At 43.9% G+C, this 140212-nt stretch overlaps 2 protein-coding genes and 2 long non-coding RNA genes across 6 annotated transcripts; 1 reads left to right on the forward strand and 3 right to left on the reverse strand.

The window, feature by feature from the left end:
• Positions 1-8419: 8419 nt before the first annotated feature.
• Positions 8420-10204, reverse strand: LOC308191900. The gene is made up of 3 exons (XR_013948368.1): positions 10162-10204; positions 9153-10080; positions 8420-8559 (listed from the first exon to the last, which is right to left on the reverse strand). It is a non-coding gene; the product is annotated as an uncharacterized lncRNA (long non-coding RNA).
• Positions 10205-31954: 21750 nt separating this feature from the next.
• On the reverse strand, positions 31955-98539 carry FNDC1 (fibronectin type III domain containing 1). Of its 3 annotated transcripts, none has more exons than XM_080584808.1 (20): positions 98347-98539; positions 72158-72367; positions 70212-70310; positions 69372-69486; positions 68309-68496; positions 67716-67823; positions 64191-64379; positions 61045-63438; positions 59860-59975; positions 58292-58403; positions 56948-57328; positions 52105-52170; positions 49872-50033; positions 46988-47218; positions 46036-46144; positions 40343-40422; positions 38447-38476; positions 36023-36184; positions 35261-35383; positions 31955-33934 (listed from the first exon to the last, which is right to left on the reverse strand). In XM_080584808.1, exons 1-20 carry the CDS (start codon positions 98429-98431, stop codon positions 33819-33821), a joined length of 5076 nt encoding a protein of 1691 aa, XP_080440934.1. In that variant the 5' UTR covers positions 98432-98539; the 3' UTR covers positions 31955-33818. The 3 variants fall into 3 exon arrangements, with proteins under 3 accessions (XP_080440934.1, XP_080440933.1, XP_080440935.1); XM_080584807.1 differs by having other exon boundaries at positions 52105-52173; XM_080584809.1 differs by lacking the exons at positions 31955-33934; positions 35261-35383; positions 36023-36184; positions 38447-38476; positions 40343-40422 and adding an exon at positions 40449-45326 and having other exon boundaries at positions 52105-52173.
• A 100-nt stretch (positions 98540-98639) lies between these two features.
• Positions 98640-105234, forward strand: LOC308191902. Its single transcript, XR_013948369.1, has 3 exons — positions 98640-99253; positions 99364-100235; positions 102971-105234. It is a non-coding gene; the product is annotated as an uncharacterized lncRNA (long non-coding RNA).
• A 17104-nt stretch (positions 105235-122338) lies between these two features.
• SF3B5 (splicing factor 3b subunit 5) lies at positions 122339-123349 on the reverse strand. Its single transcript, XM_080584810.1, has one exon. It carries the CDS (start codon positions 123256-123258, stop codon positions 122998-123000), a length of 261 nt encoding a protein of 86 aa, XP_080440936.1. The 5' UTR covers positions 123259-123349; the 3' UTR covers positions 122339-122997.
• Positions 123350-140212: the final 16863 nt, after the last annotated feature.

The raw sequence follows: 140212 nt of genomic DNA on the forward strand, positions 1-140212 counted from the left end.
CTGTGTGAGTCAGAAACCATCTGGCAGACAGGAAATTTGAAGAGAGGAATTCAAAGATGCACCAAGCCTTTGGAGGGTACTGGGCCAGCATTAAAATTTGCACTACTAAGTGACTTTCCATGCTGTCCCCATTTCTTTTCAGAGCAATATGTTACAGCTTAAGAAGAGGCACTAGCCGCCACAGAGCACAAAAAGGAAGCTGCTAGCTGTTAGCTGTAATTAGCAATTGAAACTGGGAGAAGATGGAAGGAGTTTCCAGAGGAAATGTGAATTGCCTCTCATTAGACCCAATCCCCCTTGGCTGCAAGGGGGGTCTCACTGAGGCAGGCAATGCACCCACTCCCATGGCTGAAGCTGCTTCCAGCACCATGCATTTCTGCAGGCTTTAGAAACTCTATCCCAGTCTCTTCTCTTTGAGGAAAGTACATGTAGCCAGCAGAGATCCTAAGTTATTTAAAGAAATACTATATAAAGAGGAGGAAAGCATTTATTCTGTTCATCTAGCCATCCTGCATCTTCTGCTGACATTAGCCAAGACTTTGGGGATGTACCTAAAAGAAGAAGTTTATATATGCATCAAGTCCAATAGTGTATCGACAAGCAGTGTAAAGTAATTAACACTTCACGCCAGTGTTTCCCCGAGTTTGCATGCTTCTTCCACGTGATCCAGAAGCTTTGGGATAATCATTGCAATTCATTTTTCTTTTTTAATGGCTGACAGGTTACATGGCAATGATATTATACTCTTCATTAAATCCCTGAACCTGGCCCATTGCTTGCTGTTGATTCATTTAGTAACTCTTGTCTTGAACTGAAACAGATGGAATTAGCACAAATCTGGAGTTGTTAAGGTTCAGCACTTGGCACAAAAAGGTGCTTCGTTGCTAGGAAAGCGATTTCTAACAGAACATTTTTAAAATAGAAATTAATGCTTTACCCTTCCCTTGTTGTGGTCCAGTGTCATGTGCCTCAAGAAATTCATTTCTCTCCTCGGAGCAAAACATTCCACTGCCAGAGTCCAAGCTTTCCTGTCCGCTTGGGAGCTCTGAGCGTACAGTATACAGGAAAAAGTAAGGCTCATCCAGAAACCGGTTACTCCTCAGAGTTAAGAGCTGGATATTGATTGCCTCCTTGCTGAAACACCTCTGCAAAAACAAGTGGCCTTTGTTAGTGAGGAATCCAGACCCTGCGTCTCTGGTCCATAGGAGTCTTGCTGGGATAATTACTGGCCCATAATCAAATACGGCCAACAGAACGTACTTGTGTGGAGAACTGGAAGAAGTCCTGTTACTCCACTCAGGGCCACTTGGAAAATGACTGTGAAACATAACTAAATCTGGCCACGCTGTCCACAGTGAAGTTGCTGTCAGGCCGCGATGGCGCAGGACAGTGCTGCAGCCCAATGGCAGGGGCAGAGCCCCCTGCTCGCTGCCTTCCTGGTGTGCTTGGTGCTGGGCAGCCCCCAGCTCAGCACCAGCCTTCTGCATTTGCCAGCCCAGAGCAGCGTAAAGCACGGCTTGCCAGCTGGCCTTGCTTGGGAAGCCACCTCTTCTGCTCTGATCGCCCGCTTCAAATGCGGATGCAGGTGTGCTGGTGTAATTCAGTTAGGGGAAGGCAGGTGAAGGGAGAGCTGTGTAGACCTCCGTGGGAGGATGGGGAGGTGTCTGGAGGCAGTGAGGGGAGCAGAATGAGAACGGCACAACAGACACCCTGCGGAAGAAGAGAGGGTGTCTGAGAAAAGGGGTCAGTTTGGCAGGCCATGTAAAGAACCTTTCTTTTCCTGTCCAATTACTAGTTGCTTTTACAGTCCAAAATTAACTACTGTAGTCCAAGACAATTACAGGCTTCATTAAAGCCATGGCAGAATGAGCTGTCAGACCGAAGAGCTGTCAGGCCCTTTCATCAAGGAAGGAGCAGGAGGCTGCAGGCTGCGGCAAGCCACACTGCAGGCAGCCCCCGGAAAGGAGCAGGGCTTTCCTCTGGAAACGGGAAGGTGTGTGTGTGCTGGAAAGGCAAAGCCAGGAGGACTTCAAGCTTCACGAGCTGCCAGACCAGCAGGTTTAGGAACTGCTGAGTGGGCAGGCACTGCTGCTGACCCTGCTCCTCTGGGAGACGGGGCTCCCACACTCCTTAAGGGACTCCTGGTGTCAGATAGCCTCCATTTGTGTAACTGGCTCTCATCCTCGCAGAAACCGTCCTCCCGATGCTCTGACTTCCTCCAGCGGGACAGTGTCTCTGGCTGCCCAATGACAGGCATCCGAAGAGATACATTTCGGCCTACAAGAATGGCTTTATGCACCTTGGGGGTGTGGAAGGGATGGGAGGACACGTGCTCTGTGCCAAGAATAACCAAGACGGATGGCTCTACATGTCAAGTTGAACATGCTGTGGTTCAGCCGGTGTCATATCAGCCAGGGGTCAGTCCCATGGCCTGCACCTGCCAGATGAAATGCTGGGCAGTGCGTGCTCAGCACAATACTTGGGATTGCCGTAGTGTGGAGGGCTCCTCACAACCAGACCACAGGCTGCCAGTTCTATCTCCTCCCTCTTCTGAGCGCTAGTCTTGCATATACACCCTCTTCTCTGGGACATGGAACAGGATTTGAAGAATATTTAGTGCTTTAAAAATCTGTGCAGCCGTGTTCTATTTAACAAGCAGCTTTACATGGAAAATGTGTTGTTTTTTCCATTATGTTAACTTCTCACTGTGCTGCCTGCCAGTTGTAGATCCTTGCTTTCAAGCTACTGATGAGCCTCAGCATCTGTTCTGGGCATCCAGGCCTCTTGCAGATTCTTTAAAAGCAAAAGCCATGAAATGTTCTTTTTGTAAAATGACTGTTTGTCTTCCAGAATTGGAGTCAATTAGTGAAATGGGCTCTCAATGTATTGCTGACATAATGTTGCAGGAAGAGTAGGTTGAGGACTTGTCCACTCACCATAAGGCTACCACAGCTGTCTCCCATGCTAACCCGAGCAGCTGAGGTCCCCCAGGCATTGGGAAGGGAGTGTAGAAGTCAGTCCTCCCAGAAAATGGTGAGCTGGAAAAACAGTTTTGGATATGGCTGACAGCCTAGCTGCTCTTTAAGCCCTCATTAGAACAAAGTCTCCTGACATAGAAAACAGATCAAACATTTAATAAGACAAAACTACAAGCAAAATCTCTAGTTAATCCTCTGATGGCATTTTTCAGCTAGCAACACTAGAACCCTATGCTTCATGGCCAAAAAGAAGAGTATTCAGCAGATGCCTGGGAACTAAGCCAAAGTTTTGTGACAAAGATTGTATTCCTTTGCTATCCAGCCAAGTTTTTGGCCATGCAGCATTTCAATAGTATTGCTTTCAGTAATTAGCAACTCTCACACAGGGAAGACTACATCTTATTCATCACTGTTAATATCCAGGCAGGCAGTAGAGCCCAGACTGGCCTCTTGCAAATCCTCTCCAAATGAGGGCTCATCATTTCTTATGGAAAAAAGAGCTGAAGGTTCTCCCATGCAATGCACAGAGCTCTGCATTTTTATCACTGCTGAGGTGCTATGGGGTCAATGCCACTTTTTGGTGCTAATGACAAGACTGGGAAAGAAAAGTGCGGCTGGCACAATATGATGCCTAAAAGTGTTGTCAGTGACTGTGAAGCAGTTTTCATTTTATTTTTTTCTGTGGTAGGGTTGTCTGGATGTCCTGGGCCACAGTCACTTCAGGAACACAAGGAATTGGAAACTATTATGTTGGGAATGGAGACAACCCCAAGAGCTATAAGGGCCCTGCTCCCATCCCCTTGCAGATCCTTGAGAAAGCCAAGGGAGGGGAGACAGCAAGGCAAAACATCGCTGTGTAACCACCTTCTTGTCACCGCTGGCACAGCGCCTGTGTGCACATGGCATAAACCCATCAGGCCCTTCCACAACAAAGTGAACGTGCATCAAAATGGGAAGTGAACAAGAATGAATCATGGCAGTTTTCAGTGTATCTATCCCTTGGCCCAGATACAAGTCCATTAATCAAGCTCTTCTTTGTTATTTTTTTCCCCTTTTCATCAAGTTAGGCTTCCACAGACATTTTGTCTGTCTCCATTTTCCCCCTTTAATCATGCTGGTGACAACAAGCACTAAGACAAATGTGTTCACAGACCAGAATGGGGCTGGTATCCGGAACTCCTCCTTGCTGCAGACAATTGCATGACTTCACCCCCTGGCCACACAGAAGCAGGCGAGGGGCTGCCAGCAGGCAGCATCAGGCATTGCGCTGCCAGCAGCAGCTCCCACATAATTTCTGGCACCCAGAAAGCCCCAGAGCAGCAAGGGACAGGGACACAGCATGCTTCTGGGGAGCAGAGCCTTGGGTGGCAGGCTGGGGATGGGCTGTGCCTGCATGTCTCTGCACCCCCTGTGCATCCAGCCGGGCCACTCCGTGCACGTTCAAGTGCACGTGACAGTAACTCATTTATTTCCTCCAGGTTTCAGACTTAGAGATGGCAGAAAGGCAACTTCAGTTTTTTTATGGACTGTTTCCTTACAACTTTGGAAAGAGGAGAAATGCCTGGGTCTATTTTCACTTCATAAATTCTCTGCCGTTACATGGACTGAAGACACTGATGGTACCTTTGATCTTGCCTTCTGTTTTCCTGAGGCATATGATCATTTTTGTGGCTTCTGGTTTCTCCTGCTGAAGGCCTGGAGTTTGCTGTAAGGTGTCAGGCAGTAGGCTGTGGCTGGTGGTATGCAGTGTGTAGGGTCTGCCAGCTTCCCCAACGCAGCCATCTCAGACCTGGCCACCAGCCAGGTCCACTTAGGAGAGGACCTGGCAGGCCGGGTGGTCTTTTCCTGTCCCCATGTCCCCTGTTCATCCAAGCTAACAGCAGATATGGTTTTCACTGATTCAAGGTACCCCAAAGATGTAGCAAGGCAAACCTAGTAGTCTGTTGCCATTCCAGTTTGGGAAAAAGAAGACAATACTTTAAAGGGCATCATTTTTCTCCCACAGTTCTCTTCAGAATTGTCCTCTAAAGCAATTTCACATTTCAAGTAGCTTAGGAATTCTCAGACTTCATCTGCTTGTTTTCAGACTCCTCTGTCCCACTGGGGGAATACAGTGAAGGTTGGTTTACTTGGAGCTGAACCAGGACAGCTGAGGCAGGGATTTTTGCTGCCTCCAGTAGACTCGTACCTTTACTCTCTAACCCCCTACTAAGAAAATCCTCTCAGTGACAGGTGATTTTGAAACAACTTTTGCCTGGCTGTTCCCTGTTGATTTCGTGATCATTCACAGCCATGCCAGATGTGTGGACTAGCAGCGTAATTCACCCCCTTCATTTAATATGAATTGGCACCTCCAGAACATGTCACTGGTAGCTGGCCCTTACATGTCTGACTTTCTGAATCTGTCTCAGTCTCACCCTTCCATCTGTGCTGTCTTCCTGAAGCAGAGTCGTGGCTCTTGCAGTGCTTATTTCTCAGATAATGCTGGGCCAAACACACATTTTAACAGATAACACACAAATGCAGAAGAGAAAGGATATTAAATTATCAGTTAAATGGGTCACAGTGTACTTTCTAGTACTAATTCTAATGCTGAATGTGCTGTGTAAGAACAGCAGACAGCAGAAACCAAAAGCTCCCCGCAGCTGTATAGTAATAAAAAATCTGAGATGCAGCTTTACACATCCCTCCCTCTTGACTTCCACTACAAGCTTTTAAGTAACAAGAGAAACATACGTTCCACCTGATAAACTTCAGCTTGTCATTGGGCTTTAAAGTGGTCACAACTGCGCGGTAGAGGCACAGAACAGAACACAATTATCTGGGGCACTATAAAAGAGACATTTTTTCTGCTGTTTTATTTTATTTTTTTTCCCCACAGGAAAGCCATTGCAAATGGGGAATAAAGAAAAGCTGAAACTTTGCACAAATAGATGAGGAAATAAATGTAAGGGAAACAGGTGCTTGGAGTCAAAGAGCTTCACACAGGATTTTTGTAGAGCTGCCCCCCACCAATTTGCAGAGCCACCAGCTCCACCCACGAGGTCAGCTAACACTGTTTACAAGCCATTTCGGTGGTAGGGAACACAGAGCTCTCATGCAGGAGAGGTCAGCTCCCAGCATGAAAATCCTTGATAGCACATTGCGATCAAAGTGAGTATCTATATAAAAATGTGCATAATTCCAAATTGTTGTACATGTCAGCAAATTATAGACACTCTGCTAATACTCTCTGGTGTCCCTGTAACAAAAAGTAATTTATAATTCAAAAGAGCACTGTCATTTCCAATCTGATCTCCTCCAAGTTTTCTTTTCATATAAAAAAAAATAAGGTGAAAGGTACTTAAATCTGTGAAAGCTGGGTTTCTTTTGTTTTGTGTACTTAGTTTTCTCATCTTTGCTTTAGAGACTAAAATGCTAACTGCTTTGCAAAAGGAACTTGTTGCATCAATAAAACAAATGGGACCCACAACTTAGCAAACTAAGCCATTCTGCTTCTAGTGTGAATATCAGGAGAAAAAAAAAAAAGAGGTGATGAACAATTTTCAAAAGTGCTTAGGTGACTTAGTGACGTCAGCTTCATAGGAAAAAGCTTGTCACTACGGACAAATGTTTTTGATAGGTATAACCATTTTGAGCTAGACCTTTCATCGCTCTGCATTTAAAAGTAAAAAACAGATACGAGTAATATGTTACACAAAACCAGCATCTTGTGTCCAATATTCTAGGAGTGGCAGTAATATTCTGCTTGATTTGTCACTGGCCTTGAGAAATAACCAGATTTCAGAAAGAGGTTAAGCCACAGATGTTTGGAGAAAAGAACTGAACTGTTGCAGTCCGCTCTGGAGGCCTGATATGCACAATAAGGTGCACGTTTAAACTGATGGGACAAAGGATGTAGTTCCCAGCACAGTCACTAACACTGGTTTAAACCTGCAGACTTCAGTGTAAGGTCCCCAGGGGGTTTTGCACAGAAAGGACTGATGTCCGCACACTGTCTTCTGCTTTGGGGAAGATGCTGATGGGACTGATGTGGAGTGTGTTTGCTCCACAGCTTATAGGGAATTTGAGAGACATTTCTGCTAGCTTCCCCTTAGCCAAGCCAAGCATCTGCAAAGCAGTCTATGGGGAACTTTGTACTGCAATGGCTGTACTATTTCTGGTACTTGGATCACCTTGTTCAAGGATATTTTATGTATCTGCATTATACTGTGGTCTGTGGTATAGATGTTCCCCTGGAAATCTAATGTAGTAACTTAGGAGAACAAAACTGGAAGACAAATTTCTGAAACCTTCTCCCTGGCTATATTTGGTTCTACATTAGCTTTGCAAAAACTCAGTTGAATCTTAAATCACACCCCACCATCACCTCAAGGAAAAGAAACCAAACCAGAACCTTAAACTATCCTTCAAAATTTCTGTCCCACTCAAGGGTTTGGCAGGGCTAGGTCTTACTTATGAAATGTAACAGTCTCCCTGCGGGGGACAGCTCACTCATTACTACCTTCTCCCCCAGGACTGTGGAAGGTTTATAAGAATCAGGAAAGTCCAATCAATATCAAGAACTTTTTGTTGTTTTTTTTTTCAGCATTAATTTCCTGTTCTCCTTTCATGCAGAAAGCAACCTGGACCAACCAGAGCCTGCTTGGCCTGGTGTGCCTTTCCACATAATTGTAAAATATAATGAGACCAGAAGCTATTCAGGGAGGATTAATATCAACCAAAAGAAAGGTTTTCTATGGAGAGCCTCCAATAGAAATTTCCTTTTTCTCACCACAATTTTATGTGGGATTAAAATCATATTCATCAGCACTTTTGTAAATGTTTTTCACTGGCATTATAACTGCCAATGTCCTAAAGTTTTTCCCTTATTAAATCTCTTATTAAACAGCTTGATTGATTACCAAGCATAAGTTCCCCGTGATTTCATCGATGTTGTAAGAAGGGGTGTATTTTACCAAGGTCCAGAAATTTCTGTTTCCCACAGCCATCTGTTTGACACAGCTCTCCCAAATTTTGGAGTCATAGTGGTTCGTTTGCTTCTTCCCTGGCCAGCCATCTGGTCATAACCAAGGTTTCTTTGCACATTGCCCCCTTGGTGCACATGAGGACTAACAGCGTTTATGCAAATTTGAGAAAAATCAGGGTTTGGAAAAGAATGAAAGAAGACTGAAGCTCCATCAAAGGCTACACTACAGTATGTTCTCTGTGCAGCCCTTGTGCACCAGGCAGTTCACATACAAGGAGGTTTCCCTCCCTGGTCCATCCCATAGAAATGGTCCTCCACAGAGTCTGCCTTCAGCTCTGGGAATAGCATGTTGCTCCTGGCAAAGAAGAATGCCAGAACTTTATTGCAACAAGGAGTGAATGGCACGTTTATCCTCAGTGTGTGACAGTGGTCCTCTTGCCCCTCAACTCCAGCTCTCACTCATCCCTCCAGTACTCCCAAGCTCATGGGGGCATTTGCATGTGCACCCCAGTCTCTAACACCCTATGCAGGGTCTATCCAATCCAGCCTGCCAGTTTCACACACTCTCTCTCAAATCCACGCAAAGCTGGTCACCGCAGAGCTGTTTCATACCTGATGGCAAAGAAAACAACACTTAGTTAAAGGGTTTTACCTTATCTAAGTAACAAACCACACTGAGCTCAACATGCTCTACCATCTCCCACGTAAAAAGTGGTGCCAAAGAGGGAATTATGCCAGGATTTCCTTCACTGAGTTTGTTCCTTTATCGCACTGGTAATCCCCACAGTATTGACATGACTTTAAGGATATGTTGTGTGAGTACAGATGGTAGTATTAAGTGAGGTGAGGCATTGAGGTAGTCTTGATTGCCCTCTGGAAACTCTGTCAAGAGACTTTTCTTATTTCTGAGTCAGATGCCCAAAGTTGCATTGTATGGATACCCTCCACCTCTCCCCTGCCCAAGAAACCCTGGTGTTCCCTCCTGCAATATTCATGTGTAATTTCCCAGCCAGGTGCTGTCAGTTGCAGTTAAGGCCTTCCTAAAACCTGGCTTTAAACTAAGCTGAGACTTTAAGTCCTGACCCAGCATTCATGGCTTCACTATATGCAGTCCCAGAGTGCTCTTTCAAGGTATTAAGATCCCATAAGAGCTAAATCCTGGCATGAAAGAACTTTGCAATGTGGAAAAGAGAGCATGGACTTACCTAGTAAAATGATGCACAATGAATAATGATGCTTAATGAATAACAGCTTAAACAGCTTTCCAGAGTCACTCTGACAGCTTACTCTCCATGCAGTGGACTGAATTTGCAGAAATCCAACTGCTACATCTATTGCCACCACACTGCTTCCTCCTGCCACATCTTCTGCAATTCCTGTTCATAGTTTTGTGCCAACAAGTAAAGCAGTTCATGTATCTTCTCTTCCAGACCTTGGGAAACTCTTGCTTGTCCTTGAGAGGCTATCCCCCATTAAGATTCACTTGGATGGGTGGATGTCCTCCCCAGCAAGCGGCAGACCATCAGGTTTTTCCTCTGTCCCACCTCTTGCCAGAGGTGGCAGAGGGGAAGTTTGTCAGCCCACCCTGCGGGGCCTCCTCTGCTGAGAGGCAGGGTGACGATGTGGCCTTTTCCACCCTGGCCCTACAAGGCCAGGAGCTCCCACGGAGCCAGTCCGAGCCAGTGCTCAGCTAGCACTCCTTTCTCATCCAGCTTGAAATCTGATAACCAGCTGTCATCATGTGATGCAGACCATTATATTGCCTATTACTGTTTCTGTAATCACTTTTATGGCATGGTGCCATGTGCTCTGGTCAGCCTACCTGCCTCCTCCTGCTCATGCAGGAATTGATCCAAAATCCACTAAGCTGGTAGGGATTTCAGGGATTTTTTGAATCTTCTTTAAGTCTTCCTTCTGTATCCTTTTCATGTTTTGCTCACTGTATTGGTTCATGTTGTGTCCCTCTTCAGCCACTTTCTCCTGGTTCGCCATTGAAAGGCAACTCAACCTCCTCTCTCTCCGCCTCTCTGCTTTATGTTATACATCTCAACTCCTCCCCACAATCTCGTGTATTCCTCTGATTGCTACAGTTCTATGGCAACAAAATGGCAGGAACAACAAAGACAATGCTTCCTAGAGAAAAAGAATGTTTTTGTCCTGTAGAATAAGTGATGTTGCAAAATAATTCAGTGAGACATTTATCAATCAACTTACAGACAACAGCAGGGATGTAAGTACTGTTGCACCAACGTAGCATTGTCAGGCCAATTTACCACAGGTGAAGAAAATCAATGCCCATAGCCAATAAATCTGAGGCCTCGGGGTGGATCTGGCTTTCAGATTCCCCATATAGCGCCCAGTATATAAGCACACGGAGGTCTGCGTGTCACAGGGATGGATCCCAAGCTGTCAGTAAGTAAAGCAAGCTAACCTCCAATGGCAGTATTTTCAGTGTTCAGTTTCCAGACCCAGTCTCCTACCCCAGAGCACTGGAGTAACTCATAAGTATCACATCTTTCACATCTTTTCTGTGCGTGGGTCTTTCTGCTTTGAAAGACTGGAGTAGGGCTGATAATTCAATGCCCTCCCCAAATAAAATTGAGAACAATTAGTGTAACTTATGTATGTATACGCAAAAAACTCTGAATAAGATGAGAAGCAAGAAGAGACAGGAGCAACTGGATAAAGGCTTTATAAGCAGTATAAAGGTTTAAAGGAATATGCAGAGGAAATAGGAGCTAAGGGACAAACCACAAAATCAGAGAAGAAACTCAGATACTTGTTCAGAGAAATACAAGCATAATAAAAGATGTCTGAGCAAAAAGTGAGAGAAACAATATTTTGAAGAGCTACACATCATACAGAATATCCCTTGATATATCATGAATATGTGTATTTAACAACTGTGAGGGATCATTAAGAACAGTGAATACACTGCAGGGAAAGGGGCAAGCTCAACTGTTCTTCTCATGCAAAAATATACTGGCCTTTCCTCTGTAGAGCTTGTTTTTAAGCATCTGAAGTAGCCTGGGAGCGTTGCTTCTCAGTTAGCCACATCAAGATAATGCGAAACTGCATGATATTATTTCCACTTACCACCTGCAGCAACAGGCACATGCTTGGCTTCACTTCTGCTGCCCAGATGTAGGGAGAGGAACGAGGTATACACTCCATCTCTGTGAAACAGACTATGATTAAGGCAGACCAGTTACACTGGACATCTGCAGGAACAAGGTGTCTAGCTGTCCTCTCCTCTGCCTAGCTTGTGTAAGATGATGCTCCCTTAATAGCTGGGTCAGGCTTCAGGACAATTCCAGTGTGAGATGGGTCTGTGAAAGTAGCTTTGAATGCATGCTGTGATTCTAGCTTCCCGCCACATTTTCCTGGATGTTGAAATATTTATGGGGAAATGAGTCTTATGATTTTAAAGAAAGAGATAATGAGCTACAGAACTACTGATTACCATAAGGACTCATCCTCCCATTAACTTGAAGAGATAGGCTTAGTCCTTCTGGCAGTGAAATGTCTGTAATCCAAGATTTCACTTTCTTTTTTGATGAAACAAGAATAAACACCTCTGAGCCACTAGCACTTGATTAGAGTCATTCTGTCATTATTGTCCTTGCCACTTCAGTAGGATGGGTAATTGTGATAGAGACTTGGTAGGCTCTCATGACATGTTCATGCTTGCTTTCCAAGTCACAAAATTTTCCAGATTTAACATGCTATCCCTTCAATTTTATTTTATTTTACTTTTTATTTTTGTGGCAGAAAGATATTTCTTTGATTGATGGCATTACTCAGGCTCCATCAAAGTTCAAGCCATAAGTTCCCCGTGGCAGCCAAAACCACTGAGTAAGGGAGCTTGGCTTGGAAGGATTAAGAGGAGAGATGTTCTGGGAACTCAGATTTGTGATGCCTGGAAGGTGCTTGTGATGTGACGCAACTCAGCTGAGGGCTTTCTGGCTGTTCTGAGTTGTGCTCCAGAGGAGGAGAGCTGGAGAATCATTATTTCTGGTAGGCAGGTGGGTAAAAGCAATGAAATTTGTTTGTTTTAAAAATCAGTTTGAGATTCAGTCCTAAAGCCAAGAAATCTTATCCTATGATCAGTTCAAAAAGTCTTTCATATCACTAAAAGCCATCAGATGGCTGATTTTCCCCAAGATTCAAGGACCTTTCCACCCATAGAGAGGTCCATCCTCTCCACACAGTCCTCGCCAATGTTTTCTCAGATTATGCAGAGGCCATTCAATATGAGCAGAGTGTGTAGAAACTCTCATCTCTGCACCAGGAGAATATCTGGGTCATGGCTGAAAGGAACAGGAGGCAACACCCAACTTTTGAGAAGGACTAGTCTGGTCAGAAGCAAACTGGAATAGGTCAGGTGTGAAATGGGACTGTTGAGGACCCTGAGCACCTCCAGCTGTCTCTGCTGACACACAGAAGCTGAAAGGAAGATGAGCACGTATGGCTGTAAGACAAAACCTGACTCTCACTTACCTTCTGCATGGAGTGGGAGACTGCTCAGGGAGAGAGTGCAGGTCCTCGTGGGGCTAGCCTCTGCAGAAGCAGCCAGCACATATCTCACCGGAGAGCCGCTGCTGCACAAAGCTCGCACGCCCTGCTGTGTACTGATGCAAAAAGTTTGGGGATAGCTGGAATATTTGGCCACTCCAGCACGCCAAGGATTTGCTTTCTAACATTTGAAATGGCATTTCCGTTTGAAAGGTTTGGGAAGTTATTTGAGAAGAAAAAACATTTGGAAACATTTTTAAAAGGTCAAAATCAAAATAAACATTTGGAAAATACAGAATTTGCTCACCCAGTCTGAAATGTTCATTTCCTTTGGATTTGCTGTGCATATATATATTTTTTTTCTTCCAGGGCTTCAATATTTCTTCTTTTCTGGTCAGAAAAGAATGTCAGATCTTGACAGTTCTTGTGGAGCTGGAGGAACCTCTCCCACTCAGCCCTTCTGTGTGCGCATCATTCATATGAGAAATGGGCCCTTGGACTGCAAACCAGTTGAACAATTCGCTTCCAGAAGGAAACCACCACCAGAGTAGAAAAAGATGTCGAGAACAAAAGTTATTGTTTAATGTGATAAAGGAAATCAGTGTTGAAAACAGCTTCCACTGTATGCCATTTCCTTCAGCTTTGTCATTTGAAAACAAAGATCCCACCCTCTCTCTTCTGCAGGCTTGACCTAAAGCTTATCTTTCTCCTGGTTGCACGTCACTTGAATTCTATGAGTTTTACACTCCCTGCAGTTTCTCTGACATTGCTTGTCAGGTCCATGGGCAGGATGCATTTGTTACACATTTTCCAAGGCACAGCAGGCTACTGCTCCCTGATGCAGGCACTATACCAGTACAGATAATAAATAAAGAGAAACATGCCAAGCCATACAAGTATTAGAACTTTGAAGTTTTCTCTCTTTTCTGTTTTCCTCATTGCAATTTTAATACAGTCATTTAGAAGTCAATATATTTCACCCTTGCTGCTCACTAAATATTCTCAGATCAGCAGAGATTTAGAGCTGCTGAACGTGCTTAAAGCAAGAAGAAGAAATTGTTTTCCAAACAGATGTAGAACATTATTACTAATTTCTTGTTTTTCATCATTCCTCCCCAGTCAAGAAAAAATACAATTGAAGTCTGAAGTTGGTAACAAACCTTACGGCATCTAGATTCTAAAATAAGAGCAGGAGACATCTGCATTCATCCTCCAGTTTGTCCTTTAGCCTTAATGTGTTTGTTTTCCTTGGTGTTATTTAAAAAAAAAAAAAAAGTTATCTTCTACAAGAGGGTATTTCTAAGGTATTGGTGGTGCCCTCTTTCTAGCTCAGTGAAGGGAGCAGCCTGAGAAGGCTGGGATGTCTCTGGGAATCACTGACAGTACTGTCTGTCAGTGAGTACAGGCTCACTTATCCTAAATGCAACGCAGCCATGACAAATGCTGTGCTCCTACTATAGTGCAGGCTTCCAAACTCCCAGCAGTGCTCCTCATGTACTAGTGCTGCCACCATGCACAGCTTCTGAATTCACTTAATTTTCCTTATATTACAAGATCTTCTGAACCCATGTCTTTTAGGGTTTCAGAGCTGCACCAAATGCCTGGCATTCCTCCCTAGTGGCAGGTATCCTGCATCCCCTGCACTAACGGGTCAAAGGGCCCTACAAGCTATTGGCTTTGTTCAGAATGCATGAACTCTTATAAAAAAATAAACAGGGGTCTTTCTGCTTGGCCAGCCCAAGGCACCCCAAGCTCTTTGGTTTGAATCATCAAGCTGTGATACCCAAACATGGGGACTACAACCTTAACTGATTCAGAGGTGATGGTTAAAATAAAAAAAGGGGACTGAAGAGAAACCATTTTCAGGCTTTGCAGTGACCTTGTGACGCTTTCATTCCTGGGCCTGAACACAGGTCTCTAAGGGTCAGCAGCCCGTGGGTCTGGTGGATATGTTACAAGACCCATGGGTGACCTGCAGCCATGCAGGGCCACGTCTAGTGGCCACGTGAGGTACAGTAGCTGCATCTCAGGCAGCTAGACCCCACCTCCAGAGAGCACGTAGGCACCACCACTCAGGTGCCTGCCTAGACCTAGGTCCCTCCCCCACTTCAGGATGAGCTGAATCTTTCCAGAAAAGTGCCTTTTCCTCTTCTTCGACTGTGAGGGAAATCCATCCAGCTGGGCCAGGTGCACTGCTGGTGCTGGAGGCCCTCCTGGTTCAGGGGCATGCCACAACCACCGCTACACCAGGTGAGCAGTGAGGGGCTCTTCACGCTTGTGTGAAAAAATGCTTTGGAAGTATTGACTTCTTGCTGATGGAAATGTTTTAACTATTCAGGGCAGAGGGAGGGTGGGATGTGGGAGTGGCTCTGTTTGTTCTAAAATAAATATTAGGTTGATGGATTTCTTCATCACTGACTAGCAAGCATTTCTCGCCCATTTAGGGTCTGTAGGGGATTGAAAGCTTTGTGGCTGCACACTGCTCCTTCATGTTGATGCTAAACGTGGGCAGTGATTCACTGTGGGTAATGTTTTACCTCTCATTTTTGTGGTCAAAGTTTTTCTCTGTTCTTTACTTCTTCTCAAGTACAGGGCCCCCAGCCGGGGTAGATCAGGTCACCACAGGGAAAATTGAGACAAGTAGCTCTGAGATCTCCAAGTGTGTCAGAAATACCCTCAAACACCGCACACTTGCACTGGGATGCTGTAAGGGGATTTGAAAACCGCAGCGCAGTGAAGAGCTGGAGGAGGCTGTCAGGGGTGGAGGTGGTTTGGGAGGTGTTAGGGGAAGACAAGGTGAGGACTTTTCTCTAAACTGAGTGAAAGTTCAGCTTGAAACTGAGTGAAAGTTCAGGGCTGTGCTGCCTTTATCCAAACCAGATTTCCTAGCTTCCCTCTCCGTGTGCAGGATTATTTTTTTAGTTATTATTTCCTTGCTTCCCTCTTGCTGTATGTAATTACCCTGAGGGATGTTCAGCTACTTTCAGAACTCCGAGCTTCACAGCCGAGGTGGATTTTGGGGAAGGCCATGGCTTGCTCTGCACCAACAAGCAGAGCAGCACAGTTGGGGTGGATCTGCAGAGTGAGCCTGTGCTGAGGACCCAGCCGCACATACCCAGCTCCTTGGGGCTTCATTCAGCCTGGCTCCAGTCCATCTGGATACCCACAAGGAGGTGGCAGGGAGAAAGGGAGAAAAAGAAAGGGAGAAAGCTCCTCTCCAGCCCAGTCTCCCTACCTGCCTCCCTCAGCCAGCACTGAGCCCTTAAAAACAAATCCTGTAACCTCTCGACTATGCTTGAAGGGAGCCATTAGTTCAGACTGCTCCTTATTGTCATTAAGATGATTATTCCTGCTCAGAGGGGCTGACAGCAAGGAGTTTTCCAGATGATGCACTGTCAGCTCTTAATTTTGAGGGCAAATCTTGCAATACTTGGTGTTTTTCTTGGTGGCCTCTGTAACTTCTGATACCATGCTAGCAGGGGTGCACCAGAGATACATCATTGTTTGAACCCAGCATTTGTGATCTCAGAGGAAATCTGGAAAGAGCAAAATGCTCCAACCCAAGAATGACAGTGAAGAGATCTCTAAGTCTGCTGTTTAAAAAACAAAGTTTAATTGATATGACTTTCTTTGGGGTGAAAAGAGCAGCATTGCACTTGGTGATTTTGTCTGAGTTGCAATAATTAAACAGCACTCTCTAAGGCTAAGGGCTAACTCTTCTCTCTTTCTGACTTCTCTTCTAAATTCTCAGTATCTCCCATGTGCTTGTTGCCTTCTTGTCCAGAAATGGATTCTCAATCTTGACAAGAGTTCAAAACATTCATCTTGAATGACCAAAACCTTTTCCTGGAGTCATCAAGACATAACTCCTGGGCTTAAGTGGGAAATTTGTTGAATGCAAAACAAATATTTCATGGTCTGATCCTGCAAATGCCCATGAGTCAATAAATCTATGGAAGCTGCTCATGCACATAACTTTTTGCAGAACTGGGTCCCCAGAAAGGTTCTTCATAGTAATGATCAACAAAATCCCTAATGGTTAGAGGTCCAGTGCAGAAATTTGGATGCTTATTATACTTATGTAAACCTTTTGGATCGGCATTACTTGGCTGCAAATGCAAGGTCTAAGACAGTGGAAAGAATTGTAGCACTTTCACTATTAGTCAGACCCCTGAAGAGCAGAGAGCATCATGGAGAAAAAAAAACGCTGGAAATGAAATTAACCAAACTTTGCTGAAATGGCAATAAAAGCTTGTTGCAGATGGAAAGAATATGACTTTGCCAGAAATGGCTAGCTTTTCCAGGTCCATTCTAGTCAGTGTGTTTGTAACTTGAATCTTGTTGTTTTCTGAAATTCAACGTGTCACTGCTCCGTGCCCGTGAGCACTGTCATGCTGCTGTCAGTGTCCAGCTGGCTGGCGGCATCTGTCCTCCCAGGCCTCCAGGATGCTGTAGCGTATGACCTGCAGCTGATCCAGATGCTTCACAGTCAGAACCATGACCACAGGTGCAAAGCAAGTAAAGAAGGAATCACATATCTAAACAGGGAGCTCAGTTTGATGGAGGAATACAGACATTTTCCTTTGGCATTCACTGAATTCATAAAGCCAGTGTTTCACCATACGCCTGTATTCCCATATCAGTTTCACACTGCAGTAGTGGCTACACCAGCACGATGAGGGACTCTGTAGTCACACATCTGGAGGTGTGGCCCCCTCACAAGGGAGCTTGTGGGCCCCACAGGGCAGCACTGACAAGGAAATGTAGGAGAGTGATACAGGTCCCTTAAGTCACGGTAAATTCATGGCTGATGTCACGTGCATTGGTCATATGGATGTAGGAAAATGGAAGAGAAGCTGAAGATTCAGGCTGAGAACACCATGGACTTTGATCTGGTGCTAAGTGGCAGGAGGTGTCTGCCCAGCAGCCCATTTGTAGATTTAGCTGTATGGATCAGATAAATTGCAGTTTCCTTTACTTTCATCCCTTGAAGTTTTGGTAGGTAGCAGTTTAAAAATATATATTTTTTTGCGGTTCAATGCATTTTAGTTATTTTTAAAATTGGTTTCCACATCCCTCTGTTGCTCTCCTCCTTAGCTCATGAGAGGAAACAAAGCCCAAGTACGAAGCTGAAAGCTATTAATTCTGGTCCAAGTTCTACTCTCAGGCCCACCGGGATAAAATTAGTGACTAATGCGAGTGTGAGCAGAGTCTGGGCCATTCTGTCTGCCATTTCTGTCCAAAGGCAGCAGAAAAGGCCAGAGGCACTCTGAGCTGCCTGAGCAGGAGCACAGCTAGCAGAATGATGGAAGCGACCGCTCCTTCTCCTTAGCACTCAGCAGACCACATCCAGAATACTGTGTCCAGGTTAGGGTGCCTAAATACAAGAAAGATGTTAATAATTTGGAGAAATTTCAGTGGAGAATTAATAGTATGGTCAGGGCTGAAACACTTGCCTTTTCAGGAGAGACTGAGGCAGCTGGGCTTTCTCTGCCTGGAGAAAAGACAGTTCTGGGCAGACCTGAGCAACCCCTGGTACCTACATGGAGGGCATCATGAAGATGGACCCAGGCTTTTCACAGGGATGCGTAATGGGAGGATGAGAGACATTGGGCATAAATTAAATCAAGAGATTCAGTTTGGATATAAGGAGAAGCTTTTTCACCCTTAGGACTGTCAGGCAAGGAAAGAGGTTGCCCAGAGAGGCTGTGCAGTCTCTGTCCTTGGGAGTTTTCAAGACCAGTCTGGTCTAGATGAAGCCCTGGGCAGCCTGGTCTGACCTCAGCACTGCTCCCGCCTTGAGCACAGGGCAGGGATAGAGGCCTCCTGAGGCCCTGCCACTCTGAAATTTTCTGTCATGATGAGGGAAGCCTGCTATTTCAGGTGATTCCCCAAGGCAGGCCTAATCTGAACCTCCCGTGGGCTGCTCATCACCCATTTTTTTCAAACGTAGGATGAGAGCACAGTGCATACTGCCGATGGACTGATGGACAGAGGCTTACAGGCAGGCATATCGCTAAGGACTGGCCACAGGGGGAGTCCTTCACCCCACGTCTCTGCAGTGCCTGTACTCTAAGGCAATGTCCATCTCAGCTACAGCAGCCTTTATCACCACTGCTTTTGTTATTACTCTTTTGGGGTATCATTCTGAATTGGGTTGGAAAATCAGTCATTTATTAATAACTAATAATATCAGCTGCTCTACAACCACTACCAATAATAGTAGCTTAAAAGTAACATCATCTTCCGGTGCCCATTTATTGGGACATGTATGGAAACAGTTAGCTATTAGCACATTAGAGATTCCCAGATGTTATAGATGTTAAAAGGCATCCTAGATTGCCAACTAATTGGTAATTAAATTAAATGCTGAATTAAAAGCCTTTGGCCCAGACACATTGATTCATAATACTCCCTTTGATTGATTTACTAACTCTAACATGTGGTTCCTTTTTAATACCATTAGTTATATTGGATTGGATTTTCTGGCACTAAAGCAAAGGGGAAAAAAAAAAGCTGCTAATTATTAATCTCTGGTTTAATTTTGTCCTCCCTATCTTAAATGCAACTGAAATTGTCTCTTTTAGAATTGCAAATGTGCTTTTCTAATCCCATCTAGTGCATCCTGTGCATGAGCTAATGTGGTGGTGGAAGTATGTGTAAGGGTAGAGAGAAGAAGGGTAAAGAAGTCTGAGAAATAGGAACAGAGTTACATACATAATATAAAGATTTACAGAAGAGACCAGGAAGCAGTGACATAAATTTTATGGGAATATGAGACTGGCCTCAGACCCATGAATTTAAGGTTGACTTTTCAGCTATTTTAAGAGAGCAGCTGTAAGTCTCCTTGGGATACTTTTTGTGCTATGTTCATTTTTTTTCTTCTAGTTTATAGAAGATGCCAAATCAATTATTCTGTTGGTTATATAGTGATGTTTCCAGGATCTTTGAATTTATATAACTCAAACTTGGGAGATTCTAGCAAGGAAATGACATCTGATAACACCCCCAAAGCTGTCCCCCATACTGAATGGCAACATGCAGAAGATTAATGAAAGAAATCTGATCATATCTGTACCGAAAAGTCCACAGAAGGGGTGAAATGTCCCCACAAAGTTATTAGGTAAAGATTTTTGTTTCTTTGTGTCTTCCACAGTCTTGTAGATATCATAGGTGTGGAGCAAGTTGTCTTCTGTTCTGACCTCTGGAAACAAAAGGAACAACTCTCAGGTAGCTTGTGCTCGTCTTGGCAGAGACTGAGCTGACATGTGCTCAGCCCTATACCAGTTGACCCCAAGAGGAGGACTCTGGCTCTGCAGCTGGTCACTTGCTCCATCACCCAAAGAAATAACACCTTACTCTGCAGTGACCTTTTCTAGGCTTAGTCAAGACTCGTGCTTGGTGCACTATTGGCAGCCTAACACTACCATGAACAGAGGGTGGGTTCATGTTATTTTATTTTACTTTATTGTATTCTGTTTTGTTTTTATTTTGTTACGTTTCCCAAATCTTATGATATTAATAAGAAAACTGAATTATCTCTGTAGTTCCCATTGGTGTCTTTATCAAGTATAATGTTCTTTCACAGGGGATTTGGAACTTTTATGATCCGTTATTTGATGGTTGAAAGCTGTTGTTCCTCTTCTGACATAGAAGTGATTTGAAATTAGCCTGAAAAGAATGCTGAGCAATCCGGAACTCAGAATTAGTTTGTATTTTCCATGTCCCTGCCTGATCTGAAGATCAAGTTCACGGTATTAAATTCCCTTAGACCGTGGTCAATTAAAAATCAGAAAGGCAAAAGTGCACTGCAGGCCCCTTTGAGGTACCTGGCCTGCCAAAGTGCTTGAGCCTATTTGATTCTCAGCATGGGAAATGTTCCTCACCCCTGCCATGAAGGACACATCACTTTTCAAAAGTATATGTGTTCACATATCTTGATATTTCCCTGTCAGAGGACGCTGCCTTCGGATCAGGTCTTTTGTATCAAGTGGATTCCTGGTGAGACTTACAAGAGATGGGAGTGCTGGGGCTCTGCAGGGGGTCTCTGCATCCCCTGATAGTCTGAAGAGCTTTTTTTGGGCCCTCAAAGTGACAAACAAGGTGGGTCTACATTTCACTGCCATTCTATTTCTGTATTATATCTATAAAGTGGAAAATGAGCTAGTGAAACTACATGCTTCAGAAAACCTACCCGTGCTTCCAGGAGGTAAGGGAGACCTGCAATAAACTCACCCATGCAGCCATGGCCTGGATGACAAATGTAGGTACCTGCCATGGAGATGTTCTGCCTCTGTTAGTTCTTCAGGCTTTTTACTCTTAGCCCTTTCTTCTACTTCAAATGTTCAAGAAAACTCTTCAAAATGTGGGTGAGGAAGCAGTGCTCCAGTATTGGCATTAGCAGGAGCTGTGTATTTTGGAATGGCTTTTCTGCACAGACTGAATAATGAAACCACTGAAACCCTGAACCAAGCTGATGACTTTTCATTTCTTGAGGGATTTCTGTCCCTGTCCCCAACCCCTTGGAAATGGCAGAGCTTAGGAATTTAACTTTTTTTTTTTCAGTTTAAGATTTACAGGGACTTTTACAGTGTTCTTCTGAAAATAATAATAATAATAATTATAATAATCATTCTGACTCTTCAGGGTTTTTAAAGATTTATTGGTAGTGGGGAAAAAAAGAACTAATATTGGCATATGAATAATGTGTGGATTACAACAAGAGTGAATATAAATTGGGTTAAGTATTTTTTCTTATCTTCAGCTCACTGTACTTTTGTCCTCTTTCCAGCTCAGAAGAACTTTTAGCCAGCTCAGATGTTTCCTCAGAGACCCATAAAAGCTCTACAGCCCAGAGCAAGCCCCATAAAATAAGTAAAACCTCCCAGTGTGAAGTTCTGCCTCCCTCCCACTCAGCAATTAACTCTTCTTCCTCCCGCTTACATACAAGTCAGCTTCCCACACACTCAATGCCAAGTTTTCTGCTACTTGTCTTTCACACCAACATCAGGAGAAGGGAAAGGGATTTTTAACCATCCTGTCCTTGGGCTCTTCTGGGTCCTTCTCATCTCTGTGTCCCTCCTGGGACAGCTGCAGTCTGCTACTGGCCTGTCTTGATTTCTTTGGCCACAGAAGAACACGCAAATCTACCTCCTTTCAACCATTTCTCATATGGGAACATCTCTTACCCACATCTGTGTGCCCTCATCTCTCTGACTACTACCTATGCTACCAATTTAGAAAGAAGTGAACACTCTGGTTCCTAAAGTCAAAATTCAGGTGAAGGTATTTGGCAGAACTTTTACCTTGCTCCAGGAACACAGGGAGGTTACCATAAACCCCATGGTCTCAGATAACTCCCACATTTCCCAGCCCCAACCCTTTTCTAGCACCCATTCCTCCCTTGTTCTTGATGGAAGATCTGCAAAAGGTCTCTTTGAACACTTTGTTAAACTTTTTATTTTATTTTATTTTATTTTTTTTTGCTCCTTTTATGTTCTGGAGGATGACAAATGACTTCTGGTCTCCATTTCATTCTCCTACAATTCTACCTTATAATTTCTTAGTGGCTGAGTCTGTTTGCTCAGAAACTCTGGAAGTACAGTGCAGTTCATTTTAAGGATCATTTGCAAGAGCAAAAATATCAAATGTTGGTAACTGTGCCAACATTTATAACATGGAGCTCCCCCTGTAGCTTGTTCAATATGAAGTGTTCGTCACACAGCATTGCAAAAGGCATGTGCCACTGACTGCCTCTTTTCAGAAACAGCAAAGTCTCTTCTATAGCTGGCTTCTAGCCCCTCTACAGCCGGCTAGCTCCTGCTGGTTTCACGGGGACAAACTGGATAAGCAAATACACAAGTCTGAATGTGGCCTATTTAAGATCTATATAAAAAGCTGAAATCTTTGGAAGATGAGTCTCAGCAAGCAAGACATGTTCAGACGTGGATGCACCATTCCTTCAGATACTTTCCGGAGTCCACGAGAGGGTTAAGCTGTCCATGTGGACACAGCCAGCGAATGGAATATCGAAACAGCAAGGGAGCCAGATGTGAACCTGGCACTGCTCTGTTGGCTTCTCTGTGGTTATTCCAGATATTAAGATCCCCATTTCCTACATAACTGTAAGAATTGCAATTCATCTGGGATTTGACTGTCCAACCATGTCTGTGCATTCTGGCAGGTATTATTTCCTGTTAGATCTACTCAGATCTTGGAGGAGAACCACTTCCCAGTTCAACATCATAAACCACAAAGCATCATAACAGTAGCCAAATAAATATTTCTCATAAAATAGGAAAACACAGCAATAACGTGCATGGAAAGAAAGCCCAAGGATATTTGCTGTGTGACTAGAAGAGACTCCTAGAGTCAGTCAGAAATGGAGGAAATAGCAAATGAGCATTTACATGGCACTGTTCACTTTTTCTAAAAGACATACTTTCCTGTGGTCACTTCCAACTCCCCAAATAATGAGTCTCATAGGTGAAGACACATCTTTGTTGACACGCCACGTTGGTGTATAGTCACAGCTACTCTGTCTTTCTGGCAGCACATGGAGTTAGAAACTGCCATGTGAGCCCAAACACAAGCATTTAGTTTATTACATCTGTAAACAGTTAGTTGTTCAATTTTATATACCAATTCAAACTCAAGACCACTAAATGTTCTTCTCCTGAGGCTGACATGTGATGTGAAACCATAACTCCTCCCCAACCCAGTGCTGAGGCAACCAGCTACTGCTAATTAATGCCATTTTTTACGGGAAACCTCAAATTTCAGAAGGCAGATTTTGCATTTTCAAGAAGCAAAAAAGGTCTTCTGCTGTAATCTAGGGAAGGAGGTGGGGATTATGCAGCTGGTCTGGAGCCTTCAGCTCCAGCCTATTTCCTTGCGGCTGTTAGCAGCTGGCTGACCTACACCCTGGGTATCCAAATGACAGAGGAACCTGCGATTCTGGCTGTTAGATGAGGCCCTGCTAAGTGACTACAGACCCATGTGTGTGAAATATGGAGATCTTCTGCCACAGTGGCTTCTCAGAAAACTTTGGCAACTACAAAAACAAGAGGGCATGGAAACGGCACAAGATGATTGAAAACAAGACTCAATGTTAAGGAGGTTTGCCTGTAACTGGACTTCATAAAGAATGCACAAGTCTCCTAGGAGCAGTGAAACTTAGAGAAACCCACGGACAGATCTTGATCCACCCTGAGGGATCCCCAAAATCACTGAGTCCAGCCCTGTGAAACATCTTGAGATGGCAAGGATTCCAGAAGGTCCCTTTTGTACTCCTGTAATTGCATAAAACAACATTAAAACAAGGATAATATTTACTGGGGGATTCTCTGATACAGGAAAACCCTCAGAGGTTGTTCCATGGACACGGTTGAAATCTCCTTTGCTGTTATTCCTTGGCAGGGTGAGATCCAAGAAGACCACAGCTGTCTTTGTTTTGTGTACTGATATTGAATGAAATGCCAGGCATTGCGTATAGAAAGACCTCAGGTTTGGTTGCATGTCAAAGACATACATTAGTACAAAAAAGGGACAAATGAGGAAGAGATGGCAAAGTCAGCAAAAAAGGGCTGACTGAGGGGGCAACAGGCTATCATACTAATTCTTGCCGTTTTCTCTGGAAAACAAATGTGTGTTGTGTTTGATGTGGCTTATAGCAGCTGACAGTTATAGGAAAATGAACACTGTCTCTACAGATGCACATGCCCTCTCACAGTAATGGAGCCAACAAATAAAGCCTTGAATGCAGAGGGGCAAATTAGGCACTCTTGCTTGTTTCAAGCAATAGTTATAAAAATTCCAATATCCCATATTGAATCCAATATCCCATATCCAGAAATTAACCTACATTACTATCTTTACTTTTACCTCCAAACTGATATTTGACATGGTTATTTCAAGAAAATATTTTTGATAAGCCTGAAGCTCTTCTTTGGAGCTGTGATACCTCAAATAAACAGAATATCTGTGTAAATGAAAATTTGGATGACAAGATTGGAAAACCACAGTTAAGCCTCAAGATGACAGGAATGCTGTTCAGCTTGGAGAGACTAGATATCTGCCTTCAGTAACTTGTTTTTGCCATAATAGAGCAAAGATCCCTGAACCAAATATACTTGCACTGGTAGCTTGGGGTTCAGCCCTTCCTTTTTGCAAAGGAAGCCAATGCCTGGGAGTCTCAGAACTCCAAAGGATCACAAGAAGTGTATCACATTTGATCACTCAGCTATTTGGGGTCACTGATGGTAGCAAGGAACATTGTGCAACCTCTTGAGAGCACCGAAGCAGGTGGACCAGTGAAAAATTTCAAAAAGTTTTCAGAATTGTCCAAGGTTTCATGCACACAGGTTTCATACCTACTGTCACCCTCCCAATGTTGCCATTTAGCATATCTTTCCATTGTCTAAGGAGGGTGGTGTGATTCTAAAGGAGGTTCAATAACCTCACAAAGTCAGCAGAAATGCATAGTGGTGGGTCTTCAGCATGACTGCAGCCTCATGACCTCATTCTGTCCTGGGACACAAACTTGGTCTTGGGCAAAATATGTAAGCATCATGACTCTTCTGACACATACATAATCCACTACTTGTTAGAAACATCGCTAGCATTTCACAAAGACTAAGAATTTGCTATGTGGTGCCCATGTGCTATATACATCCACTGTATCCTTGAGTGCCATATATTTTTCTCTTCAGATGTAAGTCACACTATCCTTAAAAAGATTTGAATGGCCTGATTTTGTCTCTACGTCTCATATGACAGTTCTTTGAAGCCACCTGGTTTTGTTACAGGTTAATCAAATGTGACGTGATATAATATATCAACTGATATATACAGTATTACAATATACTCCAGATATACACAAAACACACTCAACAGGACTCTGTGCCTTCTCTCTTTCCAAACATCCCTAAATGTAACCATAACAGGAACACTAAGCCAAACCCTAATTAGACCCTTAAAAAGACATACAGTGCCACTTTCTGCCATCAAAAAGTGCTCTCAGCAGAAGCCTTTGGGCATACCTGAACTCCCTTGGGGAGCCTTTACAGAACCCCACATGCAACAGGACTCTGCGCCTTCTCTCTTTCCAAACATCCCTAAACGTAAAATCAACAAAAATAATAAACAAAAAAAAATAAACAAAAAATCAATAACTGTATGAACACATGGCATTTCAGTTATTCTGAGCAACATGTTTTTTCTTGTTTCTGAAACTGTGGAATTTTAAAGAAAAACTGTCCAAGAAGATTTCTTATAGCACACATGATTCCAGAATAATTTTCTAAAGAAAACTTCAAAAGAAACCAATACAGATTTTTGTTTGGAACAAAAGATCTTAAAAGAATACTTCTAACAAGAGATTTGAAAATCTAGAAAAATAGTATCACCTTGGAAGTCGTGGTTTGCTCATTAGAAAGATCAGTTTTGAGCCTTGCAGGCTGAGGAGTAGTAAAGGATCTGTCAAGAGATCTGGTGGGCTGCATGGACACCCTGTGCAGAAGCCCAGAATAATGCAGGATGGCAGACAAGCTTATTAGTGTGCAGTTTTGAAAGGTAAATATTCAGAGCTGTGAAATACAAAAGAATGAATTGCAGAGATAACCCATTAACTTCATAACTTGAAGTTAACTGGGACAAGTCCCTATCCTGGTTAGGGACAAGTCCCCATCCTGGTTAGCAGTTTCTTTGTTTTGTTAGGTTATGCTGCCTAAAGCTGGTGCTGACAATTTTATTAATTTTGTAGGTTTTATTTTTTCTCACATTCAGGAGGAGGAAATGGTAACATATTCACAGCTTGGAACCATTTTCTCTTGTTTGTTCACTGCTGATTAGCAACATAAACTGAATACAACCTCAGCTGATTTGTGTTTACATACTCTGCTGTTTGGGTAGAGAACACAAAAACATACTATAGCTACCCTCTGCAGCCTGCAGACCTCCCTTATCTGTGTGCTGGTGCCTTTAGGCAGCTCTGCCTGTAAGGGTGACCACGTCGCATGGGTTTGGGCTCTCATCCTGCCCTTCCCTGGGGGACAGGACTACCAGCATCTGCCCAAGGAGGTCCAGAGGAACCAATAAGCAGCAGAGACAGGCCCCTCTGGGGAGCCATTTGGATCAGCCCCTTCCTTCCTCACTACAGTTCATCCATGAATACTGACCTTCCAAGGCCAGCCAAAATGATCCTCACTTCGTCTGATGGCACTTGTAGCCTGTGGGAAGGAGTTGACTTAGTAGTGCCTGAGCTCTGCCCGCGAGCTTGCAGCATGCATGGGATGTGATCATAGAATCATTAAGGTTGGAAAAGACCTCTGAGATCATCTGGTCCAACCACCCCCTACCACCAATGTCACCCACTAAATCGTGTCCCCAAGCACCATGTCCAACCTTTCCTTGAACACCCCCAGGGACACTGACTCCACCACCTCCCTGGGCAACCCGTCCCAATGCCTGACTGCTCTTCCTGAGAAGAAATGTCTCCTCATTTCCAACCTGATGCCTGTGCACCTGCACTGTGAGGAGACCCATGAGCAACACTGGAAAGGTTCATCCAGGGGAAGTTTTGCAGTGGAGGCCAGGCCTGACAGGGGCTGGCATGGAGACAGAAAGGCCATATGAGATGGAGGAGTGGGGAAGATTTGATACAAGGCCATCTCCTTATCATTTATAACTTCCATTTCAATCCCTCTTGATGCCACTTGCCATAGGGAAGGGGGAAATGCTGGTACTGGGTGGTTTGGGGAGGACTTACAGACGGTAACATTTAACATCTCTGTTTATGGATGAGGTAATGTATGGGCAAGGCAGGATAAACATCTGCTAGAAGGTATTGAGACAAGGCAGATCATACGCACGGGTGCCAGGAAGGAACACCAACCTCTAAGTGCTTCAACGTGTAGCATTTTTAGAGCATAATTTCAGGACACAGTCAGTGCTTCACTCAGCTCCAAGAAAGAATCTCCAGTTAACAGAAGCAGTAGGTCAAGGAGGGGGGAAAAATAGGTTAATGATGGAGGATCAGAAAAACTTTATGGGGATTTTATTAGCAGATTTAAATAAATAAATGAAATAAATAAAATGACCCTAATCTTTAATGAAGAGGAGCTGCAGCTCAGGGAATGAAGAACTCCAAAAGGATGAACTGTGGAAAGCAATTTGATGGGCAGAAACACTATTGCAATTATATTCAAGGGGACTATGAAAGCACATTTTTCCCTCCTAGAAACAGTCAGCAATGTTTTTATTCCTACTGCAAGATAAACTGGTTCTTGCTGCCCACAGTACTCCAGAGAAAAATTACAGTGACTGCAATTTTAAGGAAAGTATCTCCTGAGAAAACACAGCAGGAGCACATTGTGTATTTACACTTTGTCTGTTTCTACTTATAACTTTCCAATGCTTTAGACATAACAGATCACAAATTTTGGGCACTCTTAGAAATTGTCTCTAAGACGTGGGGATGGACTTCAGGCTTCTCCTACAGCAAATCTGGTCTCTCATTAATACAATTTTCTCGCTATGTGTGTACAATGCTGAATGCGCCATGCCATCTGCACTGCAGTCACTCAGCCCTGCTGTAAGTCCTGGCCAAACAACAGCTCCTGCCATCTAGAGGCCTACTGCACAAGTGTGAGGGTATCACCAACGCTCATGTGTGACCTTATCCCCAGAAGCAGCTGTGAGCTTGCACAAAGCACATTTGGAAAGCATGTGCAGGAACTACTTGCAACAAGAACCCAAGCTCAGCAATTCTTCACAGGAGACTACTCTCTTTCCTTCAAACACTCCCTTACAAATGATCATGCCTTCATCTGTAAACTGGCTTACAGCTTCCACTGAGGCAAGGGGTAATGCCAGTGTCATCCTGAGCTGCATTAGGAGGAGCACTGCCATCAGGGTGAGGGAGGTGATTCTTTCCTTTTGCTCTGCCCTGGCGAGACACATCTGGAATGCTGGGTCCAGTTCTGGGCGCCTCAGTACAAGACAGACACGGACATGATGGGTAAATCCAGAAAAGGCACACAAAAATAATTAAGGGCTTGGAGCACCTGACATACAAGCAGAGGCTGAGAGAGCTGGGACTGTTCAGCCTGGAGAGAAGACTGAGTGGGACCTTACCAATGAGCCTAAATACCTGATTGGGGGGGTGAAGAAGGCAGAGCTGAAAGGATAATGGGTGCAAACTTAAACACGGGAAATCCTGTTTAGATATGTCTTGTTTATTGTGACAGAGATCGAAAAGGCTGTCCAGAAAGACTGTGGAGCTTCTGTCCTTCGGGATATGTAACACAAGAGGACACAGTCCTGAGTAACCTGCTGTAGCTGAACTTGCTCTGAGCAGAGGGATTTGGTCTAGACAATCCTCAGAAGACCCTTCCCACCTCAGCCATTCTGTGAGTCTGTGATAATTTTTGCCTAGTAAGTAAAGCCACCGTGAAAATTTCCTGGAGTTTGTACTTTGATTCTGTGACATTTCGGTTCTGGTTTTGTCTGGCTGCACGACACCGTGGCTGATATTATTCATAGCCATGCACCCTACCTCAGGTTGGAAGGAACCTTTGGAACCCAGGTCCAACCCACTAACAAAACAAGGCCTGTGTTGGAGCTAGCTTGAGTTACTTACGGCCCTGTTAGGCCACTTACACAACTGGCACTGAGGAGTTACGGTAACTGTTGGTAGATGAGGACGTGCCCTGAGGCTGTTGCCATACCATGTGAAGCTGGACTTCCTGTTGTCAGCAACTTCTTCGCACTCGGCTATGAGTCTGGCATTATTCTTCTCCGAGTCCTCGTTCCCGCCAGGGCCATACTTTTCACTGAGTGTTGTGGTGCAGCTGGCACAGCGATGTGGCACAAGTCCTGCGGGAGTGCTCCCTGCTTTATGGGGCACAGAAGCACAATGAGAAATAGAGCCGCGATACAAGGCATGGCTTTCTTTTCAAATGTTACCAGCTAAGGCCCCTTGGGCAGACGGGCAGCTCTCCAGGGGTGGGATTTTTTAGATGTCCTCTGATGCCAGCCTTGCCCCAGGAAGCAGAGCTGGGCTGCTGCAGTGTTGACCTCATTCCCTTCAGTGTTTATCTCACTGTCTTCTGCAGGAGGAAGGCAATTCTTCGCATAAATATCTGTCTGCCAGGCTACAAAAAAGGACATGGATTTTGGATACAGAAAACCATGTAGCTTCTTGTAGGGAGGAACCACAAGGAGCATTTTACATTGTTCAGTGGGTTGGGTTACCTCCCATGAAGGCCTTCAATTATCTTTCCAAGTGACGCCCAATGCTTCCTTCATCACCAAAGAGCTCTTCTGTTCTCATCCTGGGTCTGCATGCTGGGCTTTGGCTGCCCCTGAGAGCCCTTGGCATTTCTCACACACTGGTGATTATTCCTGCTGCCTTTGAGGCAGAAATCCCAATTCTCACAAAAATATGGTACAATGATCAGAGATTAGCATCTGGAACTGACCTGGACCACACAATGCTTCGAGCAACTTTTTGCCTGTCTTTTCCTCCCCACCCCTTCCCCTGTTGCGTTTTTCTCCCTTTATTTTCCAGCTCCATAGAATTCCCCACCAGGCAGGGCCCTTGCGTCCCTCTGCCCTGAAGAGACTTGGACCAGAAGCAGTGTCAGCAGAAGCTGTGTGAATCTTCTCTCTGTGGGGATCCTCCCCTTTCTCTGTTCCGATCCCTCAAGGATTGCTCAGAGAAGAAGGGTTGATGCAACACCACTCAGAGCCTGTGAAGGGACACAGCGTTCTCCAAGCTGGCGCCAAGGACTTGGAGACCAGATGCAGATGTGGATTTGCCAGTGAGAGGGGCGTGGGATGAGAGCTGATGAAGGGAAAGACCCATCCCTCTCCCATTAGCACCATCCAGAGCAATACAATGTCCCCTGCCACACAGCTGTTTTGATGGAGTCAGGGTTTATCCAGCACACGGGCACGCTGCTTCTCCCGCTGAAGGGTGAAGCCCTGTCCCCTCTGTGCAGCAGCAGGACCAGTGTGTCACAGGGACAGTGGGGAAGGGAAGCAGGAAAGGGGAGGGTGGCCCAGTGGTCAGGGCACTGCCAGGGACCTGGGCGGGAAGTGGCTGCCCTGACCCACATGGCTTTAATTGCCTCTTTCTGATCCCATCACCTTGTAGATAAACAAAGAGCAGTGTGCAGAAATAGTATTATCTCTTCAAGGAACTACCTGCTATCACAGTAATGCGTTACCCTGCTCATCCGGGCTGGCTTAGCCTTGTAGAGGATTTACATTGGAGAGGAACAGCGTGCACTGCTCTCCAACCCTGCCCCCCAGCACTTCCCAATTCCTCCTCAGTTGAGGCTGTGGGAAAAAAAATATGCCTTCAGCTCATTACTCATGATGACATCCCTGAACAGGACTGTCCCCCCCCAAGGCTATTTCCAGCAGGGGATGAAGGAAACAGATCTCTGTAGATGAGCAAATCAAAATCCACCTGTGATCTCTGAAGGTGAAAATGCAGACTGCATTGACTATGTGGAGGGAACATCCATCCTTAAACAGTAGGCCAAACCATGACTGGTGAAACCCGGCCCTGCTCTTTCAAGTCAGTGGCACAAGTCCCATTCAGTCATGCTGAAGACTGGGCTATGGGCCAAGGCGTGACTTTGACTTAATAAAAGAAAAAATACATTTTATTATGGGATGTCTCCTTTAGAATCATAAAAAGCCACTGAATAATTTAGGTCAGAGTGGATCTCTGGAGTATTCATATTGTTTACAAGGGCCCCCAAGTCCTATTTCACAAAGCTGCTCTCTAGTCAGACCCAGTTTGTATTGCTGCAAGGGGATATTCCATCCCATGTGCTGGACTTCACATTTCCCTTTGCTGAACTTCAAGAGGCTCCCGTCAGCTCATTTCTCCAGCCTGTCAAGGTCCCCCTGAACAGAAGCTCTACCCTCCAATGCATCAACCACTTCCCGGCCCCACTTCAGTATCAACTGCAAGCTTGCTGATGGTGCGTTCCGTCTCCTCAGGCAGGTCATTATAAAATATTGGCCTCAGCGCTGGCCCCACATGTGTGGCATTTATAGCCAGCTGTCATTTGGACTTTGCACTATTTTTGATCACAACCCTTTGAGTCTGATGACTCTCATTATTTTAAGTCCACTTTAAGGTCCCAAGCCATATGCATATGCCACCAGTTTGACTGCAAGGACACTATAGGAGGCCATGCCAAAGGCCTTACAAAAGTGAAAGTACATGCACTTTTCTCTCCTTGTGCACATAGCCAGTCATCTCAACAAAGCATATGATTAGGCTGGTCAGGCACGATTTGCCCTTGGTAACTCTATGCTAGCTGTTAACCACACGTAAGGAACAATGTACTCACATGCTTCCAGACCCTTCGAAAAAGTCAACACCTACTGCTCTCCTGAGGAAGACTTTGAGAAAGCTAACAATTTGTCGCTTTGTCAGATTACTTGACACAGATAATCAGAAAGGATGAAATAGAAATGGAACCATGTATCATAAGTTTATTAGGGAAAAAAGGTATATTTCAAGACCATATATTTGGCACTGTACTGAAGCAAAAGTATTTGAGAATAATTAAAATGTTAAAACCCAAATCACCATGAAAAATAAAATGCTCTCTAATCACTTTAGTCCATTTTCTCCCCATACAATTTACAATAACTACAGGAAGGAACTTAAAAGGTATTAGTGCTATACTAAATGTAAGCTGGAAGGAGAGTGAGAGATGGACCAGAGACTGGATCTGTCCCCCATGTATGCTGCTACTCTCCCAGGCTGTCAGAATGGTGGAGTCTCACTAACATGAGAAAAGGTGATGAGATATTACAAGGAAATGATAAGACCACAAAAGTTACTGAGGAAACCGTTAATGCTCAATTGCCCAGAAGGACTACCAAAACCCTACACTATTGCAAGCTTCCAATGCCTGCTAAAAATCACCTTTATAGCTTTAAGCCATGCCAGCTTTTGCTTTCTGATCTGGATGGAAGACATTCTGGTAGTATTTTAAAGGAATTGGATCCCAATTTGTCCCCAGGATGGATCAAAGACACAGGCATTTCCTGCTATTTGCATCTTGGGCTTCTTTTTGGAGGGCAAATGAGTTAAGGGCAGTTTCCCATTTGCAAGTTACTTGTCCCATGCCTCCACACAGTGAAGTGAAAGACAATGAAGGAATAAAGGAATAAATAACTTATTGATGTATTTGTCATCAATGAGATGAGAATGGATTAAAGCAAGGTTGCACCTTTTCTCAACCTATGAGCTTTTTTTTTTTTTTCATCGTATTTTCTCCCTGCATTTTCTTGAGGAGAGAGAGTGATGAGAGCAGCGTGGTGGACCTTAGCTACCTATTGGTGTTAACCACCACAACAGCAAAGGACAGAACGTTTAAAAGTGCTGATAAACTGCTGAATAAGCATTTTTGCTGTACTATAACAGTGCCACTCTAACATGGACAGAGGAGTAGATTCCCAATGAACATCCAGTCCATAGGCTGCCAAGGAAATGGGACACAGGTCTTTGATCAATAATTCAAATGTCAGATCAACAGTACTCACAAGAAGAATACAGCTCTTTCCTTGGTTAATATATTGTGCATAGCAATATCTCAAAGAATTAACAGCACCTTTTACATAAAAATTCCAAATATATTTATCTAGTGAACAAGAAAATCTCAGCATCTCTAAGCAGTACTTCTGCAGATGTACAGTATTGTACTTATATAGATATATATAGATATATATATATATCAAAGTGAATTTACACTGTGACCTGGTGATTAGTCCAGCAGGGGGTGAACCCACAGGGTAAGTCTTCAGGAGAATATATTGCCTTTGATGGGCGGCCAGCTACGTGGCACGACTGCATAGGGGAGCCCTGGTAGGCCAGGCTGGGCCGGGCTGCAGCAGCACCCGCCGCTGGCAGCCAGGGACAGTTTAGCATTCCATTCAGCAAGCACAGCATGCTTAGGTCGTTCCTGCAAGATATAAGAAACTTCCACATTTTCATGGCTAATACAGTTCTAGTTTTCACAGGTCGCGCACGTTGCAACCACCTCTCTGTGCCTTGAAGACCCAGAGAAGGAAGGTAGGACACCAAACGTATATCCTGTCCATGCTCCCAAGTGGAAATCAAGCAGCACCAAAGATTTAGGCTGGTGAAGTGAGGACCGTGTCTGGCTTCGCAGAAATGTTTTCTTGAGCAGCGGGTCTTCACGGGTTTGCCTCATTTCTGTGTTTTTTGTTTTCTTTTCCAACTCAGCTGCTCACAGTCCTCTGGTAGAAATCATTCAAAAAGCGTGGTCAGCCTGTCCTGCCTACGACGGGAAATCAGACTGCTACCATTTCCCTGGGATAGGCACACCGCACTCATACCAGCCCACGTAGTAGTATGGTGTCATGTGTCCAATGCGTCCAAAAGATACAGGCTCCTGGCGGTACTGGCGGTAATACCCTGTTGGGAGAAAAAACACACAATCATGTTTCAAAACAGAGACATTGTTATTTAACTGAAGTAACAGACACAGCAATAGTCAATACCACAGCCCAAATGAAAGCATACAAGCTGCCTTGTCAAAAGGGTACTTGTTAGCCCTGGTATTCGGCCTAGATCCTTCTCCAATGGTTTAGCTCTGGTCTTTTATATTTCTTGCAGGTCTGATTGGTTTTACAGTTTAAAATCTTTTCAACTATTGTGTAATGCTGGGGTCTGCCAAAGAGCTCCTGCATTTCATACCAAAATGTGGCTATATTTCAGCAGCATTTATGCAAATCGGTTTAAATATATGAAGGACTCTAGGGCAAAAAATACCATCAGATCATATTATATCACACGGCTCAAGAGACTATCAGCAAACATCAGCTTTTCATAAATAAAAAGGTATCATTTCATGCAGTAAATATGGAGTTAAGCCTTTTCTCCCTCATCTGATAGCCTTTTTCTTCATCTGTAGAAGGAATGCAACTGCTTAAAGCATTAGGAGAGGCACAGCATTCTTCTCTGCATAGCTTGTGCACTGGAACATCTGAAACACTGCTGTGCTGTGCCAATAATGTAATTTCTGTGTGCTCTCTATCTCTGTCTCCTAGACCTAGGAATACACATCTGGATTAACCATCCTTCTTCTGAACAGAAGAAATGCAGTACTTCCCAGCAATGTATAAATATCAGTGACTATTCCAGTTTCTTCCTGGTAACACCACCATTAAAAGAGTATCAACAAATAACATGGAAACCATTAAAGCCAACTGAATAATTTATATCAATTGACTTATTGAAAAGATTGGCTAACTTTCATGATTGGGTTCCTTTTGTGGAGCAAGCCATCAGACTCTCAGCTATGCTATCTGGGCAGTGTGCAGATGGGAACTCCTTCAAGGTGGGAATTTTCACTTGAAAGTAGATTTCTACCAAGCCAGAATAAATGACCTGCAGTCTGACATTAAGTCACTAGATGCATTCTTATGTGTTTTACATTGAATTGACTGAAATACCACTTGCAAAAGCTGTATTTCCAGAGCTGTAGCTGTTCTTTTTGTCAGGTAAAACAGTTTCTGCTCCTCACCTCAGTAAGGCAGGTCTTATAATTGGGAAAAAGCTTTCATAGACCTGTACAATTTTTTTTCTCTTTTCCCATTTTGTTGCTGTATTATTATTATTATTATTATTTGCATTGTATGCCCTTCTTTCTCCTTCTTTCTGTGCCCTGCTCCCCACCCCTTAGTTCTATGGATGAGGTGACAGACACCTTGCCAGCATCCCGCTCCCACATCACCATACCTCGGATGGTGGGCAGGGCTTCAACGTACGACTGAGGTCCTGTTCTTCCATCCAGGTGCGAATCCACAAACTGGCAGTGGTCCTCACCCCGTCCCCAGCTATCCCCAATGCTATAGAAGGTGTCTGAACGGTGATAGAGACAGATTATTTGATTGGGCATTATTTTTGTTTGGGATGTTCTTCTACCACCAGTTAGATGTATATAGATGTGGAAGAAAGCAGAAGTATTATGGTGACTCAAACAATATTATCAATGAACAAGCAGTGGCAGAAAAGGGGGATAATGCTACCTTCACATTACAGAAGGATAAATTATAGAAAAGAGAAACACTTCTATAATTCAGTAAGGAACGTTCGCCATTTTACAAGTTCATGGGCATTGCACAACAGGCTACAAGTACAGAGAATTTCAACAAAATCAGTAATTTCAATATGTCATGTGACAGTAAAAAATAAAATAAAATAAAATAAAAAAAGCCAATACCATCAGTTTGACTGTAGTCTCAAAAGCTAAAACCTAGGGAACACTCTCTGTAACACATGAGGTGGGCCCTGCTGCATATTGAAACTATGTATGTCTTTAAACTACACAAATGCACTGCAATACATATAGCACAGTAACATAATCTGGAAAGCCCCTGAGATTATATTAGTAACTCCAGATCAACAACACCACACAAGACTCAGTAAGATGTGAATAAAGTGAGAAGGTGAAGTTGACATCAAGTAATCATACATTAGGAAGATAATCTTGGCGCCTACCTTTCAGGTCATCACTGAGGTAAATCTTGTACCTTAAGGAGTTGCAAAGAACCACTCCTACAAACTTGCGGTACCAAGTTCGCTTCACATACTGCTTGCCACTGCAGTCTGAATAGGTGGGGTCATATTTGAAAGTGAATGGGATCCAGATAGGCTCACCACCTTGGAGAAAAAAATAAATAAATCAACATTAATGACAGACTTCAGCATTTTAGTCTGCATTTAGCTGAGGCTAATATCTGATAATACGTTTTACAAGAGATGATGCAGTGGGTTAATGAATGACTTCTATATTCGGAAATACATGTTGAAGAACAAATATTAAAAAAAATAAAAGAGCCAGGAACTTGATTAAATCCCTTCTAGGCAGTAGACAATTATAACTGTTAAAATGGTAAAAAAAAAATGACTTCACGTACAGAACTCAGTTTTAAATAAACAAATAGTCTCGCTGTTTTTATTAGGACAGTTCTTTACCTAGTGGTACTCAGTTTGTTTTCTAAACAGAGCCCAATGGCAAGTCTGACAGCAACACTGGCTGAATACAGTCATTTGCATTTTAGCACCAAGTATAAAATGTAATTCTTTTGCTAAAGAACTGATGTTAAAAATTCTGCAGTGAGTAACAGCCTGTGGTGTAAAGTGAAGTTTATTCTTGCTATTTTGTTAAAAAGATGAAATCAGGAACCTACTTTTCTGTTTTGTTTTCTCACGTTACTTCAAAACAGATGAGGTTCCAATAAAAGACAAGCAAGTCCTTTCCTGGGGAACTCTGCCCACAGCACTGCTGCAGAGACAACTGTTTAGCTGTATCACAACAGATTAAATACTCTACTGGTTTGCTTAGATATTTGCTTTACACTAACCATGAGATCATAACTTCTTTTGAAAAGGCTCTTGCACTAATGGATACAGAAAGAGACAAAAAGATTTCAAAGTAATAATTGGTATTTTTGTCTCTAGCCCTGCTTTTACTGTGCTGTTTTGAGGTGGTTTATAAATGAGAATGGAAGGCTTTTCTGTTAGTTATTCTTCCTCCCTCTCTCTGTGCACACAGATTGAATCCTGTAAACGCTTGCAGGTGAGAAGCAATCACTGATCAGTGATCCTCAGAACTCTGCTGGTATATATGCATACCAGCGGAGACATATGTAACTGGACTGACTTTATGCAATTAGTCACGTGGTGAAAGGATTGCAGATTCTTGGCCATAGCTTGTCCTTCAGAACAGAGTAATGAACCATCTCCTTCTTGCATGCAGTATTATTGCTGTGAATAGTCTGCTTTCATCCATCACTTTTGCCCACCCCCAGAAATCTTGAAGGATAAGCTTTGCGTTGTCCTGCAAGAGCTGATTTTTCAGCTCTTCATGTCCACAGTTCCCAAAATTCTGCTCCGATAGACCTCTTTTTTGTCTCTTATCTCTACCATTGCAACAACATGAAAATATTTTCTCTTTGTCCAGTCTAAGCATAAAGTACAAAAGGCCATCACCTTCCAAAACCTCCTTTCCATGAACAGATGCTGAAAATAACTGACAGCAAAAATCCTGAAGGTGACCAGGGGCATGGGAAGCCCATTGCTCTCAGAGGCCTCCCATACTGACTGCCAGAAGCGTAGCATGCTCTCCAATATCTGTACATTATCAGAGACAGCTGGGAGGACGTGGAAAAAACAGGCTAACAAGCATAACAGAAAATGGAAGGGAGGCAGACACTGGACATTGTTTTCATGAACAATGTAGTCAAAGACCTCCAGAACTAACCACTTTAACTGCTTAGGAAAGCTGACAGAGTGCAATAACCATGAAGTCTTTTTTCCTGCTTCTCTTCTGAGAGCACACACTGCCTGGGGTTACTCTACCACTGTACGCGTAAGCAAGCTTGTTCCTAGCGCCAGGACATGAGCTCTTCTGATTACGCTCTGAACGTGCGAAAGGCCAAGAAGGATGCAAAGTCAATGGGCTTGGAAATAGAAAGCAAGCTCAGCAACTTCATGACATGTCCCTGTCATTCAGTTCAGTTACAAATTCTTGATTCTTTTTCTTATTTACGACGAACAGCATGGATGAGTGCGACAGCTAGAGACAGGAAAAACTAGTCACACTGTTCAAGCTATATTCAGGCAACTAAAGGACACAGAGAAGCAATACAGTTTGGTGCTTATTACTAAGTAACGAAAGCTGTTGTACCAGGCAGAAGATGGACCCAAATCAATTACACAATCTACCATAACTTTGCAAGGTTTCTTTTCAAGACCAGAATAAGGGGTCCTAAAATGTTTTGTGAATTGGCACAATGAACAGGTTTCCTGTTCTGCTTAAAACTGCAATTCCAACTGCCTGTTAGTATGCTTCTAACACTTATGTGTAACTGTTTTGCACAAGTTTTATGCACCTCACAAAAAATATACCGGAAAACTTACCAGGTGGTCTGACAATGAGGAGAGGATTATCTGGAAGAATGAAATAAATAAAAAAGGAATCTTAGTATTTTATTCCAAACCTTGTTATATATGAAATATATAGTGTCACTCAAGAAAATGTCAGTTGCAGAGGAACTGCCTTTAGCAACGCTGTGAATGTAGGATTTATGTCTCCTTGATTTGCAGAGCTAAGCAGCATAAGCTACACCTGCAGGCCTAACTTCCAAACGGAAATGTAACATACCTTACGCATGCAAACCTTGCGCTCAGGCATTCATCATGTTTAGCACAGCTGTTTAATGGTATGGCATCAAAAATATGTGAAATTTATCATTTTAACTCCTGTTGTCACAGTGATAGAAGTTTTGTAGGAGCCACCTGGACTGTGAAGGGAGCACTGTCCAATACTTCAGGAGCTTCTTCGTGTTTGAAATACTCTCTTTTTTAAAAAAATAAGGGAGGATGGAATAGATGTGCAATAACGATAATGCATGAACAGTCTCCATACTCGTTACATTTCCATTTCTGTCATCTCTTAACTGGCCTTTATTGTACACAAAGTACCTGAAGAAAAGGCATAGTACTTATGTACTGATGAGGGAAGATAAACTCCAGGGGGTTTTTAGAGTTTAATGAAAGAACAGTGGCTTTCTTTTCTCTTCAGTACGTTATGTAGGCTAAGTAGTATTTTCAGTAAGCTATTTGATCCCATGATGACACTCTTTATGGAGTATTCTCGTCAGCTCAAACATCTCTATTGTGCAAAGAGCACTCCTCTCTCTTCTGACCTGTTCCATCACTGTAACTACACCATTTGGCTTTAGTTTTAGCAACTGCTTCTGTACTTCTGCCAGCTGGAAAGCCATCTTTGGCCACATGACAAGTGAAGAATCAGTACAAATAAAATTTTAATTTTGATGGATTTAACCTGTAAATAAAGCTCACAAGGTGGCTGATTTTGGATTGAAAAACTAGACATTCGGGGCTGCGTACTGGCAGTTAGCCAATCAGCAAAACTCCCTGCATGATACAGCATGCTGTATTTGCCTTATGTTAAACTTTCTGCTTGGATTTATACTTCAGATTGACTTACTCCTTTTAAAAAAAAAAAAAGAAGTCTGAATATGTTATGCAGGACCATTTACTTATCTTGCATCTTTGTCTCCCTTCTGTGAAGACCTACTTCCCTGGTTCTTCTGAAGCCAGCACTACAGGTTGATGTTGAATAAGCAAAGACAGAGACCACAAACCCCCGTGTAGTCAAAAGGGCAAAATTTGCAAGAGACAATTGACCTTTTGCTCAAGTAAAGATTGAAGAATTTGCCCTCTATTATTCAGCAGAGCCATTTGCCTTTGGCTCAATGGAAGAAGCAATGGGTAAAAATAGCTCATTTAACACACTATTTTTAGAAGGGGGTGTTGCTCTTGAACACACTATTAGCCCTGTGAAAGAGCAGCAGGCTTTGTCAAAAAAACAGAACGGAGAATTTGCCCATCTGATGGAACCATTGTTTCCTATATTTCTTCCAGAGACAACCGCTTCCAACTGTTCAGCTGTTCACAATTAAGGAAACCAGTTTACTAAACATTTGGTCAATCAATCAAAGACATTAAACTTCCCATTGCTTCTGTATTGTGGAACATTAATAAGTTTTTGTATTTTAAATTTAACTTCCTGTTCCCCTGAAGCTCACTTTGATGTCACTTACATTTTCATGGTGGTATTAGGAGCACATAATATTCTCCTAGCTTTATTGAAAACAAATAATTAATTAAAAAAATATCTCAAAGTAGCAGGTTCAGGATAATAACCACAATAATCACGCTGGTTTCATTGCCCTCCCACATCTTTTAGTAGGAAAAAGTTCTGAGTTGAAAATAAAAAGCAGAGCATACCAGATTCTGTGATAAATGAGACTGAAGAGCTAACAGGTCCATAACCAAAGGGATTCTTTGCCTGGACTTTAAAATAATACCTGCAACACAATGAGAGAAAATAAAACACCGATTCCACTGCAATGGCTAAATTATAAATAACACTGAAATAGGATGAGAATCAAACGTGTTAGTTTGATTCCAGTGAGTTCAGGTGTTCTTTGCGTTAAATCGACTTGGATACTCAGCCAGGCTATGAGCTGACTGTTACACACAAATTTCACCTTTTTGCGATTGCTAACATGTATTTTTGGATTATTTCTTTTTATCATTCTTCTTCCAAGAACACACACAATTACATCCATTTTAAATGAAAAAACAATAGCAATAGACTACAAGAAAAAGCTGCTAGGAAATAAATTTTGATCTCAAGAAGTTTTAAACTGGATTATCTCCTAGGAAAGCAGTGGTGTAAACTACAAACTAAAACCATCAGATTGGTATGAGATCAGACACTAAGCTTTTGACCTCTCTTTAAAAACTCTAGCAGTATTGAGATTACAGTTCTTGAATAATATGATAAATTTTCACATGTTGACTCAGTGTTTTCCCAAAGTATTTAAATAACATGCTTAACTTGAAGCACATGACTAGCCACCAGAACTCAGCTCTTTGCTTGACAGAAGCATAATTGTTCTTACTTGGGGAGAAGAAAATGTGTAAGCACATTTTTATTTCACTTTGAAATATGATGATTTTTAGTTGATGCCTACCCTGACATTTATTTTTCAGATTAATGTTTTCTTCTTTCCCTTTTACCTTCTTACCCAGTACAGCAGAAACCAACTAGAATGGAAGATTACTGTAAAAGTTCCAGCACAGCATTTTTTAAGTGCCTGTGTTTAGGTTTTCCTTTCTGGCACGCTTGCTCAATTTCAGTCTTGTAAAGAAATTAAAAATAATAATAGTAAAAAAGACTACGCCTCTGTAACATCCGCATGGAATCTGGACCTAGATTTAGCCTCCCATCCAAAAACAAACATCTCCAAGAGCATCCTCTGTGACCAACAGAACTGGGCAAGAGCTTACTCGTGGGGACAGGTGCCACCAAGCATTGGATTACCTCCTGTGGCAATGTCCATCTGAGTGGCAGCTCTGATGCTCCTCAGCTGGTGAAGGGGACCCCTGTTACAAACATCATCCCCATCCTGCACAGAAAGCCGCCAGCATGGCTCTGCTTGCACAGCCCAGCAATGGCTCACGCTGCGCTGGGACAGAGGGGTTCAGAGCAAACATGGGCTGCTGTCCCCCGGAACCTATTGCCACCTGGCACAGTTTACGTACAAAGTGTGGACACAACCCACATCAAAAGCTTTACTGTCCTTTTCTTCACTTCTGTCCGCAAGAAATGGTAATAGCCCTTCCGACATAACAGTGTAATGTGTAGCTTAATGTCACATAAGACACTCCTGCTTTGCAGCCTACCAGACAGCAGGCAAATTAAACAGGATCCAGCTGAAGGAACTTTGCTGTTTCTTTGCACTTTTCTGTACCATAAGATGTGTCTGCTCCTAGAGGACTTTACCACGGACCAGGACCTCAAGGCTGGCTCCTGAGATGAACCTCTCCAGCCAAAGCACCAGCTAAGCACATACAAGGCTAATCACACTGACACAACAGTTGAACCAGCCCTGTGGCAAAGATGAATCTCTTTTTTCATCAAAAAGAATGTGTTTTTTTGTTGTGCCCAGTGAACTGCTTCATCTCAAAATTGAACTGATCCCTATGAAAAGGCTGGAAAGATGTGCAAATAACATCCAGTTCTTCAGCAGAAGGATGGCAGTCATGTGAGCACAGCTTTTCGTATCTACAGGGCACATGCCAAAGCTCCACTCCCTAAAAATCACAGGCAGGTCCTCCAGCACGGTCAACGTGGAAGCTAGAAGAATTGAAATATTCTGGGTTTCATCAGTGGCAGGAGCTTTGCCTTGTACCTGTGCCAGACCTGGAGCACACACATGATCAGATCCTCTGTGGGACGTGCTCCCACCCCTGCACGAGGGATGTGTCCCCTGTCCCTGCTGCATCCCTCAGCTGAGGTCACAAACCGACTCCACTCCTTTCTGCAGACAGATCTGCCTTTCATTAACCACTACATGATGCTCACAAAGGAGTCACAGATTTCTTGTAAAAAGAAAAACATCATGGCAAAAAGAAACTGCACAGAACAGTGACATTTAGCAAGGCTATGGTTTTTGCTCATTTCTCACACAAACCTTTCACTGGCAGAAACCTTGGCCCATAGTTTTAACTATTGGCCTTGATTTCCTGACAGCAGCTCACAAGCACTCAGGGTGGCTGGAGAAAGAGCAGAGGGGCAGCAAAAAGCCTCCTTTGCACTCCTGTACTTCTGGCCACCCGAGCAGAGCACGCAGCTCGAGAATTGCTTTAAACCCCATATGTTGCCAATGCTCCCACGGGACACCTGCACCAGAGGCACGGCCAGCAAGAAAATGCAAGGCTTTCAGTACATGTGTATTAATGCTAGGATCAAAACATTCCCATGAGCTACACAGACACCACACTCCACATTTAAAACAGGAGAATTAAAACAGGAGAAAGCAGCCCAAAAATCTGCTACTCAGAATGTATCTACTTCAGCAGGGAAAAGCAAGCAGTTTTGTATTTAATGCTCACTGCAGGAACTGATTACCTACGTAATCAGGGCAACTGTACTTTCATGTGTCCTATTGCGTACTTAAAAGCCCATCTGGGACACACGATTGTTCAAATTGCCGGCCCGACTGTCTGGAAAAAACAGCGATGAAGTTATGAGCATATTTCTCTTCACTAAATTGGAAAATTAGTTCCTAAGCCTTTATATATACAAGAAGCCTTTAGTAGTGCCAGCAAGAGAGTCAGGACTCATGACTTGCTGACCCATGATTTAACTGCAGACCGTGCTACGATTGCTGTATTAAGTGCATCAATAAACTAATGCAGTCAGGATATATTTCTTTCTCAGACATGACAAATAAGAAAGAAATTGCCAAAGCCTTTCAAGGTCCAGGAGTCTGACATTTTCATTAGTCAGAATCTTTATTTGCCTTACAGCTGATGAATTTGCCAAGAAATCTCAAATCAGTATAACGCAACTGTTCTCCATCACATAAATACATGAAGAAAATTTGCAATGTGTAAGTTGATTGTGCTTTGATTACACTTTGCTTAGCCAAACTTATAATAAATTGTTAACAACAGGCATATAAGAATCACAACTACATCAGATGCAAGGCCACCCGTTTGTTTATAATGCAGACAACAAAAAAGCTTTTCTTCCTGAAAATAAGCCTCCTTTGAGATTTTGTATACCACTTCTACTGACATGTAAAGAAGGGACATAAACTGTAATGGAGCAGTGAATATGGGATATTTTTATTCATTTAGGCTATATGACTAATCATATCACCATACCTGTCACTTTGAGCAAAATGATTTTATGACTTAATTCAAAGTGTCTCCCCCCTGCTGGAAATTACTAGCTGGCACTCGCAGCTACAAAGGGAGATCATCACTCAGCAGACGGGTTAGGGAAGCAGCTGTTTTTAAAAAGATTCATTATCCACAAATCATTTCCCCAGCCTCTCAGGAGGCATGAACCACCCCCCGGCCCTGCAGTCCCATCAGCAGCTGGCTGAGATGGTAGGACATGCAGGCAGCATCCCCACCTGCCATGACGGGGACCACCCCAGCACCACGGCCACACGCTGGCCAAGGGGAAGGTGGGACAGCTGCTGTGCTGACCTCCCTCGGTGCTGGACAAGGGCCACGGTGGCTCTGCAGAGGGTACACATGCAGCAGGTGGCTGCTCCTTGCAGGAGAGGAACCAGCATGCATGCCTGACCTGGCCGCTGGGAGGACACCCACAGGGGTTGCTGCCTCCATCAAAAAATGGACTAGCACCACATATATCGTGAATATTTATACTAAATATAATAATAAGACACTAGAGCAGTGCTGGTAGAGGAGTTTCCTGCACAGGTGTTGACAGGTATGTGCCACTAGGTCCACCGCTTGCATGAGATAAGGGTTTCATCCACATCTCACCTCGTCTGTGCTGCTCTGGTGACACAAAGCAGGTGGTTGTGGCTGGGGATACTTGTTGGACATCCCGCAGCTTTGTTTTAGTGGAGATACAGAAGCCCCCACAGCCAGAAGTTCCTACAATTGATCTGTTTGAAGTTAGCCCTGAGTAAACCTCTGAGAGCCTCCTGAGAAATGCTCTGCACGACACTGGAATTGGTAGCAGCACTCTGGGGTGAAAATAGCCCCGAAGGGAACAGAAACTGAGCAGACAGGGAAGAAGATTTGAAGAGACATGGAGATACAGTGGCAAAGGAGGGCGTTTTGAATCAGGAGGCTGTCTAACCACTACCTACCATAAGGCTCTGCCACAGCTTTCCCACAGAAAGGCAGGAAAAAGCCTAACCATGTTCAAGAAGGAGTTTGAAATGTTTGTGAAGAGGATTATAATGTCTGTGCTGCAGGAGATTGGATTTAGTGGGTGAGTGGATGCTTTCCAGCCCTTTGCATCACTCTCCTGTGATGGCTGAGAGTTAAGCCTAGGGAAGGGACATTGTCAAGACTTCTGTTTTTAAGATTTAATAAGAGTTAAAGTAATTTTAGCGTTTACATTCACATGGCACAAGGAAACGGCTTCTGTACTCAGTGAAGCTGACCAGAGTTTTGCTAACGGAAAAACTACTTCTCAACTGGAGGCTAGACTGGGTCTCAGAAGAAAACTTATCACATGGGTTAAATTTAGACATCTCTTCTGTTTGTAAAACCTAAACAACAGGCAGACATTTTCCAGGACATGTTGACAGCTTCAAGTCTTCTCTGGAGCTGACTTCTGCCGCAAGGCCAGTCTCTTTCTGATACACAGCATGCACCATGGATCGCACCACTGATAACCCCTCACGGGATGCCCAGCACTCAATTGCATCTGAATACAGTAAATCTGACTTAATCACAGATTTCTCACAAAATGCATTCCAAAGGCAAACATCTAATTTTTAGACTGACTTCTGATATGCCACGTTTTCTTAATTAGGATGGGGTCCTTTCCCAGTGGTTAGGGAGTTATTTTTAAGACAAAAAATATGCAGTGAACTCGGTCTGTGGATTTGGAGAACGTAAGCGAGATTGGCTGATACACACAATTTTGCTGTTGAAAAGAACCTTCCTTCTCCACCACAGACCCCACATGAAGCCTTTTTTCTTTTCCACAGAGTGTACAACAGAAGCCAATGGATTACACTGTTCTTCAGAAAGAGGCTAGGAAAATAGATTTTGTTTTGCCGGAAATGGCCTCATGACATCACACCAGGGGTATACTTTGCATGCTCTTCCCCTAGAATTTCATTCAGTTATGCATAAGACTAGAAAATGCATTTTTAAAATGAGATTTTTTTTTCTGTTATCGATATGTGCTTTTATATACACAAACACATGTACACACAGTCATCTACTCCAGGACTAACATGGTAATATAACTAGATGTGCGATTTATAAAATAATTTGCTGTGATACAGAATGAGTAAAATTTAGATCAGACATAGATATTTATACTAAGGCCAAGAAAAATGGTTACCAATTTTCAGATCTATTTTACTTCCCTAACAGAACTGAAAAAGAATGGATCAAATCCTTACCGCGTGTTTGGCTTCAGGTTCTCAATTGGTAAATGAGTAGTGCCTGCAGTCCTGGTTGACCATTTATTCTTCAAAAAGTCATCATAGGACGCACTGTAAACCAGATAGCCTGTAAATGGGAAAGACAAAGAGTTGGGAGGGTTCTAAACATAAGTGAGTGATATCCCAATCCTTATGTGCCATGGTAGATTTCATGGGTTAAAAGGAGTGAAGCATCTTTGAAAGTGAGTTGACAGCCTAACTGTCCTGGAAAATCCCAGGCTACAAGAACTTCCTGTCATTAGCCAATGATGATGGTGCTTTACATCAGAGGATGGTACCAAGATGCAACTACTGATTTAAAACACAGTGAAGGCAAAAAGATGTCAACCCATTCACTGCTTTAAGTGACACACTGTGCAGAAACTAATGTAGTTAGAGATCCTGTGATATCTGATTTTTTCATTTTTAGGCAAATTATGCTCAGTAAGGTACTGAGGTACTGGATCAACAGCCTTGAAGAATGAAACTCTATGGGACAGACACCACATGGCCTGTTCAGGTGCAGCCTTTTCCCTTCCCAACCCTTATCACTGCTTCGGCTCTGCCAGTTCCCATCCCTCTGCCATCAGAGGTGGGTGAGAATCCTCAAAAACTGAATGGTAGCATCAAGGCAGTGGCCTTTTCCGTTGCTTATTTCAGATCTTTTGGGTCCACTGACAAATTGGGGTTGACTCTTTTATAAAACATTTTCTTTTTTTATTTACTCTAGTGTTTTTAGCAAGTTTTGTGATTCATTTCTAAAGTCAGTTTGTGGCTCTCTAAAGGTCAAAAGACATTAAAGTTTATGTAAATTAATACAAATGCTTGACATCCCTTGCTCTCCACCACTTGACATCCTCACCTTCCCCACCTCGCCCTCAGGAGAACAGCCCCGCACCCCCAGGCGCTGGGGTCGCCAGCTCTGCGGTACCTGTCACCATGTCTCCTCGAGCAGGTTTGGCCCAGTCCACGATGACAAAGGAGTGACAGCCTTCTACTGCCACGACGGTGATGTTGTGAGGGGCTTTGAGGGGACGCGGCTCTCTCTCTTTAAGGTCATTAGGGATGATCTCGTCGAGGCTTTCCACCTGGAAGTGCTCCAGGGCCTCTGTCAAGGAGCAGGGCGCTGCTGGATCTTTGTTTAGGTAGGTCACATAAGGAGCTGGAGGAGACAAGGAAGGGTGGCATTTAGTTAGCAGTTTGTAGACTCCACAGAGTAGCACACAGTCTGACAATTTCCCAAAAAGAAGAGAATGAAGTTTTGTGATGCATTTTAAAATTCCTCCCCTTCCCGCCTGTTGAAAGTCCTACATCAATAGAAATTAATCCTTTTATTCTTACCTGTAAAAATTAGACATTAGTTTCCTGTATCTCCAAAGCATACATCTGCAATATCAGTGGGTTTTTTTGTTTGTTTGTTTTAATTTTCTGGTGCTGTCCAGAAACTTTCTAGAGCATTTCCACAATTGACATAAATTTTAGCACCAGGGAAAACATAAAATAACAAATAGCCCACATGACTAGGCTTTTCCTTATGTTTAGACAGAATTTCCTGTGTTTCCATTTGTACCCATGGCATTCTGTCCTTTCAGTGGGTACCACTGAGAAGAGCCTGGCTCCCTCTTCTTTCATGCCCCCATCATGTATTTAGGCACATTGGTAAGGTCCTCCTCAGCCTTCTCTTCCCCATGTTGAACAGTCCCAGCCATCTCAGCCTCTCCTTGTACATGAGATGCTCCAAACCCTTCATCACCTTCCCGGCCCGAGTGAATTCCTGCATCCCTGCCTGGCCCAGCCACTCTGACGTGGGCAGCTCTGGCTGCCCAACCTGCACATAGTTCTTTGTATTTTAACGTGACATGTCCTGGATTGGTCCCAGGCAAGTCCCAAAGGCTTCCTTGCACCATGGCAGTATACATGACCTAAAGGAACATTAAAGTAAAAATAGCTGTAGAGAAATGGCTGGTGCTCTATTTGCCTTCTTCACCCTTTCCTTAGCTTATGCCCCTCAAACCAGACTCCTGCACTTTATCAAAGAAATTTAGAAAGGAAAGCTAAGATTTTGGTGGTCTCCAAAGGCTCACATTCAATTTGATTGATAAGCAAGGGAAAGTGGGATACCAATATTCAGGTCTGCCCCACACTCACAACTGTACCCAGTTACTCAGAGAGAGGAGGACCAATTTTGCTACAATAGGCAGAAGGGAGTGGTGTGATTGCAGGACCATCTCCCCACGTTACCTTCGGCTGCTCTGGAAGGCTGGGTGGAAACGTCACCTAGCAGGGAACAGATCACTGCCCTGGCCTTTGATCAACATCTACAACTTTAACAGGTCCTAGTGGTTGGTTCTTACACAAACATCCTGAAGCTGGGCTGAAGCAATGGGGTGAGCAAGAAGAGTAATTCCAAGGTGAAGTCTGACCGCTTACAGGAAGCAATTATCACAGTGTTAATGTGATATTAAGGGGCTGTGCATTAAGGGGTTGGTAGTCATGAGTCCCCACCTTCCAGGCACCCAACCTGTAACTTCTGCTTTTAGAACATTTATAATGACCAGAATTGCACTTTGGCTCAGGAAAAGATTAAACTATCCTGTTATTGACTTAAATGTCACAGTAACATCCAAAGTAAGGACTGTAACGCTTGCCTTTGGAAATGTTTATTCAGTTGCAATAATACAAACAATTGAAATGATAATATTTTTTCCCTAGTGCCTTTAAATGTTCATAAACCAATATTTCTTGGTTTATCTTATTGGATTTCATGCCCTTAGGGATTTTTTCCAGATCTTGCAACGAAGTTAATTTTAGCCTCTTTAGTTAAATTAATCAAGAAGCACTGTCAGCGAGAGCACTGAACAGAAACATCGTTAAACTATTTGGACAGGGAAACTGAGGATGCACTGGAAAAAGTCTTGGCAAATATAAAAACAAATATTTTACTCCAGCAGCAGAGCTCCACTCTAAGCCATGTGAAGCTTGTAGGTGTTGGAATGTAAGGCAAGACGTGAACCAAAGGTGACTCTCCATCCCCTGAACTCACATCTGAAATGCCAGGTGAGCCAGGTTGACCTCAGTTCAAATGCCAGAGGCTGCTGTGGGCCTACCAGTGTGGGATGGAGGCTGGCATACAGTGTTCTAGCGCTTCAGAATCCCTCCAGTCTGACCTCAAGCTGCTTCTCTGACACAGAGCAGCTCTGAGGTGACAGCAGCAATGCCTACCTACACACTTCAATGGCTCAAATATGCAGGAGCGTTACTCATTGCTCATGCCAATATACCGTGGGTTCCTTCCCTATGATTCTTTTACAGAGAAGAGATATAAATAGCAAAGCCAAATTTATCTCTATCAGTTTTACCTTTTGGAAAGTTCATATCCAAAATGTTATTTAGGCCCTCCAGAGGACAGCACACACCTGTGTGGAGACTTGCATTGACTGAACTACCAGTGTGAATTAAAAGTGATGCAGCTGAGATGAACTGAGCACCAAAGTAGACACTCTTGCTTTCTTACTGACTTCAAGTAAACTGAACAAGAGGCAGAATATAAAGCAGAGCATTTACACTAGAAGAGTAGAAAGAGGTTTGCAGTGCTTCAGCAACATCAGTGAGCCCACATGCAGACATGCAAGCGTCAAAGCTATGAACAAGTACAGCTGTTTGGGTTTCCCAGGTGGCAGGCCTTACAAGGACCACGCATTAGTCTGTTGGATATGTCTGTGCAATGGCCTCAGCATAAGGGCTGACCCCCCCGAAAAAACAAGAATTACTCGCAGCACAAGTAGCAAGCTACATAAAATAAAGGATATCCTTACCAGTGAACCGTTTCTTCCCAGCAATATCATATTCTGACACAGGGCCAGAGCCAACAACACTAGTCTCTGGATAGTCTATTTCTGATTCAGTTGTTGTAGAAGCGGTGGTGGTAGTGACAGTGGTGGTGGTTGGTGGCAAAGTGCTCTCAAAGAACTCGTAATCTTCAAAGGAAACATAAAATAAAAACATTAGCCTGCTTCAACATGAAGCTCAACTTTTGGCTCAACTATGAGAAGGGAAATATTTCTGTTACCAGACACAACCCCAAAGGAGTGCTACGCATCCTCCCACAGCTGCTGCACAGTCCTTATGGACTCATGGTCAATCACACCTCAGTCTTGCAAGGGCTTCTACCAAACTGATGGACAGCAAACATAAATACTAATGCCAACGGTGGCTAGGACCTCACTCACACAGGTAAAAAGGGTGACAATAAACAAATGTATTCATATAGCCATACTCTGAACTCACTTCATCTGCCACCTCCCCTTACAAACCCCCAAAAGAAGACAGTACAGTAACCGAATCCCTGGTCACAGCCCTCAGATGCCAAAGAAGGGAGATGAGGGAGTAAAAAATATGGCTTTTTATGCCACCTGTGCATTGTTCTTCTAAAATCTTAGAGCTGGTTCATACTACTCTTAAATTTTCCCACAACTTAGAGGCATGGAGGCATGAATACTTGCCATCCATGGTCTCATTAGGGAAAGTAATTTGGCAAACGTGAATCTCCTGATATTTGGTCCTCTTTGGTATTCAGTCCAATTGAATCCAGTGCTCTTTGCAAAGCCGCCGTGCTACAATACTGACACACAAAATAAAGTAAAAAACATTTGGCATCCCTGCATTGTCCTATTGTACAGGCTATGGAAAGTCAGCTGTCTGCTTTGACTGTTTTCTCCTAACACTGCTGAAATCTGTTTTCTGTAGGTGACCTGCCCCTGAAGGGAGCCCCAGCAAAATAACTGCACACTGAGTATATTCCACTTACACAAGGATATAAGGAACGTGCTTTGTAAGACTTGTGCAGTTCTAAGTTCATCTTCTCCTTCCCACATTCTAAACATTAGCTTCAGTATGAAGCTATCAGAATAAAAAGCACAAAAGTCTAGGATATTTTCCTTACAGCTGCTGCACTCTCTTTTACAAAGTTCTCTCTCTCTTTTTTTTTTTTTTTTTCCTTTGGATTGGTTTGACTTAAATTCCCAGCACTGCATCCACAAAGAATAAACTTTATTATTCTGGAGCCATAAATTCTACTACAAAGCTGATGCTAAAAAGCTTTGAGTTTAGCAAAGGTCTGTATTTATCTGCTTTAATATGTGGGAGTAGCAGATGAATCTGAGGAATACAAGAAGCAGAACATCAGAAGTTAGTGGTGACATAAAATGAATACTAGTTCCAGTAATTTATTATTTGCATTCCCTGTGCAAACTTTTAATTAAACGCTAGGATTTGAAGCTTCTTCTTAAGCTAAGTTTTACGTGTCCTGACTTATAATAACAAGAAGGCATGAATTATAACCCCCCAAAATGTTTCCCTCTTCTACTTCTATCTGTTTTCAAATCTCTTTAATTTAAGTTCCACGTGGATTCAGCAGACTATTTTATATGTAGGTGATCTCATTCAGTATGAGAATGTTTTGTAGTCTAAATGAAGACTACAGATCAAAAAAAATGACAAAAAATATTCATAATGCTGAATTAATAATTCATTAGCACTCTAGTGATAAAAACTCAAGTTTCCAGGAATCATATAATACTTTGATTTTCTACTTTAAAAGAATCTAGTGGCTTTGGCCTGGGTTAGAAGTTGTACCAGAGAAAGTCTAGCATTGAAGAGGTGAGTGTATGAACCAGCTCTGAATGCGATTTATTTCCAGAATAGGTTCCTGTTAGATTGCAGGACTGACAGAAAGGGACCCTCAGGCCCAGAAACAGTAGCATTTGCACCATGGCTCTTCACATATGTCACAGGGCTCTGGAAAGCTTTTCCACATTGCCACTGCTTGCTTAAGCTCCTGTGCATCAACCTGTCACCCCAAACCCAACTCCAAAGAAAGAAAAGGGGAAAACAAAACAGTAAAAGTCTCTACTTCACAGAATCACAGAATCATCTAGATTGGAAGAGACCTCCAAGATCACCTAGTCCAACCTCTGACCTAACACTAACAAGTCCTCCACTAAACCGTATCAGCTATACTTGCAACAGATATTTAGAATTAAACAGTACCATCATCATATATCACATATGCTTCCGGAGTTGCTGTCACATCTGAATCCAGTCCTGAGAATGTGTCTACTGAAGGAAAAAAAAAAAATCATGTAAGAATTCAATAGCCTCCCTAGTAAGATACTCCTGGAATAAAGTTTAAAATAAAAAATTTTATTCTGTTGATTTGTAAAGAAATAAAACAAATGCCAAGTTTCTGGATAATACAGTGACAGTCCCCTCTGCTCATTTAGAATAACAAATCAATAACTAGTCACAACAGCTAGGAATTTTGCTGGGAGAAAAATGGTCAAGAGCTACTACTAAAAATAGAGTGTAATGCACCTTCCAGGGGCTCCGACCTGCACCCTGGGGGTTTTGGAGCAAAGACAGACTGCCTGCACCTACGTAATGATCAAGTCAGGATTTGACAATATTTTATAGTCTCAGGAGCAGCAAATAAGAAATTTATATACTATATATATATGTCCAAGAAAATCAAATAAACATAAAACTTCTATTCAAATATCTTTTGCAGGGCAATAAAAATCAAGCAATCCACAGAGCCATGCCATTTATAGACTACGTCAATGCAGTCCCAAAGGAATGGATTTGTACAAGGAGGCAATTTGTGCTGGATCTCTCGGGGTTTTACTTTGCACTAGCTCTACTATGATCCAGAGGACTGAACGGCCATGACAGGTCAGGACACAGACATACTGAAACACCATTTCTGCTTTAGTTTCATTCAGAAGGAATTCAGATTGTTCACACTTCGACTGCTCCACAGTGCAGATGAAAGCATGCCAAGTAGAGACGATTATGAGGTGCACATCAAGAGCTCCCAGTTTAGCCCAAAAACTAACGCAAATGCACCCATTGTCTTCTTAAATGCCTGTTCCTGTATATCATCTCAGTCTCTCTGCAGGTCACGCGTCCAGTACCTGACACACCAACCGTCAGCTACCTCATCTTGTGAATTCTGGAGGCTTCCTACCATGCTCCGAGAAATACATTTCTCCACATGTTATTATGGGAAGCCAAAGAGTACGCAAAGTTCAGGTTAGCCATGAAAAGCAATGCAAAGAAAGCAGAAGTGTTGCGCTGGAATCCACGGCCGGTAAAATCAGAGGTCTCCAATGAAATGTTGGGGTTGAGGAAAGGGTAGTACACAAATACAAGCAAGAGAAAGGCAGCATTGACTATCCAAAATTTGGTAATGGTTCTTTAAAAAAAAAAAAAGATATGAAAGAAAAAAAAAATGATATTTTTACTATACCAGTACTATGAGCATTACAAAATTTCAACAGCCAACCTCAAGTAACTTACAAATATAATCTGAATGATACATTTTCATTTTGCCTTTTTTTTTTTTTTATTATTTTTTACTTAGAACCAACAAGTATTGTACAAAGACTGGTATTTTTCTACTGCAATCAGTTTCTTTAAAAACAGCTCGAATCACACAGCAGTGATTTTAATTCCAAAATAAGCTATGAAAACACAGGAAATTGGTTAATTCTTGCCAGACTTTCATATAGCAAAAGCTGACATTTTCTCATGGCAGACTTCTGCGGCCTCTCTTCAGGAGATCAGCCACTTACTTTAAAGCCTCTTCACTTCTCCGAGGCTAGATAGATCCTCTGTGGAATTCTGCAGAGCTTCTCACCCCAGTTAGCTGGTATTATCACTGTCTGCAATGTATGCACTTCTCTTTGATTATATCCAAGTAATCAGGAGGCTTGGGTTTGCAAAGCTGAAGTCCTTCAGGGGCAGATTTCAACCCATTCACACCTATTAGCTAATCAGCCCTCGTCCACATAAAATCCAGTGTAAATAAATCTTACTTTCTATTTCTGTGCTAGTGCAGCATCTTCTATTTCACTGTGTTTCTTTAGCACTAGCTGTGGCGCGAAGGCAACAGGGATACTCCCCATAGTACCTGTCATTTTAATTTTCTCCACATAAACCAGCTGCAGTCCTCCAGCTAGCTCCAAGCACCCTCGCTGCAGCTTTTCTATTAACCCTGCCCATACCAAGTGAAGCTAAGTTTTGTTTGCCATCTGTAAGGACGGCAGACCACCCAACAACCACTCTGTTCTCACACAAAGCAAGTGGTTAGGAATCAACATCTAATCTTTGTGAGATCAAGAAAAATGTTCAGCTGGTTTCACTGGCAAATCATGCCTGTGCGGTCAAACTCCTTCTTGAAAGTTCAAGACTGCTGAATCTAGCGAAATGTTGATGATAAATTCTGCTGGGTCAAGCAAAAATTCTGCCAGAGAGTAAGCAAATTTGCCAAAGCGCGAGTCGAACATGTGGTGGTGTTTTTTAGCGCTTGTAGGCTCTGGCTGTTTGGGAGTAAAGCTCTTAGCAACAAAATATCAAGCTTTGGCAGAATAAGTATTTCATTAAAGGAACTGGAGTATTTTCCAGATGAAGTTTAAAGGGAAAGACAATATAAAAATATGATTTGGAAACAATCAAGGGAGAACTGCATGAAATGTTTTGATAGCTCAAGTAGTAGTTGTTTATCCCTCTTGAAACAGATGCAGCACTTGCTAAACAAACAGCAACCATTAAATAAATACTATAGTGATGCTTTCTCTTCAAGCAAGTTCCTCTATGGAACAGGCAGGTTGTTTTGCTGCATTCATCAACTGTTGAGGCAGGTCACCGGGATGAAAAAAAAAAAAAGGAAAAATGCAAGAAAATCCCATTAATTACTCTTCAGAGAAACTTTCATACTTGCAAGGTAGGAATTAATATTTCTCATGTTATAACGTGAGTAAGAAGTGGAAATCCAGCATCATCTTATGCTTTCAGTCTTCCACTTCGAAGCATTTACAGACTTACTGTTGAAACGTCAGGCAGTTTAGGAGTGACTTTAGGAGACATTCTCACAGAACTCACAATCCGTATAAAAAAAAAACAACAAAAAACACTGTTCTTCATTCATGCCTCTAACAAAGTTCAAAGGTTCCTCAGGCATATCTGGTAGAAGGCAAAAAAACCCACAAACAAACAAAATAAAAACCACAAACACCCAAGCAGAATGTTTATAAATACTCATAAAATCACAAGAATTGCCTAACCCACAGCTCTCCTAAAAATAACACTGAAAGTTTTCTATTGTTCAGCTTCCGGAGCCTATGCTCAGACTCCGGCCAACCATATTTCATGAACTGTTATTGTTCTTATAATATATATTCTCAGAAGATGTCCTTCAGGTAATAAATAGCACAGGCCAAAGAGACAAGGCACTACAGGATCATAAGCAACATTTAAGGCAAGCAAAAGAAGCTGTTGGGAGTGGGAGGGACACCAACACTGCTGAAAATTATGGTCCCCTCCAGGCAACTTTGAAAATACCAGTTTGACCACACAGAGCAATATTTGTAACATATTTGTAAACACAGTTAAGAACATTGAAGGCACCAAAGAGAAAACCAAAAAATCTTCAAATAAATATTTAATGATGATGTCACATATATATATATGCTTTTGTGTATATGTACACATACCTATCTATGCATATATATATATATATGCATACCCTCTCCTGTAAGTACAGTCCAACATGGGGCTAATTGTTGCATAAATATTAATACTATAAATCATTGTCATTCCATCTGTGCATGGCAATATTATCTATGACTCATTACTTATCGAGTATACTTGGCAAGTGAATTTTCAGTCTTCTGAAATCTTTTCCAAAGATGCTATCCTTACACTCATTCTTAGTTGCTGAAGCCACATCTTTCTGTATCTTCTGCACTCTTCAACGTGACAGCTCAGGTTTTCAGGCCACAGTTACATGACCTATTTGTAAATCTTCTTTGGCTTCAGAAACACAGCTGTACAAGGGAAAGCTAAATGCGCTTAATTACCTATTGAAACTGGCTACAACAATTGGCAAATGTGTGACTGCCAACCCCTTGTTTAGGTTATGGGCATGCTTCTGCTGCCTGGGTGTAGATTATGCAGGGGACTACCTATAAGTGGAAAGGATAAGGACTGCCATGGTGCTTGCTGATCCAGTTTTATAAAATAAGTAGATTTGCATTGTAAAATAAACTGATTTGCAATCCAACATTCAGGTGATGAAAGGATAAAACCTGGTAGGAACAGGCTCAAGACCCCATGACTCCAGTGGATTTATATTTGTTTACTTTGGATTTCAGTTTGGCACCACATCCTAAACTTGTATAACTGCAACAGAGAAATAATGACATGAACCAACACAGTTTTCAACTTTCAGATGAGAAAGAAATTATTGTACAAATCTCAGCCTTATCTGTGCAGAGCCAGGGTTGTCTTTCCCCAGATTCATCAATGCTGGGCTACAGTCCTGCTTGAAAAGCTCTATCTCTTGAGAGTTGGCAACATAACAAGAATTTCATTTTGTTTGTCCTACTATAGCCGAAAAGAGAGATTTTTCAGAACTTTTGGTGAGAAATAAACACAAAACAGAAAAAATGTATAGTGTCTTTCAGGTCCTTCCCTGGTCTGAACTGGAGTGAGGATTTGATTCTAGGTGGGTGCTTTGACCACAAAAACTACTGCCTGTGTTTGTGCACGTGTGCATGAACATATGTGAAAAGACTGGATCCAGCAAAAGGCAAGGATTTTGCTGAAATAAACGTATTTACATGAAAAAACTTCAGCTTCGGGGCAATTTGACATTTTTAGTGGAAATGCATTTTTACACACAAACCCTTCTCCATCTTCTCTAATCTTGGCTCCTACCTCATCATGTGGACCAAAATCTTCAGAGGCAAATTCTCTCCTGCTTTACAATTGTGCAAATGAGCTGTATAAACAGCACAACCAAAGAATTTCAAACAGCCCAAAAGGAAGTTACCTTCTGCATTGCACTCTGGCAGGCCGTCGAACCCTATCAGCAAGTTGCCCTCGTCATCATACTGCCCATAGGTGCCTGGAGGACAGGTTGGGGGTGGTTTCTCAGTGGGTGGTTCAGTTGTGGTTGGTTCAGGAGTGGTGGTGGTAGTTGTAGCAATAGTAGTTGTAGTGGTTGTGGTAGTCGTCGTGGTAGTTGTTGTGGGAATCGTTGTAGTAGTAGTTGAGGGAGTGGTTGTTTTCTTAATCATTTCAAGACCAATCAGAGGTTTCCCTCCAAGGCTTATTATTGGTTTATCTTGTGCACTTGCTACTGGCTTACTAAATCTGCCGTGTCCAAATAAAGGTAGTCCATCAGGACTCACCATTGGGGCACCCTTTTCATCTAGGAGAAAGAACAAAACCAAAAAATCTCATTTATTAATCCGTTGAAGGTTTATAGTACAGTATTTAATGATAGTAGATACCACAAGAACACAGACTGCAATTAGAGCCTCCTGTAATTAAGCTGACAGAGAAGAATGTTGTTATCTAGGAAAGACCCATGGCTAAGGAAATTAGAAAAAGCTTCCAAGAAACCTCAGGTAAACCGCAGTGCTGTTCACTTTATCAGCTGTTTGATAACATTTCTTGGGAAGACTGCAGGGAAATTTTACTTCAGAATCACAACGTGCAGACAGTGCCTGCATTTAATCTCAGCCAATCTCTTAACTGTTGATGAAAAGTACGATGAAACAATATACTGCTCCCTGTCAAACATGTACAAGGAAGAACTGGGATAAGATGGTGAGATGCTGTCACTGCAGATAAACATTTGTGCCAAGTTCTGGATACTGCAAGTATTCATGCTCAGCAGTTTAACAGCAGGCAGTGAATCTGCATTTAAGATCTTTTCAGATTAATTAATATGCAACCAGCACTGTTTTCACAGATCACATACTGGGCTCTTTACTAGTTGTGTTCAGTTTCAGAAAAGAAATAAAATCATACACATATGAGTGGTACAGTCTAGTGGTGGGGAATAATTATTTTTATGTATAGAAAGAAATAAATAAGCATAAATCTCTATTCTGGCTCAGTTCTGCAGTCCTTTCTAATGCTGATACAAGGGAGACAGATTTGATTCTTGCTGCCACGTACTCAGGAGACTTGCAGGATGCCTCCAAGCATCCCTAGGTCCTAATATGTGCTGACTGCCTCATTGTGACCTAGAGCACAGAAACCCCAAGTGGCCAGCATGGGACCTGGGGATGATTAGAGTACACAACAGCTCAAAGATTTGTACAGTGGGCACAACGAAAAAAAAAAAAGTACATTTTTTTTCTGTAAGAAGGAAGTTATCACTTACCAACAATTGTACGTCCATCCCCTCCTAATTTCACTCGGAGAGGTTTGCCTTGGGAATCTTGGAGGTATTTTCCTTCAACGTTTAACACTAGTCCTCGGTCAAGATCTACAATCTAAAAGCAATAGATGGACTCAAATTTAGCTAATACAAGAGAATGTGAAATGAAGTCTCAAAGCAGCAGAAATCCTGCTGAAATCTCACATGTTAAGCGTAATATTCAGGAATAGGTAGAAAATAGAAAAGAAATCACTACAGACAGACTTTTAAAAGGGAGTCACTAATTGTGTAGGAGTCACCGAAAAATTACCACTGAAGAAGGCAAATCCCTAGGAGCTAGGCTCCAGAGTTGCACAAGAACTATATTTCTATCGCCTTCTATGGCATGCTCACACACACAAGAGCAACTCTTTTGACTGTCTTGGGCTGCACAACTCCTAAGGTGGATTACTGTAATATTGATTTGGGTATGACCCTGAGTCCTTTTGAAAATGGGATTTAAAAGTATGTCTATTAATCAAAAAATATATATAATACTACTAATAATAAATAGAAATAAAATTAGACTAGTTAGTTTAGATTGAAATGTCAGTGAAAACCAAATAGCTAAGATTTTAGTTGGGGTAAGAGACTGAAGAAAAGCCTCTGTCTCATAAAACAAATCTGTCCAAGAGAATTTAATTGAATTCAAGAGGTGACTTCAGTTCACATCCAATCCTTATTGCTATTTCAAACCAAAATAGCTGAATTGTATGCTGTTTTAACCTGGGTTAATATACACAGGCACAGAACACAAAATAATGTAGCACAGAACACAAAAATACAAAAAGCAGCTAAGTGCTGAGAAGAAACTGGGAAGAGGACACGAGCAGCACTTTCAAGTTGGCAAGGAAGACTTGACTTTGGTGCTGGGGAAAAGGCTGTAGCAGGAGGGACAGAAAATCATGAGATCAGACAAAGTCTCGGCATTTAGGCACCTATCTGGACTTCCCATTAATGGTGCCTGAGCTCTTCTGTAAATACCACTAGGAACTTTGTGCATGAACCACAAAACCCTTGAAGGTGTCACCTCCAGGCCTGTCACTCCAGGGAAGTTACTGTGACACGTGTGCGTTCACAGCACCGTGCCACTTGTGGAGTGGCTTGGTGTGTCCACACTTGTTCACAAGCTTCTCCCCAGAGCATGCATCTGGAAGACGCATCGCTGAGCCCATCCTTCACAGGAACTGTGCCAGGCAGTTTCCACACACACTGCACAGTGGGCAAGCCCTGAGTCCCTGCGTAGTACAAGTCTCCCTGACTGCGAGGAAAAATGTTTCGCTAAATCTATAGGAGTAATGCCGTAGTTGAAAATTCAAGCCATTAGACTTTAAATCAGACATTTGAAATGTTCAAATAATGAAACGCAGTATTTGTCTTTAGACTGAAGCAGAAAAGTGGAATTACATCACTAAACACAACCTCATTTTACAGCTTCTTTGGCTGGTGACACTGTGCTCTCTTTTCTCAACGAAAAAGTATGTAAAATAAAAGGCCAAAGCATCTTGAATTTGCAGAGAAGGTCACCCTACCCACTTTGTTCCTTGAGGGCCATTGATTACTCTCTGTCCACTCGGTTTTCCATTATTACCAGGTAGTATTTTTCCATTTCCATTTTTTGTTGTAAGATTAGGCCTGCCATTGTAACCTGAAACAGAGAAAAAATACACTATTCTGAAGAAAGCTGTGCATACTACATAGCACAACCTAAATGCAAAGAAATTCAAAACCTATTATGAATGTACTGTTAAGTGCAAATCCTGTGGAAGTATTTTACTGGTGCAGGTTATAAAACGACTCCCACTAGCCACCCCTAACTTTGCGTTACAGTGCAGATACTCAGGACTTTGTCATTATAACATGCCTTGGAATCTGTGTTCAATATTCAAACATTAAGCAACAAACCCAAGCTATAACATCACTGCTGGATCTGAGTAGCCATACAAAGCCCAGTCCAGCAGCCCCCTTGGGTTGCCATGCACTGCAGAGGAGGTAGAAACGCTGCCGATAAAATGTTTTGGGACTCTGTAAACATCTGGGGAACATGTTGAGGGAAGTAACAGTTACTAAACGGAACAACTTTCTTAACCTATCCTTACACAAAGCTGCAGTGATGAACTGCAATGAGAGGAGATGTGAATTACCTCCCTGTTTTTTACCTCTAAAAGCGATGGCTCTCCTTCTCTAGCTACGCAGAAGCCCACAGCTCAGAACTGGAGAAGCTGTGGTACTGACCTGCAGCCCCTCCAGCTCAGAAAGGGCAGCAATTTTCCCATCCTATCTCAGAGACTTGCCTCCAGAAAATATACATGAAAGGATTATAGATAAATGAACTCTCCACAGCCATCGACCTCCTGACTCCATGGCTAGCAGTAAGCCGATGTCCTACCTCCATACAGAAAGCTTTTAAGCTTTCTTGTCACAAATCTCATTCTCCATGTTATTATTTAAGGTTGACTCCCATCTGAAAGCTCTGCAAGCTGGTGGACTTCCACACAACATCGAATCTGACTAAAGCATAGAAAACAAAAAAGCACAGCCACATGGTTCACGTGGGCACTACATCACACTTAGACAATGTCCTTAAGAACTGGGTTCTCCCGGAGAACCACCAAAATAAAAAGTAATATGCTATACTAAATAACTGTATTTTCATCTTATTGCTGATCTTATGAAAAACTCAGTTCAGTAAGGTTACTAGAACAAAGATAAGATACCTTGCCTATAAGGAGGTCTAACAAATTGTCGCTGTGAAGGGCTCCGTAGCCTGGAGTTCAGCAGTCGCTGTCGAGGGGACAGAGTGGAAGAAGAAACTGTTGGAGGAACAGTATGCGCTGTTGTAGATGCAGAAGGACGCGGCCAGACAAAGCTTGGTTTAGATGGGGTATGTTTGTTAGGGGAATGAGTAATTCGTGACGCTATAGCAGAGCTGCCTGGTGATTCAGGAGAAGACATTTTTAATGTTGGAGTTTCTTCCTTCTCTTCCTCTTCAGATCTTAGTTTGTGAGGTAGAAGGGTGTCCATAGATTTCCTTGTATTGCTAGTGGTATCATCATATGTGTTTTTGTTACCTCTAGAAACAGAAGGGGACCACTTTGCTGCCAAAGATGTGGGTTTCTCTTCCCCTTCTTTCTCATCATATTCACTGTAATAATCATCCTCTTCATTAGAAACTGACTGACGAGATTTAGAAGAGGAGGAAGGAACTTTTTGAGGAAGTTCAGTTTTGGACATTTTAGATGGCAACAGGCCATATTTTTTCTCTGTTTGGGACACTGTTCTTGTATCAGCCCTAGATCGAGTAGGTAATGAAGGACGAGTTTGCCTTGAAGAAGTGGATGGCAGCTTTAAATTATACTGATTTTCTTTTGCTGTGTCACTGGCAGAACTGGAGTCTGGCTGAGTAAGTTTTGAATTGTAGGAAGGTACCTGAGAACGTGGCTGCTGTTGCTTTGAGGGAGACGAACTTGAGCTTCCCTGAGAGAAAGATGCAGGTAATCCCCTAGAAGAGGACACCTCTTTAGGAAACACAGAGTGGCTGCTGGCTCTGTCACTGCCTTCTGTTACGTCCTCATCATCGTCTTCCTGCAATTCTTCATTGCTCTTGGATAAGACAGGGGATGGGAGGCGCCGGCCCCTGGAATGCAGTAAGGAAGGACTGGTTTGTGCCTTCTGCAGAGGCTCTGAGCGGAAGGTCTTCTGGGATGGAAGATGAGAGGGGAATGTCTTTTTAGGCAAAGACACACTTGGTTTGGATTGAGCAAGGGTTTCTTTTACTTCTTGACTTTCCTGCTCTTCAAGCTTGTGTTTAGAAAGAGGAGGCTGCAAAGAATGCTTTTCTGGAGCTGCTACTCGTCTTTGTTGTTCTTCTCCTGAGTCAGAGTGGGGTGACTTTTCACTGTGTCTCTCTCTGAGGTGAGAATCAGGATCAACATGAGGATTTCTTCTCTTCGAATAGATGGCTGAAGAAGACTGCCTGGAAGAGGGTAGAGAGGGATTGTGTGCAACATCTGGAAGTAAGGGTTTTTCATCTTGTGAGTCCTCCCTGTAACTCTTATCAACATCCTTTCCATTAGATTTGGCACTGGTGGAGGAGTGAGAGTGAGGTGAAGAGTGACCAGAAACAGCAGACCTCGATGAAACCGCCACCGCTGCTAATTTTGAATCCTCCCATGTCCGAGAACTGGAGCCTGAGGGAAGCCTTGTTTGCTGTGACCTAGAACTGGGCTGCCCTGCTCTGCCCTCCGCTTCCTCACTGTCAAATTCATTTTGATTGTCACGAGCACGGGAGTCTGTTGATTTGGAAGAGGGTTGGTGTGAATGACCTACAGACCCAGACCTACTTGGATGGCTTGGGACCACCTCGTGAGACACAGCAGACTGACGGTTTGGTGGCAAAGCCAGGCGACTGGGCTCTGAAGTTTTAGAAGGCACTTTCACCAGCACAGAATCTGGCTTTTCTTCCACATTACCAGCAAGATCATTATTCTTAGTAGGCAGAGAAAGGGAAGAAGCTTTAGGAGAAGGCACATTAGCATTGCTTTGCCGCAGTTGCTTTGTTTCATTGTCTGTGTATTTAGGAACAGACGAGGCAGAAGAGCGCTGTGCTGAGGACGGTAACAATGCTGATGGCTCATGTTTCTCTGTGTTTGCCTGCCGTGACACGTCTGATGTGTGGGTTCGAACAGGGGTCCTCCCTGCGGTAAGGACAGGGTGCACCGTCCGACTGGGGGACACTGGTCTAACAACCCTCCTCTGATCCTCAGCTTTTGGTGGCATCGTTGCAGCTTCTTCGGATGAATTGTGATCATCTGTCACTTCGGTGGACTGGAGATCAGATTCCAGCTCTTCTGTCTTTCTGGAAGGTAACTGAGATTTACTTAGGACCCCTCCTCGAGACAAGATTTTATTCTTGTATTCAGAAAGAAGACTCTTTTTATCACTAACACCAGGTGATCGAACAGATGACTGCTTAGAGGAAAGTGACATCTGGACTTTCGAAGAAACAGAGGAAGTCTGAGAAGGAGATGAACCAGTATTCACAGGTTTTTTAGCCTCTGAATTGTCTTGAATATTTTTTTGTTGGTGAGCAACTGAATCTTCATTGGGAGCTGAAATAAAAAAGTGTTTATTCATAACAATACAAGAAACACAAAAACAGAGCAAGAAAATAAATCAGCCAGGTAGCAAGAACAAGACAGCACAGGAGAATATAAGACAGTATTTACTTTTGTACTAACCTATTTATATGGAATTATCATAACTTGGGTAAAACTTAAAGCAATTAAAATCAAATATCTAAAAGCAGGGACTGCAACATCCTATCAGTGTAATCAAATCTTTAGCAGAACTTAGCCACGTTGACGACATGGTTTTGCACTGTCCCATCTGAGGCTGTGGCTCACATTTTTAGTTCATTCAGCAAATCCTCACAACAGCATCCCTTTAGCAAGGAAGCAAACACAGAGTTGTATCTGAGTAGGCTGATGTAGCTGACCTTAAAGAGCGAGACTTTTCAAGAATAGCACAACCAAAGAACCAGGTGTGTTTTTCTTTGGCCTTTGGATAATAAGAGCACATACTGTATTCAGGTGGCATACCAGGAAATAAATACATACCATACGCTATTTAAAATATTACAATGTCCATAATATTACATGATGCAGAGTGACGAACACTTATCTACAAGCATCACTTTGGACAACATAATGAGAAAAAAAAGGTAGCAGAAACAGTGGTAAAGAAGTGAAATCCAACGGGTTAGGTGGAGTGCAGAGGAAGCTAAGAAGTCAATGAGAATGAATATAACTGGGCTCAAGAAAGAATTGGCAGACTAAGCAATTGGTGAGTGGCTGGTTCTTACCTGCTGGGATGGCGACACTGAAGGCTTTAGACTGAGGACCTGGTCCCCTCCTGTTTGCAGCACGAATTTTGAAAATATAGCGCTCCCCGGCCTGCAGACCATCTATTATGGCTGATGTTGTAGCTCCAGAGTAGGTGATGGACTTTGCTCCAAAAGGCTTGAGAGCGGGGGCGTATGAAAGAATGTATTCTGAAATGATTTGGCAGACGGTTGGAAGGAGGAAACTGAAAACAGTCCTGTTTCCAGCGGACAGACTGTATGGGTAGGATGAATTAGAACGTGCATTACTAAAATTAATACACTAGCAATGCACGCTGAGTCAACAGCTGGAGTATAAAGACATGATTATATATATATTGGTAAGTTGAATAAATATTTGTTCATCTTAATAGGAAGAAAAAAAATACAAATCATGTCAATGTGCTAATGACTGAGATAGAATATGTTGGCTATACCTCTGTAAAATACATAGACAACAATCCCCATCCGTGTGAAGAGTCACCAATAAGAGCAGGACGACAGCTGTGCGTTCCAGGGAAGTGGTGGGGAACATGAGAAAGTTACAGCACCAACTACTGCGTGGTTTGGTGTGCTGCACCAGGAGGCCATTTATTGTTTCTGGACACTGACCAATGAAGGAAAAAAAAGGAAAAAAAAAAATTCTCCGAAAAAATTAACTGCCCCAAATCAAAAACAGAAGAAAGCTAAAAAGAGAAAATGTTCTGGAGGTAGAAAACATATATGAACACTGCCAGGAAAATATGAACTGCCCTACTGCCTGTGGAAATCCAGTCTGGAAGACGGTGCAAATGTTAGGTAGATTGCAGCTCACTACAGTCAGAGTACCTGTGCTGTTACAACCAACAGAGCCTGAGCAGATGTTAGGATTCCCAGGGGAAAGAGAAATTTTATACCTACTGATTAGTTACTGTGACATCTGCAATCAGCAACACACAATCCGGAGAACATTCTTGCAAAACATAAGTTGTTCATAATGGTGGATAACCCACAATCATGTTGCTGATTGTAGCAATGTCAACAGCAAATAATAAAGTTTTAAATTTTTCTTTCCCATGGCAACTATTTGGACGAAGATCAAAATGGCGTATTCACATAATTATCTTTCAAAACATCAGTATTAAAATCAGGTGACATTACTAACGACCATTAATTACTTTCTTATCCTCCATTTCCAACACAGCCTTGACACGGCTCTAATTGCACTGCACTTTAAGACCCTAGCTGTGCAAAAGCAGCTCTGCCAGTCCACTAGGGTGAAATTCTACCAGCTCTAAAGGCCGTATCATATACAGTGCTGGAGCCTGAGGGGCGCCCCCATGAAAGCACCAAAGCACTTTAATCATGTGAGCAATATTATCGCAGACATATAAGAGTGTTTCCAGCTGAGCCTTTACTTTGAGGGGTTCTTCCTGCACTGGGGTTTTAGCTGTAATCTACAGCGGGTAAAATCCATGCCCTGATGATTGAGGCTTTTTTTCAGAAAGGACTTCCATCAGGAAATAACAGCACTGGATATTACCAAATGGTAGCAATATAACCTCTGTCCAACAATATTACAGTCTTAGCTGTCAGACAACACTGTGCAGGTGACACGTGCCCCTGCACAGGCAGCAAAACACAGCCTCATCGCCACTTAAACTGGCCCTGCTCTCACCTTTCAGCTCAGGATTACCGTGATACCTGTGCACCTTTTTCCCTTTTTGTAGGGAGGGATATCTCAGCCCTCCCTAGGGGTAAGGGATAACTGTGGGCACGGAGAGGAGTTTTCTCCTTACATCCTCAAAGAGACGTATCTCAGAGCGCAGGTAAGACCTTAGCCACATGCGGGCCTCCTTGTCTTTTGAAGCCTCTGTAAGAGGCACTGGTATCAGACCAGTGACATCAGACCAGAACAGGATTTTGAAAATAAATTCCAAGTGAATGATCAGAGATCTCTTGAAAATAACAATACCATTATGAACAGGGAACTTTTTTTTTTTTCCAGAAAACGGGACTATATTCATTTCATTAAAAATAACGTCATCAAAATCAAGAAAAAAACACATCAATATACAAATGTATTTACTGCTCAGTCAAAAAACAAAAACAAAACAAATCAAAAAGTTGTTTTAGAAGGTATCATGAACTTTGGCTTTGATTTTTTTGTTTTCTTGTTTTAGGATGCAGAGGAGATGTTTTAATTACACAGACACTGATGTTACTGCTGGTAGCTTTCAAATGGTTACTGGAGTGTGATTTCCACCACTTTAATACGTGGTACAAACATGTAAAAGGACAGGGTTGAAAAAAACAAAAGAACAAAAAGACAAAAATTCCAAGACAAAAAGATTATCATGTGCTATCAAAATGACTATGAAGTGCTAATGGCAGTTTAACTTAGCCAGTATAAATATTATTTATGCCGTTTATTTAGTTTAAAAATAAGGCTTCTCCTGTAATACTTCATACCCAAGGAAAACATATATTAGGTGCATAAAAGTGTTCAGCCCTTTAATATCAGGTATCTTTAAAGTAATTGCCCTGTGTGAATCATCTAACATATGGATAAATATGGACAAAGGGTCACAGACTGCTCAAAATTAGGAGCAGATTTTAAATTTCAGATAATGTCCCTGCATGACCCAACTTTAAGAATTAATGATTCTTGGACAGAATTGCAGCTCCATTAAAGTGATTGGCAAGATTCCTATGGACTTCAAAGAGGAAGGAATTCCACCACTGCCCTGAAGAATGCATACAGTAGGTCTTTTATGTGGACACGGTATATTCCCCTCCAAGCCCATGGTTTTTGTAAAGCCTGAGATGCGACAGTGCTGGTAAGGCACCTCCAAAGACCTGTGTAATTAGAGAACACAGCCCCATCAATCAATGGAGAATGGGAGCAGCCAAAAATCCTGACTATTCCTTTTTGGAGGGAAAAAAGGGGGAAAAAAATCCCAGAAAGCTTTTTTTTTTTTTTTTTTTAAGTAAATCTATGCCAGTGTATAGCCACTGACAAATCAGCTTTACATCCACATATGATAATGCTACACTGCACAAACCTTATGTGTGAAATCTGCTGAAATCACTATTTCTGCTTGCTTTATAAGCAGAAGCTTTCCTTCCACAATAAACTAGAAATCAAACACAATATAAACCCACTCACTTTCTTGGCAGCTACCCAACTCTTCCTAGCTTACTTCTCTGCCTAACTTAAAAAAACCTTTGGTAAACATCCTTCTTGAGCTCCATTTCAACTTGTTTATTAAGGAAGAAGAGGTAAGCCTGCGTGCATGATGCCCCAGGAGGCTCTGTGACATCCCAGGCACAAGGTGACAGCTTCCCAGCAGCACAGTGGGGAAGCTGAGGCTGGGCTGGAAACAAGGAGATCCTACTTGGGTGTAAGGCACTAACGACCAAAAAAGTTCTGGCATAGTCAGCGTTTCCAGCTTGTGGCAGAGCAGCAATCAGGTTTCAAGAAGACCAGCTCCTTGTGGGGGTTAAAAAACAAGAGTGATTACTTACCTTTGACTTTTCCTTCACTCTCTGGGAGAGCATCCCAGGATGCTGCTACAGAGGTTGGTTTGCCCTTTAATGGCCAAACATCCAGATTTTCAGGTGCACTGGCAGGAGCTGTGAAACAGCCATACCCAGAAAAGGCAAGTAAGAAAGACTGACTCGTATAGCACATGCTTTCTGCTCCTTCTTTTCACAGCAGAACTGCCTATATGGTCATTTGAAAGACAAATGTGAAGTACACACACGGCTCAGGTCCATGCATGCCCATATTACATTTCTACATCAGACTTCAGCTGTGAAGTTTTGGCCCATACTTTCAGGGACAGGCTGTCTATATGAGACTGCTACCATGGTTCAGGAGGAAATACAAGATTCAGTCATCATGGACTACTTCCCTATATCAAAGGCGCCCCAAGGCTTCTTCTGTGGAGGCAGAACCAAATTTTCTGCCCACGCAGAGGGACAGCAGCCGTGCTGCTGCTCCCAAAGGAAGGAGCAAACATAGCTGCAGGGGGCCAAGCCGCTGAACATAGCAATCAATCTCCCCTGCTCTCATCCCTCCACAGGAGCAGCAGACTTTTTTTTTTTTTAATACATACCCGCCTCCGGGGTTCGCTGGTAAACAGACACACTCCATTTGCCTTCCTTTTCTCCATCCAAGATTTGAACGGCAAACTCGTACATGGTGTCTGGTGCCAGGTTCTCCACCAGCGCCCGCCGGTTGGACACCTGCTTGTAATCCCACCTCGCCGATTCCCCCTTTTCCCGATAACGAACGCTGTACTGCCTGGTGTTAGAAATACACAAGCACAGAAATTCACTCATCAAAAACTTTAGCAAGACCAGAGGGAGAGCAGACAGCCCCCGGGGACCCAGCCACGCATTGCTGCCCAGTCCCCATCCCAAGGTGAGCACCTCCAGCGCCAGCCTCGCCTGCGCAGGCTCACCGAGTCCGACTGCCTTCACCCCACAGGACTGACTGCTCCTCCCAGCCTCCTGCTGAAAACATCCCTTCCCACAGGGGAAGCCGCAGAGCTTTCCAAACCAAGCTGGGCATCCTGCGGGGCTCCACGCCTCCATCCCACAGATGTGGCCAGGTTGTTGGAAGCCCCTCACTCCTAGAGCAGCACTGGCGGCTCAGTTCCCACGTGCCAGCCCAGATAATCACCTCCGCAACGAAACTGAGAGCGTCTAACGCGACCACCTCTCCTGCTGTGTGGTTCAGCCTCAGGTTGTGCAGGCCTTCGCTGTTCCCAGGCTAAGCAGCACAGCCCAGCACTTTTAGGCCTTTGGCGGTTTCCGGCCCATCTCTGTTTGTTTTGGTCTCCAGCCAGTGTGGTGCGAGACTGTAAGCCACGTTCCCCTGCTCATGGGAGACCATGCCCTGCTCAGCCACGGCTGCATGGAGTTTGTGCAGGGTCTGAGGATGCAGGGGGCACTGGAGGCATACATCACCCTGCACCTACCCATGACAGGTTTCTAACAGTTTCTCTGATGCATCCCCTACCAGCCACCGTCACAGAGACATGCAAATTTCTGTGCCCTAAGTTAAGTTGTTCCCATAACCAACCATCCTTAAATAAATGCGAAACTGATCAGCAGTGCACTGACAGCAGTTCACCTCTGGTATCTGTTCAGAAAAAGAAACATGGGGCTAACTACCTATTTGCTGCAACCTTCTGCTTTTCATACAGTGGGTCTGTCCACGCAACGAGCACAGACTGAGAGGACATAACCCGAACAGTTATGTCCTGCACCACCTCCACCTCTTCCTCCTCTGAAATGGGAAAATAAAACAGCACGTCAATAACAAGAATGTTGGAGATCTCAATAAATAAATAAATAAATAAAATACACCAGTAATACACCTTATAACAGGCAGACAGCACAGATGTATAGCAAAGACAACAGCAGTGAAAAGCAAGTACTTTCATTACTGATGGTAGCTCATGACAATGTAATTTCTTCTGTTAGCTGTCTGTTTACAGGACCAGATTACTAATTATTCTACAGTCCTTAAATATTTTACCAATTCCCAAACTGTTACGTACAGTTCCTCTTTGACCTCAGCTACAGCATGTAACACTTTCCTTCCAAAAGGAAGTGAACACTTTAGCTGACAAGGTTGACTGGAAATCAACCCTGGAGATAATGGTGCAGAGATGTGACAAGAAGACTTCCAGATTTGGAGATCCTGGCTTTGATTTAGTCAAGCCTTCTCATGCAGCTATTGCAGTGCATAATGTTTGCCAATAGCTACAGCAGAGGGGGTTAAGGAAAAAAAAAAAGAGAGAGAGAGAGAGAAAAGCAGCAAAACCCCAACCATGTTGCAGAATTCTATCCTTTTATTAATACTGCTTGAATTAGAGAAGCAGAGACATCCATCAGGCTCTTCAGCCCACAGAGAAAAACCTAGCTCTAGCACTTGCAATTAAAAATCAAATCTATCTCATTTCATTCAAATGTCTCCAAGAATTGACAGCTGATGTGAAAGAAGCATACCTGTGACTTTCCTTTTAGTTAAAGATGACCTATAGACAGGTTGACTTCGTCCTTGGGTATTCCGTGATGGCAGCGAAACCACATGAACTGATTCAGAGGCTGTACATGTGAGGGAAAAAAAGAGAGGCTTTCCTCAGCCTTTATCATTGTAAACAAAAATCAGTCTTTTCAGGTAGAAATCTATTTTATTCTTGTCTGAGATACAAGAAGAGAAGTAGTTTTTTTAGGTTCATATCATGTATGTCAGAGATTTCAACTTGCATACAGTAAGAACAATAAAGTTGGCATTTTAGAAGCAGGAAAGCAAATTATTAACATGAAAAAAGCATCACAATGGTCCTGTATTATAGGTTTGAGTTCTCCTGATAATTTGATTATTTAAAAACACTTGTTCTCCCTCTTGATGAAAGAATAGTATAAAAGCAATGAAAATCAGAAGTATATGCTTAAAAACAGGTTACATATTATTTCTCATAAAGATTAAGTACATTACTGAATTTTCACTAAACCCATGACAGAATAAAAAAACAAACAAAACAACAAAAAAAAACAACAAAAACCAAACAAACAACAACAAAAAAAGAATAACAGTACATAACACCTAGGGACATCCACAGCCTGAAGCAAGTCAGAGCAGGATGAAAGTGCTAGCAACAGAAGCAGTTACAGAAAACAGAGCAACCAGGCACCATGGAGGGGCTCAGACCATGGGAGTACTGGGTAGCCAACACAACATTTGCACAGACATGGAAGCGCTGGTATCTACAGTGAGTCTCTTCCCAGAGCTGGTCTTGGCAGAGAAAGATGAAAAAGTTAATACTAGAGAAGGGATGAGAGATAATTAAGAGATCCCTGTTCAGAAAGGGTGTGAATAACTGATAGGTGACTGAGGAGTTCTCTCTCTTTGGACAAACCAGGATAAAGATGTTCTTTTTACACATAACCAACAAAGCAGAAGAGGAAATAGATATTTATATTACAAAGCCAGGAATTCTGGCAGCCACGTGTGATTTTGGAACCATCACCAATTTTGTAATCCAAGACCAGACTGCCTGCGGGATGGGCTTCCAGCATGCAGGAGAGATTTTCAGAGAAAGAACTTTAACCTTGAGCAAACGCATCCAAGCAGCAAAAAGCAGATGAAACTTCCAGAAAGAGGATCAAAGTAAGAGTCATGAGTGCAGACCTAGAGCCCACTCAGTCTAGAGGAGTCCACAGGACAGAGAGAGGTAAGAGGGGAACGAGACAAACAGCAGAAAAAGAAATGCTCAGCCTCTGGAGAAACAAAGCTGTTACAAACCCCGTTGCTACAGTTAGCTGGAAATCCTTTAGGTCGAGGGCACGTTATCTAGTGAAGGAGTGCAGACCATCACAGCACAGCAGAACAGGACAGGACAGGAAGCACAGAAGAGGCCAACCTGACTCTCAGGAGCCCGCAGTGACCAGGACCTCCGGAAGGAACAGGAGACAACATGGACACACAAGCATAACACTCCAGTATGGAGTCCATGAAATTGTTTTGATGGTAAACGTGGATACATTAAATTAAAGCATTAAGTTTTCCTCCACCAGTCAGAAATAATGCAGAAGCACAATTTTTAAGAAGAGGACAAGAAACAATGGATTTGAGAGGTGTCCCACCGCATGCAAGGAACTATGAGCTATGCCTCTTCTTCTCTGCCCTTCCCCTGCTATTAATGCCCTTCCACTGAGCACAGTTATAGCAAACATTTTCATTTGCAAGAGGAAATCATTCTGATGACTACAATAACGTGATCTATGACCACCTAGCAGCAACAGGCAATTACAGAAGACTGATTGCTTTTTGCCTGGAGAGCAGCCTTGTCAGATAGGGCAAGTGAAACCAAAGAATGAATTGATGGGGTGATAACCAAGGGCAGTATGGCATCAACTCACATAGATGATATCAGAGCAATCTGGCTCACCTAGTTTCCTTGCTTCCTGGTTTTGTCGCTCTTGCAGCAGCGGAGCGTAACTCATCCTTCGGCCGCTCTCTCCATACCCCCGGAGGTGACCTTGGGATCTGCTGCGTGGACCCCTGAAGCCCGCTCCATAAGGTGGCTTCCACCGAAAGGAAAACCTGCCATCTGGAGACTGCGCACGCACTCTCAGAGGTCTGTTTGGCATGTCCTTCTCTTCAAAAAAACAAGCAAACACACACAAAACCCACCGCAGTTATTATGAAGCACATGACATGTACAGCAGCCCACTTATTTCTGTTGCAAACACATCTACGAAATATCATCAGAACAAAGGGTATAATTTTATAGTGTCCTAATTTTGCTATAAAACCCAATGCAGTAACAAGTTTTCCAAGTGGGATGCACAATATTCAACAGGGACTTTTCCCAGGCAGTTCAGACAGACTGGCGCAAGACTCACAGAGTGAACACATACTGTAATACAAGAACCCCTGCCAGAAACTGGGGTTGTCTTGCAGCTTTCCTGTTTTAATCTTTCCCCGTTTTTTATAATTCCCCTTTCCATAGTTCAGGCACACAAGTACATTTTTTTTTCTGGCAATTGCTAAAGGTCAGTGAAAAATGAAGCACAAAACCATTTCACTATTTTTAAACTTGACTTCAGAAAGCAATCTACATTAAAAGCACGTTCTCTTCTCCTAAACCCATTGCTAACGGTTCGTATTCATCAGGTCTGTCCTGCACATGCCTCTCCTCTTGACTTCACAAACTCCCATCGTATGAACCTTTGAACATCCCACACTATAACTTGCCAAATGGCTTGCATGAGTTACCTGTTAGCAGCGCTCTTTTAGGAGGTGAAAATAAAGCAAGGATTACTCAAGCAACTAGGCTGCTTGTACTCAAACCCTCTTGCTTGCTGGCTAAGCCAGTGACTGCAACCACAGCAATGTCAGAACAAGAGCCTGGGACGGCACCTGGACAGACAACGACACACCAAAGTACCCCCAGCCAGAGGAGGAGTGAAATTGTCTTTCCAGCACCAGTTTGGGAGCTCGTACTTATGACAGCACTTAAATTATGTTACTTTAACTATGCACCAATGCCTGCATGTCCCCACGTACACCAAAGCAGATCCTTTTCTAATGCTTCTGTTCAGTGACAGCTTCTATAATCAACCTGTTCACTGGGTCTTGATCTGCTGACGAAGTTGCATCCTCTTACACCCTACCAATAAACATTCTTCTATTAATTTATCCTTTGGAAAGGACCACAGTGACTCTCAAAGCTGTTTGCAGAGCTCCCTTTGAAATCTCTGTAGGAAATGCAAGGTTTCAGTGCTAAACAGATATATAACACAAGCAGAGAACAGCACACTCCCAAGTAACTCTGCTTTTCTACTGAAAGCAGCTCAGCATGGTAAACCTCGTCATTTTATTTTGCCTGCAGAGAGGCAGACCATCATTTTAAACACATAGACTGCAGCAGCTCCTCTCCGCTGGCTGCTCCTCACCAGACCAACAGAATGAGGCCATTATAAACCCAGATCAATCAGCCAGTTAAACCAGTTTTACAGACACTTTGTGTTGCCGGAGCAATGTATATTACCTGTATCGCAGCAGTGGATCTGGCCCGAAGTGCTTAATAAAATGTTTTTCTCTATACAATAAACACGGTTGCTTTCCTGAGGCTCCCTGCCCACTTTTCAAGGAACATTCAGTCACACGCTATGAAACACCTGCTCCACACAGTTTCTATTTCTTGCTCTCCTGAGCAACTGCTTAGCACAGATTTCAGAAGCCTGATAGTCACTGACCATGCAGGCAGCAGCTTTCATTCACAGCACCACCATGGAGAACTAAACGATGGCAAAATTCAAGGTGGAAGGGATCCTTGGATGTCTTCTGTCTGACCTTTCTCTCAGAGACAGACCATCTGCAACACTGTGCAAGACCAGCCCCGGTTCTCCCTAGCTCAGTCTTCAAAACCTCCATGGATGGAGACTGCACAGCCTCCCTGCAGACCTGCTCCAGCATTGCACCAGCTGCCTAGAGTAGTTTTCCCAAACATACAACCCAACCTCCCAAACTGCAACTTGTGGCTGCCGCCCAGTGCACTTGTGGCCTGACACCACCAAGAAATTGCTTTCTTGTAGCCCTCGTTCAAGCAGCAGCTGGCTGCGATGGGATGTCCCCGCACCCTCCTCCTGGCCAGGCTGGACCAGCCCTGTCCCCAGAGCCTCTCCTGGCTCTCTCACGTGCTGTCAGCAGCCACCACCTCCCCACATCTCAACACCCACATCGAACCAGGGTCCCACTGAGTGCCAAGAGCCCACGGACGCGGGATGGCAGGGAGGGATGCTGCAGCCCATCGACTGCTTTGCCAGTCAGTCACAGCTTCCAGCTGGAACTGAAAGAGAATTTCAAGGGACAAAGGATACAAAAGGAGCTAGCCCAGCCAGAAAGCCATATGGCAAGCGTTCAATTTAAAACAAATGTGGCTTTAGGCAGAGAAGTTTATCGGCGCTAATGCTGAATGAAGGGGATCAGTGCTTCCTAAGGATTAGATTACTTTCCTCACTGTAGCACCACACTTTACTGCCTGTAGTTCCTGCTTCACTAATTAGCTCCACTTTTTACTTATCTTTTCTTGTTACAGTTTGACTGACACGAAAGCGTCCAGACAGTGCTATGAGAGAGCAGTTTAGACAACTTTGATGCTAAATACTGACCCATCAAACCCAGGCTTTTTGTGTGAACCGTGTGCCAGGCTTGACAAGAAAGTGATTTGTCATTAAAAGCAAAGAGAAACAGAATGAAACTTGCCCACCTTGCTGTAGCCCATAGCCTGGGAGCCAACAGCCCAATTCCAGACGTGGCTGAAGGCCTTGACCTCAGTCACAGAGGAAGGTGAAGCTGGGCTTTCTCTGTCCCATACAAGCACCTGCAGGGCTGTTGTCCCAAAGGGCTCAGCTGCACACCACAGAGCCAGCGCTCTCCACCAGCGAGGACATTTCCCACTCATTAAGTCCCCACGGGACAGCAAGTCACTGCTTCCTGCTGCTGCAGCCCCCACATCCAAGCACTCTCCAGCTCCTCTCATCGTGACTCCATCAAGCAGCACAAATTTCAATGAGAAGGACTGTGGAGGCTGAGCTCACTGAGCCCTAAGTGCCATAGTTTGGTCCTGCTGGCCAGGATCATTTGTCTTTACACAAACAAACAAAAAACCTACAACACTGGAAAACAAAACAAAACAAAACAAAACATTGTCCTAAACAAGCAATATTCATTGGGGAAGGCAGGGAGAAGGACAAAAAGGAAGAAATAAATCTGGTGCATCATTCTAACTCATTCATTTCCCAAAGCAGCCCTTCCTGTGGGGACCCTGAACTCCCCAGGAACAACGGACTTAAACAGTTCGCAGCTCATGAAAAAATAATTTGATGATGCTCTCACTACAGGTCAAGTGCTACGAGGACACATCCCATGACCTTCCTCTGTCACTAGGATCCCTTCCATTGCACATCTAGGTGCTAGATGTGGGCCTTGGAAACAAGATCTGTGAGAATATGCAATAGTTTTTTTTTTGTTGTTTTTTTTTTATTTTATTTTCTGCTGGGCTAAAGAAAGCAAAACCTCTTGAAAAATCAAGGCATTTTTGCAGTCCTAAACTGAGGGAGGCAAGAACAGGTCAAAGAAAAGAGGCAGGGAGAAGGGGCTGAAACAGGGGAGATAAAAGCCAGAGAAAGAATTACTAAAATACTTCTGAAGGTGACATGAAAATAGGAACACAAATGGAAATCTGATGCAGACTAGGAAGAAAAAGTGATGAAACTGAGAAATGTGCAAGAGGGAAGTAGCATGGATGGAAATGAGGTAAGGGTGACACGGAGCTGGAGCCACTGGGGGGATTCTGGGCTTCATCTACCTTCAACACAATTTTGCACAGATCCTCCAGTCCCCTCCAAACAGATTAATCTGATGATAAAAATTGCCTCCCTCAAACATAAAAATCTACCAAGCGTGCATGTGCACCGGTCTCAGCAACAAGTGGCGCAGAGATCTGTAAATAAAACTTCATCTGCCTCGGGGGGAGAAAAAACACACTGGACTGTATCTAGGAGTTTGCTCACTCCCAGGATGCAGGAAGTGGTAGATTTACCAAGAGGTCCAAAAATAAAGAAATCCCAATATCTTACTAGCTACTGGCATAAAGTATCTCCACGTCACAGTATGGACATGTTGCACTACTTCTCACTCCCAACATCAAGACTGCAGGTCCATCCAGGCCAGATAGTCCAGCCCAGATAAATGGGCTTCCAGAAAGGGACCAGGACAGCAAGGAGCTTTAGGGCCGTTGAGCAGCAGGGAACATTCCCACCAATTCCCTGGACTGCCCTGCAGCCTGATCCTGCCAGGCATCTCTCCCTACCTTTTGCAATGGTCTAAACCTGGGCAAGTCACTTGAATCCTCAGCGGAAGATGATCCTAAGAGATCCCTAGACAAGATTTCAGATCAGCACGACAGCTGGACAGCTGACAGCTATTACAGTGCCCGTGGCTTTTCCTGTCAGACGCAGTAGCTCTGACCTTGATAAAAGCCCACAGGACTGCAGCTGTCTGTTCCCCATGTAACACCTACTCTGGCGCACCAGGATCTCAACCTGATTTCAACAAACACTCAATGACATCCCAAAACAACAGCAATGAAAAGGCTAACTCTTCAAACGCATTCACCTCCAGCCCCTCTTCTCTAATAATTTTCCGGATTAGCTACCAAGTGCTTGACAGAACTGAGGGCTGATTGTTCTCCATCTCTACACTTTCTCCCTGTAAATACTGCTAGGCTTTTCACTTTGGGTTCCAAATATGATTTAACTGTTTTGTGAACCTCCATTCTGGCCAAACCAGATCAACTACTAACCAGCTTCAGATCTCATCTGAAGAGCTACCTGCAATTAGAATAAAATCAAGCCCTTTTCTACATTCCAGAACATGAGAATGAGCAACTCCCTTGTGATCTCTTCATTGTGGAAATCCAACATTAGCTACAGCTGCAGGAATTTGTATATAGCATCTTAGCCCCAAAAATGCAAGGCTGATCAAAGCCCTGGTACTGACTTTCCATAGTTGAAATGTCCACTAGTATTGCCAAAGTTTCTGTGTGTGTCAGGGCTGTGGGAGAACATTTTATAAATGATGTAAGCCCATAGTATGAGTTCTAAGCCGAGGATAAAACATCCTCTAAACAACCACACAAGGAGGCAGCTCGCACTTGCCAAATCACAGATTCTTCAGAGGCCCCCATCAATTATCCAGCAACGGAAAAAACAGATCAGCTCCAGAAGAAAAGGAAAGCACTGACCCCTAGTAATCAATCTGTAATTGTGGGGGAAAATATCCCAAGCGATTCAAACTTATTAGGATATGAATGTAAAAAGTAGTTGAAATCTGAGGCCACACACACACAAAAAATAAGGCACTGTCAATTTGCCACCACAAATCTAGGTATTGAATGTTTGCTCTTGCCTTCCCAAGTCAGCAACAACTTTTCTGCATTTTGCTTCCATGTGCCATTATTTCAGGACTGGAAAACTGGACCTATAAAAAGTGTTCTGCTGGAGAGATAAACATCTACCAACCTCTCTTTTAATTTCAGGCAGAAGTCTGAGAGGCTAAGCACAGTGACTCACCATTGGCAAACTAACAGCTTGAAGAGAGAGCTGGTTTTGTCAGAAAGTGATCAAATGCCCACATTAGAAAAGACCAAGAATGCCAACTGGGAAGGAAATCCTTGTGTGGACAGAAAAAAAAAAAAAAAAAAAGGAAGGAAGACTAAAATAAAATGTACCAAACTGCTCAGTTCAATCATCCTCCTCAATGAGTGGATCCTTGTCTTCAGAAGTCCTTACCTGCTCTCTGAGCACAATCAGTTGTCCTCCAAGATAATTACCTTGCACCACTGCCAAGCTGTGAGAGCCATCCAGCTTCAGAGCTGAGCAATTCAGTTTACAAACACCCTGCAGCTTCCCTCCCAAGACCAACCACCAAGGCTAGAAATGTACAGTACCTCAGCCAGCTGTTGCTCCTAGATCTCTGAGCTATTGCTTCAGGATATAATGATATTGTGTGCCATGCATACTCCTAAGTACCCGAGCCCTACCATCACGGAGGAATAGACATAAAAGTATCAGCTGTACTTGTACCAAAAATGATAGACTGTGAACAGAAAAAAGAGGCACTATATTTTGATTCTCCAATTGGCAACTCTAAAATGAATTCCATTTGTGAGGTAAGACCCTTTGTAAGCCATCCACACTGCTATAACTTATTGCATCAGCCTCCCCTAAATACAGCTGCTGAAAAATGTATGTTTGCTGATGCTTAAGTTTGTAGCACGTGGCAAATGCAGCTGAGGATGCCTCTACAGTTGCCCCCATTTGGCAACTTTTGATGGGTGCAGACAGTCTCAGGGATGGTGACCCCACAGAAGGCACTGGGGAAACCAGGTTCATGCACCAAGGCCCCTATCACAGCCAGATCTTTGCTAGGAAAAGAGTTGTAAAAATGATCACCCATCGTTTCTTCATGCCCGCAATGGGCATCATTTTCCATGTGGCTCTCTGTAGTTTTCTAGCAGGTAAACCACTTAGTACGTTGGTTTTAAGGGTTGGGACAATTTGGATACACCATTTTATTTTTTCACCCAATTTGAAATAGATTATGAAAAAGCGCAACTGCAAAGGGAGAAAGCAGAGCTTTACTACCAGAGCCAGGCCTCTAAAGAGCGCTGAAATCCTTTGCACAGCTCAAGGCTTTCCATCCAGTTGTTATTCATGAGCAGCAAAAGAAAAATGGCATTTTACCATCAATGAGAGGCACATTGGAAAGCACAGCCCACCTTCCTCATCCAGCAATTCACACAGGGGCGGCTGCTTTGTTCCCCGCTTTCACATACTCACTGTTACCTATCTTCACACAGCTATCCCAAAGCCACATCAGCAGAAAAGCAAAGAAGAAAGAGGACAGACAAAATACCACAAGAAGATATTTGTTTTCCACCCAAAAATTAATGTGCCGTGTCACTTTGGCAAAATGTTAATGGATTTTTACTTGATTTTTTTTTTTTTAGCTGATGGCTTGATCCAAGTTCCTTTGAGAAAATGGGAGCAATTCCACCGGCTTCAACGAGGTTCTGGATCAGGTCCATCCTAAGAAGAGTTCACTCTGCAAAGATATTTCCTGCAGCTGGTGAGCCAGCTCAGGCAGTGCTGATGTGGCCCTCTGAACCTCAATGTGCTGCCTGCTCCAACTGCAACGACCCTGGGCTTGACTTAGTTCAGATCAGCCACAGCACGGGGCACGGCACTAACTCTAGCTGGGCTCTTTGTAGCATTGATGTGCTTAACACATGTAAAAGTGCAAGAGAAGGTAGGATTGAAATGGGGAGACTAAATCCAGCCTCAGGTTTACCGAGAAGGTAGGTTCCCTAGCATTTTAAGAGGCACTGCCAACCTTGTTCCTGCGTAGACTGGTCAGCTTTTCAGTGCCACTAATTCACACGCTCAGCTCAGGTCTCCTCCTGGAAGTAAGCCGATCAGTTAAAGCAGTGGAGGCAAGTGACACGTAAATCCTTTGTTTCCCACAGAAAAATCATTCAGCACATTACCACACACTTCTGCTTGGCCACAGAAAGCAGGGACTGGAACGCTCGAGCTCCTGCACAAAGGAAAGCGTGCCATAATTCATTGGGCTCCACCAAGGATTTTGGGGCAGAGGACCAGTATCCAACAGTAATGTCTGATTTATGCAAAGCTACTCATTATACCTCTGTAGAGGAGTTACCTGGCATCCGGGGGACATTCTTTCAATTGATAGTGCTAACAGAAGTTTCCAGTGCTCCCTTTGAAGAGCCCTCTGAATGCTATGTACAGCAGGACTGGGGCACTTTGCAGACTCAGCAACATACTTCTCAGTGTGTTTAACCCATACATTATGACTTAAGAACAACCAGTGATGAGTTACTGAAGGCTTCACGTGCTCCCACTGAAGCCGACACAGCTTTTCTTCTGTGTCCGTGCCCTTTGAAGGGAGCCCTCCACACCTGGGTCACCCTCCTCCTTCACACCTGCTGGACACCTCCCACTGAGGTGTCTCCAGTGACCAAACCACCAAGGCCAGCTCCCTCCAGCAAAACCCCCAGCAACATGCAGGGGCTGTAAGAGCGCACCGCAGCCCTGCCCCGGTCTGCAGACATCCACACGGGGTGTTGTCCACCCCTTGCCACCAGGCTGAGCCACCCTGCACAGACCAGGGTGGTAGGCAGCAGGACCACCCCTCACCAGCGCAAAGAGTGAAGGGCTACAACAAGTTTATTTGAAAATGCTTTCCATCTTGGATCCCCTTCCCACACCCTGACCGAGGTCATTTCCTCCATTTATCCCACGCACGGCACAGCAATCATGTTCAGACTCACTACTAGTCTGTGTCCTGCTCTGCAAGCTTCGCAACCCCTTTATCAAAGATATGCACTAAAAAGAGACATTCTCTTCTTGGCTCTCCATCAGTAAGTTTGGAGGACAAGGCAGGAGATCTGTGAGCAGCACAGCTCCACGGGACACCATGACATCCGTACAGATGACAGCTTCATTCCTGACTTTCCCAAGGAATCCAAAACGACAAATACAAATGTACATACTTTTACTATGATAGTATCTACCAGCAAAAATGATCCCAAATACTATTCCAGACTATGAAAAAGAGCCAGGTCCGTAAGTCATATCAACAATTTAACATTTACTCTCGGCTGACTTTTTACTGAACTAACTGACCACGCGAGCAGACCTCCTCCAGCTCTGCTGTAGGAACGGTGCTAGGCTGGTCTCTAATGCAGGCTGAGGACTCAACACTCCCAGCTCCTCTGGGACACATTTCAGCACCATCATGCTGACAAGACTGCAACTTTAACTTGGAGTTTCCTGAATTTAAGGCTTTTAACGCTAACATTCATGAAGAATGAAATATGCAATACAATAATAAGGACGATCTAGCAGTACTTATGTGCTTGCGAGTTTAACATTTCCCTATGGTTATATATACATGAATATAAATTGCAGATATATCTATGACCCACAGACAAAATTTAGAACACTTTGGAAGATTAAAAAAATACACCACAAAGAAGTAAACATGAAATGGCGAATACCATGCAGAGCAGTAGCACCAGCATTTGAGAACTTCTCACAGATTAACCAAAATAAAAACACAATATCATCCAAAAAAATCAATATAATTCTGGCTGTATTAGCTGGAGATTATTCTACTCTACAGTGCGATGAAACCTTGCTGCTATAAGAACTGTGCTCCATAGCCAGTGACTACATTGTAAGAAAGATACAGGCCCACCAAGGAAACTCAAGAGGACAGTTACAGAGATGATAAGAGATCAAAAATAAATGACCTTAGAGCCAGAAAAAAAGGAAAAACATCACAGCACCTAGGGACTGAGACATTAAGTGCTGTCTCCAAAAATGAAGTGCCAAATTGCTGCTGGGATTCCCATGAGGAGCACTTGCAAAACTTCTGCCAAAGTCACTTCCTATTGAACCCAGATATTTTCTGAGGAGTTATCAGCAGTCCTCTACTCCATACAACACACTCCATTCCTTAGATTTTTTTACTGTTATTATTATTTTTTTTTAACTGATGCAAAAATACCTTTCTTTTTCAACTGCTTGACCAGTTGGTATGAACTGTCATCACAGAAGATAGGAAAGCTTCATTTGCATCAGTGTGGCCATCTAGAGCGCACCCTTTGGGAAGGGTTTGTTTGCCCACCAAGACCCCAAGACAAAACCAATGGTGTACCAAGCACAGAAACACAGGGGTGGATTAAAGCCCACATTACATGCAGAATGACAGCTACAAAAGGAATTGATAATGTCCCACAAACATCCAGCGTGACAATGGGTTAAAAACATGATAGTCAGCAGGTGAGAACACCTGGGGACTGAAATTTGACTGAAGAACACTTAAAAATTCCCCTCATGGCACACACTTGAATTCTTTGGCTCAAGACTTCATCCAAATCTCTTTAGTGCTCTTCAGGCTGAGACCTTGGTAGCACACCATCCCCAGATCATTTTGAAATCTGCTCCCACTCTGGAGGGAGGGGAGGAGGCCTGTCCGCTGAGAAGACACAACCCCCCACCCTGACAGCCCAGTAAAGCTGAGCAGGAGGGTCCTGAGCTCTGTTGGCCGCACAGCTCAGGCCCCGGGCTCCCTGCTGCTACCCGCACAAAGCGCGCTGCCTGGGCTCCGGGGCATGTGGCTCACATCAGGCCACTGCTTCAGCTCCTGGAGAACTGCAGCCGACTGCTCGACTCAGCAGCCATTTCTGGGAGCATAAAACATGAAACCCATTCCAGCAGCAGGCCTACTGAAAATTTCCAGGCATAAGATGTTGAGTACAATGGAGATAGATATAGCATAGACTATAAAATCAGGTACGGTATGTAGAACTGTAGCCCATCTACAATAAAAGCTTCAACTGCTAAGAGAAAATGGAGCAACGTTTACAGACGAATGTACGTCATAAAAACTTAAATTATTCTCAATTCCCTTATAAACAAAAAATGGAAAAAGCTGAACATTTGGCAGACCCACTTCAGAAGTGTTTTTAAAACCAGCTACTTCAAAAGCAGCATTGGAAAGTGGCTTTTAAATCTGCCACTCGAACCATCCCTTTGTCTGGATACATCTCTGCCACCTGCTGCCTAACTCACATTGGTGTTATTCTGTGTTCTTCATGTTAGACTTTGTCTAACCTTTTCCAGGGTTTAAAACAGAAGGAGGTTCTGGCCTCTGTGGTACTCCAGTGGGGACCTCTCCTTTATCTTGCCAGTCACAGGAAATTAGTTTCACGAAAAAGGGAACTCACGGATTAAAAGAAAAACTATTTTAAAAGCAAAGACAACCTATTTCTTGTACACCATTAAAATGATAAACAGTAATAGCATGAGCTGTAAATGGGCCTGATAAAGCCATCAATCCCAACTGATCCCCCCACGCACATCATTTCAGTCGCCCATCTTCCAGAAGGAGGGAATTTTGTTCTTCTCCCCTGCCATGCACCTGAGGTCTCCTGGTGCTGACCCTGCATTGCTCTGCAGGACTCCTGCAGAGTTTCAGCTGGGGGCTCCCATGACTCTCAGACCTAGTGGGCAAGAAGTTCGCATTCCTAGGCCTCAATGGACATCCAACTGCAGAACGAGCACAAATATCAACTTACAACATCTTAAGCCGTGTTTCTAAGATAAATCAGAGCCTAAGGGCGCTCTAAGTGGTGAGGTCTGTGACTGCAAACACAAGCATGACAGATGCACAGGATAAAGATAATAGAGTTTGTTTTCCTCTAGATAATCCTTTTATAGGCTGTTCCCTAGCCCAAGTCAGAAATTCAGTGACAACCAGGAGACCTGCCTGAAAAAAAAAACCAAAAAAAAAAAAAACCACACACACACGCAAAAACAACCAAAACAACAACAACAACAGAAAAACAGAACATGAATCCACCCCAAGGTCCTCATGCCACAGCAAGACATTTTCTGCAACAAAATCAGCTCCTTCAAAGACTGTGTCATTCTACGCTGTGTACATGGCTCTAGTCTCCACATTATTTACACCTCTGATTTATCATGGCTTTCATACTCACATTCCTCATTTACTCAGAAGTGAGAGTGAGTTAACTTCTGAGTTTCTGACAGGCTAAAAGGAAGAATCTCAAAGCTCTGTCAGGAAAGTAAAGAGCATGCATAACTGACTGAAAGCCAACAGGCCTATTGCTTGGTTAGTCTCCTCTTTCAAATCATGGCTACCCATCTTGTACTGCTTCTTTATGCATGTTCTGATATCAAATAAAGTGTTGAAAATACGCTGTCCATTGAAGAGAAGAGACGGACACCATGGAATAGAAATCTTCCAAGCAGTGCTAAATATGTGCAAGCCACGTGTCTCCTGGGACATCCCTGTTTTGTCTGTATGCATGCACAATCCTTGCACCCTTCTCACAGCCATCTCTAAAAATCCTGGGGTCCATAACTGCATTGGCCCTGGATAAACAGTTTACTTGATGCTAAAGAAGTCCAAGAGTATCACAAGAGGTAACACTTCCCTGAGTGGAGAGAAAGTGGCTTTAAGCCCACTTTGCATTTCTCTCTGAGTGCACTGGCCAGTTCATCCAGCAAGAAGTCAGTGGCTCATGTCAGCTACATGCTGCAGGGGCAGAGGAAGAAAAGGCTCCCTGCAGCTGTGGGGCTGCTGTGCCCCTGGGATCCCAGGCAGGATTTTGGCTGCACAGCCAGTGATGACCAGCAATACCCTCCCCCTGCTCTAACGGCCTGGCAATTTCATCCGCAACAACAGGAAAAGACACCACAAAGATAACACAAAACTTGCACCGCAATGGATTTTTCTCTCTCTTTTAAAATATACTGACTCCTGTGCTAGCAGCTGACACAATTCCTGTGACACAATTTCACTTCTATGAAATTGGCACTTCTCCACCCCCAGCTGATGCCCACACAGGTCCACCTGGGCCCGTGCAGGGTCAGAAACTCTCAGATGCCTCTCTCCAGTACCGATGCCCGCACGATGCTGTTCTGCCCAGCCTGGACGTGGGACCTGGGCAGGCTGCAGTGCAGTGATGTGATGCCCACATTTGTCCTCACCCCTATCCAGACAGCTTGTAGGTGAGCCTCTACCCCCCTAGGTGGGCCTACAAGGATGCCAGGTAGCAAGAAAGAGAGAGTATTGTTTTCAGGCTGTCATGCATACACTTCACCACCACTTCCCCTCCCTGCATCCCAGCAGCCTGAGCTAGCTTTGAAGTGGGTTGGCAGGGGACATAAGTCAGAGCTAGAGCATGTGCTCTTGCGAGCCAAACCTGCGTCCTGCTGCCTGCAGGCATGGCCATTGATCTCCAGGGAGGAAAACACACCTACTAAAACTGCACTGCCCATTAGGAGGCCAACTAAACCGTAGCAGCATTGTTATGCTGTGCACCTGGATCACTTCTTATGAACCTAAATCTCCACTCCATTGCTCTGCTTTCACATCAGCGCAATCTCGTTAAAATCAGTGGCATGTTACAGGGGCAATTGAGTAAAAAATGTGGCCATGCAGACATGTGGATTCGAAGTCTGAAGAAAACATTATGCATAATTCTGATGGGAGATATGGATATGGCTCATGGAAATTCACAGCAGGCAACACAGTTTGGTATCTGCACCAGCTTTCACTTCAACCCCACCAAGCAGTGGTTACCCACAGCCATAAAGCACAAAGCTTTATATGTGTAGTTCATATTACACACTTTCTATGCCTAGTTTCATTCAATGAAATACTCTTATTCAAACACCTAATTTCCTTCCAAACCTTCCCCAGCTCTTGGATGCTGGGATGTTTTATGGCAGATCCCCAAAGCAGAAGTCAACTGCTGCCCTTCTTGGTACAGGTTTGGGAGTGCAAGGTTTGGGGTGGGGGTGTGGGAGGGCAGCAACTTGCATCTCTCAGCCACCTTCATACACCATTCTCTAAAGTCGCTGAAAAAAAATACAACAATTCATCTCTGACATTTTAACACCACTAAATGGATTACCTTCATCAATTGTGGAAGAAGTACGAAGTATTAACCAAGCCATAACTAGCCAGAAACTCAGAGCTTCTACTGTTCTTTAGGTATCTATCTGGTATTTTCACAAAAAAAAAAAAAAAAAAAAAAAAAACACTTCAGTGACACACTTCAGAAGCAAAGATTAGCTTTGGATCCAAAGTCTTGGCAATTTGGGTGGTATGGCTCTGGTTTTGTTTCATTCCTTTACGTGCATCACAGACTTCACCAAATCATCCTCCCTAAGAGCTCTGGAGTAGTTACATTTTGGTGGTGGTGGGGAGGGATGGAGGTTGGTTTACTCCTTTCTCTAAAACCACCTCAGTGTATCGTAAACCTGCTCCTTTACCCTGTAAAGTAGCACATATTTTATAATCTACCAGAGATTCACAAGTTTATGTAAAGTTTTTTCCATTCCATCTCTAGTTGAAGAGCACTTTTAACTTTCCACTAGAAACTGCCAAAAATTCCTCAGACTCACAAAGTCAGAAAGTAGGAATTCAGGCTTCATCATGCACTGAAGAAAAATAAGTTAAATCTCTCCATTTATATTTCACATCGAAAACCTTCCATAAATCAGAAAAGGTTTGAGTTTCCCAAAGCACGGGTTTGCTAAGAACAAAGCACTGGCTCAGCATTACTCTCTGTTCTTTCATTAGCAGCTCTCAGAGATTAAGTTTCTTCAGAGGGATTTGAAAAAGTACATGCTAAAATAACACAGTCAAATCTGCTTCTTCCTCCTCACTAAAAAAAAAAAAAAAAAAAAAAGCACTAAAATATTATTTACTTACTTACCTGTAATATATTACTGCTCATACGTTATGTCTTGAAATAACACCAGCCCTGACTCTTCTAAATAACTTTATTCCACATTATTTATTGTAAAAGGTCTTTCAAAAAATACATACGTAGCCTTGTACCCTGGAAAGGGAAGCTGGCTGCACACGGTCCAAGCCTCCCAAAGTTCAAAACCCAGACAAAACGCAGAATAATGTTATCACTGTTTTTAGGAGTTTTCCACAAGGTTGGACTCAAAAGAAATGGATAGGCACAGCTTTTCCTTCTCTATAAACAACCTTCTTATTCCATTTTCAGAAAGAAAACCTCTTCAGTCAGATCCAAAGCAATGTCTTCATGCAAATCCCAGGGCTGTATTCCACATTTACCCATGCCTAGTCCTATAGGTACTATTATAGGTAGTAGGTGCTAGGTGCTGTCATACCCGAGCACACACAACCAAGGCAAATAACACGTCAGTGTACACGTTGTGGTCTGACAGCTATTAGCTGGGATGGTCAGCAAAGATTTTACCCAATTAATAACCTTGAAAAGCAGCTGAATGTATTGAAAAGATGCACTTACATCTCTCCAGGTTTGTAAAAGAGAATCCATTGCCAACTCCCTCGGTTTAGCCTGGGGATATCTACCACTGAATACACAAATAATTATCAAGGCCATTTTTGCAGACCGGTTCATTACCAACGTGCACGGACAGCTGCCTGCCATTACTAATGCATCCATGTTTGAACACAAAGTGGGAGATTTGGACGGAGGAGTGAAGGGAAAGACGGTCCTGATAATGCAAAGGAAAAAAAAAATCAGGGAGACAGGATAGAAGATGTATTTTTCCTGCCATTAATGCCCTTTATAAAATCTTTTATTGTATTTGCTTTTATAATGAAGTAAGTCCTCTCCATTCATTGCAGTAATCACCACCAGCAGGTCTGCCAACCAGCATCAGCTGTTTTCTATTTCCAGGACAGGGAGCTGTGACAGCATCACTGTATCCCAAGCACAGCAATGTGGTGGCTCTAATAATGTCCCCACATCCAGCAAGATCTTGCCTACAGCACGACTTCCTACCATTGTCCTCAGAATAACAGCCACTGGCCACACTGATTGGAAGGGAAGTAGGGCAGATGTTGGCTTTTAGCATACTAATCAGCCTTCCCAGTGAGGTTAGAGACTTCCCAAAGGTACATGGAGTTTTAAATATTTCAGTAAAGAATTAACCACAGAGCTCTGCATTATTAACTTTTTTTTTTTTTTAAAGCATATAGTTGGAGTCAGATTTTATTACCTCTCCACAGTCTTACTATGTTTCCAGTTGCATATACCAGCATTAACTTCAAGGGATCTACTAGCAGAGTACGTATCGATATGCATGAGCGACAGTGGCAGAACCTGCTCTTTGATCTCAGTTTTAGTTTCTGAATGTTGACTGTGGTCTTCCAGGAGTACCATGGTCATTGGTGGTAAAATAAAATCACCTGGAGGCAGGACAACCTAACCCATGACACTAGGAGAGAAAAACAGAAAAAAAGGAGTGGGGGAAAAGGAAAAAGAACAACTGGGAAGAAAAATTTCAGAAAAAGTGGCAATTAATACCTACCCTTACTTAATACCTTACCCTAGCATCGAATTAGAAAAATAAAGTCCTGCTCAGTCCACAGCTGAGGACACACAATTGTCTTGTGCAGAAAGGAAAAAACATTTTGTTGTGCTCTGCTATGTAAAGGAGCAACACAATTGCTGATTTAGCATTGCCACCAGGCTTGGGTCTGGCACAGGCACAGTGAGAACACAGCTCTGGTGGGCATAATTGAAGAAAAAAAAAAAAGCCAATTCAATAACAACAAACTCAACAATCCTGCCTTTTTCTTCCAAGGGATAGGGACCAGCAACAGGAAACATGGTTTTAGTATTACCAGAGCTTTTATTATCATTGTTATTTGTACCAACAAATTTGGTATCAGTGGAATGTAAATCCAAGTCAATCCATTTGGTTTTGAGAGTTGGATTTTTTTTTTTATTAAAAAAAAAAAAGAGAGAGACGATCAATGGCGTAGAGCTTTAAAGCCAATTCCCAGCCTCAGAGTCCAAAAAGCTTTCTCTTGCATTTGCTACCTGTGCCAGCGCAAAACAGAGCCCACAGGAATGGGACCGTCCTTGTGCTAGGTACCAACTGCATGCCGTAAGGGAAAATATGAGGCACAGAGACTTCACCTTGAAAAGCAGCTCTTGAAACTCAGCTCAGAAGAGCACAGCCTGAGATTGCTCCCCAGGTGCTGCTAGGTGACCTCTGACACCAGGCTGGCACCAGTGCAGTTCAGAGGCAGTGAAGTGTTCAAATACCAAAGCACCCACCTGGCATTGCCTGCTGCTTGTGAGCTCTAAACATCCCTTTGCCAGCACTGGCCAGTTCCTATAATGAGCTCCTGCTGAAAATCAGCCCTTATTTCCATGACAGGAACGTCTTCTACCACCACAGGGCTTTGACTAGACCGGCACATCATGCAAGTAGATGTTTTCAGCTTTGTTACGGGCAGCCTGAATCTAGATGTTCTGTATGGCCAACGCTGGGGCAGCAGCCCTGCAGTGACAGCAAAGACAAAGCCCTAGCATTGGTCCCTCTAACCAAGGCTGGTCACTACTGGCAAGGCAAAGAAGTTTGTGCTGCTCTACAAGTAGCTTAAGCAATTTGCTACCGTATTCTGGGTTGGCCATCTGCTACCATTCAGAAGCAAAAACATTCCATTAAAGTAACAAAGCTTCCTGAAACACAGTGATTTCCTTCCATACAAAGATACCCCCAAATACTCAAAAGCTCCTGCAGACATTTCAAAGTTCTAATATTTGCTCTCTCCATTTTTACAGGGAATGCTTGTAGAAATAGAAGTTAAAATAAATACATAAAGCCCAAAAATATTTATACAGCACAAGCATCTCAAGTTACATATTTTCAGGAGGCCTCTCTTGCTGTAAGAACCAAATAGGTCCTTTGTCATTGCCAAAAATCTTGCAAACCCTATTGCTGCTTTCATGGAGGCTCTTACGTTTTGATTGGGGTCTGTTTCTGCCATCCTTATTGCAATTATAAGCAGCTTGTTCCGCAGCCTCCAGTCTTAGGAAAAATATTCCTTCTCTCCAAGGAAAGCAGCAGGTTGAGTAGTAGCAACATGCTAAAATGAATCACCCTCCTCCTAAAGCAACCCTTCTTTCAGAAGGACCATACTAACTCAGCAGCTACTTGGATGCTTGCCCCCATCAGAATCTGGTGTCCTTCAATCATCTGAGCTCTCACTTCAGCTCTCTCCATTGCACTGACATCCTTACTTCTGGATGCCCAGAAGCAAGCCCGCGGTTTGTATATGGCTGCGTATCAAGGAGATGTGTGTGTGCACAATGGAAAGTGTTGTCTGCCGGCAGCCGAAGATATTGCCAGCCTTTTTAACACAAAGCCCTGTTGGAAGCCCAGCCCAGAGCCATCCTTGCAGCCAGGATATTCTCTGCTCTGGCAGACAAGTAATCCCAAACTAATCTAAATCCATCTAATCATAAGCAACTCCAGGAAATGACAACCAGGAGTCCTGAAGGAGAAAATTACTAAATAAAAAGAGAGACAGCATTACAAAAGCTACCAGAATGCAAATGTTAGTGCCAATGCCAAACATTTTTTTGTGGAAAAAAAAAAAAAAAAGTCTTACACCTGAACATGACAAGTGCCCTTAAGTGCTCCCACTAAGGCTGTTTCTCCATGGTGCCAGCTCTCAAAGTATGTATATTCTTAAAATCACACAGATCTCCCACTATCCTGAGACCTTAACATGCTCAGACTACCACATGGTCTTGCCCAGGCCACCCATATCCATCATACACCCTAAGTTAGCAACTGTCTTCCTGCTTCCCCACTACGCTCTCTGAACACAGGCCAACGAGACTCCCTTTAACACAACCACCCCAAAATACTTGTTACCAACCCAAGGAAAGGCATAAACAAATACAAAGCCATTTCTCTTTTAACTTTGCCAAAGAGGCAGACTGAAGTCCATTTCCACCCCTCCAAGATTTCTCTCTCATTCCCATTTAGACCTCGCAACATCAGCTGCAGGTTTCTAGCCCGGCCTGCACGGTGTGGTCCCAAACGTGAGCAGGACCCCGCAGTGTCCCATACCCCTCAGCTTCCCTCCCTGAGAGCGATCTAAACACCTGATTTTACAGAGGAAAACGAGCACATTTACAGATTTGTCTGGCACTCAGCAGCCAGCACAACTAAGGGCATGGCACTTCTCGGGCTGGGCCTGAACTCCTGTAGGGCGGCTCAGGCCATCGCGTGGTCTTGGGCATCTGGTGGCAGTAAATGGCTGCCATGCTACTCCAGAAGGGCTGTCACCAGGGCGCTGGCCATGCCTGCTGAGTGGTGGGCCCGGCAGCGGCCTGGAGCAGGCGCCTGGGCTCTGGCAGCACTGCCTGGAGCGGTGGCAGCCAAGAGCAGCGAACAGCAGGAGCCCAGAGCCTGCCGTGGCGGTCACCGCACCGCGAGCAAAACGCTACATCGTCTCACACGTCTCACAAGAATATTTGGCTCGCTAACACCGCTGTTTCGAGTTCACACTTTCTAGGTTTTCATTGCTGTAGCTGTGCACTCACAGAAGAGCTTATTTTTCTGTTGCGTTTCATTTTCTGTGCTTTCCTGGGGGAACTGACCTACTTCTCCTGTGCCTGTGTGCACTAGACACTTCCAGGGGCAGATGCCCCTAGAATCCTAGAACCTACAGCACAGAAAGTATCTAGATCAACTGTAAATCATTTCACTCACAAATTAAACAAATTAAGTCAACAAAAAGCAGGAACTAAGAATCACTTCCTAAACAGTCCCAAGCTGACCCTGAAGTTCACTGACTGGGAGGACTAGAAAGCAGGAGGGCTGGGCTACTCTTTGCATTTTCAGGCTCCCCAAATCTGTGCTCCGTCTTTGACCAGAGAAACACGACCTGACCACTGAGCTGAATTTATCCTCCTGCAACATACCTCTGTACAGTACAGCTGCCCTCAGAGGACAGGGAGAGCCTCAAGTGGAAGAGACCAGTGGCTTAGGCTGGGCAGTACTCAGGCACCAGTGTGGAAAAAGCATTCAGAATGCCTTTACAACAGGGGAAATGGAGCTGAGGAAAGGTGAGATGTCACTGGAAGTTTGCCTCTGACTACAAATGGAACCGTGTCTTCTGATCCCCAGCCCACCTCCCCAGTAATAAGACCTCAGACACGTACCAAATATGTGTATTAAAAACACATGCAACTCAAAATCACATTAAAGTCCCAGTCCAGCCGAGCCAGATGGAGTCTTTCTATCACTGCCATTCGCTCTTAAATTGTTTATAATACATTTACTTTGGGAGACCAGAAACATCAAGCTGAGGACACAGCTATGAGAGAAGTTGATGCAAAGCTTGGCTGACACAGATCACAGCACTGCAAACACAAAACCCAGAGCACCTACTCCTGCAAAGTGCTGCAAGCCCTCTGCCAAGCCAGCTTCAAGCTGCTACAGCCCCTCTGTGCATGAGCCGAGGGGCCATCTGCAAAGGATCCAGCGCTAAAAGCCGCACCATTATGTCACCAAACTCGGCATAGCTTCAAAAGGTGACAAAAGGGAAAGACATTTAGACTATGTGAAAGCTCAGCTTGGTTGTTCGTGCAGGGCCCGATTCTGGCACTGTGTTGTATTTCAGTGGGGCTGCCACGTGAAGCAAGACACTATCCAGCAGGAACAGCAGCATCTAAAACTGGCCCTCCATCTATCTGTCCAAAGTGATGAAGCACTTCGTTACAGAATACCCGGAGAAATTATGTGGCCAATTCACTTTCTCTTATGTTTGTCTTTTTTTTTTTTCCTCCCTTTTTGAGACAAACGAATGGGAAAACCAACATTCCAGCTCCAGGAATTCTGCCTTTTCTTCCGAAAAAGAATTTCAGCCAAAAACACTGCAGCCAAGTATGTAGTAAACATGACGACAAATAACCATTTGAAGAGTTGCCTCTTACTTTACAGAAGACATATATATTAAGAAGGACTGACTCCTCCAGTGGAAAAATAATCAGTTTAACGCCAAAAGAATACAACAGTCGGAAAGATTTGCTGGAACATGGACTGACGTGAGATGCCCAAAAGGACTTGATGACTGAGTAAGAGTGAAATAGCTGTGCTGGAACAAGGAGAGAGGAACACACTCCACAGTCCTCAAAGGGTAATTTTCTCTGTTTAATGAAGAGTAGATTTGATGATCAAGTTACTCCTCAAAGAGTAGTGGTGTAAAATGTGCACTTCTCCCAACCACATTCTAACAGGTACGTAGTTTGGTTTGGATGCACCTTTTAGGCTTTCTTCCAGAGCAAGGAGAAGCTTGGAGTGACTTCCTTATAACACAGTTTTGGTATTTCTTCTGATGTAACTAATAATATTTCTTTAGTTTAGGAAAAGTTCTCTGTTTAGGATATAATTTATACATGACTGATGTCATTCTTTCACCTCGCTTCATTTCTCCACTACTTAGGGCTATCTGCTCCAAATGCAGACCAACTCTGCCAAACATAAGCCCTGCAGTGAAATGGAGCCACATATACAGACTGATTTCAGAGACACTGAAGGTTGCTTAGGTTCCTTTGGCACAAAGACTTGGAGAACCAGGAAATCCAGGAAAAAAGAGGGCCAACAGGCATCCCACAGGCTCTGGATTTTACGGACCATTTCCCTTCATTTGTGGTAGCTGTTTATGTCCTGCTGCTGCTACATAAACGCTGGAGAACCCTAGCCACTGACACGGTTATTATCCCCAAAGCAAGCCACGGCACTGCCCCACGCATTGTTGTGAACACTATGAAACGCGCTCAAGCCTGAGCACACACTTGCAGAACCTCTGAGGGGTAGAAGAGAGAAGGCCCCGTGTTATATCCTAAAGAGCAGACCTAAGAAATCAGGGAAGAGGAATCAGAGTCGGTCAAGCTGTGTATGTCAGAAAGCCAGCAGCTGCAGGCCTTGGGAGAGAAGGACACGGGCGGAGAGGTCCAAAGAGAGGGGCGTACCAGAGAAAAGGACCCCCCAGCATGGAGGAGGTGGAGGGCACGGAGGCGGTGGAGGGCAGGGAGATGCCCACTCAGGTCCTGCTGGTGACAGGAGACATGGCAGCTGTCAGCACAACCTCTCCTATCGCCACGCTGGCCAAGACCACGCAAGGAGGAGGCACCGTGAAAACCCCCTTTGATGTTGCCCTTGTTAACTCTGTTACCAGCATAGCAGTTAAGCGCTCAAGCGTGTGGTCCGCGGCTCCTTTTCATTACAGGCTTCTCTCAAGTTTACCAGGGAAACCTGACACTTTCCAGGTGCCTGTGCATCCCCAGAGGAAATGAATCCTACTAAGGAGGTGCTGCCGACAGGCGCTGCCAGTGCCAGCAGCTAGGAATAAATCTGGGAGCCGGGATCAGAGCTTCAGGAGCCCAGCCAGCCAGACACGCAGTCTGCCCCCAAAACCCCTCACTGGTGTAAATGCCCCTTTGGAGAAGGGGTGGGCAGTGGGGATGCAGGCCAAACCATCCCGGCCCTACGGATCCCTAGATGTCCGGGGCGCGGAGGAAAGCTTAGGAATGAATGTCCCAGAGAACAGACAGCACAGCAAAACATCTCAGCCCTTCTCATTTTTTAAATCTTGGGCTTTTTAAGCCGCTGTCTTGAACCTGGCAGTGCTTATTTTGGCACTGCAGGCTGTGAACATTCAACACAGACTGTGGGCTTTTGGATCCAACCGTGCATCAGAACAAGCAAAATATAGCAAATATATATGAAAGTGTAAACCCGAGTTCAAAGGCTTTGTATTGCTCATGCACAGCAGAGAACCATCCAGGCCACCTCCCGTTCCTTCAGTCGCTCCCTTACTGCCCTGAACACTTGAACCATGCTTCTCCTCGGAAGCTACAGCGCAGACGTAGCCAAAATACAGACAGCTGGCCCCAAAGCCCTCCCTGCTCCGAGCAAACCGAGCTTCAACTGCACTCGAAGGAAGAAAGGCAGTAGTAGCCCGACACGGCAGCGAAACAGCCGCTGCCTCCCAGCGCTGCACAATGGAGAAGACAAGCGGGGATGTGCCGGGAGGGATCTGGGCTGGTACCTGCCGAAGGGAGCCGGCCCCATGCTGTGTCCGCAGTGCTGCGAGTGCCCTCTCAAGGCTGCACTGGAGCACGGTTTGCATGCAGCGCTGGGAGAAAGCAGCGCCGAGCTGCACGAATAGGGGGGAAACCAAACACCTGCACCATTCCCAGTGGAGAAGTGGCCGCTTCACCTGCTCCGTGCCTCAGTGGTCTGCGGGAGCTGCAGCGACCATCGGCTCGCCCTCCACACACCCGGCAGGAGTCGGGCACAAAGTGGGAGGTCATCGTCATCCTGGTATGGATGGTTTGCTCGGGTGGGCGAGGGGGAGCCAGGAAGAGTGACTTACAGAGACAGGTGGCTCAAGCAGGGTAAGAGCATCCCGAGATTTCAAAGCCAGGAAAAAGAAGGCGCTGGTTTGGCTGCAGGTTTGTGAGCATTTGGCATCACACACTGGCTTCCAAGCATGGCTTGGTGAGGAAAAGGGTCCTGTCAGGGAGGACAGCAGGACTCCTAGCTACACCTGACCCACACCAGCATAAGCTTAAGAGACATGATGCCTGATGGCAGCCCATCCCGGTGCCACCTGAGCCACACTCCTGGGTGCTCCCCCTGCGATGGGGAGAGCTGGGTGACACAGGGACCCAGCTGCCAGCTGCAGAACACACAAGCCCTAGAAGAGCACCAGAAATCGAGCCTGGTAAAAACGCTGCTTTGCTCCATCGGTCTCAAGACAACAGAGCACCTGCAGACAGCTACACGCCGCTTGGAGGAGACGTGAAGTCCTGCCCCAGGTATCTGGAGACTGAGAAGCCACATCTACCGTTCAGTGTCCTGCATGAGAAACGTCAACGTCACTTAGGCACTGCACGTGTCCAAGGGGGGAGCTATAGTTTTGGGGCACATGAATGCTCACTCAAGGCACTGGGTCATACAGACAAGATCCCATTCCCTCTGCAGGCACAGGAAATGCATGCCATGTCTTTTTCCTTTTCCTTTTCTTTTTCTTTTCCTTTTCCTTTTCCTTTTTCCTTTTCCTTTTTTCTTTTTCTTTTCATTTTCTTTTTCTGCTCCATGATCTATCCAGCCCGCCCTGTATTTTCCTTCTCTAGTTTCTGAAAGCATCTTCTTAACCATATGTCCAAGCCAACCTTGGTCCGCGTGCTGTCTGAAGAGCTGGAATTACAGACTTGGACAGCACAAGGGCTTTCATACCTCTGACACACCCAGAGACTGGTACAGAGCTATACAGTTAAGAGCATTACAGCATTGTCCTAAATAACTGAGAAGATACGTTCCTTAGAGCTAAATAAAGTGGAAAGTTCCCTTGGAGACCCCACGGCTTTCTCTGTTTATGTCACGCAGTCTGGACAAGGAGGGAAAATGAGAGCTGGATCTCCTGTCAGCAAGTCTCTCAGTCTGAGCCCAGCCTCTACTTAATTCCCTCCCAGATTTCCCCATCTGATGGTGCTTGAATACTCTGTGTACAAAGGCAACCAAGGAGAGCTTCTACAGGAGGACAGCTTTCCATCAGCTGCCTGTCAGTGTGTGCTCGACGTCCTTCCACATGCAGGATCTGGCAGCAGGCAACAAAAAATCTCTCTTGGCAGTGCACAGACAGGATCTCCCCCCAACCTGGCTCCAGCACAACACCCTTTTCTGTCGCTTCCTTGGCCCGAGAGCCTGCCCACAGCAAGCCTGGGCTCAGGCTCCACACCGACTTTCTATTTTGATGAACAGAAGCACAGTCAATTATCGCACCAGTCCAAAGCCAGACCTCGAAGGGGAAAATCTTTTTTCTTTCTTTCCACAGACAAAAAAAGCAGGGTTCTTCCCCTTCCTTTGTCACAGTCCCCTCTGCTGAGCCAAGGCAGTCCCTGTCCCCCAGGGAGGGACAGGGAGCTCTGGCAAAGGCTGCAAATTGCCGAGTGAATTTGGGACAGGTCACCTCAACAGCCCGGAGGCTAGCAAGGCGAGGAAAGGAGAACAGGCAGGGATCATTGAGAATGCAGCTAAAAGATGTGAGAGCAGGGCCAAGGGAAGCAAAGGCACCCAGCAGTGGGTTTTACCCTGCGGGAAAGGACCCACCAGCCCTCCTGTCTGAGGCTGCACTTGCTCAGGGCACAGTTTGCTCTCCAGACAGGAGGAGAGTGGTGCATAGCCTGCACACCACCAGGGACAAGGAGCAGCCGTGCAGCCTGCACCCATGTCCTACACAGCTGCCCTGGGGCCAGCAGCCCAGCAATCCCCTCCCGCAGGTTTTGGTGTGCTCTGGAGGTCTGCAGCGGGAGGCACGCAGCACTTTATGCAGCACCATGCCAAGACATTTGTGTTTGCTCAGGAATCGGCTTGGCGTTACAGCACACTGGTGTGTGACTGCAAACGAAGACAGACTGTGTGGATGTTCCATCCAAAAGTTTCAGCAAAGTTTCAGCCTCCCCTAGAATCACTTCAGGCATTACAGTCAGACAAGCAAAAGCCTGCCCGTGTTCAACAGCTAACCCCTTTCCCTCACAGGCTATGATGTTTCTCGCGGACGCTGCCCACGCCGTCAGCACACCACCTCCCCTGCTCCCTTCCCTCCTTCTCCGGCTCCCCAGAAGACAGCCCCAGGGACAGCCGATCCCATTCCCCATCCATCTCCCAACATCACGAAGCAGTGCTACTACAAACCCGCTCCCAGGGAAGCAATCCCAGGCTTATCTTGGACGGGCACAGCACATGACACAGAAAGTAGACAACCCTGGATATAGGGGCACCCGCCAGCAAAGCCCCTCTGTGCTCAGCGTCCTGCAAACTGCAGCCGTGCGCCCCGCGAGCCAGGCGCCCCACAGACAGAGGCTGTGCAAGGTCTGCAAACCTGCTGCAAGGACCCTTCCTTCCCTTGGTGCGGGTCGAACAGACGCTCCCAGTCCGTTCAGCTGGTGTGGGTGATGCCACGTCCCGGGCTCCGCCACCTGGCCCAGAGCTGCCGGGGGCGAGATGCTGCCAGCCTTCACCGGCTCCTCTGCGGACACCACATCTGGAGCTGGGGGCGGGTGTCCCCATACCGCCCCGGTCACCGTGACCCTGCGGCGAACGTCTGGTGCTGGAACACCCCCGCTGTGTCCCCCTGCACCCTGCCGCCAGCCGTGCCCCGTGGGCACAGGCTGAGGCAGCTCCGCGGCTCGGCATCGCCTGCGGTGCGAGCAGCGCCCCAGGGGCTTCGGCGACCCGGCTGCTCGCTTCGCCCCTGGAAGGGACGGGGAAGACCTGCCGTCACACACCCGGACCCCACCTCGAGAGCGGCTTAAATCGGACTCGGAGAGCCGGGGGAATCCTGACAGCAGCCCCCGCCTCGCTCGTGCTCCTGGAGCGAGCGACCCGAGGGGCCCGGACGGCGGGGCTGGGGAGCGGGGGGACCCCGCTGCGCTCCCACCGCCTGTCAGCGGGGCTCAGCCCGGTCAGCGGGGCTCCTCACCCGGCCCCACAACAGCGGGCACCGCCGGGGCTGGAAGCACGAGGGGAGACCCCCCCCTCCACCGCCCCCAGCGCACCTCCGAGCGGCAGCGGGTCCCCATCCCCGCTCCCCCACCCCCGGGGGGGGGGGGCTGCAGCCTACCTGGGGCGGCGGGCAGCAGGGCGGCGAGCAGCAGCAGCAGCAGCAGCAGCGGGAGCGGCGGCGGGGCGGCGGGGGGCGCCGCCATGGGGCCGGGGAGCGGCGGGGCGCGGAGCTGCCGCCCGCCCGCCGTTCGTCTCCGCGGGGCTGCCCCGCTGCTCGCTGCGCGCCCCGCCGTCTCCTCCTCCCGGGCTGCCGGGACACTGCAGCGGGGCGGCCCCGCGGAGGCGGCCGCCTGCCCTCCGCCCCCCGACGGCCCCGGCCCCGGCCCGCCCCCGGCCGCAGCCCCGGTGCCGGTCCCCGAGCACCTGCCCGGACCCGCCGCGTCCCTGCGGGCAGCGCTGCCCGCCGCAGGTGCCGGGGATCGGGCTCGCGTCGGTGCTCGGCCTGCACCTCTGCTGCCCGGCGCACCTGCTCCGGGGCTCCTGCCCTGCCGCCTGAGGTGAAGGCAGCGCTCGCTGGCTGGACGGATGGCGTTTTAATAGCAAAACGCTGCGGGCTGCCTACCCCGGTGGGGTTACAGTGGGGTGGTGTTGGAGGGCTCCGCGGGGCACCGGGAGACGAACCTGGTGCCCGCGCATCCATGCGGGCTGGGGGGGCACCTGGGTCCTGTTTCAGTGCAAGGCAGCCGCTGCGCTCCAGAAGGGCCGTGCACAAGGTGGGTGCTGCAGCCCAAAGCTGAACTCAGGACCCAAACTGTGTGGCAGCATAGGTACACCAGTGCTGACAAGCAAAGGGCGCCAGTTCAGTCCCCGTCTGGTCCCATCCCTTAGCTGTGGGAGCCTCCAGAAAACCCTCTTACACCAGTCCTGGAATATTTCCTCCAGAACCTGACCGCTATGGCCCATGAGAGGCTTTTAAAAACCAAAAAGTGGGAGCCTCTAAATGACAGGGTTTCAGACTGCTAGAGGTAAGACACATGTGATACCACCCATTCGATATGTTGCTGGCTGGTGCAGCCGCTTGGCTCAGCGTCAGACGGAGCAACTCTGGTCGCTTTCTCCTCTTCTTGCTTTTCAGTGCTCAACTCATTGCTCTGAATGATGCCCCTGGTGCCTGAGCATCACTGCTCCGTTAGTCCCCAGTTCCCTTGGCTTCAATTATCCCCTTCCTGAGAGGCAGAGGGGTACCTGAATGCAGCCAACCTCGTGTGTTAAATGCCACCTGCACCCAGACTGCTAAGTTTAAAGGCCTTTTCTGGGTTATGAATCAGGGACTGACTTGAACACTGACTACATACACAGTTCTCACAGGGGCACCAGCTGTTCCTGGGAGAAGGTAAACTCCTCTAGCAAGACGTGGAAACTGGGGAAACAAAAAAACAAGAGAGGAATCTGAATGTTTGGGTCCAAATTTTTAGCAAATATAACTGAGTAAAAGATCTATTAGAGTTTGGGATCATCAGCACCACAGAAGACCAAATTCTGCCTAAAATCTGCAGCAAGAGCCTTTATTGGTGAGGAAGTTGTTGTTGGACAGGATGATCGTTTGGGAATTGCAGAGGGTGCAGATATTGGACAAGAAGGCTCAGCCAGTACTCTGAAAGGAACATCTGTCCTTGCCCTTAAGAACAAATGTGATGCTCAGTGCCTGGCAAGGCAGGAGGCACAGCCTCAGAAACCCCCTCAAGCACCCACCCACTGAGAATCTTTGTAGTCCTCTTCAGTGTTTCCACACTGCCCACCTGGTGCAAGTGCATCCAGCAGAGACAGAGGATTGAGATATGCAGGAGAGCAGCCATCCACCTGGGTGAAACTGCCCAGCCTGCTCACCTGTATGTGCTGTGCACCTGAGAGGTTTTTCACATGAAAGGCAGAATTCCATCAAGAATGTGAATAACTCATGAATCAAGGAGGACACCAAGTTTCGATGAGTATGGACTTGTTTTTATGGTAATGTGAAGTTTATTCATTTATTTATTTTTATTATTTTTTTTCTGTAAAGGTGTTTTCTGTAATTATCCATTAGCTGAACTGACATTAGCTTAACAACTAGGATTAACTTGCAGCCCAAACCAAGACAAGGGATATTTGGGATTGCTGATTCTTACTCTTTTGCTTATGCAAACGCTTGTCTTTCAAGCCATATGTGGCCAGGTAAATAATCACTGTATGCTGAAAGCCCCAGAGCAGATAAGTCGCAGCACATTAGCAGCTTGCTTTCTGGCTTTCCAAAAAACTCACTGGAGCAGATCCTTAGCTGGCAGAGTCTCGCAGAGCTTCTTGCCTCATCTCCTTTGATCCTTTTTTGCACTCTGCTAATTATACCAGCTAATGAAACAGCTTTTGGCAATCAAAACTCTTCACTCTTGACTTCCAGAATATTTGTCATCAATGCAAAAGAAAAATAGCTACAGTCTCTGTGATATGAATGGTAATCCCACCAGTTTATAAATAGAAGAGAAAGACAGACAAAGGCATGTAAAAGAAGAATATGAGTATATTCTGAATATTGCCCAGATATTTATAGGAAACTTCAAGGGTTCTGGACAGTGAGTTTATTTCCTGTGCAGCCCAGATCATGGACATGGACGCAACCAAGCAGGCTTCAGCCCCAGCATCAGTATAGGTATGGATGTGGCAGCATGAGCTGTGGCACAGGGATGGTTCAGCACCCAGCAGCTAAAGCCACATCTGCTGCTGCTGACTTGTGGCAACTGTCTAAGAGAGCTGGCTTCCACACAGGCTGCAATCTCAGCTTCAGATCCAAGTGAAAACACAGCAGCCTTTCACTAAATTACAGTGACATTTCCCTTACTTATGCATGAGAAAGTAAGACTGCTGCATTAAATGCTGCTAAAGGAGTTTCTGAACACTTATGCTAACGGTGTTCATCACTCATCACAACATTGTTTAAAAGATTTAAGACTCTTGTCCGGCAAACATTTTCCATCAGTTTAAACCTGCAAAAAGTACAAGGATTACTTATACGTATAAGCCAAAGCACCTATATCACTTCAAGATTAATGGAAAATTAAACAGTAATCATGTAATGCTTTTGAGTTGAAGCATACAATTCTGTTGGAGACCAGTAGCAGAGAGAAAAAGAGGCTGAAAGAGAGCCAGGTAATACCTTCTAGTCACATAAAACTCCTGTTAACCACCCCCTTCCTTGCAGGTTGTCCTCTTTCAGCATTAGTGTATGCACAGGTGGTAGAAGCACAGACAGCTGCCTCACATAAAATGTACTTTATGCTCATTTTTTATTAGAATGCTGAAAAAGAAGACAATGTAGAATATGTACTTGTTACGAGCAATTCACTAGTAGTCAATAATTTATTTGCTGAACTTTGTATTTTCTTCTGTTGATCAGGGTCTGTCTGCACAGTGTCTTTAATGTATTCGTTAATTACTTCCATTTATATGTTTTGATAACTTTCCCACTGAAACCAGAAGAAAGAATTTGGTTGTTTTAATAATGAGATGGTTCAGGCCCATGTTCTTGAGGCTGTTTGGGGTATTCAGCCCATTCAGCTTCTACATACTTTTAAAATGAAAAAACATCAGATGAAACTGAAAAGTTAAGTGTTCAAATTGAGTGAAATTACCAGCTGAACGTCAGCGCAGCCTGGTTTCTTGTGAGCCCAGCCAGTAGGCTCATTTAGGCAGAGATGAAAGAAGAGGCAATCGTGTCATTCAAGAATGCGGGCACATGGGCATGGAGCAGCTAAGGTTTTTCAGGTGGCCCTAGAGCTGGCATTTCTTGCTTTTTGAGTTTTTTGTGTCTGAAACTATACCTTTCACGTGCCGTTCTGTTCACAGAAATTCTGATGTTTTGACTTGGGATCAAAATGCTTGTCGCTACTTCTGTCGTGCTCCATTTGGCATCTCCTCCTTCACACAAAGCCATGTCAAGGCAGCTTGGCTTCCAGCCCTGCGGCACCAAATGGCACCACCTGTGGTGTCCCCATGTCCCCCTGGTAGATGCTGCCTGCTCATGCCATGTGGGCACACCTTTGTCCAGAGTGCGAGCCCTGACAAAATGGCTTCTGGGGCCTCCGTCTGGGCCACCCAGTGTCCCAGCAAAATGGTGAAGGCTGAGCAGAACATATGAAGCAGAGCAGCTCAGGCACAGCAGCTGGGAAGGACCACAACTTCATTCAGGACAATGGGTTTATGGTCAGAGAGTGCTGGCAGACGGGGAAGGAACCTGGTGCTGGCCTGCCACCTGCCCGCTGAGCGTCGCAGGCCTGAGCCCCCCAGCAGAGGCCAAGCCAAGGGCCATGGTGGCTTGCAGCTCTACCCTGGCGCTCCCCTCACACTCCTGCAGCATCTTAGGACCAAGCGGAGCGTCTCCATCAGCTCTTTTTTGACTTTTTACTTCAGGGAGAAAAAAAAGATTAAAAACGTGTGTCTCTGTAGCTGATCTGAACAAATTCCATTTTTTTGTTTTGACATAGAAACTGAAAAATTAGTTATTCCTGTAGGCCTGATCCAAACTCCAGTCATGTGTCTAAAATAACAACTCTGCCTTCAGAATATTTCCAGAAGTTCATTACATTCGTCTATTTATTCTAAGATTGTTTCATTCAGTCATTTTTCTTGCTTTTTTATCAGCCTGCCTAAGTAGGAATGTCTTGGTTATTGCTACAGCTGCCTCCAACCTCTGATTCTCCTTCTCCTTCCAGCACTCTGTCTACACAGAGACTAATTACCCAACATGACGAGAGTGGGTGGCAGAAGGAGATCACGGCTCCTCTCCATTAAACAACTTCAGTGTCTAGAATGAATGAACATTTCCCTTTGAGTGTTTGGACATGGAGATAGCACAGCATTACTCTAAAATGTGATATTTTCAGAATAGTTAGAATATGATGACATGATTCCTCATTCCTCATCTCCTGGCGATTTTCTTTATAACATTGAGTTGATGTAATTCGACCATATAGAGTTGTAATCTTTGCTATTTCACCAGACACCTTTCAGCACTGCAACTAGTCAGCAGTAAAATAGCAGAATACAAGTTCTGCTTCTGAAAGTCTTTGCAAAATTTATGTTTAAAGCCTCTAGAACAAGTTCTCTTTGCTCTGGCACAGTTTCACAAAACCTGAGCATAGCTCTGGGACTGACAGCTCAATCAAAAGTGAGGTGGGTAAATGCAGCAAGCCCTAAAGTTTGTCAAACCTGGGTGCCGTTGACTGCCTGGAGCACACAGATATGGGACCTCTGCCAGTGTGATGTCTGGACATGAATGCTCACATCCTGGGGGCTGTCAGGAGAAAGACTAACTGACTTGAAATTCAGTGGCAGGCACCATGAAAGAAGCAAACTTGGCTAACTAGATTCAAGACCCTTTCAACTGCTGAAGCTCGCAGTCAGCACAAAGAAGTATTGAGTCCTGAAAGCTTCACCTTGGCAAGCAGCAGTCTAACAAAAAGCATGTCAGCTTGGCCACTCTTACAGTGGGTTCTTCCAAATTAAACATGATTGTGGCTGCTGCTAAAAGAGGAAAAAAATGCCTCATCCTGCTGTACTGAGCCCTCCGCAACAGAAGATCATTTAACTGGAAAGGCACATGGGGTTTCAAAGCAGCAGTTTCTGCATGGCTTTTGTGCCTCCACATTGCAGCTGGTGGTAACATCAAGACACCACTCCGAAGAAAAGTCTCAAGTGGAGATAGAGTACTCATGGGGATTTTTCTTTCCATCTGTCCGAACTCCGTACTCATACGGATTTTGTGATCAAAGTCTCAGAGGATTTATCTCCTAACTCAAATAAATGTCTGCAGGACCATATAAATTCTGCTAATTTAGAGATTTTCCAATGCTCATTTTCCTTAACTGTTCCCCTCCACTCCATCAGGGAACAAGCGACAAGCCCACCTGTGATAGGCACACTCCAAAAAAATAATTTTCCTGGAAACTCGGGAGTACAAAAGCAAACCTATTTTTTTACAGCAGTAGAGCACACTCCTCTGAAGACCTTCTGTCAAAAAAGCAAGCTATTGTTATGTTTCTTTATTTGGCAAGAAAACACCAAAATTGATCAATGGCTTGGGGTTACTTTTTCCTTAATGACTGTAACTGCTTTGCTCTTGCAGTGGTTTTTTTTAGGGATATTGTTTACTTCAGCTTCAATCCCACTCAAAACACTTGGAATTCAAATAAACTGCATTGCATTGCATTTTCTGGCAGGCACCCAGTGCAATGAATTTCTAACTAGTGTTTGATTTTGTCAGTTACAAGGCAGAGAGGCATCTCACTAGTCAAGACTAAGTCTTGCAGTTGCTACACAGCATGACCCCATGAATTTGCTGCCAGTCACATTACTGAAGTGACAATACCACTCAGTAACAGAACCCCTAAAAATACAGTAAAGCATACATAGTGATTTTCTGACTTAGGAGGCTTTGAACCTGTGGTATTTAATACCTGGAATTAATTGTGGGTGTATCTACTGACATCTAGAAGAAAGATAAAAGATTTTCAAGCTTCAGGGTGACTCACAATGAATTAAAACATTTGGAGTTATTTGTGGTTGCGGATCTTAAAGACATAACTGCAAAAAGTGCTGACCAGACATGACTTTTAATTAATTACATAGAAAAGAAGAACAAATTAACTTTCTAGTGTATCTAGTGTATCTAGTGATCTTCCCAAAAACATAATACCCCCCCCAAAAAAAAACCACTGATGCTGTATATATTTTCAATTCAAGATTTCCTGAAGAGCTTCGCAACTTGCTAAACATGTGATGAACATAAAGAAAAAAACAGAAGTCAGACCTATTGAATGCTCTAACCCATGCACAGCACAGGATGTTTAATACTAGTTTTAAGGGGGATCCTGACCAACTCCCACTTACATGATGTTTGCACATGGGACTTAGCCAGAGTACCCCCAATTCTTCACACACTGCAGACAAGTCTCCTGCAGTACTCAGATGCTTGTTCTTTCCCTTCCTCTTCAGAAAGAGCCCGCCCCGACACACACCATGGAGCCCGATTGCCTAAATCTTTGTGTCAGCCTGGAGTCTGGAAACAATGCTTCTGTTGCATAAGCCAACCCCCAAAACATTGATGGGGTGGGCCTGATTTCTTCATGAATGAGCCTCTCTGTCACCAGGGCCATGAGGAAGGCCAGATCCTCAACGCAAGCTCCAGCTACCACCCTACAATAGCTGGGTATTTCTGCTAACGTGCTCGCCAGCAAGCACTGTTGGTGCTCAGCTGTTACAACTCAGCACTAAGGAAAGTTTCCCTGTCTGTGCGGTTGCCATCACCACCAGATCCACATCTGGGAGGGCAGCGTGTCCTACAGACACAGCTGGTGCTGTTGGATGGGGCTGGAGGGCACTGCCACAGGCTCCAGCTCTGCCCATAACCCAGGGAGAAAGAGGATGCTTGGCTGATGTGAGGTTCCCTGAGCTGAGTGGGGATAGCTCTGCTGCTACTGCCTTCGGAGAAAGATGTTTCTAACAAGAAAAGGCTCTACATACTTTAAGTGCTAGTTTGGAAACATGGCATTGGGCCACCCTGGCACAGCTCTTCTGCAGCATTTGTTTCATTCAGGGCGCTTTATCCTTCAGCTTTGCATGGATGAAATTCTTTCTCTGCTTCAGGGACAAGGCACCTTTACTGAGACGCCTGACCTGGGAGTGTGGATTATGGGCTGTCAGTATCCAGGTGCAATAAAGGGAGCTGGACTTACCCCGGCAGCAGGAGGACCCATCTAATGCTTCTTCCTGCTCCATCCTAGCATCACTGTCCCCTGATAACTTTTTGATGGCCTCCCTTGGACTTTGACCTTCCCTTACATCATAACCTTGGAACCACATCCTCAGCAATTCTCACCTCCACACTGATACCCTCGTGATTATCTGGCGTCTTTAACCTTTTCCCTTGATTTGTTCTTAATCTGTGGTCTATGTTTGAGACTCCCTGAAAGAGATCTTGCCTTTTCCATGGACTGCTCTGTTGTTGGTCTGCTTGACTGTGATGATGATGTCCACTTTAGCACTGCTCTCTGTGTCTGGCAGGTCATTACCAGCTTCCTCTAAGTCCCCTCAGTCCTTTATTTGAATGTCATCTTTCACTTGCTCCTTCCTCTAGATAAAACTCTTTCTGGGTCTCACTTTTCTTCACCTTCTACAGTCTCTCTAAAATCTCTCATTTCTTGTCAGTCCTCATAGCCAGAACCCTCTTCCTTAATTCACATGATTTCACAGCCTTCCTCCATCCCACTTCTGTCTGCTCTTGCACATATTCCCTGCAGAGTGCTACTCTAAATCATTTTCTTAACTCTCCATTTTTTCCTCTTGTTTCCCAGCACCTACTGACTCCACTTCATCAAATACTAGCTCCTCTTTTCACCTTTCAGACCCTTCCCTAGGTGATCATTTTCACCCTCCATCATCCTTAAGCCTTTGACATTGCCTTGCTTTCTCCCATATAGGCCTTCTGCGTGCAAAAATTTGCCATAAAGGGCTGTTCTCTGCTTCTTTAAGAAGGCACTCAGCTCTCAGGTTTCTCACCCTGCCTAAGCAGAATGACTCCTCTTCCTTCCATCCTTCCCTTCTTCAGCACCAGCTTGGAAAACGGAGTTGTACCATGGCCTGCCCACATTGGGACACTCAGAATAAAAATATTGGAACTCATGAAAAGTGTGAAGTGAAACTGGCTTCATAACAACAGCCAAATCATTTCACTTTGAATGAGAACATCCATGCAGATGGATGGAGATGAAATTTAAGCACTCTGCATCACACTTATACTTCCAGGTAATCTAGATTACTTCTGCAGGCATCCATGTTTAAAAAAAAAAAAAAAAAAAAAAAAAAGAACACCACATCATGGTCAATTCTTAGCAGCTTCTTGTGCCTGGCTGTTATATGTCTTTCCTTTTTCTGCCTGTAGGCACTTCTTGGCAGGGTTCATCTCATTTCTCCTGCTGTACAACAGCCAGAAGAACACAATCTCAATTTCAGTGGGGCTCTGGCGGCACCAGCACCGGGTGGCAGTACCCCATCCAAACACTGCAAGGGGAATTGGCATGAGTTTTCTGGCAAGAGGAGAAGAGGCTGCCTGAAGGGAAACCGCTGTTGCAAGTAGAATGCAAAACTCAGTATTTCCTCATACTTGGGATGCTTGGCACAGAAGTTATGAAAATAAAGGACAATCAACTCTTTTCTAGGGAAATGGGTACAAAGATAATTTACATGGAAAATCTTTTCATAAAACCATTTCCCCCATGAGAATGTTGGCATTTAAATGCATTTTGAAAGCAAAGAAAAATGCTTAAATCGTTCTCTGCTGCCAGGCAGGAACACTGCATTTCAGATTTGTCTCAAGAACTTCCTGAGCAAGGGGGTTTGACGTGTTAACTTCACTCTTAGTTGTGGTTAACTCCTGCTAAGTGCCAATATTGCTATGAGTCTATTGATTGCTTTTCAGGCTGCAAAACAGAGGAATGTTTGGATTATCCTCACTCTTAATAAACCGCACGCCAATTGAAATGGAGATAAGATTATTGCAGACCAAGTCTTCTGAAGTAAAATATGCAGAAAATGATTCTCATTTCTTTTCCATGAGAGGATACTGAAGCACTCATTATGATTCAATCAGTTGAATATTTGGCTGCCTCACCTGGCTTTTGCTGTCTTGAGTGAATGGTTGATAAATGGTGTAAAACTGGAAAAACTAGATCTTTGCTAATTAATTTTGCCAGTAGCTAGATGGTTAACCAAAGGAATCTGTTGCATTCAACACTGATTTCCAATGGGTCCATTAGAGCCAAACATTTTCCAAAGTGTTTCAAAATTGAAGTGGTAGCAGTTTAGACATAGGGCAAACAGGAACTAGGAAAACTGCCCACCAGAGATGCTCCAAATCTCTAAGAGGTCAATCAAATATAAAGGTATTGCCTCTTGTTCAGTAAATCCCTCAGCTGTAGGCCACTGCTGGTCAGACGAGTAGTGCAGGGAACAATCACAGAATCTACATTTGCTCTATTCTTATCCTCTTCCTTAGGCATCAGCCTTTGGCTAATGCCAAAAACTGGACACCAGTCTAGGTGAAACTGGTGTGTGATATAAAATAGACATTTCTGTGGCTGTGATGTGAGTCACCACCAGACAGAGAAGCTGCTCTGGTTACCCAATTTCAGTAGAAATTAATTTGTTCTCTCTGTACACAGCTAGGGGAGGTATCAATGCTTCCTACCCATGTCCTCTAGGAAAATGATCTACATGAACTTGCAGCAAAGATACCTGAAACCAAACTGCACCTTTCTGTCCTGTAAAAGAGGACCATGAATATAGACTGTCCTGACTCAAACAACCCCTGAATCATCCAAAGATGGCAGCTGTCCTTCCTGCTGAACTACCACCGATGAAAGCCAAGGGAGATTCCGTGGTTTTAGTCAAGAACTGTTCAGTATGAAATCTCATCCTAAGTACATCCATAAAGCAACTAGACAAAGCTTGCCAGCTTCACGTTGCCTAACTAAACATGATCTAGCATGAGCACGAGTAGACTTAAGCAACACTGTGTGTCTAAGGACAAAGCACTGAGGAAGCTCCTTCTTGTGCGGACCATTGCTGTGCAGCATCCTGGTAACACGGGTGACTGCAGACACCCTCATCCATCCTCTGTTACTCTGCGATGGCCTCACAGAGAACTGTTTGCTGTTTAATGTCCGAGACACTTATCCCTGAGGCACTGTGGGGTTTGGGTCCATGCTATCCAAAGGCTTCCTGCTACTGCAGCACGACGACTGTAGTTATGAGCTTACACCTCAGTACAGGAGCTCTCAACACTGCTAGTTAGCAGTGGTGTGGGCACCAGAGAGAGCTTTAATGGGAGCTCGTGTGAGACCAAGATTGCCAAGAGGCAATCGAACAGACCATAGCATCACAATTGGCCGTGCGGGGATCATGCTGACCAGCTCCCAACCCACTGATACGCAGGGACTGTGCTCAGACCATTCCCTCTTCCCACTCCTTAGTTTCCTAGTAATTCTGAAGAAAGTCAGTAGCATCTCCAGGGACACAATGATTCTTGTTCTTGGTACAAAGATTTTTGACTCTGATGTGTCTTAGGCGATGATACTTTTGTTTAATTAGATTGTGCCCAGACCAGACAGGCTGGGACCATTTAAGACTCCCGAGTTTGAGGTTTAATGGCCTGAGGGACTGTCATGATGATCCAGAAGGATTTCCTCTGCAAAATGGGGAGTAGAGAGGACAGATTTCAAGCCCTCAAATCCAAAGGACGTTGTAAAAATTATCTTTTATTCTAGTTCGCTTTCAAGGCATTAAGCCCCACCTTCTGGTGAATGTCTAAATTGCAGGAAGAGACAAGGCTATAGACTAAGTAAAAAATGGTGATTTTTTACAAGACAATAGCACTTAAGTAGACAAATGCCTTAAATATACTTGCAATATTTTAGGGGAATTAACTGATCTCCACCAAAGTGTCAACAAAAAGGTTTTAAAGTACATCACAATGTTTTATTTCAAGCAGTTTTAATGTGTTGCCTTCCATTTTCATCACTCAGTGTAAACTGTCATACTGTAAAATAAACTTTATGCTTCAACTATTCCTAATCAAAACATTTTGGAATGCCGTGTTGCACAAAACCTCTCAGTATTTTGATTTTTAATTTTTTTTGAAGCAAACAAAAATACACCCTGAAATGTTAAACTTTCTCTAAGGACAGTGAATGCTTCCCAGGCCACCTCTCTTTCGTGCACACTGCCATAGGTGCAGACCCAACAGGTACTGCCGATATAGGGTTCCCTGGCTTGTCAGCAAATGAGCTGGAAACATCAGTGGGCTAATTTTGCTCCACAGGTCTCAGAAAGGGGCTGCGTACACGTACTGGGAAGAAAGATGGGAACAGAAGGGAGAAGCAGGAACTGTGAGCGTGGTAGCTCTCTTTTCAGGCAGCCGCTAGTACAGATCTTGGTGCAGAAGAGATCAGTGGCTTCAGGACCCCGGCAAAAGGCCTGCTGCTGTTTGAGGGGACGTGTCACCTCCCTGCGGCAGGGACGTGATGGCAGGGGTGGCAGGTAGACGGGTATGGAGGGGGTAGAAGAGGCTCCTTCGCATGAAGATGTCAGAGATTGCTTTGACATTTGTGAGGGTGAAGAAAATGTAAAAAGGAGGATGAAGAGCAAGAAAAGGAGGAGGAGGAGAAGAAAAAGGAGGAGGAAGAGAAGGAGAAGGAAGGGGAAGAAGATGAGGGAAGAGGAAGAGGGAGGGGAGAGAAGCAGGAGAGAGAAGAAGAAAAAAATTCTTTTATTACTATCCTTGAGTGTAACATATTAAGTAACAATTTTTTTTCCACAGGAGAATGGTGTCCTAATATACTCAGGTGTTATCTTGGCCGAGCCCACAAGAGACCTGTTGTGACAATTTACGTTTTGCCAGGGCCATAGCACGGGCACCTTACACTCTCAGCAGCGGTGTCAATTTTCCATTGACAGCACAGTGCCCGAATTCAGCCACGGTGTTTGCATGGGCTGTTTGACAGTGAAGGGGTGGAGATGACACAGAGGCAGGAGCAGGGGAGGAGAGAGAGAGAGGCTGGGGTGACCATTTGGCTGTCACCCATGCACCCATGTCACTTCTGCACAGCAGAAGTCAGCAGATGCACAGGGACAAGAGGCTCAGGACATGCCTGGGGTATGGCCCACACCTCACCTCTAGCAAGGGTGGTGGTGGTGGCAGGCCAGCAGCTTTGGGAGCCCCCACTGTCTGCATGCTGTCCTGCATCGGGGCTGTCACCCTGCTCCTGCAGCGGGGACCAGGGCTTACAGATGCCAAGGGTTTGCAATTCGTTTTGCAACACTGCTGCAGATGGTGACAGCTCATCGCATCTGTGTGCGCTAAATCCTGCCCACCAGGTGAATCAGTTCCTGAGTAACTGGGTGGCACGAAGCAGGAACTGTTTGAATGGGAAGTACAAACAGAATCACAGGACCACAGAGTGGCTGGGGTGGCAGGGACCTCTGGAGGTCATCTGGCCCATCCTTCCTGCTCAAGCAGGGCTACCGGGAGACACTTGCTCAGGACCTTGTCCAGGTGGCTTTTGAAGATCTCCAAGGAGGGAGAGCCCACAACCTCTCTGTCCATTGAAACACCATTGAAATAATAGCTCAAGGCCCATCTAACCCACTACCCAAGTAGCTTTACCTTGCTTTTAAGCAGTTCTCTTTCTCTTCTAATTGATGGCAGTGAACACGCACAGCTGAAAACTGCCCTATAACCATCAAAGGTCTAACCACAGACAGGGGCAAGGGATGACTCTAGAGAGATGTGGAAGAGCATGAGAAAACTGGGAGATAACCCAAGAGGTGTCTGTCTCACTCAAAATCTCACCACTGCCAAGCCTCTTGGAAACACCATAGAAAATGAATCTTTTAAGGAGGGATTGGAAGCAGACTTCGATGTTACAGGGCCCTCCTCTAGGTACGCAGGGCTATGAAGGAGAAAACTCAGTGGAGAGTAATCCTCCCAGTAGGTGCAACAATCTTAATGTGTTAAATCAGATACCTGGAAAACCAGGGGAAAAAAAGACTGACGAGCTGCTGAGTTAAGACGGCTTGAGTTCGTGCGCTGTCTGCAGTGCCTGTCCTTTTTGAATATTGTTTCTGGCACATACGTCTTTCTGGCACATCTGCCAGGTTGTTGCAGTGCTCTTACAAGGTGAGGGGTTTGTTCTAGGCTCTCCATATCCACGGTACAACCACACAATGTGAAATGACAAACAAAGCCGCACCCTTGGGAACAGTGTATTTTCATGAGCCACAAGTTTATAGTGTCTCGAAAACGGATTTTCAAGATGAATCAGTCTTCCTTCAGCTAGCAAATGAAAGATAGATGGCTGGGGTGTGCCAAGATGATACTTGGAAGTAGTAGCAATTAAAAAGACGTTATCCAACTTCTGGCCCAGTCTGTGTATAATACACACACACAATGTCAGCTCATCACGAGGTGTTTTCTTTTTTCCGCTTCTGCTCCTAAAAGGCCTGGAACTCTCTGTTCTTATGCCAAAAAAGGGAAAATAATTAAAGCTAGACAATTTCAAAGGTAATTCTGATGTGTTTTTTGGAAGGTAGCAGAAGGCATGGATCCAGCCACCCTGTGGGATGCTGGGGCTGTCCATTACATTACACATGGCTGTAGGCTGCACTGTCTGGTGCCTGAGTGAACGGGCTTTGCCCTCACCACTCCTCTCCTTCTCTCAGTGCTTCTTTTCCCAGACATAGCAGACCCACACTGAGGAGAAAAATTTCCTTCTGGCTAATCACCTCCAGTGGTTTCCATGTTGTTTCCTTCTAACTGCTCAATTTCCAGGAGCAGGCCACCTTTTCCAGGTTGTACCCTGCCTATTAGCAGCGCGTGGTGAAGGAGAACGCTCTTGGTAAATAAACACTTCCCTTATTGGAGAAGCTGGAAGATGTGGGCAAATGAGTCACAGTGCTGCGGGGAGCTGATGGATGGTCCTGTGGTGCAGGAAATTGCACTCAGCTCTGTGGGACTGGCCAACGTGCAAGCAGATGCCGCATGATGCCTTAGATACAGAGCCCAGTGTGGAACACAGACTGTGCTACTGGGGGGCTGACTGGAGGGCTTGGAATGATCCCAGCGGCACCACAAGCAATTACAGCTGTACATTGTTCATCAAGTGACTCTGGAGGAGAATTTAGCTCTGGAAGGTCTCCAGCCTGGCTCTGTGGTTCTCATGCATGTGTATCTCAAAATGCATACACATAGAATTCATTTGGAGATGCAATCTTCCCAAAATTATTCCTCTGGGCATCTGATACAAACCAGTTGCTCACTGACAGACCAGAGCAGAGCAATTAGTCATAGCATAATGGGCTTCACCAAAGTAAGATAGTTGTTTTTTTTTTTTTCTCTTCAAACATCATTAAAAGAAGGAAATGGAAGTATCAGCACCAGGAGCTGTTGCCAGCCTGTGATGTCAAGCAGTAGCAAAACATGGCTAGTGCTGGGAGTGCTACACAACAGTCTAACTGACTGCTTGCAGAGAAAAAATGGGATGAAAGAGACAGAAAAAAGAGTAAGAGGAGGGATTAAACGAGCACAGTCCTCAAACAAAGCAGGAAGAAGAAAATGTGGACAAAAAACAGTTCATCATCTCACCTTAAGTACCCATGGTACCTCAGCTGGAGGTAAATAAGAAACACTCAGAGACGTGTTCTGAATTACCACAGTTGATTTCATAAATGGCTTACACCAAAGTCATGTGAGTTACTGCAAGGGAAATCAGGGTTTGAACTTGCAGCATGTTGTAGTTATCTACTTTGTGGCAGCTGCCTGAGGTTTTTTTCTGCCCTTTTTTTTTTCTTTTTTTTTTTTTTTTCTCTGCAGTTCCCCAAATGATATGAGGAAAGTGCCTCCAAGAAAAGAAGCTGAAGACGTCGTATTTGACACTGAAGTAAGGATATGCAATAACTAATAAGTAAATAGCAGCTGATGTGTCCTCAGTTCGCTTACTGCAGTCTATTTGCTCCTTTCTTTCAATTTGAGATATCTTTGTTGCAAGAAAAGAGCATTCATACTGAACTATAGGCAAGAAAAAGGCATTTTACTTTGCATTCACATCCTGTCTTTTTGTTTGTTTGTGTGTTTAGAAAGCCTTGAGGTTCTCTGCTCAGTTTTGCCGAGGAAAGTGCTCTGTTCCTGGTTCACAGTGTTAGCTTTTCCGGCAGATTCATTGGAGAAAGTGGGGGAGGGGCTGGGATTTCGATAAAAGGCTTATCACTGATTACTATATCAACAGCATGAGAGATTAAACCTCTTCCTCTAAGAATTATTAAGCACTGTAATCCCGCAACACTACTGTTCCTCCACTCCTCATTTCCTAGTAAACATACATCATGCCCAAAAGATAGTGCCTTAACACAGTCCTCATACATCACAGAGTGCAGCCCACTTTCTCCCCGCTGGTATTGGCAGTCTCAATAAGGAGGTACGTGTGCTGGGGAGTGATGCTTCAAGTAGTTTCCATAATATTAAGTTTGGATTTTGTCCCATCTGTACCATGCCCCAGATCCAAGAGGGAAACCACAACCTGGAGTGATTTTCCCCATGTAATGCATGAAAAGGAATAGCAGCTAAACTTGAGCACTGCCTAGCTCCATAAGCCCCTCTACCCAGCAAAGCAAAGGCCATCCCACAGGACAGCTCACCTGCTATCACTGAATCAGGTGTGGTCTTTGCGTGGTTCAAGTATAGATCTTGTACAGAAGGTCATTTCATATGACCAGGTGTCTTGGCATGAGGGCTCCTGAATAACCTGAACACACACTTCTGGCCAGAAATATGCCAGGGTAGCTGCTGACCTCAACAGTGGTAGAAACATATTCTTGTTCCTTCACCTGACTCAACAGCAGGGTGCAAGGCTTCATGAGCAGAGATGAGAGGCCAGCTAAAGGCCTGATCCAGAGAGATGCTGAGGACCTGAAGCTCTCTCTAGGATTCAGTGGGAAGCTCCAGCTAAGATGTCCAAAGCTGGATATGACCCAGGTCTAGATGCCTGACAGATTGAACACCCAAGTGCCCTGTTCAGGTTGGGAAGGCCTAGCCTGAAAGTAAACAGAGAACTAACTGCAGGGCCAGGCTGCGGCCCTGCTCTGCCGCACGTCTTCTGACATTGCTCCAAGTCAGTCATCCTGTGCTGCTGCGGGGACCCCACGGGCCTCGCTGCTTTCTGTGGCTTGCCTGATGAGCATATGGATCATCTCTTTCCCTTAAAGCCTCCTCATAAACAACCAGTCGGAATACTGGGAATAAAATCAGAAAGCAGAGCCTGGAGGGAGCTGTCTGCCAAAGCGCTCACTCTCGCTCTCCCAGGTCACGCCGGGACAGCTGCAGTTAGCTCTGCAGCACAGCAAGTTAAATTGCTCACAGATTTGTCTGCACATAGCTGCTTCAGAACTGATTGCTTAGAAGGAAAACAGTTTAACAAGCAGTGAAAAGCAGCATACATCTCTTTAAACAACGGGCTTTACTGCCACTTGTGTGAAGGCCTGCTGCATCTATCTCCTCTGCAATGTCCCAAAGCGCTGCTGTGGGCATAAGCCACTTTCTGTCCCTGTGGACAGGCCTGTCACACTCTCAGGACAGCCTGTGGAGGTCATGGTCAACAGGTCCAGCCCAGGGATACCTCGCAGGGCCCAGCCCCAGCCCCACACTTTGAAAGGTGCCCCAAAGCCATTGATGAACAACTGGAGGAGAAGCAGAGAGCTTAGCCATTCTCACTGCAGTAACCTCTTAAATGAATGCCAAGAGTGGTCTTAAGGGGTGACAGGCACCCTCAATCATTTCATGTATGAAGCACTGAGCCTGCACACATGCCATTCAAGATGTCCAGGTATGAAGTGAGTTACACCAGTAGCACCCTGTCAACGGAAAGCACAGTAAACAGTAAAGAAGTTTTTATTCTTCTCAGCCTCAGCCCAGCTCAAGGCTAACCATCAGCTTTATCTGCAATCACAACAGTGTGTCAGGAAATCATGCTGTCATGCTAAGGCAGCAGCAAAGAGTTTCGCTTGGTTTTCACCAGGCTGCTGCTTTTCAGACTTAGCCAAACAGAGGAAAACAATCCTAAAGACAGATGTTTCCCTCTTGTTCTCATGGCCTTCACTACTCTCTAGATTGAATAAGAGCCTGCTTTCATTCACCGATAAATGTGAAGACTTTTTGCAAAAGTAAGAGGCAAGGAGGACCACGTGCTATGTACGCTGATGTCCTTGATCTTTTCCCCTTATTTGATGAGTTTCATGCTGTAGTCATTCTTCAAAATCTAGTTCAGAGAAGGAACAGCTAGAGGCCTGAATGTTTTACATGCAACATTCATTGTCTCAGCAAGAATGTTGCAAGCACCAACAGATGGAAGTGCTGCAGGAACAGGACACCTCAGAAGACTGCAGCTTGGGCTCTGTTATCTGCTCATATCTGACTTACATCTGAATTATCTGCTCAGCATAATTTTAGCAAGGAAGAAGTGGCAGGACAGACAGAGCACTGGCTGACAGACATGGCTTCCCATGTGGCTGGACAGAAAAAAGCTGCTGACCAGACAGACAGAAAGAGGTGACCAGCCAAACTGCTGCTGGGGAAGCTTTCACATCACATCTCTTTTCCGTTAGAAGAACCAGATCCAGCAGGAACTGAGGATTTTGGAATGGAATTACAAACCAAGGAGACATCAAGTCATCAGTAAGTGGGGATGAGCAGCCTAGTCACTGGAAGAAATGAATTCATGACTATTTACTATAACTAAGTACTATAACCTAGCTGTGCTAAAGGATATGCCTAAACAATAAGCTTTAGTAAAGCATACTTTTCCAGTGATTACACTGTTATGCTATCATGCTGTAAGATTTGAAAGATGTTTTTATTGTAACAAGCTACAGCGATACAGCTGAAGGACAGCTGTGTTCTTCAACACAACCCATGAAAGCCTGCTTTTTTTTGCTTCTTTTTTTTTTTTTACAGTAAAAAATAGTCAGATGCCCTGCATTAGAAAGACAGGAGAGACGTCGAGAGCACCCCCATAACCTTAACAACTGCTTTGACACTTTTCAGATCAAACAAAGGACTCTGTTTTTCTCAGCTTGAAAGGTACTGTCCATGACACTTTGATAGATGAGATTTCACCCCCCACTCACACAAAGTCTCTTCCCACAGCAAACACAGACTGGCATAAGGTAAAAGAGGTTGCTTAATTTTCTTCCATGAGTTTTCATTTCTGTTAAGTAGATGGTAACTGTTATAGTCACCCCTTTCCTAATATTTCTTGTTCCACCAGGAAATTTTGTCGAAGTAGTAACATTAAGATGAGTATTTAAAGACTGGGTCCGTGCTATCACTGGAAAAGGTGGGATATGAATAAATATGCTGAAAATGTAACTAATTTTAGCTAGATCCTGTACATGACATTGGAAGAACATTGTTCTTGAAAAGCTACATTTGACACAAGCACTTCTACCCCCTTTAAATAACCTTCAAATTCTTCATTAATTCTGTAGGTCAAACAGCAAGCAAAATAAGTCCATGGCACATATAAAACTTTGGGGATCAAACCTAGTTGCTGTTACATGATGGGAAAATTGTTAGTGAGAATATTAGGATAACTTTACATTTTTTAAAAAATAGAAAGCAGCCAGGGTTTTTTAATGCTATTTTAAAAGAACAGCACTTAGATTTTACTTAAGCACAAGGAAATGCAAGAATTGGTTGCCTGTACCATCTGACGTCTGCCATGCTGTGTGAGCACTGTGATCAGTGGTTAATCACAGCACTCTTATTCTTCAGGCTTTATGCATGTATACTTAGAGATGCATGTATCCAGTCACACCGCAGCCTGCTGGTTATTACCCCAAAGCTTCTGCATAGATTGTAACAACTTCTGGCTCAGAATATAAAACATTATGTTTTCTTCCTTAGCAAAAGCAATTTTTAAATGTTTTTGCTTTCAGCTGGGTAGTATCAGTCTGTGGCAGCTCATTATTCAGCAATGCTGGCATCACATGTAGTCAGGCTATAAACCTGATCAGAGAAGAGAGACATCAAACACAACCTCATAACTTTGTGTGTTGTATGATGTTTACAAATTTAACTTTGCAAGTTTAATCTTAACACCATTTGAACGACTTGATTTATATTCCAGCTTCACACGCACTGATACCAGCGTTAGTTACCCAGGAGGCATCAGGCTGTTAACAGATCCTAAGCCACCTGTGGAGCTGAAGAAAATGTTGGGCAACTGTGCCTCACTGGGACCTGAGTAAATGCTGTCATCATTTACCTAAAATTCTAATTTCTTATAGATCATCCCAAAATGGAATTATACTTTTTGTAACTTAAATGAAATTTGAACTGTCATTCATCCACAAGCAGAGTATCAGTTCTCTGGACTATATTTCCTTTTCACAAAATCCTAAACTATATAGGAGTCCGAGCAGATCTATTCGATGTGGACCATTCTATCTATTTGAAGAGGGTTTCAAAATAAATTCTAGTTACTAGTTGTTATCAAAGACTGTTCTGCGTGTATTAATTAGGGGAAAAAAGTCCATTGTATTTTGTGTGATACTGAGCTAAAAAGTAATCAACAAGATGGCAGGAAAATGAGAAAGCAAAAGGTTACAGTTCTGAACCCAAGAAAAACATTGCTATTGTTGTATTTTTAGAGCAGTCAGAAACATCCAGGTATGTCAGCATCCTGACACATTTATTCATGATAGCGTAGAATGATAGCTCAGCCAAAGGGCATCAAAGAATGTACTATACTGTAATTAAGGCCATATTCGTAGGCTTTTTTGTTTTCAAATCAAATTGAATAAAATTAATAAAAAGAAGACAGAAGCAGAATGGCAGATATATTACAAATAAGGGAACATTAATGGAATTTTCAAACAAGGATGTCCAGCTCTTACTGAAGTGTGCCACCGTTTGATCAGAAGTTTAAATGCATTTAAGTTCATTTGGGCAATAAAGCTAACCTCAGGGCAGTAGAAAGAGTGCAATTTTTAGTAAATGGCAATGACATAGATAGATTTATGATGTTATGAGAATACCAGTACTAAAATGAACTACTAATAATATAATAATACTAAAACGAATAAATTGTATGGTTGTATTTTAATGACCAGAAACAACCAAAAAAAGTTGTAAACTTACTCGTAAGTCCCCCTTGTGTAATATGAAATTTCAGGGGTCTGGGCTTTTATTTTTATTTTTTTTCCATTTTTCATTAGAAAATCTATAAGATGACTGTTGCAACAACACAGAACCAAGAGAGTTCTGACTGAAACTAGTGAGAAAAAATAGGTTCAGCTTTAAAAAGGAATTATTTAATGTGCTAAAGTAAAATCCTAATGCTAAAGCAGAATATTATCATCCAATAATGTTTATTTAATGCATGTAAATGATCCTTAAAAAACATTTTTTCCTGAATATAACTAAAGTGAAAGAAGTAACCCAAGTTTTATTGTTTGTAGGAAATAACTCTAGTGCAATTGTTTCATTGTGCAAGTGTTAACTAAGGCACTGCTGTCATTTTAATAAATCAGGAAAAAAAAAGTATTCAAAACAGTAGAGTTATAGTATTGTGTTAGGTTTTCCATATTGCTCTATTTACCTATTCAGAATAAAAAGTATAATATATGTTGGTAATAACCTGGTTTAGTAGAAAATGTACCCTGCCAATGGCAGGAGGTTTCAAGTTAGATGATCTTTAAGGTCCCTTCCAACCCAAATAATTCTGTGATTCTCCAATTCTATGATTCTGTGTTCTAAATCTTAGAACTGTCCATTAGAAAAAAATAATAATAACAATAATAAAAAAATCATTATTTCTGTCTCTTGGAAAGCTTTGGCAGTTTTTTTTTTTTTTTTAAACTATCCATCTATTTTTACAAAGGCACTTTGGGAGGTAACATACAATTCTATTATTCATTTAAAATAATAATCTGTGCCTTCAGCTGAACAGCAGTGTCATTTGCTGCCCTCTGGTGTAGCAAAAAAGAAAAATCACTTATAATGGAAATTTAGTGATTGGATTATAGAAACTGAAAAGAAAGGTAACAAATATAATTAAAAATGAAGATGGTAGTGCACTTCTCTTGTAATATTTTCTGTATCAGGTATATCCCACTTATACGTAAAACAAACCATCTCAGCATGAAGCTTTGTATGCTTTTTCCGTAAGGGTCACACTTGGTTCTCTTTCTCTTGAATCATCCATAATTAAAGCACTGTGAGCAAGCCTCTCTCCTTGCTTACACCTGCCATCCTCACAGTTCTCACTGTATTCATAAATACTATCTAAGTCATTTTAGTATTGTATTTTTAACTAAACAGTCATTAAATACTACACATTTATTAGAACTTTTAATTAAAAGTATCAATAAGATAGTACATGTTCTACTATACAAAGTATTTACAAAGACAGGATAGCTGGCAGAACAAGAGCAGGTGAAATTCTTTCTTGCCAAAGCACACCATTATGTTGGAAATAAATTACATTTCTCACACTTCACGCTACCTGAGATTAAGCTACATGAACTCAGGAAAATGAAGGGGAGATCACATTAGGAAGCCAAATTAAAACCATCCAAGACAGCTTGGATGGAAGAAAAACACAATGCAAGCTTTAAGCCATCCTAATAAACAGCATCCTTCATCTTTAAAGGTAGAGTTAGAAAAGAGATGCATCCCAGTGGGCTTGGTAGCTAACTTTATTCTTCAGCTTTACAACACTGAAATGGAAATCAGTTCACTGCCTTCGCTTGGTTTTAAAAAATGATTTGAGATTTAGAAAAGTGCCAAAGACCAGAAATACACTTTTTAGCATATCCAAATTCTATTTAAGTTTGTCTCGAATCCTTAGAAATACTAACTTCCCTTTGGTTTTCTGCATTTCTTAAGAAAGTGCTCGTAATGTTGCACAATCAGAACTTAGTGCAGACTCTCTAAAAACCTTTTCCAGCTGCACTAAGAGAGCCACAAGTTTTACTGAGATCTGAGTGAGCACATGAAGTAGAACCAGCAAGCAAGGTAACTCATCATGTATATAACTTGGACTTGTCCCCGAAGGCTGTTTGGCCTTTATAAGGAAAAAATGGCTAGCAAGAGGGTGTTAATCCCTAGTTATGTGCCCTACACTTGTTGCTCACATTTTATAGTATGAGTACTAAGAATATCCATGGATGGAGGTAACCATTAGCAGCTTATACTAAAAGAATTCTTCTTGAAAATATCTTTAGTTCTAATTGATACAAAGGGGATTAAGTTGCATAGTTTCTGTTTTCCTTCTGTATAAGAGACTAAAGATTTGTCTTCACACAACACTGCACTTCCATCTTCCATCCCAGTAAAACAGCCTCCATATGCTAACTCCATCCTTAGTCTCTGCTCTGAGGCTCAAGATTTTGTCCTCCTCCTCACCCCGCTCCCTGCCACGAGAGAGCTGTAATGTATGTGCGGCAATGAAGAGGAACTACAGCCACGGCACCCTTTTCCACTGAGCACATTGTCCATTTGTATAGGGAAAAGGCAAGTTTCTAAGATTTGGTTTTAGAAGAGTTACATTAAGAAAAGTAACAAGAAACCTGCTTGATTTAAATATGAATTTTGCTCAACATCTGCAAGACTGCATTGCATACCTACTTTTAAGTGCCTGAACTTATCTAAGGAAAATCTTTCAGCCGTATTACTAAGTTTTTAAGGAACAGATGCTGTTCAAATTACCTGCTCCAGCTTGCACATATATTTCAAGCTGTTAAGTCGGCTTTGAAGCACCACATTGTTAAGTCTCCTAAGGATAGCAATTTTAAAGATTAATTACACTTAGAAGTGCAAAATATTAGTTTCTACAGATTATTTCTAGAAATTAATTTCTGGGAATGTGCAGTAGTTCCCCACAAATCTTGCAAGCTGTATTTACTTAGGACCATTTCATCCTTGTCCTCATCTCAGTGTGTGCGACAAAACTGGGAGGAAAAAAAAAAAAAAAATTGAGCTCTTCAGAAAATTGATGTATTGGCTTGAACACAACCACAGGAACTTACGCACTTTTTCTCACATTCTACATTATCTTCAATAGCTTAGTTTTTTAAGTCTCAGTAAAGAGTATGAGAAGTTCATTATTTGGAAGAGATCACTGATTTTAAGAAAATGCCCTGGTAAACTTGCACAGTCTGAATATCACCTCTAAGTTTTACTTTCAGGACTTCCATTAGAATTCAAGATTTATGAAGAAACAGCCTAGTTTGGGTGACTAATCTAAACCAATATCAGTTCTGTTTGTAGTCTGATCTGACATTGTCACCTCAACACCGGTGGGATTTCTAGGCATTTTACTTCAAAGTAATAATGAATAACCCTTATTTTTCTCATTGGAAGGAAACAGAAATTTGTATGTCATTTGGCAAAATGATTTAGCTTTTCCCTAGCCTCCATATCACTGATTGCATACCCACAGTGCCCAACCCCACATCATTATTCACTTGCACGGTGAACCATAGAAAAATTTTTAATTCGATTGCTATAAACATTGGTTAAAAAAATACGCTGCAACAGAGAGGATCAAGATTTGGAAAAGGCAATGTACAGATGAGAAGATGAGACAGAAAAACAGCATACAAAGTAAAGTCACACTGGAGTTTTAAGACCTTGGAGCAATGGATGTACATGGTATCACAGATCACCCCAAAGGCTAACAACAAATCAAACCCTTTTAGAGTCCACGCGCTTCCCCCTCTCCCTCCCCAAAACGTAGCTCTGGCAAGGAAGTACCAAATGGCTAGGCTGGGAAGACGCTATCCGTTAAACACTTGTTGCTTGCACTGCGGACAGCTGTACTGAGCAACTTAATATTGTGTAGCAAACCGTTCCTTTTAGAACCAAACGCTGTTACTAGCACATTACCAAACAAGACGTTAGAAATGCCCACTGAATTTTATTTAAAAAAAAAACAGAGAGGAATTGAACAACTGTGGAACTGAGAGAAACTGTCCGGGAGCAGGCGCTGTCCCAGCACCTCCCCGCCGGCGCGCACGGAGCAGGACGGAGGGACCGGGGGCTGCGAGGCCGGCGGGCGGGCGCTGCGGGGCTGGCTGCGGGCGGGCGGGCGGGCGGCTCCATCCCGGGGCAGGGCAGGGGCCGTGGGCCGGGCTAGGACTCGTCGGGCTTGTCGGCGGGCGGCCCGCAGGGCTGCAGCATCTTCTCCATGAGGTTGAAGCGGACGCGCGCCTTGCTCTCGTTCTCGGCGATGGCGAAGTAGTTGAGCAGGTCGAAGTGGCCCATGTAGGAGCAGTAGGAGTCGCGGTGCTGGTTGACCAGCCACTCCCACTTGGTGGTGTCGGCGTGCCCCGTGCCGATGTACTTGGACTGCAGGTGCTCCAGCTGGCTGTGGATGGTGTACCGGTCCGTCATGGCGCCGCGAGCAATGGCGCCCGGAACCGGCCTCACCGCCCGCCCCGCGCCGCGCCGCGCCCCTTCCGCTCCCCGGGCCCGACGGCAGCCGGGACTTCCCCCCGCCGCCCGCCGACACCGGCGGCGCACTGCGCGCGTGCGCGCCCGCCAAGGCATGCTGGGAGTTGTAGTCCTCTGCCACGGCACGCCCCTCCCGCCCTTAGTCTCACAGAGTCACTGATGTTGTGAAAGCCCTCCAAGATCCTCTGGTCCAACCATCCCCCTACCACCAATGTCACCCACTAAACCATGTCCCTAAGCACCACGTCCAACCCTTCCTTAAACACCCCCAGGGACGGTGACTCCACCACCTCCCTGGGCAACCCGTCCCAATGCCTGACTGCTCTTTCTGAGAAGAAATGTCTCCTCATTTCCAACCTGAACCTCCCCTGGCACAAACTGAGGCCATTCCCTCTGGTCCTATCACTAGTTTCCTGTGAGAAAAGGCCGATCCCCAGCTCTCCACACCTTCCTTTCAGGTAGTTGTAAAGAGTTCCAGGCAGGGCTTCGGAAGTTTCCTCAAGTTATCCGAAATTCAGACAGCCTGTTTAAACAACTGCCCTGTTAGACGGACTCCTTGAAGACTCCCATTGGTTTCCCTGAGATTATTAATATGATTTGAACTTCTGTTTTAATCACTTAAATTCAGTAAGCCAGGCGAGGGTTACAGCTGCAGACCAACAACTATATTACATTGTTATCATGCAGCACATACCTGAGGACCTCGCATTCCCAAGCCAGGCACTAGGCTGAGTCTACCCGAAACTGGCACAACAGCTTTGCACTGTAGGGCCAGGCCTCCAGTTAATTCCTAAAGGAAAAATACAGCTTTGACATGGTAGCTACTGCTTAATTCGCCTATCTGAGAATCAAGTGAACCAAATCTGAATACAAAGTACGTAGAAAACAGGGCATTGGGAATGAAACTGGATAGCCTCTGTCAGTCAGGAGACTTCAGTAAATATGAAAGCAAAATAAATGGAGCCTCTCCTAAAACTCGTGTTTCAGGACACAGTGTTTCCCAGCTCTTGACGTTGTCTCTGTATAAATTACGTCTCATTTTTGCTTTCTAAACAAGTGACACAGGAAGTCTGACTGTGGAGGAAGAGAGCTGTAACAAAAATAGCCACGAGGTGCTATGCGCAAATCAAAACACTATTTTTCATTAGCTGCTTACTTTGTTAAAGGCACTACACTTTTTGTAGTAACACTAGTACAAAAACTCCTTATAAAGAAAGGCTGAAAAAGTGCACTGAATTTGAGGGTCCTCCCAAAACAAATATTTTGGTAATATTAATTCAGTTATATTTAGCTAAGTAAAAGCACTATAGGTTCCATCGTATTCCCTTTATGAGGTGCAAAGCTCTCCCTTTTCCCCAGGCAGACTTTGCAACTGAGCAGGGTCAAGGAATAGATCTAAGCCAAAATTCAGTATTACTGTTGAAAAAGATTTTGACAGTGCAGGTAATATTTTACATGAATATTAAACTCACAAGCAGATATAAAAATAACACATTGTAAATTGTATCACCAATCTAATTTGGTCGAAGTGGAGCTTTAAATAAATTCTATCATCCATCAAATAAGTGGTCTTTCTTCGCCAGCTCTCTTAAAGAGCTTACATAACGTTAAATTTAAAATGCATGGAATGATGCATGCTTTCGTATGATAGCAGTGGTTTTAATCACTTGTTCTAAAATAGGAAAGACACATTGCCAGAAATTTTCCAATAGAACACTTCAAGCTCTTTCTTGTAAATGCTGTGCGGTCAAAAGAAATCCATGGATATATTCTATGAAAACACAGATGATTCAAGGCCCCTTGTTTACAAGTAAGCATGCTATAAAGCCAAGGTCACAGAGAGCAGTGTCAAAACAATATCCTAAAATGTCCTTACCTATTATTGCAAAGAACTAAATGAGGACTATAATTTTTGTTTTGTTTTGTTTTTGTTTTTACGAGGATTTGTTGAGTCATTATCAAGGCTTACTTAGCAGGAAGCAGTTTTACACAGCTGGATACAGCAATTGCATTCTGCAGTTGCTTCCGGAGAGACCAAGACAGAAAACAAACAAACAAACAAACAAAAGCACACAAAGACAGAATCCCTGCAGAAAAGTGCTGAAGCATCCCACACTTCAGACCTTGGAAAGAGTTCCAAGAGTTCCAAACTCTGGACAAGTTTTATGTAATTTATATATTTTGCAGATCTTGGCCGAAGACCATCCAGGAGGTAACACACTGGGATAACCAAGAGTAAGAAGCGTGATACGTGTCTAGAGGCTTATCCACATCAGGTCAAAGAGGGTGCAAGTTGGTTTAATTTTCTTGAAGAAAAAAAAAAAAAAAGTTAAAAATGTAGGAGTTCTGGGGAGATCACAGTAAGATTACTTGAGATACTGACTAAGCTAGGAAGACAGCAATTTAGATATTCATCAAGACTTCAGAAAGGTGATCTAAGGAAACTGTTTCAGAAGCTTGTTCCAAGCTTTCTAGTGTTATGGTCTCTTGTTTCATCTCAGAATTGTTTGTGTCCACGGCTTTGTGGTTTCTAGCTTGTTTCATGTCTTCATTCTCACTACAGGCTCAGCCTTCCATCTGTAATCCTGCAGTTAGTGTGGTTTATGATGGTGAACAACTCAGAGACTGCGTAAGTGGTTACTGAGAGTAGGGTGAATGGGGATCATCTCCATAAGGGAAAAGCGAAAAGTTTTATTTTACTGGGATAAACAAAGTTGAAATGCTTGAGAGACACCTGCTTTGTGGTGAGGGGATGTACTATACGCTGGTATATTGAAAGACAAAAAAGGACATTTTCTGAATGTGGGAAAGCTTTCATTTCTTTTTAAAATGGTACCTTTTCAAAGAGTGGGACTGTATGAAGGACACTACCACTTGATAGATGTTCAGGGACAACACCATGACATGTAGGGCTGGTCTCAGAGTTGCTGTCAAATTGTCATCCTGTGAACTCCAAGCTAGGAGATGTATTGATTAAAATACTCCATCTTTGGAATAGAAAAGATGCCCAGAAGCTTATCCATCTCTTGCAGCTGGTGCAGGAGTTAATAGAAGCAATGGGTACATTAAACCAAACAAATGTTAGAATTCAAGTTCAAAAAGACATCCTGGGAGGGGAAGTTTAAACCTCAAGTTTTCATCAGGATTGATAGCGGGCAAGATGAAAACACCGAATTCAGACACCCAGAACGCCGGGAAAATACGCACAAAGCCGTCACCGTATTTCGGCTTTGACTAAAACAAGCCGCGTTTGAAACTCCGCGGACGCCAGGAGCAGGCCGTGAAGGCGGTGGCCGCTGGGTGTCAGGGTCGCACCGGCAGCAGCAGCTCGCGCACCCACGGCGCCGGGCTGCTGGGTGCCACCGCGACCGGGGCGCCGCCGTACGGGGGTGCTGGACCCGCAGCGGCGGCCCCCTTCGAGACGTCACCGAGTTTTTAATCTCCCGACGGGCTTTGGGTAGGAGACGTAAGACATAAATACCCCCAAAGCAAGGGGAAGGAGTGGTTTTACTAGGTAAATGCAACACACGCCCACAAAGTTGCTGAAATGAAGGAAAGGATGTCTTTGAGAAATTCCTCTACTCTTCGCTGCATTGATTTATCCTACACATACAGTTTCAGAGCGAAAAATAAAAAAAAGCTGCTTGAAATTGTGTTAGCCTGGAAAGAATGGAGACTGCGCTGGAAATTAATGATGATAAATTAATTTCTTTTCTTGGGAAATTAGCTTTCTTTAGAAATAGTTTGCTTCTACTGTTAAAGGGTTCTTCAATCCTTATTTGCAAAGGTCACAGTACCACTTAGCAATTTTAGGCTGCGAAAATTACCTTTCTTCAGTTGCATGATCTTTTTTCCTCAGATTTCCTGTGTCATCACATACATTGTGAAAGCCTTTTTGTAGTGTATGCAGTTTGTCAAGTGCTGTTATAGCCTACAAATATTAACAGACTCAGGAAGTGCTTATTTTGGCCCTGTAACAGGTGGAAGATCTTTTCACTGCTTTTCTCAGAGGTCCTGTGAAATTTTTTTCTTTGTAAGCAAGCATCCTTTTTTTTTTCTCACCTTGTTTTGCGTAAGCTCCTCTAATTTATTCTCCTTGCTGTCAGAACTGTGATTGTCCTTCGCTGCAAGAACAGTGCCTTGACACTGCGGCCACTTGCGGCCTTTGGGACTGATCCTGAGGTGGGGGAAATATGGTCACTGGAAGCATGGTTAAGTTTTAAACATTCACCTCTAGACCACCCACTAGAAACAGTGCTTTGCTATTGCTTTGAAACTATGATTTTGTAGTGTGTATATACCCAAATACCTGAAAGCTTCTTTTAGGGTTGCGCCACTGATTCCCAGCCAAAGCTGTAAGAGAAGAAGAACGGGGAATAAACTATAGGAAAATAAACACTGCTGTGTGTCCTGCCATTCAAGCATACACTTCAAACTCTGTATCAGTGTTCCTATCTGGAGAAAGGAATCATATTTTAAATTGCCCTGTAACTGGAGTGTTTCTTTCTTTACTCGGATACAAAATTCACTGCTGAAAAATTGTCTTGGTCTGAGGTTCAGGAGAGGCAGCATTTAGTACCGGGCAGTGCCACGCTTAGTCTCTCATATGTCCTGGTGTGTCGAGACTTGGGGCAGGAGGCTTTTGTACTGCGTGATTTGCAGCTTGTTGGAAATTACATGTTGGACTGACAATCCTGACCTTCTTTTAATCTCAGTTTCAAAGTCCTTAGGATATTTTTGTTTTGCTTTCATTGCATGATAATACTTCTCCTAAAGCATTTTGGAAATAATGTATTCCAAAGCACATTATTTTTGCAATGTAAGGGTCCTAACCATGTCAACTGATGCTGTGACCCTTCTCTGCCAACGTGAGCAGACCTGTGACCTGCCTTCAGGGTCCCTTTGCCTATGGAGTGCAAAGAGTCAGTCTCGTAGCTTCACACTCCCTTGCTTGTTTGTAAATATTAGCATGTCGCTGTGCTCCTTCTGCATACGTCTGAGTAACAGCTCTGTGCCTTAGGTGTGCTCTACGGTTTAATTAGCTTAATTTACAAGCCATTGAGAATCTCCTAGGGTGGTGTAGGAGTACCCTAAAAGTAGAGTCACAGAAGGGGTCACTAGCACAGTGCTTACGGGTGGGACTCTGAAATAACATGATCTGAGAAATTTGGAGCACTCCTACCAGGAGCGCAGCTGGGCTCCAGGAGAGGCAGCGATCGCTCACTACTTTAGAGGGAAGATCTATTTTCCAAAGCCATCACTTTGAAGAGAATAACCCCTCCACTAATGTGATTACTTACTGCTTCAGGCTAAATATAGAGCTAATAATTTGTCAGGTGAATTGAAATCGCTTGTGTCCGTATACATTTTTGTAATGGGGAAGGTTTGTTCTTTTTATGCATTTTCAACTAAAATGAGGTAAGAATAGTACATGCAACAAAACTAGAAAGACTGCAAGTATCCAAGATGTAGCTGTATTCTGACCATATTCTCCCCAGTCTTTGCTTCATTCACCCCAGATAAACTGTTCAGTAAGGGATACAAAAATAGGAGTGATGAAAGACAAACCTTTAAATAAGCCCTAGAGAAGATATCAGAAGTGTATACAAGCTTAAATTAGCAGAAATTGATTTGACCAATGAGTAGCTCTGTGTACCATACCACTATCTTCTTTCAATGTGCAGGGAAGAGTAAGGACACAGGAGGTGACTTTTCTAAGGCTGACTCGTGAAGCTGCTCAATGCAGCTGTTTCTTTTTTTTTTTTTTTTTTAATCTGCCTATAAGTGTCATGTTTTAAAAATACTGATTTCTTCGTAACAGTACCTGAAAGTGTTCTCTGTGAGGAAGTCCGTCTGCAGCTAATCTCTTCCCCCTCTTGCTCCCTCCTGCACACACGCACAAAAGCATTTATCATTTCACCTCTCTCTGCAGTAAGTGTGGAAAACATCAGTGTCATAACCCTTGTCTCAACAGAACTGCAACGTGAATGCAAGGGTAAAGCTCAACTGCTAATGCACAGCAAGTCAGTCGATAAGAGTAAAAAATAACAGCAGGAAAAGCTTGAAGACACTGGCACCAGGGAGTCATCCACTCATCTACGTGATGCTCGCAGAGTGTGTTGTACTGATTCATGTGAAGAAATGCCAGTCTGTGGATTGCTCAGGTGGCAGACACCAAAGGAAAGGGAGAGCAGTAATGGATGTTTAGGAATTTAAGGTCACTACAGAAGAAAAAATAAAACTCTTCCTTCCTTGCATCTTGAGGAAAAGGCAAGCCAGTAACTGTCAGCTAACCACTTGTTTCTCAACTTCCTCACTTGAAAAAAGTCTGCACGACCCTCTTGCATTTAGCAAAGAAGTACAGCTTCTGACGTCTCTAATAATGCTATGCAATATTTCTCATTTTCAGCTTTTTGAAAGTATTGCTTTTTATTAAAACAGATGATAGTACAAATTTTTTCATGATGTCAAGCACCATGAAGAAATACATATGTTCAAAACATCTGATAAATGTCTTCCTCCTTGCTGGTTTAATTCCTGGGAATGTCCTGTTTGTCAGAAGCTGAAAATTTTGGAATGCACCAGACCCTCAAAATAAAACAATAAATAAATAAATAAATAAAATAATAATTTAAAAAAAAAAAAGTAAACCCAGATTGTTAAGACTTGGCAAGAAATCAAGAAATAAGCCACTGAAAGGAAGGTACTTATAATCAGGATTGGGTAATATTTGCCACGTCTGATGATAGCCATCACGCCTATGCATTTTGGCATGTGATTTGAGAGCTTGAAATAAAATTGTTGATTTTGGAAAGCAAACATATGCAAGGAGTGCAACAGAAAGATTTTATCTATTTTAGATTATAATAATTCTCCACACCTCCTCAGCATCATGCAGATTGAGAAACCTCGAGCTGGACAAAATCCAAAAAACTGCTGAACAATGTATTGTCAAACCCAGGTACTCAGAAATCACCTGAACCTGGAAACATTAAAATAACTTAAAACTGTGATTTTTTTTTCCTGTTGTTTTTAACAAAGATATATTTTATCTTTTTTTTTTTTTTTTTTTTTTTTGATATTCTATATTTCACTTGGGTTGTATTTCCTTTTCTCCATAAGCGTTTGAAAGTGTTTATTTACATGATGTTTGAAAGCATTTATTTTTAGAGAATTAAAGCCTGACTTTTCACATGCTCAAGTGACTGCAGAGCCAGAGGCTTTACAAAAAGCACCAGTCACTATGAAAGCTGTCAGCGCTGGGGGTGTGATCTACAGCCTCAACAGGACGTGCGTCAGTCGTACAGAGCACAGCTGATACAGCTCTCGGAGCAGTCATGAAGAACAGGCAGGTCGGCACTCACGTACCACTACTGATCCATCCACCTGTGTATTGAAACCCATTTTTGTTGTACTGCAAAATCCTCCAGTGTGAAATTGTAACTTTTTGCAAACTATAGCTCTGTTCCCTTTCCCCTGTCTCTTTCAGCCTTGTGTAGCTTCACCACAAACTCCTCTTGGCTAAGGCGTTCTCGCAGTGTTTGTACTGTAGTTCACCCACTGGGGCCCCATTCACATCCTCACGATGGGATTATTATAACACCAACTAATGTAGCTGTTGGTGAAGTTCGCCTCTGGGCATGGGTGTAAAGATCCTATTTTTTGAACAAGAGTAACAGGGTATATATTTCTTAAAGGTAGAGAGAAGGAAGTGCAATCTACTTACTGTGTTCTTCGCCTTCAGCTCCAAATAAAACCTAAATTTCTGTTACTAGGCATTAAGCGTTAGGTACTTCCAAGTGTAAAGACCACTGGTAACAATCATTCAAACTTGTCAGCTCAAAAGGATCAAGTATGAAGGATAAGGAACGATTAATGTTAGCTCCAGATGTTCCAGCAAAAAAAAAGCCAGCCCTCCAAGAAGAGAATGGGGAAGATTCCCACACCAACGTGTGTAGGGGTTTATGACTGCATTTAACTGGCACGACAACTCAACCCATGTGACAATAAAACACAGGAAATCATTTCTTACCCTGGAAAAAAAGTTAAAGACCATTAAAAAATTCATTCTAGACTACAATTGCAATTACAAGTTTCCGGGTGATTTCTATAAAAGAGGGATGACCCAGCTATAGCAACAGAAAACTCTATGGGAAAGAAAATCTAATCTGTTTTAGTTAAAGGGCGGTGAGCACCGATCAGTGTAATCCCGTGACAGCTTTTCATTCCCTCACGTAATTAGTTTCTTGTGTGAAGATGAGTTGAAGATTATTCTCCTTTAAAAGGTATTTACTCTATCTCACATAGGTAACCGCAGGCAGAATAAAGGCTAAATTTATCCCTGGGGAAGAGCTGCTCCGACAGACTCTGCTGCAGAGCTGATTTGTCTCGTCAGTGGAGAACAGACTTGTTGAGATGCTGAGTCACAAACTGCCTTGCATAATTGGAAGGGTAAAACAAGCTTGTGGAGTGACTCAATTTGCAATTTGATACCAGTCTCATTCCCACATGCACAGGCACCTGTATTTTGGAATAGCAAGGACAGGTAATTACAGTTTGAATCATTTCAGTGGTACCCGTGGAATGTGTCCTTCAGACATGCTCTTCTACTCAATCTCTGTTCCATAATCCCTGGTGTCTGTCTGAGCACTTCTTCCTCAACACAGGAAAAATAAATCTGTCTTTTCCTTTACATCTAAAAACAATCAACACTAATATCCTCACTGACCCTCAAGCAGAGTTTAAAGAAAAAAAAAAACTATCAACTGTGCTTTTCACCTTTTTAAAGGAACTACTAATACCCTGTTTAAAGTACTTAGCAATAAGCTGTTTTCAATGGTAAATTAGGTTTAGAAAAGAAGATGGATCTTCTGTGCCTGTGTAATATTCAGAAACAATGCCATAGAAATCATAAGTCAAAATCTTGCAGATGCAGGTATTTGTTTCAACTGTTTCTACGGTGGAGAAAAAATTGGCCTTTCCACTCCGACCTGATGCTCAAGAGGAATCAGTGAAAACTTTGCAGTGAGAGATGGTTTGTCCGATTGTCTGTAAACCAAAGAAACAGAAGCCTGTAGCTGTGCTTTAAGATAAAGCTAACTATACATCTAGAGAAAAAATAGATGTGAGGACAGTCATCTACTTTACCGATGTCGTCGTCTCCTTTATAAAATATATTAGGAAGTGTAGTCGTCTTTCATCTGGGATCTTTATTGCATCCTACAAGCACTAACTCTTGACAGCCGTGCTAAGAAAGAAGAATAACAGTAGAGTAATGGAATAGACTGGGAAGCCAACGCAAGCTGCAATGAAACAAGTCGCCAGGCGTGCCGTGGTGTCAGGGCAGGCTTCTTGATGGCACTGCATCGTGCTCAGCCCCCCGCTGTGCCCCCAGTGCTCCCCGGAGATCTCCCACTGACTCAGTACGGCCAAACGCTAGAGCTCAGCACATGGTATCTAGATGAGACTTGTTTATGACTGTGACGGGTAAATTAGCCCTTTGGAAAATTTTATTGTCAGTTAAGTTTCTGTTTCCTCCTACGTTCTTGAGCAGAGTCTGCACTGAGCCCACACTCATGCTGACACATTTCTCGCCCTGCTCACACTGCAAGCTGTGCAGCTCCTCTGAGAGCCACATTATGATTTGTCTGAAGAGATATTCAACTCCGCTGAGTTCTGCCACTTTTATAGCAAATCTGAACATCGTCACTTTCTTACCCAAACTAAAATGAAACTCTCTTTGCCCCGGATGGGCTGAGGAGTGGGGTGCATCTCAGTACACTTTCAAAGTGTTTCTAACAGCGTGCTCCATGCAAACAACACCTTGTATGTGTGTTTCCAGTTGCTTGAATGCTTGAGTGCAACCTCCACCTCAGCAATCCCACAGCTACTGGTTAGTGGGGGGCTGTCTCGAGACAAAAGTCACCTCGTTCAACCTGTTTCTTAGTTTTCTCCTGAAAGTTGTTAATGGCTTGTGAAAGAAAGAAACTTTGGGCTTATGTCTTTGAGAGCAGCTCTTCTCTAAGGAATAAAGGCACTAGTTTAACACATCTATGATAGATGGACAGCAGTAACATGTTTGTATTGCTACCCTGTCTCTGGGTGTAAGCCCATCCTTCCCCAAAGTCTGGGACATGTGCGTTGGCATCCTGGGTCAGCCCCCTAGGAAGGCGGGACAGCCACAGGTCTGGTCGTGACTTGCTGCTGTGCAAGTACCTGAATTCTTGGTACTAGCTTGGACTTGTCTCTAGGATCTGGGAAGCATCTCATTGAAAATATATGTTGTAACTGCCAAAGCCAGCTGCCAAAGCATTTGTATAATTAATTTCATTTTGCTTTCTGGTTCTTGCCTTAGGGGTATTGACTAGAGGACACACATGGTCTGTTCACTCACTCGGACACGATCGCTATGTCTTCATTCTCCTCTGTACCAGTATCAACACAGGCCACTGCCTATCCTCCATTTCACACTTCCTGTAGCTTTTAATATTGGGCCGGAGCCTGCCTCACTTGATGGCCAAACTTGCATTGACTTCACTGAAAGTGGAATTTGGCAATTAACTTTTACTGGCATAGGTTTCCTATTAAACAATGCAATATCTTTTATGCCAACTGTATATTTCTTATCTAATTATTTAAATGAGAGAAGTAGAAAGATGACGGTATGGAAGCATAAGCCTGATGAGAAAAATATCTCTACAAGAAAAAGGTAGAGACATGAAAAGACATGTAATCTGTTCTGTGAAAGGAGAGGACTAGCACTCCAGGGATTTGGATGCAAGTTCTAGATAGATGAAGGCTTCTTGTACACCTGTAGGCATTTTGACATTTTCTGTGATTTCTTTCCCATCTATAATACAGGGGTAACCCTACACATAGAAGTATTTTTAAAGTAATTGCTTGCAAATTGCTTTAGAGAGCCTGAAGTAGAACATAGTTAAAAAATGCAGTGCAATATTATTATTGTTGTCACAGTAATTGAAAACCCAGTTTAGTCCCTCAGCTTAATTCGTCACCAAAGTCACATGTATGGCAAGGTTTCTAAGGTTACTTGAAAAATCACCTTGCAAGTGAAAGTGTTACATTCAAGAACTGGCATGTCTATCTCCTTTCATCTTTGGGGAATAAGAAGCTGAAGATTTCCACATAGCAGAGGTTTGAAGGCTGATGGGCATATTACCTTGTGTGGAAGATAATTTGGAGAGCGCTTGTTTGCATCTAATAAATCTGTCTTTATGGCATGTAATGAGCTGCAAACACTTGTTAAACTTTTAAGCTGCCTGGTAAACTTCTTTGACCAAGCCACAGACAGCTTGGATGCACCTCAGCACCTCACAAGAGAGTTTCGGGTTTGCAACGCATGCTGCCAGGCCACTAGCTGGTGCCAGGGGAGAGCATTTTAAGTCTTGCACCAATAGAAGGGGGGTAGATAGCTTGCTCCCCCCAGACACCTGAACAAAGACAGGGTTGTTTTCAAAGCAAGCTGTGAACTGTTGAACTGCAGGTGTGTACGATCAGAACAACAAATCTCTGGAAAATAAGCTCAATAGATTGGTAACCGAGATTAAAATGACATTTAGGTGTGTTGCAGTGAGAATGCTGACTAATGAAGAGCTGGCCTTGCTGCACCGGCTAATGAGCCTGAGACACCCTTCGTGCAGTAGCAGGCACTGGGTTGTGAGTCTGGCCGCTCTCTCACTGGGGATGTGGGATTGAAAGGCCTCCTAATTAGAGGTCTCCTTCAGAGACAAGATCAGGACTCTGCAGCATTTGATTTTTGGCCACCATAAAATCTGATTAGAAGGGACCCCAGGCGTTATTTTGTTCAATCTCATGCTCAAAGCAGAGTCAGCACTGATTTCTGGCCAGGTGTCTTGGGACTTTGCCCAGCTGGGTCTTGAAAATCTCCAAGGAGAGAGATTCCACAGTTTCTCCAGGCAACCTGTTCCAGTGCTTCGTTATCCTCATAGTGGGGATTTTTTCTTTAAATTATATTGTAATCTCCCCTGTCTCAGTTTACGTGCATTGTTTTTCATTCTCCTGCCATACACCTCAGCAGCTTGGGTTTTATCAGCCATCTCCTTTCAAGTACCTTAAGGCTTCTGTTAGGTCCCCTCAATCTACACAAACCCATTTCCTTCATGTTCTCCTCACAGGTCGTGCACTCCAACCCCCTGACCATCCTGGTGACTCTTGCTTGGCTTGTTCAAGTTCATCTACATCTCCTCACACTGGGAGTCCCAAAACTGTTGACTTTCTCACAAAAGGAAAGGAAAGGGAGCAAGCACTCTGTCTCCAACAGACTCTCTGGGTCATGTAGCTCTACAGCAATAAGGAAGGTTATTCGTCTGCTTGCTCTTTCCCAAGAGAATGCAAAATGTAGGCCAGCAAATAGACCATTACTAAAGTTTCCAAACCTTAAGAAAACTGTATATTCCAAGGTGGCTGGAGGTGGACACGTAGGAAATCTGCCATCTACACAACTTTCCAGAGAAGCTGTGGATGCCCCATCCTTGGAAGTGTTTAAGGCCAGGCTGGATGGGGCTTTGGGCAACCCGGTCTGGTGGGAGGTGTCCCTGCCTGTGGCAGGGGGATTGGAACTGAGTGATCTTTAGGGTCCCTTCCAACCCAAACCATTCTGAGATTTCTGTGATCTCCACGCATCTTTTGTCTCTCCATGGCTGCCATAGAACTTAAAGGAGGGGACTGTGCAGCATCAATTGAGCAGGTGGCCTGGCTGCCTGCAGAAATGAAGGGGGAGAAAACACCCCTGTAAAGAAGGATTATCTTCCATGTAATTAATTTAACTGTCAGTAAAGCTGCAGATATGGCAAGATTTCAAACATCACTCGGAAAATTTTCTTGCCGTGTCATATAAAAGAAACATTTTTCATCACAAATTGATGTGTCTATCGCCTGTCATCTTCAGGTAGTGAGGATATAAAATTTGACATGCAGGTATTTGGTGGGTTATTTGGAATGGAAATGAAGTATAGATTTGCTTCTCTACATGTACACTGAGTACTGATTGTTAGTGAACTTTAAATAAATTTGCTGTTGGATATTTCAGGAGATTGTGTTTATCTATTGCTGATTTTTTTTTGTTAAGTTATACTTCATTTTAAATCCACTTCAAGTTAGTATTTAGAGCAATTGTGTATGATATAGAATTAATATTAAACGTGAACAGTATTTTAAATTAACATTCATGTAGGATCATGTTTTATTTTTCATGTTGTAAAAGATTTATTCTGTAACATGGAAACTCCGTTTAACGTCCTTCCTACCAATACCTGTGTAACACTGCCATTATTAGCTACCACGTTTGCCATAAAACTAATGGTTCAAGGTCTTGTGGTATGAATGTAGCATCGTTTTCTCTGTGTGTTCCTTATCAATGTAGTATTTCTGTTAGGGGAGTGTCTGCTGACCTTGGCCAAGAAGAAAGGGTTGCTTTTTAAGGCATGATACAAATGTATATTACATGACATGTCCCAGAAACAATTTGCTTTCAGTGAAAACATCTGTAAATTCACTTCTCAGGATTAAAAATACAGCTACCTGAATTGTATGAAGTTACTATATTTTGCAATCTAGTATAAGTAACAGAATTTCTGTAATCTCTCAAATTCTTACAACGTTATTTTAACTGTTCATTGGCTTAAAAAGGCATATGCACTTTCAACCTTTGATTTGAATTTTGGAGAACTGATTTAACCCATCTGAGGCCTCAGTCTTATGTTTCAGTGTATTTTAATATTTTGTATTTTTATAAATATTAAAGTAGACCTTAACACATTTTAAATAGATTTAGAAAATGTGCCTAAAATAAGGTTCAAGAAGTCATATAGCCCATTCCCCTTCTCAATTTAAAATCATCTATACCTGAATTATTCCTAGCAGATATTTATCTAGCTTAAAAAGGTGCCATCACCAGGACAGCTTGCTTCACTGAAGCTGAAAGTACAAGGAAGGAATAAGAACAGAATATATATGCACAGCGCTGTCCTCCTTATCTGCTGTAGTAACACACAACCTACGCAGAGATGCTACTTGTAAGGCATAAATATATGAAGCGTATAACATGCTTTCTAGACCAGATAATTCTCTAGACTGACACATGGGAATAGGGGCTCTGTGTTCTGGTTTGGGTTCATCTGTTGGGACTTCCCAATACATTTGCTCACTTGGCTATGAACTGAGCAAATGAAAAGGCCAGCATCTGATGCATTAGAAGATCTAGAAGTTCAAGGATGTGTGTAACAGTGCCAATGTCCAGATCTATCTTGATGCTGATTTGCAGAGACAAGTAATAGAAGTTAATGGTTGCTCCCTATGAAAATACTACCATACACTTTGGCTGCTGTAGAAACTCTTTTTCCCGCAACTCCCAACTCCCTCTGAGCGCAGAGCCAGGCGGGAGGGCTGGCAGGAGCTGGCAGCCACCCCAGACTCCGGTAGATTTGGTCAGCTTTAATCTTTCTGTAAGCTGCCACCAAGGCAGACACATCCATCAAAAAGCAGTAGTTAAAAAAAAATTAAAAAAAATGGAGGGATTAAGTTGTCCTTTTGCCTTACCCACGTTCACATATGGATAGATACTCCCTGACTGGGAGCTCCAGCGGCCTTAGGGTATTCACAGCTATTCAGCGCCTGCAGTACTTTCTACCTTTGCATTTCTTAACACTAAGACTTGAAGTGTGGCCGATAACAAGTGCCTCCTGCAATCCTGAAATACATCCAACAGTCTACAGACAGGTTTAAAAGATAAAATATAAGCCTTCACTTTTCTCAGATAAGTTTTGCAGGTTCTTTGACAAATACCCCTCTACCTTGACATGTAACATTAATTTTTAGCTTTTTCTAGCTAAAATACTGCCCTGTAAATTAAAACCATAAAAACAACTGTTTATTTCCATGGAAATCTGTCATGCTGTTGCTTTTTCACATACAACTTGCCTTTAGACTGCCTGCCTCTTCACTGGGTGAGACCTCTAGACGGCAACTGGTCACAAATGGGCTGTGAAATGTATCGATCTTGGGCTGTGTTTTCCGACTTAAAGGGCCCCAAATGATTCTTCCTTCACCTTCAGTTAAAAAAAAAAAGCATCTTCTTTTCATCTTAGATCTGCAACACATCGCTACCATGCTACCCTTGGGTAGGTCTACTGCAAAACGTTTAGACCTAGCCATGAATAGTCAGGCATTGGGACGGGTTGCCCAGGGAGGTGGTGGAGTCACCGTCCCTGGGGGTGTTCAAGGAGAGGTTGGACCTGGTGCTTAGGGACATGGTTTGGTGGGTGACATTGGTGGTAGGGGGATGGTTGGACCAGGTGATCTTGGAGATCTTTTCCAACCTCAATGATTCTATTATTCTATGAAGCCACGTCAAAGGTAGCCATTTGTGCAGCGTGCCTTCAGAGGCAGGTATCCTGCATGGCAAGGAAGCATGCTGTGTTATTTCTGCAGGCTCCCCACTCCTTTCTGGAGGAATATCGTTATATTGCTTGTTGAAGAGTACTGGCAGCATGAGTAAAGTGATCCACCAACATGGCTTTGTAAAACTTACGCTCACGCAGTTCTAGTGCAAATTTGTTCTGTTTCAGTGAAACTTGTTGGTCGTTAAAAAAATAACATCTTTTCTCCATTGGGTTAGTTATGGTTACTCAACTATTGGAAAAGAATGCTGCTACAAACTGTGGAAATGTGCTCATTTTCTGATGGCTGTCTCTATGAATGTCTGTTTATTCTCTACCATGCCCCTACAAGGCTCTTCACCCCTGGATGTCTTTAACCCCCAAATAATTGTCTCTTCACACCTGATATGCAGCCTGCCCATTTTCTGCTCAGAGTACTGATGAGGGGAAAACAGGGTATGTACTTTTTGGTGATATGAGCTTGTCCTAGAACCTGCAGTTACTGGGACTATACCCTAATCTGAGCTCCTGCTACCTTACCTGTCTTCCTGCCCAGGCTTTTCGAACCATTGTGTCTGTCATAAAGATTTCCTTCTCTCTGTTCCACGAAGTCACCAAGCGCTCCCTGTGCTGCTGAAGCCAGCTGCTGTTAATCTACGGGCATGTAAACACGCAGAACAGATACACTCCTGTCTGGTAACAGGTGTCAGAATACATCTTTACTGAAGCACAGAAATAGGGTTAGGAAATACTTCTCGTTAGGCCAACGGATCTGACAGTATCCTTGCCAAGTTGAGTACATACAGACCATACTCTTGCATTCAAAAGCTGTGACAGCAGCATAAAAATCCCATGGTTTATTTGATAACAAACCAAGCCTTCAGCTTATGGAAATCAGCATTGTTCCATTGGCTTCACTTAACTATTCTTGTTTATGTCCACCACGTGAAAATATTTCAAATTTACTCATTTATCAATTACTACCTCAGTAAAACATGCTGGCACCTGCCGTCACCTCCTGAGTCAACAGAAGACCCAAGGCTATTTCCTTTCCATCCAATTTGGCATTTAATACAATCTTAACTAGATTTGCAGCTCTTTAAGTACTCATGTATGTGTAATGAACCTTCAAAGCCATGCATGAGTGCCAAGCTGTGGTTCACAAGGAATTCAGGGGCATTAAGCCCAGGGCTGGCTCCACATGCCTCTCAGGCATAATTGGAGAAGAATGTTAAATCCTTTCCTAAATAACCCAGAGAGACAGCCCTGTCATGGGGCATCCTCTGACTCCGGAGCACTTCTGTCTGCACAGCTTTCAGCAGTCCCTCCTTTTCCAACATTCTTCTTAATTCCCAGTGAAGGAGAAAAAAGGAAGGCAAAAAGCAAAACAGCTACAGGGCTCAATACCAACCTGTGTTATCCCTTGCAAATCCAAATAACTCCATGGGCTTCAGCAAAGAATTAAGCTGGATTTAGCT

Source organism: Anser brachyrhynchus (assembly GCF_964034855.1).
Source record: "Anser brachyrhynchus genome assembly, chromosome: 3".
Lineage (NCBI taxonomy): Eukaryota > Metazoa > Chordata > Aves > Anseriformes > Anatidae > Anser > Anser brachyrhynchus.

Coding starts and splice junctions, on each gene's coding strand:
- FNDC1 (XM_080584807.1), bottom strand. CDS start 98,431: ATGGCGGCGCCCCCCGCCGCCCCGCCGCCGCTCCCGCTGCTGCTGCTG. Junction 63,439..64,190: donor CAGTGTCGCCATCCCAGCAG/GTAAGAACCAGC, acceptor TTTTTATTTCAG/CTCCCAATGAAGATTCAGTT. Junction 58,404..59,859: donor GCCCTCAAGGAACAAAGTGG/GTAGGGTGACCT, acceptor TATTGCTTTTAG/ATTGTAGATCTTGACCGAGG.
- SF3B5 (XM_080584810.1), bottom strand. CDS start 123,258: ATGACGGACCGGTACACCATCCACAGCCAGCTGGAGCACCTGCAGTCC.